This window comes from Mytilus galloprovincialis, chromosome 7 (assembly GCF_965363235.1).
Source record: "Mytilus galloprovincialis chromosome 7, xbMytGall1.hap1.1, whole genome shotgun sequence".
NCBI classification, from domain to species: domain Eukaryota; kingdom Metazoa; phylum Mollusca; class Bivalvia; order Mytilida; family Mytilidae; genus Mytilus; species Mytilus galloprovincialis.
Window position 1 is genome coordinate 8,276,968 of NC_134844.1, and position 144,179 is coordinate 8,421,146.

General features: G+C 31.7%; 1 protein-coding gene across 5 annotated transcripts; it reads left to right on the forward strand.

The window, feature by feature from the left end:
• Positions 1-1,102: 1,102 nt before the first annotated feature.
• LOC143082249 (uncharacterized) lies at positions 1,103-80,918 on the forward strand. 5 transcript variants are annotated; one of them, XR_012980324.1, is made up of 5 exons: positions 1,103-2,062; positions 3,997-4,075; positions 4,638-4,680; positions 7,390-7,466; positions 9,203-9,811. XR_012980324.1 is itself a non-coding variant. In XM_076257842.1 (4 exons), the coding sequence occupies exon 4, from the start codon at positions 77,775-77,777 to the stop codon at positions 79,749-79,751; it is 1,977 nt and encodes a 658-aa protein (XP_076113957.1). In that variant the 5' UTR covers positions 1,103-2,062; positions 3,997-4,075; positions 4,638-4,680; positions 77,278-77,774; the 3' UTR covers positions 79,752-80,918. The 5 variants fall into 5 exon arrangements, 4 of the variants coding, with proteins under 4 accessions (XP_076113957.1, XP_076113958.1, XP_076113959.1 ...); XM_076257842.1 differs by lacking the exons at positions 7,390-7,466; positions 9,203-9,811 and adding an exon at positions 77,278-80,918; XM_076257843.1 differs by lacking the exons at positions 1,103-2,062; positions 7,390-7,466; positions 9,203-9,811 and adding an exon at positions 77,278-80,918 and having other exon boundaries at positions 3,047-4,075.
• Positions 80,919-144,179: the final 63,261 nt, after the last annotated feature.

Sequence of the window (144,179 nt, forward strand, 5' to 3'; positions counted from 1 at the left end):
TGGTGATCAGTGCATTTGTGGAAAGTTTTACCCAAATGTTTATAAATTTTATACAGCAAGGACAGTGATAGATATGACACAGGATAGACATAAATTAATATTTCCAATATTGTTTCAAGCTATTATTAACCAAATGCATCCTTAAAATTTTAAGAACAGTGTAACTCAGATCTATAACAATAATATAATGGAGACAATTAAACAACAAAATTGATGGGCAAATCAGTATTCTTTATGTGCCTGTAACAAGTCACGAGCCTGTAGTTCAGTGGTTGTCGTTGGTTACCACCTGCCATATTTATTTTTTCGTAAATTGTTATAAATTGGGTAGTTAGTTTTCTCAATTAAATTGTTTTCTGTATTTCATGTCTGTTCCTTTTATTGTCGTCTATACGGTATGTTCCCCCCTCATAGTTGATGGCCGTGGGTTACCAACAATTGCTTTCATCCACTTCTTTGAACTTGATAGTGGTATCATTGGCAATCATACCTCATCTTCTTATTTCAATATAATTATGTGATTGGGTTGTAAAAATCCCCCGTTTACAGTTGAAGTACAGATTAGTCCGTGGGTGTCCTCTTTTGACATGTTTCTTGGTTCTGTCAACCATAGCATTTCTAGCCTGCTGTATGTTATGATTTGTGCTCATTGTTGGAGGCCGGCCGTACGTTATAACGTTTACCTGCAATAATAATTCCTTTTAGTTGTCTCATATGCAATCACATTATTTATTTATATAACATGTACGTACGTAAACGTTCTTTCAAAATAACGAAATAACATCATTAAAAATAAGCGCATATTGATCTAAAGCAAAAAAAACCTTGAATGTTGTATTTTACTATATATGTGTATAGATTGCTGTGCAAAAATTGACAAAATAAGCTCAACAAAGGCGACAACGATATCTCTTAAGTTATGCAGGTCTTTATGGAGTTGACCGGAAGAAAAGATTGATGGGATGTCGTCATCATAGATGGTACTAATGCGCAAGCATTTTCAATCCCCTACGTATTTCCCGATTTTTTTATGGGGTGGGAGTTGGGGGTGAAGGGTAAGAGATAACTCCAAAGATTTGATTGATTTGTTATACAACTTCAATCCTCTTTTCAACGATTTTTTTTAGGAATTTATACTACATGTGTACAACCTTCAAGTCAAAACCCGAGGTACTTACGCTACACATCAACTACTGCATAGAGGATTTTCGAACAAAAAAGATACATTAAAAAACTGATATAAACCAATTATGCATGCTCAGTTCTTCAAACTTGTTGTAGGTAATATAAAACTGCATAAACTGACGATATCAGCCTTTTTGATATCTTGATATCTATATATTTATGTTAATATGCACGACACACGGATCCTGCCATCTACAAAAGAGGACGGGTCCTACCCAGGATAAAAGGGGGTTCCAACTGTATGTTCCCATTCAAATGCATTGATTGTCCAAACAAAGGGGGGTTATAACTCCCGGAACGCCCCCTCCTTTGGATCCGCCACTGCGACATATATTTATGAATAAGATTACTTTCACATAGTTTAAAAAGCTTTACGAATTTAGCAGTATGTGCTGTTTCTCGGGCCAAAAAATGGAACTAATGATGATTTCTTCTCTGTTCTGCAAGAAAGACAGAATAACAAGAACTACATTCGATGAAACTATCCATGAAAAAGTACGAGCATCTATGAAATTATTCTAAAAGTAGATTTAATTAACTACTTCGCTTATCGCAATATCCTTGGAATAAATAGTTTGTTCTATCATGTTTACCTCAAGACTTCACCGTTTCTGTAGATTCAATATTTATTGATAATATCTGTTTTGTAAATGCTCTGTTGGTGAGTTGTTATACTGTGTTGCTATGGGTTATTGATTTGAAATATTATAGAATTGTAAAAGAAGAAGAGCTATTCTATTTATAACTACTTTACATGCTAAAAACTAGTCATTATGCAATTTGTGTTTGATGTGGGAAAATGCTAAAGCAAACAGTTATTTGTATTAGTGCAATATAAATGGAATTAGACGTGCGAAATTGTCTGATCAATTCAATTGTAAGTATCGTAATTTGACTCTATTTTTATTCACAAAATTAAAAATTACAGTTACATCAACTGAAATATTTTTTTGTAACACATACTGCAAACACATATTAATTGCAGAATGTTACATGTATATTATTTAAAAGTACACTACATATAAAAAGAAGATGTGGTATGATTGCCAATGAGACATCTCTCCATAAGAGATCAAAATGACACAGAAATTAACACCAATACTAGTTTGCATATGATGCTTTTATAGTTATGTCAACAAAACCGTAAAGATTACAAGTTTTTATATATATACTGACGTCTTAATGCAATATCCCCTATTGAGAACCATATAAAACAGGGTTAACTAAGCTTTTACCTGATTTAAAACTTGGGCAGGTTTTCCACATATTTAGCATAAACTAGTGTCTTTGACTAGGTTCAAGAACTGGGTCTATGCCGCAGAAAATGAAAGTGTCATCCCTATGGGACTCACCAGCTAATAGTCAATAATCCTGTGTTGACATTAAGTATAATTGATTCGTTCAGTTTTTGCACATTTACTGCTTATAAAACTAAGAAACTATTGGAGCTCGATTTCAATCTTTGGATTACCAGTTGTTTTGTTTCCTCTTACCCATTAAAACTGACCGCTAAAAATCAGTTCACTTGTTCTGAAAAAGGAGTTAAACAATAATCAAACATTCAATCAATTTCCCTTCGGGTATATATGGCTTTAGTATTTGTTTATGTTTCAATACTCTTAAACTTACACAGGAATAATGTGAATTTCATATGAATTCCACTTTGATTGAGGTTCACATGAATCTCGCGTGAAATTTAGCACGTGAATTTCACATGAGATTTTTTTTTGTATTTTTCATGTTTAAATCAAATTAAAAATATGAATGTTATTTTAATAACTTCATTTTGAAAATTCATGTTATTTACACATTATTTAATTTTGGATGTAACGCGTCTTCTGATTGGCTGACGTAATTTTGTTATGAGCCCATAGACATAATTTAGTCATGTGACTGTGACGTCATCAACGTTTTTTCATGGTTTTCTGCGGTTTAAAATGGAATTAGAAATAAATTATAAGACCAATTTTAAACAATATAAGAATCCTCTGGGACAATATCTCGTATATAGTTTGTGTTTGTCTGGTCATTCAACACATATGACCGCTATGGCTAACAAAAGAAAATTGCGTTGATTTTTCCACTTGATTAGGATTTATATCTAGAAATTGACTATGAGGGTCGGTTGAAAACAAAACTTTACGATAACAGAGATGATTTCGGCTTCCAAATAGTGAAGCATTGGGAAGCTGAAATTATCACTTCGTAAATTTTTCGGACGCCATCACGAGTTGGTTGATCGTTATGGAATATCTGTTATATAGATGATATCAGATATGTTCCTAATGTCGTAACTACAATCCCGTTCTCTTTTCAAGAATATGACCTACCGAATTAGACTTTTTACCTTTATTTGTGATATTTGCTTATTGTGTCTGTTTGTTTTGATCACGCATCATTATCAATATTATTAAATTTGATGCGATTGTCGTACAAGTGAGAGGTTTAGCGCTATAAAACCAGGTTCAATCCACCATTTTCTACATTTAAAATTGCCTGTACCAAGTCGTGAATATGACAATTGTTGTCCATTCGTTTGATATGTTTTTTCATTTGATTTTGCCATGTGATTAGGGACTTTCCGGTTGAATTTTCCTCGGAGTTCATTTTTTTGTGATTTTACTTTTTTGAAATTTCAAATTTAAATCAATTACACATAACGATATTTAGTGGAAATATTGACAAGGGTGTGGGTATTATAAGGCCATTTATTTTTCAAATAATTCAAAATTTCAAAAGGTATTCTTCATTGATTAAATTTCATCGTTGGATGTTCATTAGACAGTATAGAATAATAGATGCTGTTTTCAGATCGTATTTTTGGCGATTGTACCAGTGGTGGTTTCAGGAGTTTTGCAAACACGTGACTGGAAGTCAATTAATCGGACAGGTAAGTAGGACGATTGTAGCATTTCAATTACACCAATATGTTAGGAATATAAATATTTAGTTTAACTAGGGTTATTGAACGATTATAACGTTACTGTAATTCAATACATGCAATTCAATAATTTAAAACACTCTATTGACGAGTTGCTATGTTGCGTTGCTATAGATTATTGATTGATTATATAAAAGTGCACAAGATGAAAAGGGATTTTATTGAATAACTATCTTACATAATACAAACTAATCTTTCTACTGTTTAGTCTAATATTTATAAATTCTTAAACAAGCAAGTTAAGGAGCCTGTATATCAGTGGTTGTTGTTTGTTTATGTGTTACATATTTGTTTTCCGTTCATTTTTTATATATAAATAAGGCCGTTTGTTTTCTTGGTTGTATTGTTTTACATTGTCATTTCGGGACCTTTTATAGCTGACTATGCGGTATGGGCTTTGTTCATTGTTGAAGGCCGTACGGTGACCTATAGTTGTTAATTTCTGTGTCATTCAGTCTCTTGTGGACAGTTGTCTAATTGGCAATCATGCCACATTTTATATCTATTATAGGGATACACACGGAATTAAAGAGGTACATTTGAAAACTCCGATTGTAAGTATCTAAATTTGACTTTTCTACTGTTGTGAAGATTATACTAACTATCGATGGAATTTCATATTAAATGAATAAGAATAAGTATAAGAATATTTATTGAGTCCAATTTCAGGGCCCGTTTCCGAGCATATACATATAGACCAGCGGTAGAATCAGAAAAAAAAATGAACCCACCGAATACACGGCTGAATTATATATCAATTAAAAGAGAAAATTGTAAACTTTCAGAGTAATGATTCCGTAATCATGAGAAGTGGTAGGAATTTTGCATAATTGAGGTCAAAGTTCAACAAATATATATTTCCAAATAGTGTCCTAACTTTTAATTTTGGGTTAAATTAAGAAACGAAAAATATATTAAGAAAGCAGAGGACAATTTTTCATTCAGTATATATGTAGCCTGTAGTTAATACCGTTCAACGTTTTTTTAATAACAACTTGATTTTATTTTGTTTCTATACAAGGATGGCCTTGACATTTGGAACTATTTTTTTCTCATAAAAATAGGAGTCTAAACACGACTTGTTACATTTTGTACATTGCAAAATTTTAATGTCAAGTAACGGAGTTGAGGTTAATTTTATTGATTTAGGTCCACTGGCTATTTCAGAATATTGTTGAAAATTTTCAATTCAGACTAAAGCTGTCTAAAATATTTGTTTTTCACAATTAAAATGTATCTATATAAGATTTATAAAATATATAAGAATTATATCAACGTTTTGACGTTATATAACCGTCGTAATGTCAAAATCGTCTTATCACAAGAAACAGAAAAAGCCTTTGTTGTCAAACTTACATAAACGTATGAATAACAGATCAGTAGATAATAACTGAAGGTAAAACAAGTTTAATAAAGTCTAAAGCATGAAAACTCCTCCTTCCTCCTCCTCCTCCTCCTCCTCCTCCTCTCCTCCTCATCATCACAGATGTTTTGGGCCACACGGCATGGTGGCATTCTATAATGTATAATTTTGAAATTTTAAATTGAATTTATATTTATATTTTAGTTTTCATTTAAATAACTATATAAAAACACAGTTATTAGAAAACTTTTGACATTTTGAAAATATATAGTTTGTACAAAAAATGTATGATTTTTGAAAGGAGATCGAAAACTATGTACACGGAGTTTATTTCAAAATTTAGTAGCGGATATAAATTATTTCGATCCTAATACAAGGTGGTATGATTTTTGTAAAAGTTTGCATACAACTTTTGCTAGTTCAACTTTGATAAAATAATTATAAGGTCACCAATGTCGTTGAATTACCAATCTGTTACATATTTAGTTGTGTAAAACGTCAACAATCAACGTTTTATGGCCTACAACGAGATGTCGTTACTATCATTTTGACATGTTGTTGTACCTTATTTTTATTTTACCCAGAACATCACTTTGAATGATGACAACCGACCGATTTGAGCTTCATGGTATTATACTCAAATATTAAATTTGACGAGTAAAGTAATAACAACACATCCTAATTAAATTGCGTTTTGATGATATTTTAGATTTATATTATTTACAATAATCAAGTAATTCACCGTGGCTGCGTATTTATACATATCAAATGAATATATGATTTTAACTGGTATTCTAGAATTTAAGTTGAAAAAGGCAAAGAAATAGCATCAGAGACTGTTTAGTCAAAAGTCATATAACACAAACGAAAAGCAGAGCGCAAATTATACCTACGCCTTTTTATTCATCCTATATGGTGCAAAAGTATTTAAACATCGAAAACCTTTCCCGAGTTAGTCAATCCTTTCTAGACCCACCAGTGGTGTGGACTATGATTGTAATGGTCATTCGATTGAGATCTGCCTTATTGTCCACAGGGGTATTCCGTCTCTCTATAATTGTACTACACGAGGTTATGTTTATCAATTTTGTTGGTAAAAGTGATTGTGTCTACTCCCAAGATGTGCCATTATCATGGACTCTTCATTTTGGCAAGATGCAAGTTCTGGATTATCAGTTATGTGGGTTGTATTTTTATCAATTATTCGGATTTGTAACGAAAAGATTGATAAACATTATCCACATTATCAAAGTATAGTATACGAGTTCACACTCGTTTGTTCAACTGATTTTCTTTTCATAACACGGACACTATCAACTTTACACAAGTATTCCCCATTCCAAACGAAAAGACAAATTGAAAGAGTTGGTATTGCTTTGATTCATAAAAAAATGGCCAACGTAGATACAAGTATCTTCTCTTAGGGAGAGATAAGTCCTACTTTATTAAGGATCACTCTGATTCAAACAAAATAATTCACTGAAACTGACATTAACAAAATATTTAATTTCTTGATTGACAACATATTTGTTACGTTTGGAGGACGTTTTTTTCAACAAACTGTCGGCATTCAAATGGGAACAATTGTGCCCTCTCTTTGATGACTTGTTTCTTTATCATCATGAGGCTGACTTCATACAGGAACTTCTTATGAAGAAAGATAAGAAGTTAGAAATACCCTTTAACTTTACTTTCCGATATATAGACGGTGTTCTCTCACTAAATAATTTAGAATTTGGTGACTATTTTGAACGCATCTATCCCATCGAACTAGAGACGCTACCACCTAATTTTGAATAACTTGATGTAAAGATAATACTACTCATTGAATTGTGGCTTGAGTATTTGTTTCGAAAAATTTGAAACTTTGAAAGAGCTTTGAAACTTTTTATCTTTTCAGTTCCTTGTCTCAATTCTAACCGTTCTGTTGGGAAAATTTGGTCAAAAGTGAAAGCGAAAAAAGACGTAGAGTACTTGGTAAGCAATTTATTGTTTGTTTGGCATACACAGGGTTTTCCTAGTAAAGACAATGTGTATACTAATTTTGTTGATAGTTTAGGTTTAAAATAATGTCTTTTAAGGGGTTTATTTTTAAGAATAAAAGGAAGTAGGTAACAGGAGGCAGTTTCATATACTTTTGATATATGACCGGTACTTGTTAATGGCTATTCTACCTATGCTCAAAAGATGACTAGAAAATCCAAATATATTATTAGGAAACAGAAAAACGTAGGTTGTAAACTTCGTGAAATACCATAAATATCTAATGGAGGTGCTTTGCATGTTAAATCCTTTGATATCAGATATGAAATATGATGTTAATTTCATTACATATTACAGGTGTTTCTGAAGTTATCGTCATGCATACTGGAAACAAAAGTTTTTGAAGCCAAATACTAACATGTTTGTGGTCTCAGAAACACCAAAGGTCTTTAAACAATAAACAAAATCATTAAGGGATTCGTAACCGTAGTCTTGTATATTTCACACATTTCTAAATAATAATAATAATCATCCGAATATCAAGTCTATTGTTTCAAGTTGATGAAATGTCACGTAATAAAGTGAAAAAAACCTATTTTCGTACAGCTTTAATTATAAATTGTTAAAGAGTACAACCAAAGTATGTCATACGTAGGGAATTTCAACCTTCCTTAGACCTAAGAAACTCAGATCGCAATCATCGACAAATAAGTCAGATATGCAAAAAGTAATGAATTATACATAATGGTAAAAGCTCTTTTTTACATAATGTTTAACCGATTGCTAAATTTTTAATGAATGTGAATTCGCACGGCGGGTAATGTATGCTTAGCACTAGGAAACCGATTTTGAACGGAAACGGTCATTTAAATCTGAACAGCTTTTAAAAGTATTTTAGTCAATTTTCAGAGCTAACCACTGCAGTAAATGTAATACTGTTCAGACAATTCGCTTGCAGAAAATTAAGATCTGTTCATTGTATCTTTGAACTGATTAGTAGTTTAGAAGTTTAACATGAACAATACTTTTTATTGGTTAAACTTATAAGATGATGTTAGAATCAAAATGACCGTTTCAGGTCAACACTAGTTTACTGGTGACGCTTACTCTGTCGACGAACTCGGTCTCGCTCCCTTTTTGATTTCATAAGATTTCCACCTTTTCTGTTTGTTTTCTTAAGTACGATGTGCCTCTTCCTGATCGATTTATGATATTTGAAAAAAAGACAAATTATTCTTGCTGAATTTACAATAATTTTGATAGAGCGTGAATACACAAGGTGTGTGATGGATAAGACGCTTACCTTGTGGATCTACTCGATATCGATTAGATACAAAATGTTTATCTACAGTAAATAACTCATTGTCATTTAAAGACAACATAATATTATTTCTAAAGCAAAAGCTAAATTGAAGATCCCCTGTGGGTTTCTCTCTTCAATTCCTTATAAAACAGAGTAAGTATCAACAAGGACAATTTGTAATCGTTGTATTTCTATCGCCAGTTAAAAAGATCTATCCGAATGTAATTCAGTTATAAGTTTACACATTAATACAATCTTACACTATCGGGTTCTAAGCATTTATTTAATTAGTCTGGATTTTAACATGGAATAGCTCTTACCTTACCTCCCTTAAACAAAATATGTTTTTCTAATTGTGTGAATTTAATTTTCTATTATCTATTATTTTGATTGTAAGAGAAATAAATCGGATATCATTCATTTACAGATTTTTATCTATGCTTCTACAAAACCGGCGACTGTTTTATCAGACTTATCTAAAGAGAAGGAGGAAAGAGGAAGCAGAAGGGAAATACAATCTTTTGCGACAAGGTTTCAGTGCATGACAAGTGATTGCATGTTTTAAAACCAAGTGTTGATTGCCAAACAATCAAATAATTTCAGTGTTTTGTTTGTTTATCGACATAAAATTTTCGTATAAGTTTTATGTCTTTATTAGTACAGTAAAGTGTTGGTTTTAATTTATCGTGTTCATTGATAATTATGTAATAGATATACCAGCAAGATTGTTCATGATTATTTATAATATTTTATAATCTATGTTATTCATATAAGTTAGTTCGATCCCTACCACGTATATATATTTCATGATTCATTTACAATTAAAATAAAATGCTGCGACAAATTCGGTTAAGGAATTTTGTAAAATTCAATGGCAATCATGAACATAGGTTAGACTTTCCTAAAAATGGTGTATACATATTTCTTGGTGAAAACAACACTGGGAAAAGTTGTTTGTTTGAAGGAGTAAGAAGGTGTATGCACACTGAGTTAAACGCATCAATCTCATCACGGCACAATCCTGATAATACATCATACGTAATTTGTTCGTTTGAAGGAACAAACTCCTTCATGTTGACATCATGTTTTGTTTCATATAAGGACGGCAATGACACCGTCTTTTGCAAAATAACTTTTTACAAGAGTAATAATGGAACTATTATTACTCGTTCGATACGTAAAACGGAAAAAGAATTGGGAGGATTTAATGAAGGTGCATTGTCGGATGACAAAGATACATTTTATGAATTGGGTTTCCAACTTTTGGATCTCAATAATAAAGACGAAATCGATTCAAATAGTTTAGAAGAATTCTGCAAAACCCTTACCAATAATAACAATGACATCGGAACTTTTAATAAATCGTTTGAACAAATAAAGTTTGAAACTATGTTTGCTTACAGAGGAATAAATCCTATTCAAACTTCGCGCCAGATACCTACCACGGAAGGGCCCAGTAGATACAAGAGGGCTAGTGATCTTGCTTATGTGATTAAATCCCATTTAAATGACCCTAAGGAATGTACAGATGATGAGTCACAATACTTAAGATGGCTGACAGAACCCCAAACATATACATTTGAGCTGAGTGATGAATATTGTTTCGATATCGAACACTCCAGGAATTATATCATGAAGCTTCTTTTACGAGTTTTAAACATCGGTAAACTACTGATGTCTCATATTCTAAAGAGATGCCAAAATAATACAGATACAAAACAAATAATGTTTAGGAAAAACAATGATAAACCTGTTTCGATTCTCAAAGTCCCGGAAGGTATACTAGAAGCTAAGGTCATGTCAATTACTTTATCAAGAAAAAGCACAACGACTCTACTTATTGAAGAGCCAGGGAGAGGAATGCATCCGTCCATGATTGACTGTTTGAGAGATTTAGTCTTGTACGATATTAACAAAGAGCAAAAAAAAACTGTTATATTCACAACACACAACCAAAGGTTTATTGGACCCTGGACATTCGAGAAAATATTTTATTTCTATTCTTGTGATAGCGGGTCTAAAGTGGTCACTTTAGGACATGCCATTGAAGAGGTTAACAGAAAGGAGTACTTATGGAGTGATCATGTGAGTCCAATCTTTTTCTCGAAACGAGTAATTATGGTTGAAGGAGCAGACGACATTAGATTCTTCGACAACCTTAAACATATTCTGTTAACAGAAGAGTCAACAAGACTGTTAGTTTGTGGAAATAATCCTGACACTGATATGCAATTGAGAAAGTTTTTAACTTCTTTGCATATCATCGCTATGGGGGGCAAAGGTTTTGCAAAATCAATAGAGCCTCTTTGTGAGGCTCTGAAACTCACTGAGAGACAACGGCGATATTATCTGTTTGATAGCGATGCACTATTGACAATAAAATCTGTTATAATGAAAAACAAATTAAATAAGATTGATTTTGAGCACCAGAAACTACAAATATTGGAAAAAAATGGGATATTTGTTTGGTTTGCTTACACTGACAACATTGTACAAAAATTCGAAGATTTAAAAAAAACTGCGGATTTAAATGATTATGGCCGATTGGAAGAAGCAGTACGAGTATTTTGCAAAACACATGATAAAAAACATCATGAACAAAACAACAGAACGTGCTCACTACCTGATTGTGACGGTATGGAATTATTTTTGAATCAACATAATGTAAAGTTTGCTAATCCAAATACAAAACTTTTTAGCACAAAAAACAATATAAATTACGTAAACATGAGACAAATTATTAAACGGATAGTAGATATAAGCATGAAACACGGTGATAATTGTTACTATGAGGAAACGATTTTTAAGTGCCCTTTTAAGCGTCTTTTGCAGTTTCTCGTCAATAAAGCAACGCAAAAATGATCTTACATAAAATATTTAAATATTTCCTGTCGAATAATCGACACGCCTTTAGTTCAGTGGTTGTCGTTGGTTCATGTCTGTCATATTTGTTTTTCTCAAGTTGTTTTGTTATAAATGAAGCCGTTAAATTTCTCAATTGAATTGTTTGCTATTTTGCATGTCGGGGCCTTTTATATCCGACCATACGGTATGGGTTTTTCTCATCGTTGAAGGCTGTACGTTTGCATTTTAATAGCTTACAACCACTTCATTATAACTTTTGTGGATAGTTCATCATACCTCATCTATTTATTTTTACATGTATATTATCTATACACTGTAGCCAAACTGGTAATGCGATAAAGAAACAGATACTTATTTTCGGGATCATAACAATTTTTTATTTTTAACTTAGAGCAGTATAACAATAAAAAGTACAGAAACATCGGTAATCAGGCAGATAGTTCACTCGGAATGATAGTGCATTGACGGAGGTACACACTCGGTGGTTATAGAAATCGTATAATGATAATTTCCATGTGCCGAAAGCGTATGTCATAACAAACGTTGTTAGGCAAGTAGCACTGATGGTACAATATAATGACATCACTGACCGTATATGCAAAGACAAAAAAATGTTTTGTGCATGCTTTTGTGATCTGGTGGCATTTATATCACAAGGTGCCCAGGTCCGTGTAATGGTACATTGTTATTCACGTCCTTCACCGACCTTTTAAATACACAATTTATGTTTGATACTTTTTTAAATCATTAATTGATGGTTTGGCGTTTAAAAAGGAATCACAAAAATTAAGTCCCAGAAATATTTGTTTTCAAATAACATAAATGTGTTTATAATTTTGGTCTTTATTATTGTTTAAGATTAGTAGATACATAGTGTTTATAATTTGAATCATTGTGTCATAGTTCATTCTAGAAATAAATAGCATTAAACTAATGCTATTTTCTGTAGCTGTTTGTACATGAGAATATGAATGTAAACTAATCTAAATTATCTATTTTAAAAGATGATACCTGTAATTTGTTGTGTTATTTTGAAATTATGCAGTTACATGTACATGTGTTTTTTACTGCGTATATAAAAGAGAGGCGATAAATACCAAACAGATATTCAAACTCAAAAAGCAATAGCAATATGACAATGTTATGACACAAAATGAATTTTTTTTTATTTTTACCCGTGTGAAACCTTTAACAATTGTATTTGATTAAATGCATGTGTAAAAAGTATGTGGAGATCATTAAAAGAGATGATATGATCATGTCATGTTTTGGTCCCTTGAATTCGATAATAAAACGTATGACAATTTTACCAAATTATATACTTCAGATATTGATACAACATTAGAGTGCCAGACATCGTTATTTATCATTTTGAAATTGTCTTTCATGATTGGTTGTGTAACTATAAAAATGAACATTTGCATTTAACAGTTTTCGATTCTACTAATTTGATATAGTTATAATTTACTGTATAGTTTTTAAATGAAATAAAAAAATAGGCAATTTGTTAATCAGCATTGCTGTTTTATCATATGTTTGAAAATAAAATATATATGTCACATAATATCATGTGTATGTCAAAGTTGTTACAACCATTATCCGGTCCACTTATCAGCGGTGTCACATTACCGAAGAAAATAACATAGTTGGGACTTAATTTTAGCAAACATGACTAATGTGTACAGAACAGCAAGATCAACATTCCTTTAAATAATCCTTGACATTATCACCGGTTTTTCAATAACTTCATCTTGCTCTGTCATAGAGATGCGTTGACTGTTGTTTTTCTTTTAAATTATTGTATTATCTGTTTATCATCGATGTGTGTCGTTAAATTATCCTTCCTATGTTATTTTAAAATCGAGGTTTAGCTATATTGGTCCAAAATGTTTAATCTGTATACTTCAGTACTGCAAGTTCATATCTGTTAGGAAAGCGGTACTATTACATTTGCCTTGCATTAGGTTGGCCTTTTGTGTACCCAAGGCAGGTGAAGGAAGTCAAATTAGGAGCGCTGTGATTGGATGTTAGGGTACAATATATTTTTTTATTTATCTATGAATAATTGCAGTGTGTATATTTACAATATAAATTTTTAAACCTATTGAAATATTTTCTAGAAAATTATTCGAAAAGACTTCCAAAATTTCATAAATTTTGTGTAAAATGACGGTGGGCATTGACAACATAAACAAGCTTCATTGGAAGTTGGTCATGATACTATTTGGCTTTAATTTTGAAAACAGAATAATAAAGTACTAACACCACACATAACTATTTTATCCAGGTTTTTATTATAAAAAGTAGTAAATTTAGAAAATAGTAGTATTGTCGTCTATGGCAGAATAGATAGTACCGTTTTCCCTTGTTGATATAATTCGTACCATACAATTATCTACGATATCGTATGCGTTAAATATAAATGTAATGAAGGATCTGGTTATACCATTCCGGACAATTTGAGGTCACCTCTAGATTTATTTGCGGTTCGTGATGCTCAGTAATGTTTTTTTCATTAAGTGTTTTTGTGGATCTGTTTGTTTTTTTGTCCCCCAAATGTATAAAAACCAGGTACTTCGACAGGGTATACGACGCTCAATTTGCAAGCATCGTTCGTCATGCGTTTCAACACCAAGACATGATGTAACAGTAGGGAATATGACTTTCTTTAGGTGTTTTATAGAAATATTGTAAACTTACTACCAACTTGGTTTGTAAAATCAATTCATTAGTACGAATCATCTTATTACCAATACATTAACACTTAGCGAACTCCATAATATTATGGAATTCCGTAATTTTTGGGAAAAATTATAGTTATTTCCCTTTGACTTATAAGCTGAATTATAGATGGGAGATAACTATCTTTTTAATAATGATTTTCAAAAAAAGGGAAACAAATGAAATTCATTATCTCTTTGTTGACATCTTAATCTTTCTACAAATACCAAGACAAAACGAATATCGTCACCCATGAAAGATGGTCTTAAAATTAAATATTGATTTAAACTGTCATTTATATTGGTGTCAAAAATCTCGTGTATAGCAAGCCATTGAAATAGTTTAATCTTATTTCACTTTAAAATTGAGAATCGAAATGGGGAATGTGTCAAAGAGACAACAACCCGCCCATAACGCAGACAACAGCCGAATGCCCCCAATGGGCCTTCAATGCAGCGAGAAACTCCCGCACCCGGAGGAGTCCTTCAGCTGGCCCCTAAACAAATATGTTACTAGTTCAGTGATAATGCACGTCATACTAAACTCCGAATTTTTAAGTGTTTATATCTGTCTTAACTGCTTTGTTGTTAATTTCATTGATTTTTAATATTTTGAACATCATTAGAGGACATAAATATTATTTTTCATCATTGTTTACATTGTGTTAGGTAGCAATCCGCAGTCAGGTGTGTAGTTTCGCATTTTGGCCCCTGTGGATTTTTCAAATATGAGAGCTAGTGTGCAATAAAATTAATTTTTGGATAGCTGAAGATTAAAATAGCCTTCATAGTGGGTTTATATGAACATCAAGATTATATAATGTATGTAATATAGACTGTTTTCTGTATAACAGTCCGTATTTGCATATCCATACCAAACATTGGTCCGGCAAGTATTGTAATGTTTTTTTCCAACTTTTTGTCGCACGAACTTTGTGATTAAATTTTACGAAAAAAATGAGGCTAAAGACACCCCTTTTATTTAATCATTAGGTAGATTAATTTTAATAGTTTCTGAAAAGGTACCACTCAAAGGCATTGAAATTCTAGTTTGATCCAAATTTTCGGAGTATATGTGACATTTTCACCCCCCCCCCTTTTTTGCAATATTTTATGGTTAATAAATGCAGAATGTTGCCATGGATACACAAACAAGGAATTATATTTCACCCTTTTAACTTTGAAAATAAAACCTATGGAAGATACTGATTACATACATATGCGCATGTATAACACAAACAGTTAGGTTAATGTAGGAGAAAGCCAGGAATCCAGAAGATGATAAAACATTTTGTGACTCAATTTTAATTTTATTTTTGTAACTGTGGAGTGTTATCTTAATAATCGTTTATTAATAATCGAAAATATTCCGGATCTGTTGTGAAAAATTTCCGGAAAATGTCACAGTTAGGTAGTCTTTAAAAACTTGACCCAACATGTGCTAATAAAGGGAAAACGTCCTTAGATTGGCGTGAATGCATTACTTGTCATGCTAAAAGCCTGAAAATAAATTTCACTGACAAGGGCAAAGTAAGTTTTGTTGAAGCTACTAAAGTACGGAAAGATGAGATATATTTGAAGATTGTAGAAAAGTTGTCTTCTTTCCATCATATCATTTCGAAAAATATCGAGGTAAAATACCATAGATCTTGTTGTAAATCATACACAAGCTAACAAAATCTTACATGTCATAAACTAATGAGAGAAAAGCTAACAAATCTTACATGTCATAAACTAATGAGAGAAAATCGATAGCACTTGCATAATTTCACCTGCTGCAAGCACATCTAGAATTACAACTCGATCAGATTGGTTCCTGCATTTTTTGTAAGAACAAACAAAAAATGCAAGACTGCACACAAAGTGGAATCAATAAATTCATCATAGATACCAGGAATGACATTTTGTATTAGTGACGCTCGAATAAAAAAAAAAGTTTAAAGGGTCAAATATAGTACGAAGTTGATGAGCAATTAGGACAAAAATTCCCTAAATGTTTTGCCGAATACAGCTAAGGTAATCTATTCATGAGGTAGAAAAGCCTCAGTATTTAAAAAAAAAGTTTTGTAAACAGTTGATTTAAAATTATGACCATATCAATGATAATTCATGTCAACACAGAAGTGCTGACATCTGAGCTGGCGATAACTTCGGGGATTAAAACACCACCAGCAGTGGCATCGACCCAGTGGTTGTAAATAAACTCAATTCTCAATTTTATCATCATAGATACCAGGAATGAAATTCTGTATTAAGAATATACAAGTGGCAGCCAGAAAGAATTCGGATAATGAAATTGAATCAACGGTTTTACATGAAAGTTTAAATGAAAATGCTGATGGTTAGGTATAATGCTTGCTAGAATAAAAGTAAAATAACAAAAATACCGAACTCCAAAGAAAAGCTTAAACACACCAAACGAACGGATAACAACAGTCATACACCTTCCTAATGGTCTCTTCTGTTGTCTATTCAATCATTGCCTCTCAACCTGACCAAATTTATTTATTGGTTAAAAGATGAAAAATCTTTTATGGCCGTTACAAACCAAAATCAAATGACCTTTGAAAAATGCTAAAATGCATGTCGCTTACAGAAAGCATAGTATTAATGAGTACTTATTTAATCACTTCATTTCAAATTGGTCTTGCTTTACAATTGTATCACGAATTAGAATCAAAAACATTACATGCTCATAAGTTTGGCAGCGCGTATGATGAGATAAGGCGATACATAACAAGCTTATCAAGTTATGAAATTGATAAGATCAAAATGGCATGTACGTTCCAAACGGTATTGTTCCGTTGCCGTCTTATGGTTGTCCTATCCAGGAAGGATCTGCTAACATAAATAAAGACAACAGTAGTATACCGCTGTTCAAAACTCATAAATCCATGGACAAAAAACAAAATCGGGGTAACAAACGAAAACCGAGGGAAACGCATTAAATATAAGAGGAGAACAACGACACAACACTAAAATGTAACACACACAGAAACGGACCAAGCATTAGACAAAGTTCCACGAGAATAAAAAATATAACATCAAAACCAAAAACATGAATTTGGGATAGACAAGTACCGTGACACGTCTTATCGCAGTGTGAAATAACACTCAAAATAAGAGAAAACAAACGACGCAACATTAAAATGCAACACACACAGAAACGATCAATAATATAACAATGGCCATATTCCTGACTTGGTACAGGACATTTTTAAAGGAAAAAAATGGTGGGTTGAACCTGGTTTTGTGGCATGCCAAACCTCGTACTTTAATGGCTATGTTAAATATAACATTGAAATGACAACAAAATATTACAGGACTACAATACAAATAAATAGGAGAACGTATTAGACAAAGAAACACATGATTAATGGATAACAAAAAACATCAGGTTTAAATTCATTACGCCAAAAACGCGCCTCGTCCACACAGACTTACCAGTGACGCCCAGATATAAAAGAATAAACATTAATACAGAATCGGTAAATGGCAAGGATACTTTCAATTCAATTGCTAGGACTGTATTTTAACTGAAGACAGAAATGACAGATTCAAGCTATGTTGAACAGATGAAAGATATACCAGGGCAGAACAAATCTCTTCGAAGAGCAAACTATGTCTTTGATGAACTGTGTACCATTTAATAATCCAAACACGCGCCCTGGGCCTCGCCGTCGAAAGAAGGCTAAAGAGGGCCGAAAGATACCAGAGGGACGGTCAAACTCATAAATCGAAAATAAACTGACAACGCCATGGCTAAAAAATATAACGACAAACAGACAAATAATAGTATAAAAGACACAACATAGAAAACTAAAGACTAAGCAACAGGAACCCCACCAAAAACTGGGGGTGATTTCAGGTGCTCCGGAAGGGTAAACATATCCTGCTCTTCATGTGGCATATGTCGTGTTGCTCATGTTATTACAAACCCGGTAACTAGTCTAATTCGGTAGGTCACATTCGTGGTGAAAAGAGAAGTGGTTTGTAGTTACGACATAAGGAACAGATATCATTTGTGAAACGGTTATTCTGATGATCTGTGATATACTATATCCTGTTCCGAAAGTTGTAAAGCTCAATCATACTAGTACTCAGTTTGGGTTTTGTTGCGACTTCTGTTCAGAGAAGTTGTTAAATTTCCACTGGAAGTTTTGGTATATGCAAAAAAGCAATGCTAAATGCACTGAGAGAAACACGTGATCAGTTCAATGACTTGTCCCAGGTTTCTGTATTAGATATAGATGCTTCGATAGACGTCAGTTGAAAACTTATAACAAGGCTGTATGGTCCGAAAGGAAAGTCCAAATGATGCTATAACTATTTGAACAAGTTCCGGGTTAATTAGCCACTTGTAAGGATTCCAGCTAGGTCCGACTCCTTCCTTGTGAAGCATTATTTAAACAGCACGTCTTAAGTTTTCTTTCCAAACCAAAATCTGGATGAATGCACATATCGCCAAGTCGGCTTTCGACTCTACAGGTTCTTTTGAAAGATAGAAATTATGGTCTTGAACCGGTATTGTTTGAAGGTCAGATCTCATCTGACTTCCATCAAGATTTGAAGTGCACGTGCAAAAGAAAATCAGAATTTATCCTGTACTGAACTTTGTCAATGTCAAGCATCAGACTTTTGTGAAAATGTCAATACACCCTTGACAGAGGTTGATGATGATGATAATGATGCTTGATGATCTTACTTAGTTACGTCTTTAACATGCTTTTGACTTTATAAAACTAATTTTAACTTCAGTAATTATCCACTTTTTCTGTTATTCATATGTTTATATAAGTTTAACAAAAAAAAAGCTATTTCACTTTCTTATGATAGGACGATCTGGACATTATGAACGTCAAATAACGTCAAAAACGTTGTTATGATACTTATATATTTCATTAACATTATATAGATACATTTTGATTGTGAAAAACAAATATTTTAGATAGCTAAAGTCTGAATTGAAAATTTCAAAAATTTACTCAAATAGCCAGTGGACCTTAAATCAATGAAATTAGCCTTAACACCTCCTTTACTTGACATTAAAGTTTTACAAAGTAACAAGTCGTGTTAAGACTTCATATTTTTGAAAAAAGAAATATTTCCAAAGTCCAAGTCCATCCTTGTATGGAAACAAAATGAAGTCATAGATAACAAAATGTCTTATCTAAGAAAAAACGTCAATTTTAACATTAAAAATATAACGTATTTAAAAAAAAAAGTATTCCCTACAGGCTACATATATACTGAATGAAACTCTGCCTTCTTAATATATTTTTCATTTCTGAATTTAACTTAAAATTAACAATTAGGGAAATATTTGGAAATATATAATTGTTGACCTTTGACCTCAATAATGCAAAATTCCGACCACTTCTCAGGATTACGGCATCATTTATCTGAAAGTTTTACAATTTTCACTTTTCAGTGATATATGAATCAGATAAAAATAACTATACAGTCCTGCATGGAAGATATTAAACCCAACAAACAGTGGATATCACTTCTAACCTCTCATCAAATCTGTCAGAATCTGTCAGGAGAACTGTTCTAGGACAGTACATAGAACTGCCAGCCTGACACCTTTCAGTCAGTTCTAGCTAGAACAGTCCTAACCTAGAACTGATTTGGTCAGTTCTACCTAGAACTGATCCTGACAGTTCTACGAAGAACTGACCAAATTTTTAGTCAGTTCTACTTCTAGAACAGTTCTACGGTTAGAATTGAGTACAAATTAAAATTGTACGGCTAGAATTGATTTAAAAGTTTTAAGAACTCTTTGTCTAAAGATAAAGGCCTAGGCAAAATATTGATTAATATTTATTTATTTAGAAATTGCAATTTTGCCGGTTTTATTTCAGATTTTAAATCAAGAGAACATGTTTAACCATGTTCTGCATGTATGTGTCTGTTCCATTTAGTCAGGAGCCTGCAATTCAGTGATTTTCTTTTGTTGATGTGTTACATAAATTATTTGTTTTTCGTTCATTTTTTGTACGCAAATTAGGCCGTTAGTATTATGGGGGGGGGGGGGGCATTATTATTTGAATAGTTTTACATTTGTCATTTCGGGAGTCAGGATGGCTCGTTTCACATAACAAAATCATCTGACCTCATTAACCAAATGTATTACTTGTTTACCAATCCACTATAATAAATAAATATGTTTTTAAATTAATCTTAAACTGACCATATTTGCTGTTCATCATGTACGTCTAAATACATTTAGCCGCACACTGCAGCAATCTAGTTATATTTGTAGGCAAGGATTGTATTGTGTACAAATGATAGCAATTATATTGGAAAACAATGACTTCAAAATTTTGTTTGCACTCAATTTATAGTAGTCCTTTTTTTTATTCAAAATATTGAATTGTAAACAAAATTTAATGTGATATTTGTTTACGAGTAGTTTTCAAACTTCAGAAGGACCTGTTTAACACAAATCTTTTGAACGCATCAATCTAAACTGACATTATTTGATTTTCTTTCTTCTGCAAATCTAAAAATGTATATACGGTAGCTGCACAGTAATTCAGTTATAACTTCAGGTCAAGAAGGACTGTAATATACTTTAAGTTACAGCAATAATGGAAAACAATGACCACTAAATTTTGTTCGCATTAATTTATAGTGCCAGCATGTTTTTTTTATTCAAAATATTGAATCTTAAACAAATATCAGTAGTTTTCATACTTCAGACTGAGTCGTGTAATAAAATCCTTTGACCGCATCAACCAAAATTAATTCCACAAAATGCCATCTTTAATGACATGACAACAGTATCGTGACTATATCCTTTCTGAATAAGTCTGTTTAAAGTTATTGTTAGCTTTTGATGTGAATCACCACATTTTTGTGCTTAATATAGAATATTAAGATAAAAGATTGGATGTGAAATACCTGAATGTATAAGATATCTTCACGGTGGATTATATTTCTGAATGATGTCCTTGAACCGATGATAAAATTTAGTAAATGTTTTGACAAGTTGTTGATATTGAAAACCCTGGTGTAATATTTTTTCAGTAATACAGAGATCAAATACGTTGTTACATACACGTGCGAATCGAACAATATTTATTCAGCAGTTCAATATGAGACTTTGTCCTTAGTTTATCATTTTTATGTTATTCTAAATATTTTAATCAAGATATTGATATATAAGTATGAATCTATCGTTAGTTTTGAAGATAATTCAGGGCGAGTATGTTTGTATTAATATCAAATGTTACAACACATCTGATAGGTCAGTGGTACTGTATCTATACATTTAACGACTTATATTCCTTGTTTGATTTTTTTGTTAGTAGCAAGAAGTTTCAAATTTGTATGCACGGTTTACCAAGTCCTGCGATAAAAGTACAAATTCTACCACTCCCAATTGTTTGCCTTATGATTTTGCTACTGACCTTTTTCGTACATCATACAGTATATAGAGCTTAAGGTAACAGCTTCAAAACACCAAACGAACAACACCAAGTAAATGAGAAGTAATATAGGAAGATAGGAGAAACCAAGGGGGAACAGTATTCAGTTATTCTATATAAAAATAGGAGAAATAGTATGATTGTTAATAAGACAACTATCTACCACACACCAAAAGACGTTGATATATGTCTTTGAACAATGAGCAAATCCAATACCGTATAGAACGCTATACAATGTGAAACAATTCGAAAGGTAAAACCAATCGAACTGATTACTTTATGCTAAATACAATAAAATTAAAACAACTATGACAGACATGAAACGGCGATATAATTTAAGGCGACCATAGTTAACCGATTGCCTACCCTAGACAGGAACATAAAAATGTGATGATGTTAATTATGTTTGTGAACGCTCAACCCTTGCACGTTTTATATACTGAAAAAAGTAAAATCACAAAAATACTGTACTCAGAGGAAAATCAATTCGGAAAGTCCATAATCACATGGCAAAATCAAATAATAAAACTCATCAAAAACGAATGGACAAGAACTGACAATACTGAAATTAATGCTACGATATAGAATGCAATGTTCACAACACGTACATCTTGAATAACGTTCACCAGGTTAGCTCGGCCCTAATTGTTTTGTAATTAAAAGACATATCACTCAGTGTAGTATAAAACCATACGGTCTTACCAGAACAACCAAAAGATGACAAAGGTCAACTATTACTAAAGACAGCAACTTTCTGTCATTGGAGGAAAATCATACAATAAAAAATCCTGAGAACATAGATGCAACCTTAATTTAAGTACATGTAAAACATTCAGGCAATATAAAAGTTCAAAATTAGAATAGTATATGTAGAAAGAGTAAGCCGGACTATGTACTCTGCTTGCCTATATATATTATCAAAATGTCAAATTCAGCAAACTGTCATTTAAAAAAAATCCTGACAATATGCTTACCATTGGTATATTTACTAACAACATGTTCGTAATTTAAAGTTGAAGCTTACAAACTACATGTATAGTCTTATGAAAAAAGCCGAATTAACCCTTAGCTTTATACCATGTGCGGGACAGGCGGTCAAATGGACACAAGTAAAATAGTATTCTCCTTGCATTTTGATGATGAAGCAAAATATATATTAAGCGTATATGATAATGTCCTATTTTATAAGGCATTTGGTGATAAAATATCTCTTTTTTTCAATAAGCAGTTCATAGTGGAATGTTGTTGTGAGATCGATCTAAAATGTAGCAATGTAAGCAAGCTAACAACTACATCATTTTGTCTTTATGGATAGTTGTCTCATTGGCAATTATACTACATCTCCTTATTTCATATGATATACAAGAACTTTAAAGACCTAAACAAATATGTACTAGGAGACTGACATATGTTACTGCTATAATTAAGATCTTACTATTGGTGTTAATATGTGATGTAATAATTTGATATACTTTATACTTGCTCTTATAAATACACTTATTAACTTTCAAATTTAAAGAACCAACGAATGTTTTCTAAATCTACAAATTAGAATTACAAAAAATACTTGTCCATCCTGCATGAGTCACGTGTTATCTAGATGTCTTTGCTTTTGTGTGTCGTTAATTGACCGGTTGCTGTCTGATTGTATATCCCACATCTCCATGTATGCACACAAAGAAATACCAACATATTATTTTACATACATACTTGTATACGCACTTGTTATAAAAACTCCGTAAAAGACTGCAAATATCCTCGGGCTTTTACCGACGCTAATGTCAGCAATGTGTCCTTCCCCAAAGAAGCCCCCTTGTTTATCATTTGTGAATCGTTTCTTCTCACCACTTTATGAAATGGTGTATTTGTCATCAGGTGTACTTCTAAATCATGTCCAACTCAAACAACAAAACACACCCACCCCTGTTCACCCAATCGTTAATTAACATGAATCTAAAATCAAACTGATTTTAAAATCTCGTTGTTTATCTTTCAGTTTGTTTCTATCGTTTGAAAAATATAAACTAATGAAACTATCTCATTATAATTTGTTTGCCTTCGACAAGCTTTTCTGGGTTTACAAAAATCGAGTATATATTTATTGTAGGGTCACGGGTTTTTTAATGATACATTTGATTGTAAATTTTGAGAATTAATGTGTTTCGAAATGGAATTATTAAACAAATATGTATCGGGATCTGAATGATTGAATTTGATTTCCTCCTTACCGGGTGCACATTAAGTGTTGTCATCTCATATGTTTAAGCCTTTGTTACCTTTCTCCTCATGCCAATGTTGCTGTTCTGTTAAAACCGCGCTTATACGATTACAATGCTTGAACTTCATTCTTAAGAAGCTTCCGAAATCATATCGATTGTTTCTGTACAGTCCAATCATTTTCAGAAACTGGTTACACTTGGAACATAGGGAAAGTTGTTCGGCCAAATAACCCAGTTCAACTATTCTTCAATTTTTATTCCATTTCAACAAACTATTTTTTTGTCGGAGTTTCCACGTCGTTTTTTTTACAATAAATTTCCTTTTTCTTTTTTGCTAGCAGCGTTTTTCGGCAACCATTTAAAATTGAATGGGTTTCTTAACGGAATAGTGGGGAAATTATCCGTATGTTCACACATTATTCTATAATTGTGATATCTACTTTCAACAAAATAAGAACAAAATCATCGGAAACGGTGTGTTTCATAAATAAAAAAATTCTGCCAAAAACCCTCAACCCAGAATAAAATACTCAGTCTGTTACCATATATAGATAAATCATACAAATTTTACTTATTTAATAGAAACAGAACATTTAAAAAGTGTATATTTGAATGTGAAGAATGAGAAGAAGTAAAGGAGGAAGACGAAGAAGCAATCAATGTCAAATAACGTATTGCATCAAATCTCTTTGCATTCTGCATCCATGCAAAGTTACAATGTATTTATTTTCGCGATACAGAAACAGCTTAGGGCCTACATGTACTGTGTTGCCAACAATCAGAAACACGACGGATCCTGTTGCATGGCTGGTATCTATGCACGTTGTTCAATGACATGAGGAACGATATCTTTTAACGCAACGTCATTTGGTATCGTATTACCTTAAATCAGAGATGTTGCATTTAGCAGTTTTAAAAATTACTTTGTGTTTTTTGCGTTTATGTGAAGATATTATACCACATCTTATTTTTTATATGTATTGTGTTGTCAACCACAAGAAACACGACGGAACCTGGTGCATTGAATGGTGTCTTTGAACGTTGTTCAATGATGTCAGGAACGATAACTCATAACGTAACTTCATCTGGTATCGTGTTACTTTAATTCAGAGATGCTCCATTTTGCAGTTGTGTTAAATGCGTTTATATGAAGACATTATTAAACTTAAGTCAAATGCACAAAAAAAGTAGATATAATTTCCTGATGAAGTTATTATTTTTAGATATACGGCACTAAAATGTCCTCCTTCTGTGAGGAAATCATTTAACATACATATATATGGAAATCTTTCCGTATTTTAGCACTTTCTATCATCCATGTCCATAAGTTGTAGAATATAATCAGTGCTAATTAGTAGTTTTCTTTGGATACTATGTGCTCTACCATTGTCAAAAACTTTTACCTATATGGAGTACCTGCATTAAGTATTCACATTTGAGGCATATTACTGGAGATGATTTTCGGATTTGTTTCTTTTGTTTATTGAAATTGCTTAAAGTTTGCTATTTATTTGACGGGGCAAAAAATATGTGTTAATTATGATGACGTGCTACATGTACATATACATGACAAAGATGATAATCAGGTAAAACTGAATTATTTGAAAAAACAACTTGTAGAGACTTTTATACTTATAAGTTTTTTATCTTAATAAAAAAATGTTTAAATAAATTAAACAATGACATATCTTGCAATCTTTTTGCATAAGGAATAGTAAGTCTAGGGAACATCTCATTCTGCAATGTATGAAACAAGCATGGCAATGGCAGTGCAACCAAATGCTTTCAAAGAGTCTAGGTATCGCTTATTTTGTATGCATCATACGTCATACACCATTTCCAATGCATATCAAAAGTGAAGGTCAAAGCTAGGGAATGACTCAACTGATAGTAATGACACTAATGAGATGAGAAACTGAAACTCCAATGTTAGACCCCGACAACATAGAACATGGAAGTGATGTAAAAATAAATTAATAGTCGTTTTTAATAAATGAAATTAGTAAACTAATCTATGATAACTCTATTATCAAACAAAAAATCGAAATAATAAAAGACATCCTGAGGTTTTAAGGATTTTGTTGGTACAAAGACAATGGATAAGTTTATAAACTTTTTTCAACAAATACAGTTCTACTTTTGGGCAAGGTTAACGTTGTGTTTTAATTTTTTTTTGCTTTTTTGCTCGGTGGCCAATTTTGATTTCCCAGAAAAATCGTCTTTTTTGTCGTAAATTTTTATATGGAGTTTCCCTTTAGGAATTGAAATGTCTAAATGTAGAAAAGGACAACTAATGCTATTTATGTTAGATTTATTTGAAGTAAGTTCCTTTGAGTAAATTTCGGTAGTATATATAGAGAACTATTTGTTGAATGTGTCTTTACTGAGTTTTGTAATAAACTGTGATGCATAGCAATATAGGAATAAATCACCTATTAAAGGGGCACAATTAGTGCCCATAGGAATACCTACTACCTACGAATCGTACATATATATTGTCCAGGAGAAAATTTAAAGCTTCAATCATATCTTCACATTTTCAGTAATTGTATCTAGCATACTTTTTAAGATTTCATTTTCTATTTTACATGTTTTCTTATTTACCCCTTTCTGTTTATTTGCCTTCGTTGTTGTTTCTGGTTTATAGAAGGTGTCTATTTTTTATTTAGGGTTTTCTCTTTGTGTGTATAGTCTTTTTTTTTTTAATTTTATCCTTTGGCAGCAGTGGTTTTTCTAAATCTCATGATAAAAACACCCAATCATTTCAAATAAAATGGGGATTAAAAGTCAAATATAAGTTGATGAAGGATAATGTATACTATTACAGAAAAGACTACAACCAACAAGTACCACAACAGTCTAAAAGACATTCTACAGAAAGCCTTTTCATTGGATTACACAAACCACACAAAACATAATTATAAAAATAAGTTCGAGAAAGTGGATATTCTAGGTTAATATGCAATAACAACTTCAACATTTCGTTTTTATTAAGCTGAGATACATTATACCATTGTCACTATGCAGACTAGTTATTATAAACCATTTTTTTTAAGGTGAATTTTATTTCTAAAAGTCCGTCGCAAATCGAAATTTAAAATTTTTCCGTAATTGTACCTGGCACTAGCCCAATATACCTTATATGGGTATCTGAAAATCTGCTGAACTAGATCTTGAACACAAGATCGGAAAGTGAACTTTGTACAGTACGAGGAAGAAATTAACAGAATTTCTGATTTTTGAAGCATTTCCTTGGCAGATATCGTTTGATAAACATATGATAACCTGTCATAAATAACATTCGATATCACAATTTCTTCCTAGACAACAAACATTTTTTATTATTAAAAATTAAACTGATCTCATACAAATTAAGTAAAGAACGTGCATTGTATCAAAAAGTTAGCACATTATGCGAAATTTCAAATTGACGGAGCTGGAAAAAAACGAAAACAATAGCAACATGATTAGAAGCAATAATCATTGGTGGTTTTTATCATTAGTCCTTAAAGTTTTATTCCTCGGGAACAGGCGGTATATAAGTACTAGAATAACAATATTAACTATAACATTAAGTCTGAATGAACACTTCAAAAAATAAAACACAAAAGAAGAAAAAATGAAAATACAAAGAAGTCAAAATATGGCTGTTGTTTGGAATCGTCACTTAAAAACTATGTTTATTGTGATCAACTACGCAATTTGGTTTCAAACAAACCCATGTCTATTACTGCTATTTTGTGTACTAATGATATACAAAATAATAAGGAGAGCAATGTAAATCAAACAAAACACTCATTCTTTACGACGAACAAATTAGCTGATATGAAAGGTACACCATTTACTTACCCCTATACATCATGCATTGTGTTACAACCCTAGATAAAGCCGACGAGGTAAGGCATTACATCGACAACCGAAAGCTATATTGTTATGTAGCCTAGTTGGGCTAGTGGTCTAGGGTGCTTGACACGGTGCAGGCGGTGTTGCCACGATGTCACAGAAAAAAGGGTTCGAATCCCGCTGACCCAAATTTAAAGATCTTACATTGTTGTATATATATATAGACACGTCTAAACATGTGACAACTTTATTACAGACATTCTCCATCAGATAACACGTGGTTAAACATGGCTAACACCATATATATATATATATATATATATATATATATATATATATATATATATATATATATATATATATATATATATATATATATATATATATATATATATATGTCACGATATCACAGTAGCATGGGAATCCCGGCGAGGGAAGAACCAAAAATTTGCGAAAGCAAATTTACAGATCTAACATTGTTGGGTTGATTTTTAGACGAGATGTATATACATTATGTACACAGCCATGTATCACCATCATTGATGGCGGTCCGATGGATACATCTGTTGTAGGGTTGTCACTGACTCAGACGTACTTACGAATATAATTATTTTCTGTGACTGTATCTTACATTAATTTGTAGGATCCTTTACTATAGATAATTTAGCTGATCTGTAACAATAACATCTTCATGCCTTATATATCATGTACTGTAGTACGCCGCTAGATTAAAACTGACGTGGAAAGGTAACACATGCCCACCGAAAGCTCTTTTTTTGAGAGCCCAGGTGGTCGTGTGGTCTAGCGGGACGGATGCAGTGCAGGCGATTTGGTGTCACGATATCACAGTAGCATGGGTTCGAATCCCGGCGAGGGAAGAACCAAAAATTTGCGAAAGCAAATTTACAGATCTAACATTGTTGGGTTGATGTTTAGACGAGTTGTATATACATTATGTACACAGCCATGTATCACCATCATTGATGGCGATCCGATGGATACATCTGTTGTAGGGTTGTCACTGACTCAGACGTACTTATGAATATAATTATTTTCTGTGACTGTATCTTACATTAATTTGTAGGATCCTTTACTATAGATAATTTAGCTGATCTGTAACAATAACATCTTCATGCCTTGTATATCATGTACTGTAGTACGCCGCTAGATTAAAACTGACGTGGAAAGGTAACACATGCCCACCGAAAGCTCTTTTTTTGAGAGCCCAGGTGGTCGTGTGGCCTAGCGGGACGGCTGCAGTGCAGGCGATTTGGTGTCACGATATCACAGTAGCATGGGTTCGAATCCCGGCGAGGGAAGAACCAAAAAAATTTGCGAAAGCAAATTTACAGATCTAACATTGTTGGGTTGATGTTTAGACGAGTTGTATATACATTATGTACACAGCCATGTATCACCATCATTGATGGCGATCCGATGGATACATCTGTTGTAGGGTTGTCACTGACTCAGACGTACTTATGAATATAATTATTTTCTGTGACTGTATCTTACATTAATTTGTAGGATCCTTTACTATAGATAATTTAGCTGATCTGTAACAATAACATCTTCATGCCTTATATATCATGTACTGTAGTACGCCGCTAGATTAAAACTGACGTGGAAAGGTAACACATGCCCACCGAAAGCTCTTTTTTTGAGAGCCCAGGTGGTCGTGTGGCCTAGCGGGACGGCTGCAGTGCAGGCGATTTGGTGTCACGATATCACAGTAGCATGGGTTCGAATCCCGGCGAGGGAAGAACCAAAAATTTGCGAAAGCAAATTTACAGATCTAACATTGTTGGGTTGATGTTTAGACGAGTTGTATATACATTATGTACACAGCCATGTATCACCATCATTGATGGCGATCCGATGGATACATCTGTTGTAGGGTTGTCACTGACTCAGACGTACTTATGAATATAATTATTTTCTGTGACTGTATCTTACATTAATTTGTAGGATCCTTTACTATAGATAATTTAACTGATCTGTAACAATAACATCTTCATGCCTTATATATCATGTACTGTAGTACGCCGCTAGATTAAAACTGACGTGGAAAGGTAACACATGCCCACCGAAAGCTCTTTTTTAGAGAGCCCAGGTGGTCGTGTGGCCTAGCGGGACGGCTGCAGTGCAGGCGATTTGGTGTCACGATATCACAGTAGCATGGGTTCGAATCCCGGCGAGGGAAGAACCAAAAAAATTTGCGAAAGCAAATTTACAGATCTAACATTGTTGGGTTGATGTTTAGACGAGTTGTATATATATATATATATATATATATATAGAGTCTATAAGAATCTACCAACCAGTAAACTTAATAGGTATTGGATCATCAAAATTGACAATACTACACAAACAGGAAAAATTATATGAGTCTGAAAGATTGTGTAACAATACCGATAAATAGATGGAAAACAAAGATCTTTGTGCAATGATATTCAACACTTTTTAGTGTTTTGTTTTCCATCTATTTATCGGTATTGTTACACAATCTTTCAGACTCATATATATATATATTTATATATATATATATATTTATATATATATATATATATATATATACCACTCGTCTAAACATCAACCCAACAATGTTAGATCTGTAAATTTGCTTTCGCAAATTTTTGGTTCTTCCCTCGCCGGGATTCGAACCCATGCTACTGTGATATCGTGACACCAAATCGCATGCACTGCAGCCGTCCCGCTAGACAACACGATCACCTGGGCTCTCATAAAAGAGCTTTCGCTGGCCGTGTGTTACCTTTCCTCGTCAGTTTTAATCTAGCGGCGTACTACAGTACATGATATATAAGGCATGAAGATGTTAATGTTACAGATCAGCTAAATTATCTATAGTAAAGGATCCTACAAATTAATGTAATATACAGTCACAGAAAATAATTATATTTATAAGTACGTCTGAGTCATATTGTATATACGCTTCTTTCGATAAATGCCTTGTGTTGGCTCAAGTGTATTGTTACTTTTTTGGTTATGTTGGGATTCTGTCTCATCTACTAATACTAATACTGTTTTATTCACATTTATAAATATGTATCTACTTCTAGGTTGGTCTCCTGCACAATTTTAATAATTCATCATTGTAATTATTTGTAAGATTTCCAAGGGCAGCAACATTGACACATTTTCTTTGACGTATCATTATCGAAAACCTGATTATCAACTATCTTTTTTAATTGGCAGCAACAGAAAATTAAGTCTTAGAATCATCAGCCTCTATCTGGATTCCTTTTCATGGTTTATCACTCCATTTTGAATCGTCTGTTGATAAAGTTTTTCAGCGTTTGATTCAGGTTTCGAATTTCCATATATATATCACGGTCTTCAGACACTTTTTGTCCCAAATAAGAATCTAGTTCATCAGAATTAATAACTTGTAGGTACGTAGTTGTAAACGATTTTACAGTTAAACTTTATATAGAATACATTGTTAATATAGCACAAAGACGAAACAATTATAAATATTGTATATAAGGAAGACGAATGTTCTGTTTTCACTGTTTTCACATTGTTATTATTCTATTTTCTCATTATTTTAATCAGGTGCCATAAATATGCGAATGACAGTCTTTTCGGTTTCATTGACATCAAATATTTAGAACATTGTCAAATATGGCGTTTTACAACTTTAAACATGAGACCTTCTTAAAAAATTAATTATCTAATATATACTACAATGGCAAAATACAAGTACAATCCATATTTATAAATTAAAATTCATAAAAAAGGGACTCATTCTTATTCTGGCAGAAATGTAGATAGTTTTAGATTTGGCATAACTTGCTTTGGAACTATTGTTTTGAATGCATTTCAACATTATAAGTGATTTATTATTCCATCTGTTTTAATTATGTGCCACAGAGGAATCATATGTAGACAAAGCCTACTCCTGGCGTACCCATTCATAAGTTAGCTGGTTTCTTTGATGACTTTTTTTAACCTACATTTCACATAATTTTCTTTTAATTTCTATTAAGCACATATCATGTATTTCAGGAAACGATAGACGCTGCCAGTTGTATAAAATTATTGATAACAATAAAAGAGGAAAGGCAAATGTTCAATGATTTTATTTCATCAACAGGGTCATTTTTCAACGGGTCTTCAACTCAGCGAGAAAATCCCGAACCCGAAAGTGGACTTCAGCTGGCCTCTTAACAAAAATTTACACTTGTTCAGCGAAAATGAACGTCACAATAAACTCCGAAACATAAAAATGAACCAAAATTAAAAAAGAACATACAAGACTAACAAAGGCCAGAGGTTCCTGACTTGGGACAGACGCAATAAATGCGGCGGGGTTAAACATGTTTTGTGAGATTTCAACCCTTCCCCTATACCTCTAGCCAATGTAGAATAAACAAACACATAGCAATACGCACAGTAAAGCCCAGTTTAAAATAAGTCCGATTCCGATGTTAGATTAGGTAACAGAAGAAACTAAGCAAAATGACAATGATCAACATAAATCAACAAAGGACTACTAGCAGTTACTATCATGTCAGCTCCAGATCTCAATTAAACTGATTGAAAGATTATGTCTTCATCATATGAAAATCAAGCACAATCCCTCCAGTTAGGAGTTTAGTGTCATACCATCATAGAATATACGAGAGAAGCATAACCCGTATCATGCCAACAACTGGTTTTAGAATAAATGTGTTTATTTTCGATGCAAAGACCCTATGAGTGAATCAATAATAATTCCATAAATATCTATCTTTAATGACCTGACAACAGTATCGTAACTATATCCTTTTTGAATAACTCTTTTTAAATGTTTGATGAGCTTTTGAGGTGCTTTGTATACAATATGAACATTAAAGATGGGATGTGAAATAACTGAACGTATAAGATGTCTGCACGTTGAATTATATTTACGAATGATGTCCTTGTACCGATGATAAAAGTTAGTAAATATTTTGACATGTGTATCATATCGAAAACCCTGGTCTAATAATTTTTCAGTAATACAGATATTTCTTTTGTTAAAATCAAATTCGTTGTTACATACACGAGCGAATCGAACAAATTTGATTGAGAAGTGTAAATATGGGACTTTGTCCTTAGTTTATGTTCTAAATATGTAAATATAGATACTGAAATTTAAGAAGGAACTGATCGTTAGTTTTGAAGATAATGCAGGGCGAGTATGTTTATATTAATATCAACTGTTGCAATATATCTGATAGGTCAGTTGTACGTACTGTATCTATACATTTAACGACTACTATTCCTTGTTTGAATTGTTGTTAGTAGCAAGAAGGTATCAAATTTGTATGGACGGTTTACCAAGTCGTGAACTATAATTACAAATTCTACCAATCCCCATTTTTGCCACAGGATTTTTAGATTGACCTTGTTCTCACATCATACATCAATATTAAGAGCTTAAAGTAACAGCTACAAACACCAAACGAACAATGCTAGGTAAACAAGTAGTAATATAGGAAGATAGGAGAAACCAAGGGAGGAACCATATTCAGTTATTCTATATAAAAATTAGGAGAAATGGTATGATTGTTAATAAGAAAACAATCTACCACATACCAAAAGACGTTGATATATAGACCGCCACATGTCTTTGAACAATGAACAAAGCCAATAACGTATAGAACGCTATAAAAGGTCCCAGCGCAACAAAATGTGAAACAATTCGAAAGGGAAAACCAAACGAACTGATTACTTTATGCTAAATACAATAAACTAAAAACCACTATGACCGACATCAAACGACGATATAAATTAAGGCGACCGTAATTAATCGATGTTCAAATCTCGTAAATCGATTCAAAAGAGACAAATCAAGATAACAAACAAAATCTAAGGAAATCGCATGAGGTCCAAAAACGACAGATTGCTTATCTTAGATAGACACATAAAGAAAGTGAAGCTGTGAGCGCTTAACCCATGCACGTTTTTTATACTGAAATTAATTCTACGATATATAATCCAATGTTAACGACACGTATATCTTGAATACCTTTCACCAGATACACTCGGCCCTAATTGTTGTGGATGTAAAAGATACATCACGCAGTGTTGTATAAAAACCATAGGGTCTAACCAGAACACCCAAAAGTTGACAAAGTTCAACCATTACTAAAGACAGTATCATTCTGTCATTCGAGGAAAATTATACAATAAAAAATCATGAAAACATATATGCACCCTCTATATAGTACACGTAAAACACTTGGGCAATATAAATGTCCAAGCTTGAAATTGTACATGTAGAAGGAGGGAGCCAGACTATGTACTCTGCATGCTTTATTTATTATCAAAATGTCAAATTCAGCAACCTGTCATTTGAAGAAAACAATCCTGACAATATGCTTACCATTGGTATATGTACTAACAACAGGTACATAATTGAAAGTTGAATCTTAAACATTAAAGTATTATTAAATAAGCCGAATAAACCCTTAGCTATGTATATATCAAGTGCAGAACGGGCAGTCAAACGGACAGGGATTAACAGTATGCTCCCGGCGTTTTGACGAGGAAGCAAAATATATATTAAGCGTATATGATGATGTTCTATTTTATAAGGCATTTTGTGATAAAATATCTTTTTGAATAATCAGTTCACAATGAAATGTAATTTGGAGTTCTTAAATGTAGCAATGTTAGCAAGCTATCATCTACACCATTTTGTCTTTGGTGGAAAGTTGTCTCATTGGCAATTATACTATATCTCCTTATTTCACAATGGTTTGAGTTTTCTTCTGAAATACTAGAAGTTTAAAGACTTTAACAAATATGTACTAGAAGACTGATACTGTTATAAGTAATGTCTGACTACTGGTGTTAACATGTGATGTTATAATTTGATATACTTTATACTTGCTCTAATAAATATACTTATTAACTTTCAAATTTAAAGGACCAACGAATGTTTACTTAATCTACAAATTAGAAATACAAAACATACTTGTCCATCCTGCATGAGTCACGTGTTATCTAGATGTCTTTGCTTTTGTGTGTCGTTAATTGGCCGGTTGCTGTCTTATTGTATATCCCACATCTCCAATTATGCACACAAAGAAATACCAACACATTTTTTTACATACATACTTGTATACCCACTTGTTATAAAAACTCCGTAAAAGATTGCAAATACCATCGGGCTATTACCGGCGCTAATGTCAGCAATGTGTCCTTCCCCTAAGAAGGCCCCTTTGTTAATGGTTTGTGAATCATTTCGTCTCGCCACTTTTTCATCAGCTTTACTTCTACATTATGCCCAACTCAAACAACAAAACACACCCATTCCTGTACATTCAAGCGAAAATTAACATGAATCTAAAATCAAACTGATTTAAAATCTCGGGTTTTTTTTAGTTTGTGTCTGTCGTTTGAAATATATAGGCTAATGAAAATATCTCTTTATAATTTGTTTGCGTTCGACATGATTTTTTGTGTTTACAAAGCACCGATTATGTATTTATTGTAGGGTCACGGGTTTTTTAATGGTACAGTTGATTGTAAATTTCGAGAATTGATGTGTTTCGAAATGGAATTATTAAACAAATATGTATCGGGATCTGAATGATTGAATTTGCTCATCATCAATACACGCGGTCCGATCATCTCAACTTTCACGTGATCTTGTTTTGATCAAAAGGTAAGGTTAACGATAAACCTAAAATCAATAGCGGACAATAGATAGTACAAATTCCGTAATCACGTAATATGAGGAAACTGCAAAAGACAAATTGTCAAAATCAATGTATTCATATATTATTATTGTATAACTAATCATAATTAATAGCTAATATTTTTACTGTATAATCTCCCTGGTTAAACAGTAACTAATTTACAGGGATACTAGACTGAATGCTGTGAGTCGAGTAAGTTGTAAACAGCAGAGAAATGTGCAATAAAGGATTTATTTTATTAAAAAAAAAAAAGAATTTGATTTCCTCCTTACCGGGTGCACATTAAGTGTTGGCATCCCATATGTTTAAGCCTTTGTTACCTTTCTCCTCATGCCAATGTTGCTGTCCTATGTAAACTGCGCTTATACGATAACAGTGCTGGGACTTTATTCTTAAGAAGCTTCCGAAATCATTTCGATTTTTTCTGTACAGTCCAATAATTTTCAGAAACTAGTTACAATTGGAACATAGGGAAAGTTGTTCGGCCAAATAACAAAGTTCAACTATTCTTCCTTTTTTATTCTATTCCAACGAACCATTTTCTGTTTGAGTTTCCACGTCTGCTTGTATAGTGCATTTTTTGCAAAATCATATCCGTATTCTTTTCGAAATAAATTTCCCTTTTCTCTTTTGCTAGCAGCGTTTTTCGGCAACCATTTTATACCGAATGGGTTTCTGAACGGAATATTGGAACAATTCCCCGTATGTTCATACATTATCCTGCGTTTCTATAATTTGTATTTCTACAAAAAAAAAAAAAATTTCATCGGAAAACGGTGAGTTTCATCAATAAGAATGTTTTGCAAAACAACCTCAACTCAGAATTGAAAAAAAAACCAAAGCAGTAGTACTCCATCGAGGTCAAGCTGATACCCGTACAAACATTACATGCAATAAATGTCTACAAGATGACAAGAGGGACATAAATCTTATGAATGCCGCAACGATTGGGTGTGTCGAACATGTGGTGGCAGCGGTCATAAAGCAAGCTATTGCACTACTTGCCCAGATGATTGGGTATGTCAAACATGTGGGAAATCTGGTCATACAGCAAAATACTGCAATGCAGACTCTGATTCTTTTAGTGAAGATAGCCTATCTGAATCAGAATCAGATTCAGACATTCCCACACATCAAGAAAGCTGTCGAAAGGATGTGTTACAAACAACCCAAGCAGCTGATGCAGAACATAAAACGCCTAGCTTTACTTTCAACAAACAGGCAAGCAACAATCTTGATGATCATTCAAACCTAAGTTAGAAAAATGGCAAAACGACATGTCAAAAAAGCTAAACAAGCTAAAAATAAAAAGGACAAACAAAATACAAATAAAGATCAGCCAAGCATGGACCGTTTCCTAGCAGAAGCCTTTAGAACTCCATCAAATAAAACCAACGAAGAGAAAAAACGCGTACTAAACAAACAACAAGTACTCCTACTGATGAGCTTCACAAGAGAGAAGAACCTGTGAAAAAACTAAATCCTAAGCTCATCTTAAGTACAACTATCAATTACAAATCATCATGTTTTTAATATTGTATATATTGTATATATATCTTTGTTTACTTTGTATCATAAACATAGACTGTGTTTATTAAGTGAACAAAATTGTAATTTGTAAATGTGATGTCTATATTGTAGATAGCATATATTCAAAAGAGAAATATCAGAATAGTTGTCTATTTAAAAATGTAGTAAATACAGCATTTATGAAATTATTTGTAAATGAAAAATGTATAGACTATGAATTTAAAGTTGGTAAATCTACTTTGATAAAAAAATTCGTTCCACGCACATCTAAAACAAATGAAAATTGCTTCATTTGTTGAAGTACTAAACTAATGAAATGCAGGATCAACATGGAAAAAAAAATCACATTTACTTCACATAGCCATCTAGAATTTGTTCATAGGCACACATTAATCCTTTGTCAAAAGATATTCTTGAAATCAAGTAAAAAACAGCAAGTCTTCTTTAATTATAAGAGTACAGTTTCGGTAAATGACAATCTTCAGATTTTCTTTTCTTCAGGATACAAACATATTTCTACACAGTTGTATTTGCTAAACATCAGAGAAAAATATCCTCCTGTTCTTGAACTGATGTTAAATTTCACACACTTTTTCGTTGTGCACATATTTCAAGAATTTAGCACTTCAAGTAAAGTCATTTTGCAAACAACATTCTGTGGTAAGATTAATTCCATATCTGTAAAAGACAAAACAAAAAGTTGTAAATACACAAGAACCAATCGCGCTATCAAAATTACAGTATGTGACAACGTTAACATGGTTAATGTTTACAAAATACAAGACGTTTTCGGAAAGTCAGTAATCATGGTAATGAAACTAAAAATAGAAATTAACTTTACCTGTGCTATTTTTAGGTCTAAAAATAACTTTGTGTTTATAATAGTAATAGTATCATTCAAAACAGTATATTAACCTCTATAGAGAATGAAAAAGACGTAAACATACAGTTAAACATGTTAATGGAAGCAATAACTAGTGCAGGGAAAAAAAACAATTCCAACTAAATTGTTGCAAACAAAGGGTCCAAAATGGAAAGCCTCTCCTGAAGTGCTCATAATTTTAAATGCATGTAGAGAAATATACAAGAAATGGCTGAGTGTTGGAAAAACAAAAGATCATGTCTTAGCAATTGAGGTAAAGAATGAAAAAAAAAGTTAAGAAGCAAACTTAGAGCAGAGCAAGCATTGGACAGACAACAATTATATCAGCAAATAATAGACAATCCCATCACACAAGCTATTTTATAGGCTGAGAAACAGAGGTAGAAATAGCAATCAAACAACAACAAATTGCCTCAAAACCAATGGGGAATACATGTTTCTACCAGAAGAGCAAAGAAAAGGTTTTGCACAGTACTATGAAGACTTAAGTATACCATAAGAAGAACAGTACGACTGTAATTATCTGAATTTATGCAAAATTAGACAAAGCTGCATACAAGAGGCCTTACAGGAATGTACAGATATCCCAGAATTGTTTACAGAATCAGAAATAGAGAAAGCAATAGAATATTCCATCTTTATTTTACTACATGAGTTTACGTTTATTAATTGTGGTGGTAAAAGTTATTGTGTCTACTCCCAAGATGTGCCATTATCATGGACTCGGCTGCAAGAGGGACTATCTATTATACACTAACAATCATTTATTTCATATCAATACGTATTCCTGCTCATTAAATTCAGTGGTCTTCATTTTGTCTAAGATGCAATGAAAGTTCTGGAATATCATTTATTTGTGTATTTTCGTCGATGATTCGAAATAGTAAAGAAAAGATTGATAAGCAGTATCCACATTGTCAATGTATAATATACTGTTCACATTCGTTTGTTAATCTATTTTTTTATTATCTTTTCATATCACCGACACTTACAAATTAACAAATATAAACAACCGATGGGGTCATTTTCAGTATATTCACTGTTATCTGCTGGGTATTTCTAATTAGTTGTTTAACAAATTAAACCGTTGAAATTTATTGTGAAGTAAGATAGTGTATTCAATTTCTTTTAAAGTATTATTTTCACAGCTGTTTTTCGTCATATTGCAGGGGCTTTATGGAAAGAGATCGCTGTTTTAGACAAAGCAAATAAACAGCTTATCTGGTGAGCAATATTCTGTTGGTGTACAATAATTGGCATACACTGCTCTGCAGTACATTAAACGACATAAAATCAACTCAATACTTTATCACAACATTATATAAACATCTTGTTCTTTCATCAGTAATAAATTGAATTGCTTATGGTGAGAAGAATATCAGTAAACAAAACACTACACAGAAATCTAATAAACGAGCAATATGAACAATACTAGCCCAACAGAAACAAGATGAACTCCGACAATATGGAATGGAACGTCGTCCATGTTCACCTGTTGAAAGAAACACATGTAAGACATGACTAGTAAAACTCTGGTTAAAAAAAATTTCAAACCGAGATTCAAACACAGGATTTCTGGAAAAACGATATCGACCCATTGCTAGAATATATATATATATAAAAAAAAAAAACGGTTAACAACGTTTGTGCGTCCGAAGCGCTTTCCTGAATTAACCGTCATCAAGAACGCACAAACCTAAACATTTAAAAGTCAAGGATGTATGAATACGCAAAAAATATTTAGGAGCTATATTACCAAGATGGATAAAGAAAATTGCCAAATTCGCCTAAGGTCAACTTTGCCTGAGGGAGTTCTATAAATGTATAAAAACGATATCAGTTTGTAAATTCGACAATGCAGTGAGTATTACTGTCTATTAAATTTTGAAATATTCTGAAAATAAATTATGACATATTTGGTTTGTAATCACTTTTGTAGTTAACACATGTTTTAATGAAGTTCATATAGGAGATGAATGCTCTTGAAAAAATGTAATTTCGCAATAGGTAAATTGTTATTCAGAAAAAGAAATTCACTATCTGAAACGTCCTAATTTTATAGTTTTGTGTCCGAAAGACCTGAAATTAAAAATACTACTGAACACCAAACACTGCTTACTTGACTGGCGTTTTAGAAATAATTTAAAACCAGATATTTTTTTTTGTTATAAAGAAAATGAATTTAATGGATGACTATATCTCGTCTATATCAGGCAGATTATCTTTAGGACCTTCTTATTTAAATACATTAAATTATTTATATAGGGACCATTAAATCAATAACCTGGTGTAAAAAAATTATTTTGTTTAACTCAGTTGGTAAATTTTATATAAAAAAATAGGAGATGTGGTATAATTTGCTAAAAACAAACCTTATCCATCAGGACATCGTATGGCCTTCAACAACAAGACAAAAACCTATAAAGCTGGCTATAAAAGGAACCGACATGAAAAATATCAAACAATTCAAATGAAAAAACAAAGTTTAATGCATGACAAATGAAATTAAGAATGGATATGACAATATGTCAAAGAGACATCAACCCGACCAAAAAGCAAAAAACAGCCGAGGGCCACCAATGGGTCTTCAACACAGCGAGAAAATTTCGCTCCCGGAGGCGGGCTTCAACTGGCCCCTAAATAAAAATGTGTACCAGTTCAGTCAAAATGGACATCATACTAAACTCCAAAACATATAAATGAACTAAAACTAAAATACATACAAGACTTGGGACAGGCGAAAAAATGCGTCGGGTTTAAACATGTTTTGTCAGATCTTAACCCTCCCCCATAACTCTAGCCAATGTAGAATAAACAAACACATAGCAAAATGCACAGTAAAACTCAGTTTAAAATAAGTCCGAGTCCGATGTCTGAATAGGTAACAAAAGAAACTAGGTTAAATGACAATGATACATAAATTAACCTTATGAAACATATATGACAGATATGAACCAGCGATAACCACTGTACTACAGGTTCCTGACTTTGCACAGGCACATACAAAATTAGTTTATTCAAGAACACTAATAAATCTACAAGGCAAATAAAGATATTTACAACATTTTGAATACCAATTGGCTTAAAAAAGACAAAAACCAACCAAACAAACAAACAAACACAAACAATATCCATCTACTGAATTAAAGAGATACATCAATTAAAAAGTCAAGCAATTTTTCTTCTGATTTCTTTTGTTTGACTCAGTGTGTCACTTGACGGAAGGTTTTCAGCTTCCTCAAATCCTTTGATTAACAACTTAGGATTTAAAAATATCATTTTAATCTATCATTATACTTTATAAGGAGTAAGGAAATATATTGGACTTCATTCATTTGCAGACTCCATGTAGGCTTCTATACTAGAGCCGAGTGTTTTAAAAGAGGTATCTTTAGAAGAAGTCTTCAAAGCAGGGAAAAAAAAGACGAGGCAAGACAGTGGAATATATATTACCTTTAACAATTGATGTAAATGACGCTCAATTAAACATACAGAATTTATAATTATGTCATATGATTGTCCTAAGATTCAGCATACTAATACTTTTTGTTTGTTCATATAGTGTACTTAAATTATGACTTGTAATATCTAAACTATTACAGTATATTATTGTGTTATAACAGTATCGTTGGTAATTAAGAATTTAAATATTGGTATATTTAAGCTATGTAAAACATATATTTTTATAAAATGGTAAACTATTTATATCATTTTGAAAATTTGAAAAAATCACTATAAGTTACATTTCCAAACCATTTCTTTATCAAATCTCAATGCAAAAATGTTACGTCAAATTCGGTTAAATTTTTTTGTTAAATTCAATGGCAACCATGAACATAGGATAGACTTTCCTGCAAATGGTGTGTACATATTTCTTGGCGAAAACAATACGGGTAAAAACTGTATTTTTGAAGGAATTAGGAGGTGTATGCAAACTATTTAAACGAATCAATGTCAGCAAGGCATAATCCTGACAACATATCATATGTAATTTGTTTATTTGAGAAAGCCAAAGGCGACATGTTGACATCCTGTTTTGTTTCATTTAAAGAGGACAATGACACAGTCGTTTGCAAAATTGTATTTTACAAGGCTGGTAACGGAAATATTATTACTCGTTCCGTCCGTCGGAAAAAAGGAAGGTGGATGGGGAGCATTTAATGAATGTACTTTGTCAGATGACAGAAATATATTTTATCTATTGTGCTCCAAACTTTTGGATTTCAATAATAAAGACGAAATCGATTCAACTGCCTTCATTACATTCTTCAAAACCGATAGTATTGATAACAATGTCATTGCAGTTTTCGATCAGTCGTTCGAACACATAGAGTTTGAAATCATTTTTGCTTACAGAGGCATAAATCCTATTCAAACATCTCGCCAGATACCAATCAAGGATGTTTATAACAGATACAAAAGTGCAAACGATCTGGCCTTTGTGATAAAAACTCATCTAGATGACTTACGTAGAGATAGTAGTGAAGTACGAGATACAGATAATGAACCCGAGTACTTCCGTTGTATGACTGAACCCAAATCATTCACATTTCAGCTTAAAAATGAAGCTGATACATCCACAGGCTCTCTAGAGAACATGCATATCGTTGTAAGCAGCGAGATGAATGAGAACCCGTTTTCAATACTAAAAGCACCGGAAGGTATTTTAGAAGCAAAGCTCCTGTCTATTACTTTATCTAAAAGGGATACAATGACACTATTAATTGAAGAACCTGGAAGGGGAATGCATCCGTCCATGCTTGACTGCCTGAGAGACTTAGTCTTGTATGATGTCAATAAAAACCAAAAGAAAACTGTTATACTTACCACACACAACCAAAGGTTTATTTGCCCCTGGACATTTGAGAAAATGTTTTATTTCTACTCTAGTGAAAACGGATCTGAAGTGATAAGTCTAGAGCATGCACTTAGCGACAAAAAACTGAAGAGTAAGGAATATTTATGTAGTGATCAGATTAGTCCCATTTTTGTCTCCAAACGGGTAAGTATGGTGGAAGGTCCAGATGACATGAGATTCCTAGCTACTTTGAAAAATATCCTGTTAACCGATGAATCTAGAATACGTAAAATTTGTAAAGAAAGTAGTGAAACTGAAAATAAATTGAAACGGTTTCTAAGATCGTTGCATATTATATCAATGACAGGTAACGACTATGCCAATCAGATAGAACCTCTTTGTACGGCTCTCAAACTCATTAACAGAGAACTGCGCTACTATTTGTTAAACAGCGATGCTCTATTAACAATAAAAACCTTGATAAATCTTGATAAGAAAAATATTGGAGATCTTCAACTAGAAATACTAGAAAATAATGGTATCTTTGTTTGGTTTGCTTACATCAAAACTATTGAAGAACTGTTTGACAAACTATGTATCAGTATTGATTTAAAAAGGGAAAGCAGAAGAGAAGGATTAAGGAAGAAACGTAAAGAAGATACGTTAGACGAGGATAGTATAATAGAGAAATTACAAAAGGAGCTAAAAAAGTATGGCAGAATAGAAGAAGCTTTAGAATGTGTTTACAAAGCCCACGATGACAAATATCATGAATCAAACAACCTGTGCGAAATACCTTATTGTAATGACATGGAAAGATTTTTGAAGGACAAAAATTAAGATTTAAAAAGAGATAAAATTTGGAACTCAAATGATCTGACTGACAAGCAAATGAGAGATATCGCTGAACGTATAATCGATGTTAGCATGAAATATGGGGATGACTGTAAGTATAAGGAAATCGATTTCCCATGTCCTTTCAAACGTCTATTGCAGTTCCTAATCAATCATGCAGAAAGATCTTATCAATAGACATGTTAAGAAAACATGTGCATTCGACAACGAGATTTGTTTCTCCTACACATTCATCACGCTCTGTAAAAAATGAGTTTTACAAAGGCATTAAAATAATAGCCTTAACTAATCCAAGATTAAGCCACTTACTGTTTTAAACAAAAAAGTCTTGTTAATTAGGGAACACAAGAAATGTTTACGTCAACTGTATATCTGAATGTTTTGTTTTTATTGTTTTCGTCTTTCTTATTTTCACTTGAATAGCTTAAAAAAAATCATAATTTAAGGGAACAATGAGTGAGTTTTTTCTTTCTTTTTTTTTGAAAAAAGATTAGTTCAAACATATTTATTTACTGTGGATTGCAAAACAAGTAATTACAACTTATATCAATCCCTTATCACTTTGCTGGTGCGAGTGTTGCCTTGTAGCAGCATTATCTTGCTCTTTTATGAACTCTACAAGGATATCCTTTACGTGCAATAGATATAACTCCCTTTTAACAATTTTGTCATTTATCATCCCCTTCCGATGGACTATAATCCTTTCTCAAGATCATACTAGTAAATGGTATCTAGAAAGAACCGAAAATTGAGTTTCTGAAATTTTCACCCGGAACGGCGATTGAACCAGGAACCTTTGTGTTTGTAGTCCGATGCGCTAACCACTACACCACGGTCTCACTGAAAGAGGTTAAGTAATCAGAAGAAATTCCCGGTGAAAAACTTTCCTTTTTTTAGAATTTTTATGATAGTCAACACCAAGTTTTAGCTTAACATTAAAGTTTTTGTCGAATATAAGTTAATGATAATCAATCTACGTAATATATAAGGCGGGATGAATTTTTGATTGATGTAGTTAACATGTTGTCTGCTCTATGGTCGGGTTGTTGTCGCTTTGACACATTCCTCATTTCTTTTCTCAATTTTATACAATCATTTTGTAAATGTATTCGAAGTTCAACGTTGAAAATGTGCATACTACATGTATATCAGTCAGTGGACAAAAGTGAGTTCTCACTCAAAAAATGTCCTATCATTTCAACTAAAATCAGTATTTTTAAAACCAATATTTCTAAATAACCACATTACTAATTTATATGAAATCAGTCCCATAAGATGTAGAAATGTTTAAAGTTTATTTTTTTATTAAGCTTTGATATTGTTCAGACTATTTTTTATTTTCTGACGGTGTGAACACAGAGAAAATTATATCTTGAAAAAGTTTGCAATGTATTCTAACCAAATGAGAAACGTGAAAATTTGCATTTGTGTTTAAACCATCAGATAATGAAAACATCCCTCACAAAATTTATGACCAAATAAACCATAAAACTTCAGATTTTTTACATCTAATTGTGTCTATATTTAAAAATCGGTCAAAAAGTCAGTTGGTAATATTTTTTTGAAAATATCAAATTTAGTTGAAATGATAGGCATTTTGTTGTGTGGGAACTCACTGTTGTCCAATGACTGTACAGGTTTTTGTTTTATACCTAAAGACTTATGCGTGAAAAATCAAACACATCTACAATTTAACCTTACATATTCTTTATAAGATCATCAAATGTAACAGAAATAAACTTATTACTATATCTTAATATTCTTTGTAAATTATTCGCCTGTAACAATTATCTATTTTACAACTGAGCATAGAAAACATTCAGTTTTCTTAACACATCTTTATCTAAGAGATCAAATGGTTAGCTACATACTTTTATGTCACATGTTTGTGCAACTTGTTTATCATCACTGTATTCATTCAAGATAAAAACGTTAATGCGTTCTTAATTGTTGTACATTTGTACTTGTTTATCAGCTTGAGTTTATTTAAAATATTGATGGCTATTGGATGCAATTGTCAGATTTGACATTACAGAATTTGTTATTGTGTTAATTTATTTATTCGTGTGTTGGTTTGAGTATTTGTTAGATTGTTAAGTTGTTAGATTGTTTTTTTAATTGTTTATTTATTTTGTTTGTTTGTTGATTTATGTATGTATTTATTAAATTGTTTGCATATTTATTAATTTGTGTTAAAAATAGTTTGGTTTTTAATTTTTTGTTTAATATTTTGTTTATTTATTTGTTTTATAATGGTCATTTGAATTAGGCAGCATCGAATTTTACATAATGCTAACAAGATTAGAATAATTTAAATTTAGTAATACATAATCATTTTTTTTTACATCTAAATATATTCGATATATACTTAGAGAAGGTATGATGAATGGTCAAATGTGCGCTAAATCGAATTATATTTCAAATTGTTTTTATTGCCTCCTTTAAAATCATATCATTAAGAATTTTAATGCTTGGCCAATTTTTGGACCAATTGGTACTTTCTTTTTTTTTTTAAACTTTTTATGCTTTTCCAAGTGCTTATTGTTTAGGAAAAGTAAACGATATGCATAAATGTATTGCGATCAATAAATTATTGTATTGTTACGTTTGTTTCTCTTATCTGTTTATTCAAACTTAAATCTTTCAGAGCAAATGTGGAAGCGGGTATAATTGTATTGATTCAATGTAAATCAAACATAGAACTTGTGTCTGCAAATCGTCAACTATTTTTTTTTGTACAGCACGATAAGGTATGAAAGTTCATGGCAAGAGTTTTAGTATAGATAAACTGAATCCTGGTGAGTTAATTTATACTTAAGTAAATGAAATTTATACTGGTTCCATGAACACTTGTACGTTATCGTGCTATACAATAACATTAGGCATTTGTTTTTAAACTACCGGATTTGGCGAAAACTACAGTTGTCGCCCATACAATATTTCAGTTATTTAAGATTCAAAAATACGACGACACTACGAACAAAATTGATCAGTTGTGATAAGTTGAACTTATAAAATGTGACAACTACGTTAAACAGAAGAATGATAGTGGAAATGAGTCATGCCCACTAATACAAAGGTAATTAAATGTTTGATGAATTAGGATTGGGATTCCTACTGTTCATGCGTTTTATAAAAAGTAAAAACACAAAAATACTGAACTCAGAGGAAAATTCAAAAAGGAAAGTCCAAAATCAAAAGGCAAAATCAAAAGTCCAAACACATCAAACGAATGGATAATAACTGTCATATTCCTGACTTGGCACAGGCATTTTCTAATGTAGAAAATGGTGGATTGAACCTGGTTTTATAGCTAGCTAAACCTTTCACTTATATGACAGTCGCATCAAATTCCATTACATTGTCAACGATGTGTGAACAAAACAAACATACTCAAAGAGTAAAAATGTCAAAAATAGGGGTACAGCAGTCAACAGTATGTTATCATCTTAATCACTATAAAAACAACAAATGTAACGAAGAAGCACAAAAAGGCATACATCAAATTTAACATCCTCATTTTGCTTATCTTATACGATTTTATTTATCTATGTAAAGTCTACCAATAAAGGATGGAAGGTTTTCATTACTGGTATAAAATTGCGCGTTTGAAATTCGCACAGGTAGACATAAAACAATTTTGTCGTTCAAAGTATGACGGCATACATATATGCAGAGTCACGTAAAGTAGATATGACAAAATACAGACTTAACAGTAAAAGTAATAAATAAAATAATTGTGTGGTTCAAAGTATGACGGGATACATAAGTACAGAGTAGCGTCAAATGTATATCATAAAAACAGACTTAACAGAAAAAGTAGTATTAATGAATAAAATAGTTTTTTGTCATTCAAAGTATGACAAGATCCATAAGTAAAAGTAATATTAATAAATGAAATAATTTTTGTCGTTCAAAGTATGATGTTTTACATAAGCACAGAGTCACGTCAAATGAATATCTAAAAAAACTGACTTAACAGTAAAAGTAATATTAATAAAGACAAATAAAAGAATACTATAACACGTTATTAAGATGACAACCAACGTCAGGACACAAAATCTATACTTCAAGACCATCTTGTAATATTTGTGAAGTTGATACGGAATATTTATCAACAAGTTCTTAGTACCTCCCGATGAACTATTTTTAGAAAAAGGACGAGACGTTCTTTGACATACCCCTGGTTCATCAACTTTTTGCACAGACACTGGTGACGTTTTACAAAGTCTGATTAGAAGCTGCAAGCTCTTGAATACCGAATAAGTTGGGAAATGTATATTCCATATGCAGGTGAAGTTGGTATATTACTACTAAGGTGGGGAAAATTGATAATTTCAAAATTAAAATCGTCTCGTTTGTCATAGATTCTGGTACTGAGATGACTGTGTATGTCAAATCCGAGGTATAAGTATAAAAATGAGGCGGAGAAAGCCGTGTCTGTTGTCTCTTTATTTTCTAGTTCTGGTGGGTATATTAATGGAACCCAATCAGAAAAGTTCGGATTGTTAATGGAAAGAACATCATCAATATATCTGAAAGTGAAATTAAATAACCTGGCTTCTTTGATCTTCTTGTTTTTGACAAGTGTCTGAAGCAACTCCGATTCATATGTAAATAAGAAGAGGTCGGCAAGGAGAGGCGCACAGTTCGTTCCCATAGGAATGCCGACAATTTGTTGAAAAAGTCTACCTCCAAATTCAACAAATATGCTGTCAATAAGAAACTCCAGAATACTGACCACTTGTTCCTCTGTGTAGTATGTTTTACCCTTTTGTTCCTTATTAACAAAATATGCCTTATGGTATCCCAAAGTGATAAATTTATAGCGTATGCTACCATTTTTATGATGAAAAGCATTGTGGATTATTTCTTTTAGACGGTTTTTCAATTTCACATGGGGAATGGTTGTATACAAGGTTGAAAAATCAAAAGTTTTGATAGAACTAATTTCAGAAAAAGACCGAGATTTAAAATTATCCAGAAGTTCTTTAGAGTTTTTAAGAATCCACATATGGTTAATACCACTACGCGAGTAAACATTTCCAAAGTATATCTGAAGACCCTCTTTAACTGCGGACAGAACTTCAGTCAATCTAATGGACAATTCTGTAGTAGAACATGCAGATGAGCTGGCAATGTACCGTTGTTTGTACGGAATTTTGTGAAGTTTAGGTATCCAATACAAACAAGGTAAGTCCTCCGATTTGTTGTTCAATGCAATGTTCATAGAAGCCATAAAGGACTTATGATTCGCTAAAATCTCATCCTTGTCAAATGATATGTTTTTGTATGTGGGATTACCTGAGTGCTAATTTATTTCTAATTCTTTAATAAGACACTCGTAGTAATACGATTTACATACAAAGACAATATTATTTGAAGCTTTGTCCGCAGGAACAACAACATACTTATCTTGAAGAGATTATAGACATTTTACAGCCTCTTTGTCACTGAAAATGGACTTAGGTCGATCATTCACACAGTTTTTCAACTTATGAATGCGACGTTTTATCAGAGACCTGATTGTTTTGACCCATTCTGACAAAGTGTCCAGTTGAACTTCTTCTCGTTTAGCCCATGCTCTGGCGTAGTCCTCAATGGAATCCATAATTATTTTGAAGTTATGGTTCCAATTGATGTGTTGGGGTTCTCTAAACTTAGGACCACGATAAATCACCTTTAGGAGATTTCCATGTTGAATTATGTTTAGATCCCCAGTATTAACATGACCAGAGGGGCTGTAATTGTAAGGCGAGTGGGAACAGTCACATGTCAGAGGTTTTTTTTTAAGTATTGTTCTAAATCAAGGTCCTGTAATGCTTGTTTATAGTTAAATATAGGTTACCACTTCATTGTTCATTCAGAATTTACTTGCTAGTTATATCCCTTTCACCACTCCTAAGTAATGGCCACAAGCACTGTATAGCGTAAATTATTATGGGGTCAAGAAAATTATCCCTTCATAAAGCAGTATGGAACATAGATTGCTACAGGCCTAAAGTATCAATTTTCTAAATGAAATTACAAATAAAGATATTATCTGTCTGATGGAGACCCATTGTGCCCTAGAAGACTACAAGGACATAAAAAATCCGCTCTGGTGGTTAAAGTATCTTAGTTAAATTATCATTAAAACCAGGTATTAAACTCCTTGAGCATGCAAATAATGATTATATCTAGCTTCAGTTGAATAAAGCTTTTTTCTCATATCTATATTGTACCAATCCATATTGAATTTTGTGATTTGTATAAGTTGTGCTTGTATTGGAATTTATATTACTGCTCCATTGGGGCGTTGCATAATAAAGTTATTTGTATTTGTATGTGTATTTGTCTCTTTTTATTGCCATTGGGTTGTCAGTTTGTCACCGACTACTGAGTTTGCATTTTCCTTTATTATCCTTAATCGTTCTTTTATTGTACACCATACTTTAATTTGACGAATGATAGAACCATGTGTTGTTTCTACTCTTAATAGGTGCTTTTATCCGTGAAATGGACTCGTGTTCAAGAAGCACCTCCTCGTGTACATAATTCTTAATTTATCATTGAATTATTATGTCTTCTTATTGTTCGCATGCAGTGCAAGTTCTGGAAAATTATTTATGCGTATGATTTTATTGTTGATTCGAATTCGTATAGAAAGGTTGATAAACAGTATCCGCACTATCAATGTATGATCTATGACTTTACAATCGTTTGTTCATCCTATCTTGTATATTTCACCGATATATACGAACCTTCAAATGTTATATATTTTGTTTACAGATAAATCTGTCTGCTTGTAATCTTCCGGGTATTTTTAGTGAGTTGTTTTATTGTCATATGCCAGAGGTTGCACTGAAGGAGATGGCCGTTTAAAAAAAAGCTGGGAAAACATTTTTAGTTTGATATGTAACTGGTGAGCAATTTCTGTTTCTTTCAAATACGTAACATACACTAATCTGTATTAGGATAAACGATATAGTATCAAATAAATGATTCGCCACAAAACGTTTTGAATATTATTTCTTCTCAAACAGCATGGATTATGACCAAAAAATCATTAAAACCATACACATAAGCTCTTGTTCTACTATTGACACCAGTCGTGTTATGCATGGCTAGTAAAAAGTTGGTATAAAAATCACTCGAATATTTGATTTTAAACATATTTTATTTATTAAGATATGAAAAGGATTGAGCAACAGGCACAGCCTATACAAGCTCTCTCCATATTACATGTTCAAGGTATAATTCAATTATCACAACTGTATTAAAATAATGCAATATAGTGCAACATGCATGCTACTTATGAGCACACATAAGCAAATATATGTTTACAGTGTTACTTACTAAATGCAAAGTATATTTAAGTATATAGGCAATTACTCATCATGTATTCAAGAACCTTGAAACATGCAAATATCCTTCATAAGTCATTAGAAATATATATATATGGCTTGAAAGAGACACTAAGCTTGCTTAGTGGATTAAATGAATTAATGTTTAAGTGGAGGAAAAAAATATAAAACATAAAACTAAATGAAACAAAAAATAAGTTGGTTTCAAACAAAACGTTGAGTGTCTCTGATATATTTATGAACATATTTAAAAATAGCAATATTCATATCATATGAAAATAATCTGTTTCTAAAAAGTAATAATTCAATATTTATATCAACATTATCAGCAATGGAGTTAATGGAATCAAGAAGGATCTGTCTAACATCATTGTACTTAGGGCAAATGAAAAAGAAATGTTTGTTATCCTCAACAGAGTGATTACAGTTTGCACAAAAAGTGTTCTCGGATAAGAATTGATTAAACAGATGAGATTTTCGGTTGCTAGCATTATTTCTGAGTTGACAAAGACTTATATTAAGTCTCCTTATTCCATAGTTGAAGGGTTTAAATATATCATCAGTACTATAAAACCTTTCCAGTCCACTTCTAAATATACCCAAACTTGGGGATTTTTGTAAACTCAAAGGAAGACTATTCCAAAGTCTTATAGTGGAAGGAATAAAACTATTGAAATAAGAGCTAGTTCTAGCAAGAGGCGGATGAAAAGTGTTATTTTCATTCCTCAAAGTATAAGGGGTTTGTCTGAGAAGATATGGCTGGACTAACTCATATAAGTATGCAGGTGTCATCCCATTTAATATTTTATAGAATAGTATAAGCTTATGTTTATTACGTCTATTCTCCAGAGTTTCTAAACCTAATTTAATATAAAGTTTTTGTCTTGAGGAATAACGTCGTAAACCTGTAATAATTCTAGCGGCTTCTATCTGAATATTTTCAAGAAGCTGAGACTCGTGCTGTGAGCAATTGCCCCATACAACATCACCATACTCTAATATAGGTCTAATAAAAGCATAATAAATACGTATAAGTGAACTCCTATCTAATAAATGCTTTACTTGACGAAGCACAGATAGACGAGAGCATGCTTTTTTATAAATAATATCAATATGTGAGTTCCATGAAGCTGATGACTGAAATGTTATCCCAAGATGACAGTGAATATTTATTTTCTCAACCTCTTCCCTATTTATCCCAAACAATACAGGTGGGTGTTCCCTTTCCCTTCACTCGAATATGTCCTGTATGTAGAAAAAAACCGCTGTAAGACCACAATGGGAAAATTGCAAGAATGTCTTCTGTTGTGAAAATTAGTCTCAATCAATACCGAGAAGTTAGTTTTGGGATGAAAGCGATCAACTAGTAAATGTGTTTTAATTTGTTTCAGGATAATTTGAATAGATTTGATTAAAATAAAACACCAAAGTTTTAATCACAAAAAATGGATAGAGTGATAGGCTACAAGTCTCATCTTTAAAGCAGTAAGTGATGTTAAACGGAACGGTATCTTTTATCTTATTATCTCGAAAGCCCCTTTTTTTTATTATGCCTCATACGAATATATTAATATGTGGGCTTGACGGAATACTATCGGTTCCCATTGGAATACATACTATCATTTACATACTATCATTTAGTATGTTTTTTAGGGTCCCTCTGATGATAGTGTTTGTGTCAATATAAGCGTGATTTTCAGTTTATAAACAAAAATCTAATTCTTCTTTACCATAGCCGTATTTGGAAAAACTATAACTATTTTGATCTGAGCGTCACTGAGGAGTCTTATGTAGACAAAATGGGCGTCTGCCGTATTAAAACTATAATCCTGGTACCTTTGATAACTATTTTTTTAAGTGGAAGATGAAATATGAAAGATGCCGTGCGTGCGTGCGAAGCTATTTACCTTCACAAGTTACGCTAAAACATATACGTGCGAAAGCGAGGGAAGTTTAAATACGTAAAGGCTTTAGGTGCTATATGACAAAGATATTTAAATACCTAAATAGAATAGCCCAATTCATATAAAGTCAATTTTGCACGAGGGAGTTATATCAACGTAAAGAAAAAATACAAGTTTGTAAATTCGACAATACGTTATATTCGCAAAGAAAACAAATAAAAATGTTTGAAAAAGTAGCTTTTTTGTTTGCAAAATCTATGCAGCTGACACATTTGCGATAACATCAGCATAACCAAGTGCCTCTGACTAATCAGTTTATAATCACCTCTCTTTTATAGTTGACTTGTTCCTTACATGAAGCCAGTGCAGTGAACACAATGTCGTGAAGTAGATTCAGATGAAAACATTGTACAACATTATAAATCGCAATAGGTAAATAACTAATCAGAAAAAGAAATGCACTATATTTCAATTTAATTTATGATTTTGTGATGAAATGTCTCAAATTAAGAATATTAATCAACAACGCAAACTGTGTTATTCCTAATATTTCGCCGACATGCTCATTATACCAAGGATTAATACAATTGAGAATAAAAATATAGTTTATCATACTATATAAATCCTTGATTAGATCTACAGTCTAAAACTTCCAAAGCATAATTAAACTCAAAGAGTACATATATTATACTTGAAATAAAGGAATGTCAAAATAAATACATGTATATAGAGCAAATTTGATTATTTTTCAAAAGTCTCATTTCAAAGGTCGCCTCCCTTTGGCGTCCTTTAGTCACCGATATATACATAGACATGGTTGTTTTTCTGATTGTTAAAGTTAAGCTTTATGTAGTTATAATGGAAATTTCTTCATAGTTCTAAACTATTTCAAGTATGTCACATTAAATTTTAACATACTTATACATTATGTCCATTTTTATTTCAGTTATAATGTAGTAAAGGCTTCCACTCTGAAAAAATACCTAGCTACATGTATCATATTTTTAGTTATTTAAGGAATGACTGTTATATTTTTTCTGTTTATGAACAAATAACATACAAAATTTGGTGCACACTGAATAATGCGCGTAGCGGGTTATTTTACAGTGTGCACTACATTTTTCTTGTTATTTCGAATAGACAGAAAAAATATTACAGTCATTTTTAATAATTTGATTCTAAATTTCATTTTAAACCGTAGAAAACCATAAATAAACCCGTTAATGACCTCACGGTCACATGACTAAATTATGTCTATGTGCTGATTACAAAATAACGTCAGCCAATCAGAAGACGCGTTACATCCAAATTAAATTATTCATAAATGATTTTAATTCTTTACAAGATAGCACATATACTCAACTTTCAGAAACGTCATGCCTTAGGCGTGAAAAGGTGTGCAATATTTTAAGTATGATAAAATAAAATTGCCAAAGATTCATGGATTGTTTTAGACTCTATGTTCATATCTGAATGCGTAGAATTTGCAACCGATTTTATGCCACTTAAAAGTGATAAAAAAAGTCACAAAAAAAAAACACACAAAAACAAACACAAAAACTAACAAAACACTATACACCCCGCATTCTTACATGTTCTTCTCCATATCAGATTCATTGATTGATTAATTGTTAAACGTCTGGTGGCAACTATTTCATGCATGCTCAGGATGTTGTCAAATGCATAATGAATGAAAAGGTGAGTCCTGTGCTAAGGATCGAATGTAACGAAGGACTGGAAATTTGGAATGCCATAGATAAATGAGAAATCATGGATAGAGATAGAAATTTAGCCTTAAAACAATAGTTTACCTATAGATTCTCCAAATAGTTGCTGCATAGGTTCGCAAGGTGCAAAGAAGAGGAAAATGACTGATATATATATATAAGAGTCTATCTAAAAATGAGGGTACTTTTTAAAAATGAGGGTACTTTTTATATGGCCTTCCAAATACCGTTTCGATCCCTAACATCACTGAAGAGACATTTATTGTCGAAATCCGGATCTGGTGTACTAAAAAAATATTGACACCGTATGTTTGTGGCATAACATCGTGGTCACAAGTTAAAATTTTTTGTCTGTTTAGTATTAAAGCTTATATTAAGATCCATTTTGTTACATCGTGTGATCAATTTTATTTGGCAACCGCCAATGGCAGTCAACAGGGTTAAAGAACATCAGTTGTTCGACCTGTTAGTCAAATGCGTTTTGTTTAAATATACTTTTTCACTTTTTTGGTCTTTTGGAAAATGTTGTTTGTGCTGTTTTTAGACCCTTCTACAACGAAATTTGTTTTACATGCACAAGTAAAAAAAATTACAGTTTTTATCCAACGCAATCATAGGTTTGAACGTAGTTTTCAATTTAGACTAAATTAGGTATATTTTAACAAGACGTGGCTACGTATTTATACATCCTTCGCAACTAAACGGACGCCCTACTGTGGTCTGTTTGTTACTGACGGTCGCATGAAGATACCAAAAAATACCATATTTTTATTGACTCTGTGTGACCCTTGACAGAGTATGTATTTAGCTTTCCAAAGCCCTCAAATAAACAACTGTTTTTAGAACGCAATATGTTAACTATCATTTTTGTAAAATAAATATATTGGATATTGTTCATTTACTGATTTCCTATAGGCTTCTACAAAAGAGTATACACGTTTAAACGCAAAGTGAAGTCTAAAGAGGAAGATTGGAATAGTAGAAGAAAGAGGAGGCCGACACATTTCTTTGTTAACAGTTTCAGTAAACAGCAGAGAATTATAATTACGTGCTAATTAACTCAGTCTGTTTACTTTAGTATTGTTTGTCTTCACATTTCTTCAAAACTGTTATTTTTATATCTACATTATAACAGTCCATTCTTTTGGTTAATAATATATTGTAGGGTTATTGCTACACATTTAAATCAATTAGTTGTGTGAAAACAGTGTATACAGTTCTTTGATTGTATTGGTACTATTAAATGATCATGATTTAAAAATCTGTATCAAGACATGCATCTTAGATACCAGGATTGAATAGATGTACCTCAAACACGCGTGTCGTCTAAAAAAGACCTACTATCCTTTAATATTTTGAATATAAGTATAAGCAATGTTGCGACAAATTAGGTTAAGAAATTTTGTAAAGTTCAATGGCAGTCAGGAACATAGGTTAGACTTTCCGGAAAATGGTGTCTATATATTCATAGGTGAAAACAATGCAGGGAAAAGCTGTATTTTTGAAGGAATAAGGAACTGTATGCAAACTGAGTTGAACGAAACAGAGTCAGCACGTCACAATCCTGACAATATATCATATGTTATTTGCCTGTTCGAAAAGGCAAACAAAGACATGTTGACATCATGTTTCGTTTCATACAACGACGGCAAGGACACAGTATTATGCAAAATAGTTTTTTACAAGGTTGAAAATGAAAACTTTATAAATTGTTCCGTCCGTCGCACAGTTAACGGTACGTTTGAGTCATTTCATGAACGTCCTTTGTCGGATAAAGATACTTTTTATGAATTGCTCTCCAAACTGTTAGTTTCGAATGTCGAGAACAAATATGAAACCAAGTCCTCTGAAATCGAAGATTTTTGTAGAAAATTCTGCCAGTCAAATATCAGTGATAACAATGGCATTGAAGATTTTGATAAATTGCTCGAACAGATAAATTTTGAAACAATTTTTGCTAACCGAGGCATAAGTCCTATTCAATCATCACGCCAGATACCCATGAATAAAGGTAAAAATATATACAAAAGTGCAAGCGATCTTGCATACGTGATAAAAACCCATTTAAATGACCCGAAAGAATGCACAGATGACGGTCGTGAATCACAGTATTTTAGATATCTGACAGAACCAGATTCATACAATTTTGAGTTCAAAGATAATACAGATGAAACAGAAATTTTTGTAACGTGCAAGAACAATGATAAAACATTTCCAATACTCAAAACTCCGGAAGGTATCTTAGAGGCAAAGATCATGTCTATTACGTTATCTAACAAACGAACAACGACTCTGCTTATTGACGAACCAGGAAAGGGAATGCACCCGTCAATGGTTGACTGCTTTCGAGATTTGGTATTGTATGATGTCGATAAAAACCAAAAGAAGACTGTCATATTTACAACACACAACCAAAGATTTATTTGCCCCTGGACATTTGAGAAACTAGTTTATTTCTATTCTTGTAAAAGCGGATCTGAAATTGTAGATCTAGGGCGTACAATTTCCGGAAAAAAATTGAAGAGTAAGGAATATCTATGTAGTGATCAGATTAGTCCAATTTTTTTCTCCAAACGGGTAATGATGGTGGAAGGTCCCGATGACATAAGATTCCTATGTACTTTGCAAAACATCTTGTTAACCGATGCGTCGAAAAGAAGTTTAGTTTGTAAAGGAAATGGCCAAGCTGAACTCAATTTGAAACAGTTTCTAAGATCCTTGCATATTATATCAATGGGAGGTAACGACTATGCTAAGCAGATAGAACCTCTTTGTACGGCCCTCCAACTTACTGATAGACGACTGCGCTTCTACTTGTTAGACAGCGATGCTCTATTAACAATAAAAGCCTTAACAAATCTCGATAAGAAGAATATTGGAGATCCTCAACTAGAAATACTAGAAAATAATGGTATCTTTGTTTGGTTTGCTTACATCAAAACTATTGAAGAACTGATTGACGAACTATGTATCAGTGATGATTTAAAAAGGGAAAGCAGAATAGAAGGACCAAAGAAGAAACGCAAAGTAGATGCGTTAAACGAGGATAGCATAATAGAGAAATTACAAAAGGAGCTAAAAAGGTATGGCAGAATAGAAGAAGCTTTAAAATGTTTTTACAAAGCCCACGATGAAAAACATCATGGACCAAACAACCAGTGCATAATAGATAAGTGTACTGGCGTGGAAACATTTTTGAAGTCAAAACATTTAGATACAGAAAAGAATAAAATTTGGAATTCAAATGATCTTACTGACACGGATATGAGAGAAATTGTTAAACGAATAATAGATGTTAGCATGACGTATGGGGATGATTGTAAGTATAAGGAAATCGACTTCCCATGTCCTTTTAAACGTTTAATGCAGTTCCTCATCAACCATGCTGAAAGATCTTACCAATAGACATGTTAACAAAACCTGTGCATTCGACAACGAGGTGTGTTTCTCCAACAATTTCATCACGCTCTGTAAAAAAATTAGTTTTACAAAGGGATTCAAAGAATAGCCTGGTGACCTATAGTTGTTAATGTCTGTGTTATTTTGGTCTTTTGTGGATAGTTTTCTCATTGGCAATCTTACCACATCTTCTTTTTTATATGTTAACTAATCCAAGATAGAGCCACTTACTGTTTTAAACAAAACAGTCTTGTTAATAACGGAACATAAGAAATGTTAACGTCAACTGTATATCTGAATTTTTTGTTTTTATTGTTTTCGTCTTTCTTATTTTCACTTGAATTGCTTAAAATATATCCATTAAGAATATAATCAATATATTTAAGGTTAAATTAAGATAGCAAAATAAACAAATTGAAACAAAAGATATCAACAATAAAATACTCTATAAAACTTTACAAAGCCAATCGGTATCAGCATTTGTATAGGATATTTAAAAAAATTTAGAATACGTTCCACAGATGTCATTTGTATACGATTTTATTTTTAAAATTTTAAAGGCAAATAAGTTAAAAATTTTCAGATGGAAACTGCTTCAGTATATTATTCCTACAAAGCAGCTACTATTAAAGTGGAAAATATCTGAGAACGATAAATGCAATTTTTGCAAAACAAAAGAAGAAGATTTTTTGCATTTCTTTATAACATGTTCATTTTTTGAAAGATTTTTGGGAGATAGTACATTATCTTTTAGCAAAAATGAATCTTCAAAACACGATGTTAGCAAAACATATAGTATTTGGATACAAAATATCAAGGGTATAACGGTTTTTAATTATTTCTTGACAATTATAGGTTTTTGTATTTACAAGTTGTACTATGTATCCGAGCAAAAACTGAAATTTTTAGATGTGTTTGCTATGTTTATAAATTATGAATGAGAACAAAACAGTATCTCAAAATGCATTTTTCATAAAGTTAAAAAGATTGATATAATTGATGGAAAAACATAATGTTTATATTTTATTATATTCTGTGTATTTTCCTGTATACTCAGAAAGTAATTCACAGGGATACTTTATTAAAGCTTGCACAATGAAGTAAAGTTGTAAAAAACTATTTGAAGAATAAAGAATATTTCTTTTTATTTTGAAAGAGATTAGTTTAAACATATTTATTTACTGCGGATTGGGAAACAAGTAATTTTAACTTATTTCAATCCCTTATCACTTTGCTGGCGCGAGTGTTGCCTTGTAGCAACATTATTCTGCTCTTTTATGAACTCTACAAGGATGTCCTGTACGTGCAATAGATATAACTCTCTTTTAACACGGGTCTGTCATTTATCATCCCCTTCCGACGGACTATAATCCTATCTCAAGATCATACTTGCAAATGGTATCGAGCCGAAAATTGAGTTTCTGAAATTTTCACATGGAACAGGGATTGAACCAGGAACCTTTGTGTTTGTAGTCCGATGCGCTAACCACTACACCACGGCTCTTACTGAACGAGGTTAAGCAATCGGAAGAAATTCCCGGTGAAAAATTTTGCTTTTTTTAAAATCGTTATGATAGTCAACATCAAGTTTTAGCTAAACATTAAAGTTTTTGTCGAATATAAATTAATGATTATCAATCTACGTATCTATATAAGGCGGGATAAATTTTGAATTGATGTAGTTAACATGCATACAATCATTTTGTAAATGTATTCGAAGTTCAACGTTGAAAATGTTCAAACTATATCAGTCAGTGGACAAAAGTGAGTTCTCACGCGCACTCAACAAATGTCCTATCATTTCAACTAAAATCAGTATTTTTCAAAACAATACTTCCAAATAACTACACGACTAATTTATATGAAATAAATATCATAAGATGCAGAATTGTTTAAAGTTTAATTAATTATTTATTTAGCCTTGATATTATTCAGACATAATTTTATTGTCTGACCGTGTGAACAGAGAAAGTTATTTCTTAAAAAGTTTGCTATGTATTCTAACCAAATTAAAATCGTAAAACATTGCATTTGTGTTTAAACCATCAGATAATAAAAACATCCCTCGCAAAATTTATGACCAATAAACAATAAAACTTCAGACATATCTACATCTTATTGTGTCTATATTTTAAAAATCAGTCAAAAAGTCAGTTGGTAATATTTTTTGAAAAATATCAAATTTAGTTTGTGTGGGAACTCACTTTTGTGCAATGACTGTATATGTGTTTGTTTTATACCTAAATACTTACTCGTGATAAAATCAAACACATCTACAATTTAACCTTATATATTCTCTATATATCCATCAAATTTAACAGAAATAAACTTATTATTATATCTGAAAAGAGGGACGAAAGATACCAAAGGGACAGTCAGACTCATTCTTTGTAATTTAATTTGTTTTTTTATTTATTTGCACTATAAATATGTTTGACGTACAAAAATAGAGATAGGTTATGAAATGTTTTAGTTTGGTTAAGGGTACGCTTATCTTGACAAGGTAGCATCATTAATTAATGCGAAAAAAGAACTTTACAAATGGCTGAACTTTCATTTCAATTCGTCTGTGACATTTATCTGTTTTAAAATTCAGCACAGAAAACATTCTGTTTTCCTAACGCTTCTTTATCTTATAGATCATGTGAGATACATACTTTTATGTCACATGCTTGTACATCTTCTTTTTTATCACTGTATTCTTCCAATATAAAGACGTAAATGCGTTCTTGACATTGTTGTACTTGATTATCCGCTTGAATTTATTTAAAATGTAGTTGGCTATTGGATGTAATTGTTAAAAATTGACATTACAGAATTTGTTATTGTGTTAATTTATTTATTCGTGTGTTGGTTTGAGTATGTGTTTGAGTATGTGTTTGATTGTTAAGTTGTTAGATTGTTTATTTAATTGTTTATTTATTTTGTTTGTTGATTTATGTATGTATTTATTTATTTGTTTGCTAATTTATTAATTTGTTAAATTGTTTTTTTTTGTTTGTTTTTTTTTAATATTTTAAAATTGAGAATGGAAATGGGGAATGTGTCAAAGAGACAACAACCCGACCATAGAAAAAACAACAGCAGAAGGTCACTAACATTTATTATTGTTTATTTATTTGTTATAATGGTCATTTGAATTAGGCAGCATTGGATTTTACATAATGCTAAGAAGATTATGATAATTTAAATTTAGCAATACATAATTGTTATTTTACATCTTAATATATTCGATATATATACAGAAGGTATGATGAATGGTCCAATGTGCACCATTACGAATTATATTTCAAATTGTTTTTATTGCCTCCTTTAAAATCATGTCATTAAATATTTTAATGCTTGGTCAATTTTTGGACCAATAAGTACTTTCTCTTTTTTTTAAAACTTTTTATGCTTTTCCAAGTGCTTAATGTTTAGGAAAAATAAACGATATTCATAAATGTATTGCGATCAATAAATCATTGTATTGTTACGTTTGTGTCTCTTCTCTGTTTATCCAAACCGGAATTTTCAGAAAGAGGAAGTTGGTATGATTGTATTGATTCGATGTAAATCAAACATAATTCGTGTTAAAGGCCGTACCTATAATGATTTACTTTTATAAACTGTTATTTGGATGGAAAGTTGTCTCATTGGCACTCGTACCACATCTTCCTATATCTATAGAACTTGTGTCTGCAAACCATCGATTAATTGTTTTAATAAATCAAAAATAGTAATTATCATATTTCTTACTTGAACAATGCAAATACAACATAAGTTCAAAAAATTCAAACATGAATCATTCGGGACATAAATCACAGTCATTGTCCAGTGGAACGCCATTTTGTATAGGTACTATATAGGAAAAAATGTGTTTTGTACACCACATTAAGGTACGAGAGTTCATGGGAACAGTATACAGTATAAATAAACTGTAAACCCTTCTAAGTTTATCTATACTTTATACTGTTACCTTGAACTCTCGTCCCTTATCGTGATGTACAATAACACTTGGAATTTGTAATAACATAATCAGCACGACGGGTGTCACATGTGGAGCAGTATCTGCTTACCCTTCCGGATCACCTGAGATCATCCTAAGTTTTTGTTGGGATTCGTGTTGCTAAGTCTTTAGTTTTCTATGTTGTGTCATGTTTACTATTATTTGTCTGTTTGTCTTTTTATTTTAGCCATGGCGTTGTCAGTTTATTTTCTATCTATGAGTTTGACTTTCCCTCTGGTATCTTTCGTCCCTCTTTTGGAACATTCATTTTAGGGAAACAGATTTGGTGCGACCCTACAGTTATCGCCCATACAATATTACCGTCATTTAAGAATCAAAATTCGACAACTTGACGAGCACATTTGATCCGGTCTTTCGACAAACGTCGAATATACTAAAAGGGCCAACTGCATTAAAAGAAGACTGATAGCAGAAACGAGTCAGAAACGAGTCAGCCCACTAACCTGTAGGAAATTGAATATTTCTTGAATTTGTTTATCGCTCCCTCCTATAATTCTCGTTTGAAATTATGAGATATGGTACGAAGGGAGATATCTTCTCTTTTTATAAAATATCCGTAACCGCTGTGGGTAGTTTGATATTAAATAGACAATACAGGTTATTTGTAGCTTTATTTTGGGACAGGATAGTTTTGTTTTGTACAGCAAGATAAGGTATGAGAGTTCATTGCAAGAGTATAAAGTATAAATAAACTGAACCCTGCTGAGATAATTTATAATTTAGTATATAAAGTTTATACTGGTTTCCATGATCACTTGTACCTTATCGTGATGTACAATAACATTATGAACATTTGTTTTTAAATTACAGGATTTGGCTGAAACTACAGTTGTCGTCCATACTATATTTCATTATTTAACATTAAAAAATACGACGACACGACGAACAAAATTGATCAGTTCTGATACGTCGTATTTATAAAAAGTGCCAACCGCGTAAAACAGAAGAATGATAGTGGAAACGAGTCTTTCTAACTAACACCAAGGAAATTAAATGTTTAATAAATTAGAATTGGGATTCCTACTGCTACTATATAACAGTTCATGCGTATTCTAATATTTCTGAGGTTATATTTTTCCAATTCCAACAACTTTATTATTGGCTGATATGTGACGCTTCACATGTACAATTGTTATAATGCGCTCTCTTGGAGATCCGCTTTCGTAGCATAAATAGTAGTCAGCTCTAAGTAAAATTTGTAATTTTTAGCGAAGATAGTGAAAGATCAGAAAGACTGGATAATACAAAATTTGAGGCAAGCAGCAGGATAAGACAAACAAGGTAAAGTGTTTGAAATCATCTGACAGAATATAGATAGGAGGAGACATTTGGTTCGGTATAAGTTGTCCAAACAGGGCTGGTGCTAAGGTTTTGCGTTTCGCATATCTCATTATTGCAGTGAGTATTTGCTGACAAACAATGTCCTAATATTATCTTGTTGTCTGACAGTTATTTATATACATTTCAGAAAGGTTTCATACAAACATTTACATCAGTACAAATTTGTTTCATACATAAGTTTTCTAATAGGTTCCATTCATTTAGGTTTCAGCCCAGTTCCATACAATTATATTTTCAAATGACCCCCTCCCCCTCCAGTAGTCTTCCTTTTAGTCTACATGCATACATGTATGTGCATATATACTTTGTTTTGCTTCTTTGTTAAATGTTGTGATTAAGATTGTGACACAGTGTTAAATGTTGTGATTAAGATTGTGACACAGTGTTAAATGTTGTGATTAAGATTGTGACACAGTGTTAAATGTTGTGATTAAGATTGTGACACAGTGTTAAATGCTATACCTATATTTTGACACTTTTACCTATTTTGTCTGTTTGTTTTGTTCCCGCATCGTTGTCAATTTAATTGAATTTGATGCAACTGTCATAGAAATAATAGAGACTTAGCGCCGCTTAAAGACAAGGTTCAATCCACAGTTTTTAGAAAATGTCTGTATCAAGTCAGGAAAGTGACAGTTGTTGTCCTTTCGTTTGATGCGTTTGAGCTCATGATTTTGCAATTTCATTTGGGACTTGCCGTTTTGAATACAATCCTCAGAGTTCAGTTTTTTTTGTGTTTTTTTTTTAATATTCATTGCTGATTCGAATTCGTCGATTAACAGTATCCACATTATTAATGTATGAGCTATGACTCACTTTTTTGTTCACCCTATTTTGTTTATTTCACCGATATTTACGAGCTTGCAAACGTTACACATTTATCTGTAATCAGCTGTTATCTTACTGGTATTTAATATTGTGAAGCAAGATAAAGCATTTAATTTAATATAAATTGAAAATATGTTGAGCTGTTTGTTCGTCATATTCGACTATGGAAAGAGATTGGTTATTAAGAAAAAGGCAGGAAAACACTTTTTATTTATTTATATGGTGAGCAATTTCTGTTTCTTTAAAATATGTAACATACACTTATTTGAATAAGAAGAAACTATGATTGAGCAGTACGAACCCCACAAAATAAACACGATTGCAAACAGATTATCCGGACAGGAAAGTCGTTCGTGTTCTATTTGAAAACCTGTCGTATTATTCATGACTTGTGAAAACTCGGTATCAAATAGAAAACACAAGAGAAAACACAATGGCAACATTGAAATAATGTGTTCTGTCGTAAAGAGTAGTCTCAACCAATTTCTAGAAGTAGGTAAAAGGATGTATCTGGTCAACTAGTGGTGCAATTCATTTTCGGAGAGAATTGGGATCAATATAAATAACTCAGCTTTGAAACATAAAAAGGGTGAGAGGCTACAAGTGTTATCCTTAAAGTGGCAAGCAATGTTCAAACACACTCCGAGAAAAATTAAGGGAAAGTCTGCAATTAAATTGCAAAATCAAAAGCTCAAACACATCAAACGATCAAATAACTGACTTCCTGACTTGGTATAGTCGTTTTCTTATGTAGAATGTTTTTCTCAAACAGCCCCTGTATTTGACTCATACGAATACAATGATATGTCGGCTTGCTAAAATAGTATTGGTTCCCACATGCAAGTAAAGTTAATTTTTTGGTCTGTTTTCATTTTCCAATGATGTCAGTGTTCGTGTCAGGCAGTGTATTTATTTTAAGAAAACTTGATTTTGGTTCCACTTTTAATCTTTTAAATCCTGCTGAACTGGACATCTGTACAAACGTATCTGCAAACTAGAAAGGTTGGAGTGGAAGATAAAAGAACACTATACCGTGTTTCCGAAGTGATTTTTAATCACCGGGGACACTCATACATAGGGTGCATTTCTTTCTAACACAAACGATGCAAACGACTAAGCGCGCACATGTTTTGATCATCTGTTTCTAACATACGTTTGCAAAGTGTACATAAACTTTGACAAACTATGCACTCGCTAAAGATGCGTCTACAGTATGCCGTTCGTCGTTTGTTAGTTCAAACGCTACATTTGTTTCTTACTTGACCTTGATTAAACGATATATTTTCTCTACGTTTGTAAACAGTCTGTTTACCAACAACATGTGCATGCATTATTGAAAGTTCAAACAGGGTCAGTAAAGACTTATTAAACGTTGTGTTTGTTTCTACTTTCATAGCGTTTAGAAAACAACAACAAACGTTTACAAAATTTTTGTTAGAAAGAAATGCAGCCATAAATTGTCGAAAGTTAGGGATGTCTAAATACGTATTATATGCTTTAGGCGCTTCATGTATATATGACCAAGTGATATATAAAACGAATAAAGACAATCATCTAAAGTCATATAGATACAGTTTCGTATTAAGACCATACAAAACCCAATTATACTAAATACCACTCTACCACGCATAGAGTTACAATTACTTATGAAAACGGTTTTAGTTTGTAATTTCCACAATAAAGTCAAACTCTCAGAGAATATAACAATATAACAAATATAAACAAGTCTTACATGAGATTCGTGTATAGTGTACATATGGGCTTGAAACGGATTCAAATGAGACAATTGTAAAACATAATCAATCGCAAATACGGAAATTGTAAGTCAGACAAAGAAATTCAACATTTTGAACGTCTTCTCTTTAACTTTATTTATACTTTTGTGCTGAATAAATAAACTCATCATAGATATCAGGTCAAAATTTTGTATATATGCCAGACGCGCGTTTCGTCTACATAAGACTCATCAGTAACGCTCGAATCCAAAAAAAATGTCCTAAACTAATCATATTTCTGCAGCAGAAACTGTCGTATACCCTGAATAAACAAAATTGTATATGTAGGTTTATTTTATTTCAAATAAAATGCATATAACGGAATTGGATAAGACTGTCATCAAAGTGAGAGTGTTAGCGCTATAAAACCAGGTTTAATCCACCATATTCTACATTTGAAAATGCATGTACCAAGTCAGGAATATGACATTTCTTGTCCATTCGTTTTTTATGTGTTTTGTTATTTGATTTTGCCATGTGATTATGGACTTCCCATATTGATTTTCCTCCTAGTTCAGTATTTTTGTGATTTTACTTTTTGAATGATTGATAAAACCGTATCTTTTACATTACAGTACATTATTTATATAGCTATACATAAAATATTAAACGTTTGCAACTTTATCTTTGACGCAGTCAGTAATATATTTCGTTTCCTCAATTTAACACTTATCTTTAGTAATGACATGTATGATTATATATTTCCGATATGTTAGTTAGATGAAGGATTATCAAAGTTTTTCGCCCTAAACATATTTTGGTTAGATCTACGTTGAAGCTGGTTGGTACATAAGGCTATTAATAGTTCGTTTGCAAAAGTTTTATCTTATCGACTGTTTGTAATTGCATTTGCAGTTTTTAATATCAAAGACGCAATAATAGTAAAAAAAACACAAAATATTACACTTGAAATATGGAAGGTCAAAATACATATATCGCAGATGTAATTACTCAAAAGTTATTATTCATAGATTATTTCATAGCATTTTCCATGTTGGCCCGGGTATCGGCCGGAGACTCCAATATCAAGCCATAGCAGCCATTGCTCTACATGCGTGTTACCTGTGTAGTTACAAACCTGGTAATGAAGATTATTCTGTGATTATATAAAAAGAAAAAAGATAGGATGGTTACAATGTAGAAATTATTCGTTCGTAAAATGTTTAAAGAGGTGATGTCTACTTCATATCTTGGACTTTTTAGCTCAGTATCTATTATTCAAAAATTGCTTATTTTATCATCATTTAGGTACCCGTCTTGTATTACAACTCAAGTTTTTGGTGCTTGTCAATACATTCAGTGAAACAAAATAGTCCATTTTTTCTGATTTTTTTTTCTGGACTCAATTTTTTGCTGTTTGATTATAGGTTTATGCTAAATTGAAAAATATGTACAGATATAAATATGTTGCATCTTTTTGGGGATTTCAATCAAGGAAAGTGGAAGAATATCATGTTTACTGGAAGTGGTGCGGCCTAGTAAAAACAGCAAACAGAAAGTAGAAAAAAATGTTGTGACTTCAGGATTACGTAAATTTTTATTCTTCGTGGCATGACCCACTTTTTTCTCGATTAAATCACAATTTAACATTAGTACATAGATGATATGAACTTGAAAGTTCTATTTAGCATTTTTAATTTTTCTATTTTCAAAGTTCAGCTGTTTTGCATGTTAGCCTATAGAGCAGTCAATTACAAGACTGCAACCTGCATAGGATAATGTTTTCATATGTTCACTGCAAAGAAGTAGCTCATGTGAACTTTTGTGTGCCCAAAATGAAACAACATCATGGTGTTTTAAGAAAAAACAATCATGGGGTATCAAGTTACACTGAAAAAACTGAAATTATGTAATAATTGTGCTTTTTTTTATACATGACACCATTCAAAAGTATTTATAGATATAAAGCACATCAGTTTGAGGTAAATTGAGATTCTGGTAGTATAACATACATGATTTTCAATTAAAAAGAATATAGAAAGATTTTTTCCTCTATAAAATCTTCTTCTTGTGATAAAGATTCTAGTTGCACAGTTTTAGTGAAAATCAGTGTAAAGTTTCAGAGACAGCTACATACGAAAGTAATATTTTTTCTGTAGGGTTATTATTTGTATGGCTCAATTGCTGACATTTAATTAGAATATGTATAAAATAAACTCTGGTGAAAAGATTTTCACAAAATGTCCACTTTGCAAGTGTCTATGACTTCTTTTACTAAATGGTTAATTTAAAATTCCATATTTGGGTTAAGTTTAAAAAGTAGAATTTTTCTAAAACAACCTATCATTACAAGGATTTTTGAGATTAGGTGTAACAAGTAATCAATATTCTTACCAAAAAAACCAACTTGAGTATTCATTTTGTTTTTTCTTGAATTTTCTATGCATTGGAGTGTCAAGTACAGTCTAAAAACCATGATATAGTACATGTAGGCATTTATAAAGTCTTGTATAGTCAAAAAAGATAAAGGTATGATCGTTCTTGTCTATAGATAGTTGTATTGCAACTAATTCTTCAATATGAAAAAGTTTTGTGTAGTTTTTCAATTTGACTTAAACAAGAGACCCACTTGGGTAGGTTTCATAGAAAAAAGGGAGAGGGGATCATTGCATGTGGTTCAATCAAAGAGAAGGAAAAGAGTAAAAATAAAAGATAAGAATCTATTCTAGCTTCACAGTATCAAAATAATAAGAAAATATTCATAACGATGGAATAGAATAAGATTTACTAATCATTTTAGGGGTATGACTGATTTCCAAATTTTGACATTTTTCAGAAAAGCATACTCCTTTAATATTTGGGTTATATTTATTAATACAGCTAAACAATTCTTTTAATGGGATTTTTTATGCTCAAATATTGCAACTGAATGAAACTAAGTAAATGATTTATTTTTTTAAGACATGTTATTATTGTTACAGGTACCAGTCTTGTATTACAACTCCAGTTTCCGGTGCATGTCAAAACATGGAGAGAAACAAAAAAGTCCATTTTTTCAGAATTTTGTTCTTGACTCAAATTTTTTCTGTTTGATTATAGGTGTATGCTGAGTTGAAACATATATACAGATATAAAAAAAATGTTTTATCTTTTTTGGGATACCAATCAAGGAAAGTGGAAGGATATCATGTTTACTGAAAGTGGTGCGGCCTAGGAAAACAGCAAACAAAAAGTAGGAAAAAAACTTCAGGGTTACGTAAATTTTTATTCTTCGTGGCATGACCCACTTTTTCCGATTAAAATCACTATTTCACATTAGTACATACATGATATGAACATGATTTTTTTTTCTATATAGCATTTTTATTTTTTTTATTTTCAAAGATCAGCTGTTTTGCATGTAAGCCTATGGACCAGTCAATTACAAGACTGCAACCTTTAGTCCTAATTGTTGGAGGCTGTACGTAAGGTGACCTACACTTGTTTACATATTTGTTGTTTGTCGTTTGATGGATTTGTGTACATGGGGAATCATACCAAACTTCTTTATTGCTATATTACATATGAACATTATTTGAATATTGAAATAACGTCACTCCGAGGAATATACAAACCGGAGAGTCCCTAATCAAATGGCAAAATCAAAAGCTCAATCACATTAAGACAAATAAAAGAATATAACACGTTATCAATTATCAATTATTAATCATACGGATAGAAACTGTAAAGTATTGGCAAAGAAGTGGGTATGCTAAAGCCATATTTTCTTAATTGAATACAGAATTTTAAATTGTTCAAATTTATCAAATACCTTCTTTCTATGCTCATTAGACAATATAAAATGATAGAATTTATTGAGATTGCTTGTTTCGCAATGGTACTTGCGGTTGTTTAATAGTTTTGTGCATGCGTGACAGGAAGTCAATTGCATGGAACCGTTATTAAGTAGATTTACGCTCTGTTACAGCATTGCCTTTGAAATCAATATTTTAGCATTGTCTTTAAAATAAAAAATGTTGTTCAACCATCCTTCATAAACGATTATAAAGCTATTGTTATTCAATACATACAATTCAATAAATACAATTAATATCTAATTTTAAAACACTATATTGAAGAGTTGTTATGATGCGATGTTAAAAAATATTGATTGGTAAAAATACACGATTTCACAAGAAGACTCTTTATAACTCTCTTACATAATACAATTCATTCTGTCATGCTTTTTTATTCAAAAAAATGCTGAAACAAACTTTATTGCTTAATGAACGATTATAAAACTACTGTAATTCAACACATGAAATTCAGTCAATACAAGCTGTTGCTTTGCTATACATTATTGATTGATAAAAATATAGGATTTTATAAGAAGACTATTTATAACTCTCTAACATAATAATTACATAAGATGTATGTTTCATTATAATACGTTATTCTGATAGGCTAACTGCACATCACGTGTTATTCCTTAAGCAGTTGTATCACACAATAAAACTTATCATTCATGATGACACGAGGTCCCATAATAAAGGGACAACGGTACTTTAAGAACAAAATGCATATTTTTTTCAACCTCATTATAACTGATGATTGAAAAAAATACATATATAAGTTTGAAAAGAAATAAGGGATAAAGGATTTACAGGTTTCTGGTATATCATTTCTTGTATCTCTCACCCATTTTCTCAAAAATTTGTCTAAAAAGACTGACTTGATTGGTAATAAAATTTTTAAACTGAATTACTAAAAAACTACTCATTGTCAATACACATTTTTTTCACAGAGTTAAGTTTGATTACAACATATTTTAAATTCAGTAATATTTTCTACTTGTATCATATATTTTTGAGAAAAAATTCCAGAGCGAGATTTCAACTACACTGAAACGTCAGAAGAATACATCCTTAATAGACCTTTTCAACAACTCTCGACACCGACTAATAACACCTACAGTGTACAAAGACAAAAACTTCTGATTATCATTGATATACTTGGGGCTCCAGCTGCAAGCATCTGTATTTGGCTATTTCGATACAAAATTTTTAGTCAATCTATGAAAAATCATCTCAATTCCAAGTTTCAAGATTTAGTTAGAGTTATCTCCCTTTGCATATGGAGATAGAACATTATACATTATTGGTTTTTAATTGCAGTTGTATAAGTCCCCAGTTGCCATATTGTAAATAAATGCATATACTTTTAGATTCTTGAATAAATAATAGTTTAGTACTTAGTCTTTATATATATTAATATACTTCTCATCACACTTACAGTTTATTACAAACTTCAGACATTTGTCCTTTAGAAATTGAGATTTGGGTTTATGCTTATGAGACAGCAACTCAAGGCATTATTATAATTTCTGTGTTAAAGAGTTTATGGGTGAACTAGAGACATTAATTTGGTATTAGATAAAACCATTTATAATAAATCAAGAACAAGTGAAGTCATAAAATTAAAATTATATTTATTATAATTGGAGTTTATTATGAACTTGTCATCTCACTCTATTGGGTAGTTAATTATCTTTGCACACGGTCTATGATGTCACAGTGCACATTCCATTCTTATCTATATTGCTACGTCATTACTTCTCACGATGTTGGTGTATGATATCTGATGCAAGGAATACATGAACTTCTATTGTTTTGGTCAGCTTTTTGCCACCACCTCCCCACCACTCTCCTTGCTGTCAGTGCCATGGGGACTTTCATTGATGTTATATATGTTGTTACATAGTGTGATGATTGCTTTATATACTTTTTGTTTATTATTAGAATTTTACAATTGCTTGTCATTATTTTACTTTATTAAATTTTTTATTTTCTTTGTATTGTAATAACAAATAATATTAACAATTGAATCAATTTTTGATACCATACTGATGTATGGTCTAAATACCTTATTTTTAACGGTCTTTGTACCTCATTTTGACACCATACTGACGTATGGTTTAATTTACATTGTTCCTTGATACTTATTACATATTTCTGATACCATACTGACGTATGACCTGGTTACCTTTCTATAGCACAATACTGACGTATGGTTTAAAAGCATCATTTGACACCATACTAACATATGGTTTTAATTTCTTATTTTGACACCATAATGACTTATGGTTTAAATTACCTTTTGACACCATACTGACGTATGGTGTAAGCACCTCTTTTTTACACCATACTGACGTATGGTTTAAGCACCTCTTTTTGACACCATACTGACGTATGGTTTAAGCACCTCTTTTTGACACCATACTGACGTATGGTTTAAGCACCTCTTTTTGACACCATACTGACGTATGGTTTAAGCACCTCTTTTTGACACCATACTGACGTATGGTTTAAGCACCTCTTTTTGACACCATACTGACGTATGGTCTAAACATCCTATTTTTGATACCATACTGACGTATGGTTTAAACATCTTGTTATTTTATACCATTTTTTGTTTGGTTTATACTTCTATACAATGTATTGTTGGAACAATATACTTATGAACCTTTTATATTTGTTTGTTAAAATCTTACTTTTTCATCTATTTTATAAATGGCTATTTCCATACAAAACTTTTAGTCAATCTATGAAAAATTATCTCAATTCCAAGTTTCAAGATTTAGTTAGAGTTATCTCCCTTTGCATATGGAGATAGAACATTAAGAAGATTAAAAATTAAAAAGTAAATAAAAATATTTCTTTATCAAACAATATTCTTATTATATGTATTTACACGACATTTCACGTTGAATTGATTAAAAAAATTACTGCAACCATTCCGCATCCTGATCAGTTTTCTCTTCAACTTTATGAGTATGCCGCATGCCAATAAGAATAAATGTGTATCTTTAAAAAAAATTCTGAGATTTCTGAGAATTTCTGAAACATTATCACTGGACTGTCTGTCCGTTTGTTACCACACTTATTAACACGGTCGAGACTTTTTAAACGATCTAAACCTTCCCCAATGTACATATTCAATTTTGGGAGGGGTAAAAACATATTCATGTCAAGGGTCAAAGGAAAAGATCAAGATACAATGTACCTTGTTAAAGTTGGTGTATTTCCTACTCGAATAAGGGGAGATGTATCAACATTTAAACAGTACATACCTGCTTATGGAATTTATAATTCAACATACTAGTTACTATAGAGCTTTGTCCCTGTAAATTCCTTTTGGATAGTGCTAAGCAGGGGTTGGGAGCCCGATGACTTATTTTTGTTTAATCACGAACTGGTTATCCAATATAATTGCCCGTGTTCCGAAAAAACAACAGACATTGTCCTTTTTATTGTAGAGCCATTCCCCAGTTTTCGCAAATGACCTCTGAGTTTCTTGCGAGAAGCGAGAATTACTTAGCAATAGAGTTTAATTGGGTCCGTGTTGATCAATTATCGTTGGTTTATAAGTTACACTGTCATTGCTATATTTTATGTTGTTGTCAACGGGTCAGAAATTGTTTCGCTGTTTCTTTTTTCCTTGACAAATCTTTGCCGGTTTTATAATCTTTCAATTTTTGTTCGTACTTATGATTCTTTTTAAATTTCGATTATGACCATGCATAAGGGATTTTATTTTTTATCGATTTTTTAAAAATTTATTTAGAGTAGTGTTTTGTGCGTCTGAACCAAGTCCTGAAAATGTTGATAATGTGTACGACCTTCACACGGTGGAAATTATGCTTCGCCTTCACATTTGATTCCTTTTTAGTCGATCAGAGATCGCTGGTTTTTTTTTTTGTTTTTTTATCTGTTTGTTTTTCTTCTGTTTTTTTTTCTCACCGAACAGTAAGTTGATCTTTGTTTTTTCCTTCTAAATTTAAAAATCCATTCCATTTTACTCTGGTGGAAAGTTATATCATTGTCAATCAAATAAATTTCAAGCATTAAATCTCTTAGTGATGTATAGTATTATTTTCAATTTTTATTTTTGAGACGACCCCTCACATATGACATGTCGTAGTCAGTGCTCAACTGTAGATGTAGACAATTGTTGAAAAGGTCTAATATATGTTGTATTGTACGCCATAAGGTTAAGCGATGAATAATAGTGACATTTGTGTACTAGGCTGCAAGAAGGACCTTCTGTGATACATAAGCCATCTATCGCTATGTCATTAGTGACTCTCCAATTTGATTTTCCTCTGAGTTCAGTATTTTTGTTATTTTACTTTTTTCATTATTAAGAAAATGCGTGTTGAATTACTTCGAATCCAGTAGTCTTCCCTTTGTCCGCATGCAGTGCAAGTTCCGGATTATTATTTGTGTGTATATTTTCAACGATAATTTAGTTCGTATAAAACAGATTGATAAACAGTATCCAAATTATCAATGTATGATATATGACTGCACACTCGTTTGGTCAGCCTATCTTTTTCATTTCACTGATATACACTAACCTGCAAATGTTGCACACTTATATGTAAACAAAATCAGCCGGTTTGTTATCTTGCGGGTATTTTTGGTTATTTGTTTTTTCGTCATTTTTCAGTTTTTTTGGGAAAGAGATGACTGTTAAAAAAAGCTTGGGAAACATTTTAAGTACATGGATCATAGGTAAGTAATTCTGTTTCTTTCCAATAAGTATGCTACACTGATCTGTATTAAAATAAACGACATTAGATAAAATAAATATAGGAAGATGTGGTGTGAGTGCCAATGAGACAACTCTCCATCCAAATAACAATTTATAAAAGTAAACCATGATAGGTCAATGTACGGCCTTCAACACGGAGCCTTGGCACACACCGAACAACAAGCTATTAAGGGCCAAATGCATGATTCATCACAGTAATATATTATTCATTCTCATACAATTCCTCTTGACCAAAAGAGTATCAGAAACCATACATATAAATCTGAAGTTCGACCAAACCTCACTAAAACCAGAATGAATACAGATAATCCAGAAAGGAAAGTGGTCCTTGTTCTATTTAAACCCGTCGTGTTATTAATGGCAAGCGAAAATCCGGTTTAATAAAAACCCACACGAAGTTCACAATGGGAAAATTTGAATGAAAATGTCTTCTGTCATGACGATAAGTCTTTATCTAAATCAATCAGCTAGTATATGTGATTCAATTCATTTCAGGATAATTGGAATCAAAATATGACACCCAGATTTCAATCACAAACAAAACATGGTAAGATTCTATAATTACTATCTTTAACGAAGTAAGTAACGTTTAACGAATAGTTAGCTTCTATCAAAATTTCTCGAACTACACATGTATTAATTTTGAATCATACGAATACAATATTAGTGTGACGTCTTCATGAAATACAATTGGTTCCCACAGGAAAGCAGACTATCGTTTTGCGTGTACTTTAGGCTCCTACTGATATCAGTTATTGTGTCTATCAGAGTGTTTTTTTTTTTAAATAAAACACACTTTTGATACCACTTTAAATATTTCAAATCATGTTGAAAAAAGCAAAATCACAAAAATAAAGCAATGCTATTGAGTGGACATATAAACATACGTATCCGCAAACTATAAAGGTTTGCGTGGAAAACAAAAGAACACTAAACCGTGATTCTGAAGTGATTTATCTTCACCAGAAACACTCAAACATAAACTTTCGACAGTTAGGGGGTGTATAAATACGTCAAAGCTTTAGGCGCTATCACATATGACCAAAAGCAACCGAAAGAGGATAGCCAAATTCATATAAAGTCAACTATGCACCAAGAAGCCACATATACATATACCAACGGTTTTGGTTTGTAATTTCAACAATAAAGTAATACTCACAGAGAATATACCAAAATCAAAACAAGTCTTCCACGTGGTTCGTGTAGTTTACATAATGTCGTGAAACAGAATCCGATGAGACAATTGCCAACAGAATCTCAATATCGAAATGGTTATTCAGAAAAAGAAATTCAACATTAAACGTCTGATCTTTAATTTTTTGAATATCTTTGTTTTGAAGTGTCCTAAATTGATAAAATTGCTGAACAACGTAAACTGCCTTATACCTTAAAGAATCGAAATCGTTTATATATTTATTTTATTTGAAATAAAAATACATTTAGTGATTGATAACATCAGTCTTCTAACAGTTACCCCTAAATCGTTTACACACAATGTATTATTTATATAGTGATAATTAAAATATTAAACTGGTATAACTTTATCTACTGACACAGTCATATTTGGTTTGTTCAATTTAACACTTATCTTTAGTTACGACATGTATGATTACTAATATATATTACCGAAATGTGGGTTAGATGAAGGATTTATCAAGTTTATCGTCCTATAAAAAGCTTTGTTTAGATCCACATTGAAGCTGTTTTTGGTCCATTAGGCTATTTATAGTTCGTTTGCAATGTTATATCGTATTGACTGTTTGTAATTGCATTTGCAGTCTTACGCTTCAAAAGTGTAATAATAATCTTAAAAAATTACAAAATATTATACTTGAAATATGGAAGGTCAAAATACATATATCGCAAATGTAGTTACTCAAAAGCTGTATTATATAGATTATCTCTCTTTTGCGTCCGTTCGTCTCCGATACAAGTACTATGAAAAGGTTGTGCCTGACATATAATTAGGTAATTCTTCAGCATTAAAAGATCTATATAGTATACCTTTAATTAAGTACAAGGATGCATTAATATTATTTAGAGAAAAGGGTATATAATCGACTTTGCAATGTTTCAACTATGACGGGAAAAAAATGTGAAAGATAAATGGTTTGTGTTAAACATGCACACATCTGAATGCGTCAGATATCTTTTTAAAGATAGAATAAATTTGCAAGTGGAATAGTATATTTTTTTAATATATTAAATGACGCTTCTACATGAATTGATAGATTTGTAACGTCTAGGGGCCACTATGTCATGCATATTTAGGCCGAAAATATTTTTTTATAATGGAGACAAAACAGGTCTTGTGATAAGGTTCAACAGCATTGATGACTGCAAATTTAGAATGCCACTAAAAAAAAACCTCATTGGATATAGGGAATAGAAAGACATTTTGCCTTGCAACAGCACACATATGAACCCCCAAAACAGTTGTTACAAGGCTTCTCAACGCAAAGAGCAGGCAACGCAGTTGAAGTTCTCATTCTAATCAAACGTGGCTACGTATTTATACATCACTCAAAACCAAAACGGAAGCCCCACTTTGGGTGTATTACTGCCAGCCAGAAGAAGACCAACACTGACCATAGGTATAATCCCCAGTCCTCTTTTATGTTTATTTTTCCAAATGATATTTATTAACTTAGTGTGCCACTTTATAGGTCTGTCTTCATACTTTCTAGAATCCCGAAACAAGCAACTGTTAATTGAAGACACTATTCGTATTTTCATTTTAGTTGTCATGATATGTTGTAAAATAATATATGTAATATAATTCATTTACTGATTTCCCATAGGCTTCTAAAATAGAGTGGACAATGTGAAACGCAAACAGGTGTATGTAGTAGACAATTTGCATAACAGACCAAACAGGAGGCCGAGACATATATGAGTAAATAGTTTCAGTAGCAGTAGAGAATCATACTTACGTTCTGATTCAATTTGATTGTCTGAAGAAGTCAAACACTTTGGTGTTTGTTAGTCCATGCATTTGCATGTACATCTATAAAGCTGTAATTTTTAGATATAGATTATATAAGTATATTATTTTGCTCAATAGTAGACTCTTTAAGGGTCATTGGTGAATATTGAAATAAATTATTGGTGTGAAAAAACAGTGCGTGCACACAGTTTTTTTTTATTGTTATGGTTAACTATTTAATGATTTTAATATAAACATCCGTATGAATAAATTACATATCTTAAATACCACGATTAAAATAAGGTACGTCAGATACGCGTTTTGAGTACAAAAGATTTAGTGTCCTTTTATATTTTAATCACCATAATAAGAATGTTGCGACAAATTCGGTTCAGGAATTTTGTAAAATTCAATGGCAGCCAAGAACATAGGTTAGATTTTCCAAACAATGGTGTCTATATATTCATAGGTGAAAATAATGCAGGTAAAAGCTGTGTTTTCGAAGGAATAAGAAGGTGTATGCAAACTGAGTTGAATGATACAGTATCAGCAAGACACAATTCTGACTATATATCTTATGTTATTTGCAAGTTCGAAAATGCAAATAACGACATGCTGACATCATGTTTTGTTTCATACAAAGACGGCAGTGATACAGTTATTCGCAAAATAGTTCTTAACAAGAGTGATAATGGAAATATTATTACTCGTTCCATCAGTCGCAAAATAGACAGTAGATGGGGATCATTTAAAGAAGAAACTTTGTCAGATGACAATAATAAACTTCATAAACTATGCTCTCAACTTTTGAATGTCAAAAACAAAGACGAAATAGATTTAACTTACTTCATTGAATTCTGCAAAACCCATTCAAGTGATAATAACCTTATTGAAAAATTTGATCAAGCGTTCGAAAAAATAAATTTTGAAACAATTTTTGCTAACAGAGGCATAAGTCCAAATCAATCTTCTCGCCAAATACCCATTACTAAAGATCAAGACATATACAAAAGTGCAAGCAATCTGGCATACGTTATAAGAACACATTTAAACGACCCTAAGGAATGTGCAGATGACGGTAGTGAATCACAATACTTCAGATTGCTGACAGAACCCCAATCATACAAATTTGAGTTTAAAGATAAAACAGATAAAACAGAAGTTCTTGTAACGTGCAACAACGATGATAAACCTTTCCCGATACTCAAAGCTCCGGAAGGTATCTTAGAAGCAAAGATCATGTCTATTACCTTATCTAATAGAAGAACAACTACTCTACTCATTGACGAACCAGGAAGGGGAATGCATCCGTCCATGATTGACTGTTTACGAGATTTAGTCTTGTATGATGTCAACAAAAATGAAGCAAAGACTGTTATTTTTACCACTCATAATGAAAGATTTATTTGCCCTTGGACATTTGAGAAAATATTTTATTTCTACGCTTGTGAAAATGGGTCTAAAGTGGTAACTTTGGGACATGCTCTTGAAGAAGTAAAGAGAAGGTATTCAGTACATAAAAGTAAAGAAAATCAGGTTGACATAAAGCCATACTTTTGGAGGGAGCAGGTTACTCCCATCTTTTTTTCAAAACGAGTAATAATGGTGGAAGGACCAGACGACAATAGATTTCTAGGTGCTTTCAAAAATATCCTGTTGACAGATGAGGCAAGACGAAGTTCAGTTTGTAAAGGAGATCCTTACATTGATCATGAATTAAGGAAGTTTTTAACATCTTTGCATATTATCGATATGGGTGGTAAATGCTCGGTCAATGGAATAGAGCCTCTGTGTGAGGCTCTCAATCTCACTCAAAGAAAACGACGTTACTATTTGTTTGATAGTGACGCACTGAAGAATATAAAATCTTCTTTAATGAGAACCGATTTTAATAAGTCTGATATTGAAGATCAGAAACTAGAAAAATTGGAAGAAAATGGTATTTTTGTTTGGTTTGCATACACCGATATAATTGTAGAAAATTTTGAAAATCTATCTGATGCTGATTTGAAAAGGTATGGTCGATTGGAAGAAGCAATAGTAGAGTTTAGCAATACCCATGATAAAATTCACCATGAACAAAACAAAAATTGCAAACTAGATAATTGTATGGGTATGAACACAATGTTGAAGAATCTAAGAATAGATGTTGCTGATAAAAGAAATTTTAAGAAAAAGAAACCTTTTGAGCTAAACAACATCAATTACTTAGAAATGAGAGAAATTACTACACGAATAATAGATATAAGCATACTATATGGAGATGATTGCTTCTACAGGGATACAAACTTCATGTGTCCTTTTAAACGTCTTTTACAGTTCCTCATCAACCAGTCAAAACGATCGTAATTAGGTAAATGTAATCAATCCTGTCGATTAATCTACGTTCAACTTTATTTAAATTTCAATTGTATTATTTTTGCAGTTGAATAGGGAAATTTGCAGTAGCATAACACAAATTACACAATTAGCAGAAGAGTAAAACCGATCTGACGACACTTTTACCTAGGGAAGATTTTTGATTTATTAGTATTTGATTTATAGCTTAGCAAATTCATGAAAAATAGTATAAGTCAAGACTAGTGGTACTGATGATTCAATGATTTGAAATCAATAGTAGCCAATCGTATACAGTAAATACAAGTACATCTATATTGTCTTGTCATAGTTTTCTATCACTCAGTGGCATTTAGGTAACTTCTTGTCTAGGTCCGCGTCGCGGTTTGTTCACTTCAACCTCTTTTCTTTTAAATACACAGTTTATGTTTGATACATTTTTACCTGTATATGATATAGTGTTGCATTTGTTAAAAAAGTGTCTAGACTTTTTTATTTTTTATTAAGACAATCCAGTGAATTGCTTGAATCATAATATTAAATTGCTATTTTATACTGTCTTGAATTCCAGAATCATTATCGTAGTCTATTCATGTAATAATTAGAATTAAGTTTTACACACAGAGCTTTACATTTTTCGTTTATATGACTGTATATATTTATTATAAGCACGTTAATGCTTTCATCATTTAGCGTACTCGAACATTCGCTTGAATTTTTTTCCCACTTTTGTTTCCTAAGCACTTTTGAATAAATGGCAATTAAGAATTTGTTTGTTAATTAATTTATTTGTTTTGTTGAGTTTTTATTGTTTATTTATTTATTATTCTGTCTGTAATGTTATACTAATTATAATTTTTATGATAACAACCTGTTAACGATTTCAAATTCATTGTACACAATTATAATGCAACACTAAAATATTCGTTATATAAAAGTAGAATTTATGATAAATGTTTAAAAGTGTCCTAAAACAATTAATATTTCATTTTTGTATTTGCTTCTGCAATTGGAAAATTATAAAGAACTATTTATATCATTTAATATTTTTATATTATATTTCATAGAACCAATACGTACCTTTTCGTTAACAACTTTTATACTTTTCCGAGTGCATAATGTTTGATAAAAAAATGTGATATTCATAAATAAATTGTGATCAATAAAATTACAAATGTATTGCTAGATTTGTTTCCCTTAAATGTTTATGTAAATCTAAATCTTTCAGAGAAAGAGAAAGAAACTTGTTTGGTTGTATTGATTCGTTGTAAATCAAACTCCGAACGTGTGTCTGCAAACAATCGAATTCGTGGTGAAAAATCAAAATTACTGTTAAATGTCAGTATTTTAAACACTGAAAATACAATTAAAATCAAAAGTTCAAAACATGAAATATTGTGGACATTAAGCAGGTTTTGTCCTGCGGGGTCCAATTTTTGTTGAATTTAGTTCATTTTGGAACAAAGCAGTATTGATATCAATTGTTACTCAAATTCATTCACAATTTGTCATTGTCTAATTTGATAATCAAACATGAAAAGAGTACAGCCATATCAGTTAGTAGGAATTACTAATAGTCTATCTTCTGATGGTATATAGTATGGTATTCAGTATCGAAAAAATCGTCTAGTTAACGAGTTTAAGTTAAAGGATAACACACATATAAAGCCATATTTTTGTAAGGAGCAAGTTAGTCATTTTTTTTCTTCTCTCAAAACGAGTTATAATGGCAGAAGGACAAGACGACAATAGAGTTGTAGGTGCTTTCAAATATATTCAGCTGATGTGGTTAGACGCAGCTTAGTTTGTAAAGGAGATCTTCATATTGATCATAAATTGAGAAAGTTTTTAACATCTTTGCATATTATCGAGATGGGTAGTAAAGGTGTGGCGAAAAGAATAGAGCCTCTTTGTGAGGTTCTCAAGCTCACTGAGAGAAAGCTACGTTACTATTTGTTAGATAGCGGTGCACTTAAGGCGAAGTGTACGTAATTAAACTACACAATGGATTTTTTAAAAATTTTACATGTAGATTTTGCTTGTAAAAATAAATCTGAAAATAAAATAAAAAAAGGGGGTAACCGTTTTCGTTTTTGAGATACGAGCTGTTGAAGTTAACAGCATCATACACCAAAATTACAAAGGATATATAGGGAAAATCGTTAAATTCGACAGGAATTGTTACATTTCCAAGATTTTCTATCATATTAGACAATCGATTTTTTTTAAATTTATGAGACGATTCTAAAATGTCTGAGAAATCGATTGGTGCAAAGAAAGTCCTTAGCAACCGTGCTACTTTCAAGCTATACCCTGTTAAAGTTGAATCTTGAGTGTAAAAAAACAAAAAAACAACGACAACGTTATTGACGTCGCCGCAACAGTTACGACGCTCCGTATAGTCCTATACTTGTATGAAATATATACCGTTTTGTTGGAGTTCGTGTTGCTCGGTCTTTAGTTCTTTATGTTACGTTTTGTGTACTATTGTATTGTATTTGTCTATTATATTCGGGTGCGTGCGGAGATCGCCAAGCTAGAAAACGGTTGACATTTTCTTAATTATGAACTAGAACTATTTTCGACCTTGGTGCCATATTTTTTGTTAAAATCTAAACACTGCGACGTGTTTTCAAAATCTTTGTTCCCATAAAACTTCATTTCATCAAGGTCTCTTCTCAGAATATCAGCCATCTGTCTGGCACAGGATAACAAATCAATAGTTAAGTTGTGTGGTAATTCTTAGTACATTTGGGTAAATTAATCTTATCTTTGTGCCGCATAAGCATCTCTATAATTCAACACATCCCTGAGCCACGACATAATATATTTTAGGCATTGCATGAGCTTCTTTTTATCATAATCCAGACCGACTAGTAACCGTTGTATAACTTTACACGTATGAAGACGAATATTTGCGTGAAACATTTTTGTATGATTTTTATTTCTAGAAATCAATCTGAAATCTACAACAGTCCATTTCCGAAAGTCGGTCTGGACCTTTACTTTTATGTGCATTCGGGATTTACACAAATTGTAACCCGAATAATTCAGTCGTATTATTCAGCTGATGTACGAATGTTTCATTTCTCGTGTGGGAGAAAATCGGACATGAATGGGCTTGAATTATCCGACTACCCAAAATTTGGAAATAGAATTCCCAGATCCCGAAAGGGTCAATCCCGAAATCCCGAGCTTAAAAACACCCGACCCCGGAGTTCCGATAAAGGTTCTACCCCTCCACCCCCACCCCCCTCGTAATTCTATATTCTATTCATTCATAATCTTGAATTGAGACTTGGTACTTGAAAATTACATTCTTTAATTTTGAATGATGCACACAGGCACAATAAAAGAAAACAGATTTCGCTATATATCTCTTCGAAATTGGAATTTGTGAAAGAAAAATGACATGTTATATTTTATCTTACATGTGTACTTTCATTTCAATATGGTTCTAAATTTAGATTTAGTTTTCTTTCCCATAAATTTCGGACGGAATGGAAGACACCTGTTTATTTTCTGCACATGTAGAAAAAGTTGAAAACTGGGAGTTGAATGACATAATTATTACTTATTTTAAGATAAATGTTAGAGTGAGACAATTTTTAAGTTACCGAGTAATTTTGGGGGCATAATTTGTTTATTTTTTGTTTGTTTTCCGTCTTTGTTCTCCCGACTGGTATCACTAGTGGTCAAATTATTCTCTTGGTATCGTCTGATTTCTTATATGAATCCTTAAATTTTCAATTGCACAAAATACGAACATTTCAACGTCTTTTTAATTAAACAATTAAATTCACACGTCTTTCATTAATTATTTGTAACCTATTATAAAACTTTACGTTGAGTACTGTGTTTTTCGTTCAAGACTACGGCTTTTTAAAACGATATTGTTGGGTCAATTCAGGTTTCATTTTAATTAATTTGATATCAATAGAAGAAAATTTGTTACATGTTTATTTGTTTATTTGTTTATAATTTTGTTGTGAGGCGTTTTTTCTTTCTGTTGATATCATAAACACGAAATGCCTTCTCCTACGCGTCTAAAACAAGAAAAGAAAAAAAAAAACAGTGTTTTTACGTCAGGCTGCACACAGATCAGCGTACAGAATGCTGTGATTTCTAATTGAAGTTATTTAGATAATTTCTATGAGGTTTAAGACAGCACAGGCGTGCTTGTTGGATTCATTATAGACCGCAGAAAGTAGTTTCTCTTTCGTGTGTCCTTTCTTGGAGGAAGGGAGATAACTTGCGTAACTAACGACGAACGTTTTTAATCCCGTATTCCGCTAGAGGCGTGCAATTACGTACACTTCGCCTTAAGATAATAAAATCGTCTATAATGAACAACAAATTAAAGAAGTCTGACATTGAGGATCAGAAACTAGTTTTAGAAACATTAGAAGAAAATGGTATTTTTGTTTGGTTCGCTTACATCCATGGTATTGTAGAAAAAATTGATAAGTTACCACATTTAGCCAACTATGGCATATTGGAAGATGCATTACTCGAGTTTTGCAATACACATGATAGAACTCATCATGAGCAAAATAACAGAGATTGCACACTAGATAATTGTGAAAAGATGGACATATTTTTGAAACAACTAGGGAAAACAAATGCTGATCACAAAAATTTGAAAACAAACAAACCTTTTGATTAAAAAATATTGATGACTTACAATTAAGAGAAATGACAACACAAATAATAGACAGAAGCTTGAAATATGGGAATGATTGTTCCTACAAGGATACAAACTTCATGTGTCCCTTCAAACGTCTTTTGCAGTTCCTGATCAACCAAGCAGATAATCGTACATAGGTAAATAAAATCAAATGATTCATGTCGATTAATCTACGTCAAACGATTTTTAAATTTTAACCGAATTAATTTTGTAGTTAAAATGGATAATTATTTCCGTTATCATGACACCTTTTGTGAAATTTTCAGTTACATATAACAAATAAAACAATAAGCAGAAGAGTAAAACCGTTCAGTCGGCACATTTTTCACGGAAAGATTTTTCGATTAACTAGTATTTATATATTTAAAAGTAAATATGTGAAATTAGTAATTACATGTAAATCTGGATGCACTTAGTTAATACAAATAATTCCTGAAACTGCTCAGTTATTACTTCTGTAGTTATTACAAATTTTAAATGAATTTCTACATCTTTTGACTAACTGTTAAAACAATGTTGTAATACGGTCATCTGATCAAAGATTAGGGTAAAACAGATTAGAATATTATTAGTGATTATCCTAAAATATACTTTTCTGTTAAAGGGGCATTAGCTATCAAATAAAATACATTGAATATGATTTTTTTGTTGTTGAATGAAATTATAATGTGGTTTTTTCAGCCAATTTGGTTCATTTTTTTCATAAAAGCTATGAAGCATGGATGATGAGTTATTCACTTGCATGTGAATAATTCGACCCAATTGAAAAATTCAGCCTCATTAAATCCGTATTCATGTGACTTTCCATGTAACCGTTTAGCAGAAGATATGGAGGCATGCATTCAGCTAAAAAAAGAAGAGAATAGAATGTCAACATTGAAAGTAAAACAAAAGGGATGAATCATTTTTTTGACTGGTTCATTCCACATCACAAAAAAGATCAATCTTATTAATGTACAGGTGAACACGACAATAAAATACTTTTTAACCTACAATTTGAAATCAAACATACCTAGAAAATCGTATTGCATGTTTATTCTATTTGTTTATATTCATATGTTTTTTTTTATATCTGGTTACTAGTATATGATCGTCGGCAGTCTTCGGAGATCATCTTGAAAATTAATTATATGCCGTTTAGACAATAATACACAGGAAATTTTGATACATTTTATGCATTGTTTTTGTTCATTTTAGACGTTTTTTAATGTGATATAAGTTATAGTATATTATAAATCAAATAAGCCTGACAAAAGAAGTTGTAGTCAAACCTATTCCGTCAAATGAAATTAATCCTTTCATATGTCAAGTTGATACGATTGATAATCAAAGTATGCCTAATGGAGATTAAATTATATTATGAATTATCAAGATCATTCAATCAAATTGGCAAAATAGCATGTCAAAACGAACTGTCGAAGTTGCCTTTAAACTTCTCACAAATGTATTTCTCATATTTGGATTAAAATAACTGTCTTGCATGTTGCAAATGATTTTTAGCGAGTTTCCAAATTATATAAAAAACATTTTCCAGTTTCAATTCACTAACAAAACTAAAGAACATGTAGTCTTAAAGGATGTTTGATTCTTTAACCATTAAGAAATACCTACAATCCCTACCCCGTTTCTTTTTTATTTGGTATCTTTAATTATGTCTCAAATTTGATACAAAATATCAAGTAGGTAAAAAGCTGTAAAAATGACAAAAAAATCAGTGAACACCTGTAATTACTGAAACAATCAGTAACAAGGTAATTCCTTAATTGATTAGTAACTACAGGTATTTACTTAATTGTTTAGAAATTACGTGTGTTCCTAGTTTCGCCTATTTACTGTAACATATATATTGTGACGTTTTTGACAGATAGCAGTGCCTAAATTTTTATTGATATTGTCTATATTTTGTTGTACTATTATTTAACTAATCTGGTATATACTTTATGTATAATGGAGACTTCATGTTTTGATTTAAATACAATTTACATTGTTTTGTCTATATTTCTGCCAACCGTACTTTGCATTATTTTATTAAAGCAGTAAATGTGTGTATATTATTTCATTATTACCTATATATTGTTTAATCGTTTTAATATTGTATGTTCCAGAATGACAGAAAACGTGTGTTTTCTGATCGACAGCTTTTGATTAATTGTAAAATAAAATTGAGAATGGAAATGGGGAATGTGTCAAAGAGACAACAACCCGACCATAGAAAAAACAACAGCAGAAGGTCACTAACATGTCTTCAATGTAGCGAGACATTCCCGCACCCGGAGGCGTCCTTCAGCTGGCCCCTAAACAAATATATACTAGTTCAGTGATAATGAACGCCATACTTATTTCCGAATTGTACACAAGAAACTAAAATTAAAAAAAATACAAGACTAACAAAGGCCAGAGGCTCCTGACTTGGGACAGGCGCAAAAATGCGGCGGGGTTAAACATGTTTATGAGATCTCAACCCTCCCCCTATACCTCTAGCCAATGTCGAAAAGTAAATGCATAACAATACGCACATTTAAAATTCAATTCAAGAGAAGTCCGAGTCTGATGTCAGAAGATGTAACCAAAGAAAATAAACAAAATGACAATAATACATAAATAACAACAGACTACTACCAGTTAACTGACATGCCAGCTTCAGACTTCAATTAAACTGATTAAAAGATTATGATTTCATCATATGAATATCAGGCACAATCCTTCCCGTTAGGGGTTTAGTATCATACCATCATAACATATATGAGAAGAACATAACCCGTGTCATGCCAACAACTGGTTTTTTAATAAATGTGTTTAGTTCCGATGCAAAGACCCTATAAGTGAATCAATATTAACGCCAAAATAAGCATTCTTTAGTGACCTGACAACAGTATCGTAACTATATCCCTTCTTGATAAGTCTATTTAAAGGTTTTGTTAGTTTCTGAGGTAAATACTGACATTTTTGTGCTTTATAAAGAATATTTCCATAAAAAATTGGATGTGAAATACCCGAACGTATAAGAAGTCTGCATGTTGAGCTATATTTACGAATGATGTCCTTATACCGATGATAAAATTTAGTAAATGTTTTGACTAGTTTGTGATATCGAAAACCCTGGTGTAATAATTTTTCAGTAATACATAAATTTCTCTCGTTAAAATCTAAAACATTGTTACATACACGAGCGAATCGTACAAGTTGAGATATATAAACACCGTAAGATGGTGACAATGGAACGTCACCATCTAAAAATGGATAATTAACGATAGGAAATGAAAAATCATCTCTTTTATCATAAATTTTAGTATTAAGCTTTCCGTTAGTGATATAGATATCAAGATCGAGGAAAGGGCAGTGGTCATTGTTAGTATTAGCTTTATTTAAAGTAAGTTCAACAGGATAAATTTCTTTAGAATACATACTGAAGTCGTCATTATTGAGAGCCAAAATGTCATCCAAATATCTAAAAGTATTATTAAATTTGTTTATGAAATATTGTTTCGATGGGTCTTTGCTGATTTTTGTCATAAATTGTAACTCATAGCAATACAAAAACAGGTCCGCAATAAGTGGTGCACAGTTAGTCCCCATTGGAATTCCAATAACCTGACGATATACGGAATCTCCAAAGCAAACAAAAATGTTATCTAGTAAAAATTCAAGGGCATATATAGTATCAAAGCATGTCCAATTGACATAGTTTTTTTGTTTATTGCTACTAAAAAATGACCTAAAAGAGTTTGAACATATATATTCACATTCTGACTTTTTAAATGCCCATTTAATTAGGTGGGTGAATTTTTTTCTTAATGAGAATGTGAGGCAATGTGGTATACAGGGTAGAAAAATCAAAACTTTGAACAGATTCAAAATCACCAATATAAGCATGCAATTTATCAAGTACTTCCAACGAGTTCTTGACACTCCAAAAGTAATTAATTCCACTATTTTCTAAGGCCTTATTTGAACAATTTATTATCAGGTTTTTGATTGTACCAAGTGTACTGGTAAGAAAAATAGACAATTTAGTAGTGGAACAATGGCTTGAAGACGAAATAAATATATAATTGTAAGGTGTTTTGTGTAGCTTCGGAAGCCAATACATAGTAGGGACTTTCATTGTATTCGGTTCTGCTTGTAAAGCGGTAGCTAAAAGTTTATGTTTGTTACAGATGTCGATTTCTGAAAATGGAGTCAGTTAGAATGTTAGTGAATTGGTAATTTCTTTTTTCAGAACCTCAATGTAAAATTTACGTCAAACAATAATAATATTATTAGCAGCTTTATCGGCCGGGACAAAAACAAATTCCTTGGCTAGTTCTTTTAGTTTATGTTTGATACGAGAAATAGGTTTATTGTGGTTATTGTTAATAATAAAATGTTCAAATATCAACTATGTTCATTACTGAATTAAAGAAAGAGTCCAAAGATTTTTTGTCAGCTTTTTCCCGTTTTATCCATTTCAAACAGTAAGTACGGAGTGAGTCGTGGGTGATATTACGACAGTCATTCCAATTAATAACTGACGGGGGACGATATTTAGGTCCTTTACTGAGGAATGATTTTAACTCTCGGTCCGCTACTTTCACTTTCGCTTTTACCGGAAGTCACGAGTATTATTATAAATATAAGGACAATAGAAATCGCATAATTTCTAGACTGTCCTGAACAGGTTGTAGTTATATTTTTGTATGTTTTTTCAAAATAGGGTTAAAGGTTAGAGTGTTTTATGTAAAGTTTAGGTAGAAAGGAGTTTTATTCCGATAATAACTTCTTATGAACTATTTTTGCACCGACGTTGCGCACCTTTTCACAGTAATTGGGCTGTAATGACGTCATTTGATCAGATGTTAAGTGCAAAGATATGTACCTTATAAGGAATTTTCCTTATTAGGTCATTGATTTCACCCATATTTGGAATTTCTCTCATGCGAAATAACAACACTAGCGTAAGATTGATAGTATTTTACGTTAGTTCTAGCTTGTCCCTAGCAGCTTTATTTACGTGTCTCATAAATTTCAAGGTACAGTTTTTTTTTATAAAGCAGCAGTTTAAGTTGCAGAATGTTGCAATATATATGCAATATATTTTAGCAGTTCATTTAAATGTTCCAGCTTCCAGTTTTTAACGGAGGCAGAAATTTAATAGTTTTCTTGAAAGTAAGAAAGCAATGGAACAATCCGATAATGATTCAAATATGAATAAAATCTTAATGATCCTTGAAAAAATAGATGTGCGGCAACAGAAATTAGAGGATAAGCTCTTTAAGATAGATGAAATGAGTCACTCCCTTAGTCAAATGTGCAACAAAATCACTGAAATTGAAACATCGATATTAAATTTAGTCAAAAGAAATTCACTTATTGAAAAAAGTGTGGAAGACATAGGAGGGTTGCTTGACACTTTCGTTGAAAGATGCACAAGCAATAGAAAGGAAATCGAGAATATGAAGAGAAGAAACACAGAAATTGAAAGGCAAATAGAAAATGACAATCTGAAAGAAAATTTTAAACAAATAGAACATAGCCTTCTAGATTTAAGGTGCAGATCAATGAAAAACAACCTAATTTTCTCAGGACTAGGTTTTCAACAAAATGAAAACTGTGAAGAAAAGCTTTGACGCTTTATGCACAACGAACTCGGAATTTCATGTAGAATTTGGAAATGTCCATAGATTTGGCAAGCCAGGACTTAATGGCGCAAAGCCTATTATGGCAAGATTTTTATACAGAAAAGAACTAGAAGCGGTGCTTAGAAACACAAACAAATTAAAAGGAAAGAGCTTTGGAGTTAATGAACAATTCCTGGAAGAGATTGAAACTCGGCAGAAAAATTTGTACCCGGTTCTTAAACAAGCTAGACAAGAAGGGAAACAAGTTAAATTGGTCCGAGACAAACTATTTATTAATGGAAAACAATATCAAAGTACAGAAGAAGAACAGAATATAGCATCTGAATACAGAGGGACCTTATTGAAAAACAATCAAAAGCAAAGGGGTGCAAGTCCTCAAATACAACCTAGACCGTTTAAACGAACGCGAACACAATCTTCCGATACAAACTATGAAGAAAACGAATATGTGTAGGACAACGCCGCTACAAGAGTTAAAGTTACTTCTGAACTTTCGAACTATGAACCTGGGGGGTTAAAATTGTCTTGTATTAATGTGTGTGGCTTAAAATCTAAATTGATTATTCCCGAATTCATTGAAACTATTCAAAAATACGATATTCTGGTATGTATTGAATCAAATATTGATGAATTTGATATGCTATCTTTGCCCGATGGGTATCTTTCATTTTCAAAATGTAAAAAAAATTTCAAGAAAAAATCTGGTGGCATCTCGGTCATTTACAGTAAATTAATAGAAAGAAATATCAAATTCATCAAAACCGACTGTGAATTTGTTCAATGGTTGCAACTAAAAAATATTGCAAACGAATCAAACATGTCTATCGGATGTGTCTATATACAACCAGAAAATAGCAGATATGCATCAAAAGATGCTTTTGAGGAAATAGAAAGGGAGATGGTAACACTTAGGAATGATGAACAGTTGTGTTCATTAATTGGTGATTTTAATGCCAGAACTGGAACCCTTTTGGATTTTGTCATTCCAGATGAAAATTTGGTAGAGGTTTTAGACGAACATTTAAACGATGAAATAACCGATTTTTCATATGATTACCAAAATTTAATTTCATTAAAGATTCCACTAAAAAGGTGTTCAGAAGATAAAATGCGTCCAAACACTCAGGGTTATAAATTGGTAGAGTTTTGTAAGAGAAATAATTTGTATATTACAGGGGGAAGGACAGGATCCGATAAGGGTATAGGTAAGGCTACTACGAAAGACAACAGTTTAATTGACTTTTTTATTGTCTCCTCAAGTATATTGAAGAGTATGAGATTATTCCTTTTGATGCTTTATTCTCAGATGTACATAACCGCATTCATGTCAAACTCACAACAGAGGTCACTACTATAGAAAAAGAAAAAAGTTCACATAAAAGGAAGACAATAAAATGGATTGAAAAGGATAAACATAAGTTCATCGAAAATATAAGAAAGAACGAGAAAAAAATTCTTGATTTGTGTAATGAAATAGAATCCTCCAAAAAAAGATAATCATGATATAAACAGAGTTATAACTAGTTTAACAAATTTTTACTCGCAGGCAGCTAAGGATTCTTTTGGAACCTTTGCTGATAAAAATCCGATTAAAAAAAATAATGGGGCCAAAAATAGGAATAAACCATGGTTTAATGAATCATGTAAGCTGAAAAGAAAACAATTTCACTCGGCTAAATATAAATATATAATAAACAGAAAAGTATAAATAATAAGAATTCACTGAAAAGAGCAAGTAAGGAATACAAAAAAGAAATAAACAAATGTTTCCAAAATTATCAGTTGAAGTCAGAAAAAGAGCTTCGTAATATATCAACAAATAACCCAAAAGAATTTTGGAAAATTTTAAATAGATTCTCTCCGAAACAAAAAAGGCAAGTTCAATTTCACTAGAAGTAATGTATGCACATTTTAAGAAGCTTAACGAAAGTGTGGCAAATGAGGAGGAAGAGTTTCAATTACCTAACTTAGAGTTAAATGAGTTCGACGAAATTTTAAATGGGCCTATTACCGAGGAAGAAATTATCAAAGTCATTAAAAATTTAAAAAATAACAAAGCCGTTGGATATGATGGAATAAGAAACGAATTTATTAAAAATTCCATGTCTGTATGTTTACCTCTTTACGTAAAATTGTTCAATTTTGTATTAGACACAGGGATTATACCCGAAATCTGGTCAATTGGAATAATTAATTCCATTTATAAGAATAAGGGAGCTCTTAACGATCCAGACTCGTATCGAAGTATTACACTGGTATCATGTTTAGGTAAAGTACTTGCAACCTTAGGCGTTACTATTTCAGCGATCAATCAGCGATCATCGATCAGTCACCGATTAGTCAAGTTCGCGTCAAACTCACGTCAGCAATCCGTCAGACTTATAGTAAAAGTAATTGACTGATCGGACTGATTGGACGGATAGTACCGATCAACCTTGATGACGGATTGAACTGTAATACGTCACATGATAAACTAATACAAATTACGGAATTTTAGTTTCGTTTAATTTAATTAAAATGGCGACTTGTGAAAATCGAACGTTCGATGATACATTTTGTTTATTAATTATTTAGCAAAGTTTTATGAATTGAAATGAATAGAAATGTACAGATAAAACCTAAATTAAAAAATCATCATTAAAGAACGGTCTTTTTTGTTTTATTTAGGTTATATATTTTCAATCTCTGCGAGTTCTAAAACGGTGTCTACATCGTGATTTTGATTTTATTATTTTACATACACATACTCGAGAAAAACAAAATGAAAGGATCAGTTATTGAAAGATGTAGTCTATTTTTTTTCAGTATTTTAAATTTTTGTATCCTTATCATCATAAAATTCTTCAAAAAAAACTTATCATAATCACGGACTATATTCTATATTCCTGTCACAATCGAAGCCTAAAAAATAAGAAATTACAAAAATAAAAGCTGTTTTTTTAGCAAGAAATATGAATAATTTTAAACAATGCAAACAACATTACATTGTATTTTTCTGATACTCTTTTTCTACCTCAATAAAAAATTACTACTCCTAAACAATAAAAAGTACAAAAATCCAATGGTGGTAAACACAAATATATTCCTTAAAAAGAAACAAATAATTTTCAGCAGATTAATTCTTGAATAATTCACATTTTCTACAAAAAAAACATATGGAAATCATTTATAACAACTGATTGCAATTGAAAAGCTATTCTAAACTATAAAAAGTACAAAAATCCAATGGCGGTCAAAAATTTTCAGTAAAATGAAGAAATATTTGCATTTTAGGCTACTAGTACAAAAATTTAATATCTTTTTCCTTAAAGTAAGCATATTTTATGAAGAACAGCCAATCCTGATGTACAAAAAGTACTGAAATCATATGACGGTTAATAATTTGTATCAAAATAAATCAATAACTGCATTCTTATTCCACAGAAAATAAAAGTTTAAGTATTTTAATTCTCATTATATCTAAATTCTGATTAGAAGACTTGTCACACGATGGTAAAAATAACTGATTTCAAATAAAATAGTATCATTTTTGATAAAAAGAAGAATAATTTTGGTTATTTTAAAAAATGTGAATAAAAGTTTAAGTATTTTAATTCTCATTATATCTCAATTTTAATTAGAAGACTTGTCTCAAGAATGCAAGATGGTAAAAATAACTGATTTCAAATAAAATAGTATCATTCTTGATAAAATGAAGAATAATTTTGGTTATTTTAAACAATGTGAACAAAATTTTAATATGATTTATCTGACATTCTTTTAATTTTATGAAGAAAAGCTATTCTAAACTATAAAATGTTTAAAAATCCAATGGCGGTCAAAAATTTGCAGTAAAATGAAGAAACATTTGCATTTTAGGCAACGAGTACAAAAATTTCATATCTTTTTCCTTAAAGTAAGCATATTTGATGAAGAACAGCCAATCCTGATGTACAAAAAGTACTGAAATCATATGACGGTTAATAATTTGTATCAAAATAAATCAATTACTGCATTCTAATTCCACAGAAAATGAAAGTTTAAGTATTTTAATTCTCATTATATCTCAATTTTAATTAGAAGACTTGTCTCAAGAATGCAAGATGGTAAAAATAACTGATTTCAAATTAAAATGCATCATTTTTAATAAAAAGAAGACTAATTTTGGTTATTTTTAACAATGGAAATAAAATTTAAGAATGATTTCTCTGACATTCTTTTAATAATATGAAAAAAAAAGCTATTCTAAATTATAAAAAGTACAAAAAACCAATGGCGGTAAAAAATTTTCAGTAAAATGAAGAAATATTTGAAGTTTAGGCTATGCGTACAAAAATTTAATATCTTTTTCCTTAAATTATGCATATTTTATGAAGAACAGCCAATCCTGATGTACAAAAAGTACTGAAATCATATGACGATTAATAATTGTATCAAAATAAACCAATAACTGCATTCTTATTCCACAAAAATAAAAGTTTAAGTATTTTAATTCTCATTATGTCTCAATTCTGATTAGAAGCTTAAGACTTGTCTCAAGATGGTAAAAATAACTGATTTCAAATCAAATAGTATCATTTTTGATAAAAAAAAGAATAATTTTGGTTATTTTAAACAATGTGAACAAAATTTTAGTATGATTTTTCTGACATTCTTTTAATTTTATGAAAAAAAGCTATTCTAAACTATAAAAAGTTCAAAAATCCAAAGGTGGTCAAAAATTTTCAGTAAAATGAAGAAATATTTGCATTTTAGGCGACGAGTACAAAAGTTTCATATCTTTTTCCTTAAAGTAAGCATATTTTATGAAGAACAGCCAATCCTGATATACAAAAAGTACTGAAATTATATGACGGTTAATAATTCATATTAAAATAAATCAATGACTGCATTCTTAGTCCACCAAAAATAAAAGTTTAAGTATTTTAATTCTCATTATATCTAAATTCTAATAAGAAGACTTGTCTCAAGATGGTAAAAATAACTGATTTCAAAATAAAATACTATCATTTTTGATAAAAAAAAAGAATAATTTTTGTTATTTCAAACAATGCGAACAAAATTTTAGTATGATTTTTCTCACATTCTTTTAATTTTATGGAAAAAAGCTATTCTAAACAATAAAAAGTACAAAAATCCAATGGCGGTCAAAAATTTTAGTAAAATGAAGAAATATTTGAATTTAGGCTACGCGTACAAAAATTTAATATCTTTTTCCTTAAAGTAAGCATATTTTATGAAGTACAGCCAATCCTGATGTACAAAAAGTACTGAAATCATATGACGGTTAATAATTTGTATCAAAATAAATCAATAACTGCATTCTAATTCCACAGAAAATAAAAGTTTAAGTATTTTAAATCTCATTATATCTCAATTCTAATTAGAAGACTTGTCTCAAAAATGCAAGATGGTAAAAATAACTGATTTCAAATAAAAATGCATCATTTTTAATAAAAAGAAGACTAATCTAGGTTATTTTAAACAATGCAAATAAAATGTAAGTATGATTTCTCTGACATTCTTTTAATAATATGAAAAAAAAGCTATTCTAAATTATAAAAAGTACAAAATTCCAATGGCGGTCAAATTTTTTTAGTAAAATGAAGAACTATTTGCATTTTAGGCAACGCGTACAAAAATTTAATATCTTTTTCCTTAAAGTAAGCATATTTTATGAACAACAGCCAATCCTGATGTACAAAAAGTACTGAAATCATATGACGGTCAATAATTTGTATCAAAATAAATCAATAACTGCATTCTTATTCCACAGAAAATAAAAGTTTAAGTATTTTAATTCTCATTATATCTCAATTTTAATTAGCAGACTTGTCTCAAGATGGTAGAAAAAACTGATTTCAAATAAAATAGTATCATTTTTGATAAAAAGAAGAATAATTTTGGTTATTTTAAACAATGTGAACAAAATTTTAGTATGATTTTTCTCACATTCTTTTAATCTTATGAAAAAAAGCTATTCTAAACAATAAAAAGTACAAAAATCCAATGGCGGTCAAAAATTTTCAGTAAAATGAAGAAATATTTGCATTTTAGGCTAGGCGTACAAAAATTAATAACTTTTTCCTTAAAGTAAGCATATTTTATGAAGAACAGCCAATCCTGATGTACAAAAAGTACTGAAATCATATGACGGTTAATATTTTGTATCAAAATAAATCAATAACTGCATTCTAATTCCACAGAAAATAAAAGTTTAAGTATTTTAATTCTTATTATATCTCAATTTTAATTAGAAGACTTGTCTCAAGAATGCAAGATGGTAAAAATAACTGATTTCAAATAAAAATGCATCACTTTTTAATAAAAAGAAAAATAATTTTTGTTATTTTAAAAAGTGTGAACAAAATTTTAGTATGATTTTTCTCACATTCTTTTAATTTTATGAAAAAAAGCTATTCTAAATTATAAAAAGTACTAACAACCGCTGCCTGCACAATACCAGCAATACAATCATGGAATGTATACAGTGAATCCATCAACAGGGACATATATTCCCCCTTCATTTCATATACCATCGCCATTGCCTACCTTCAGACCACACCAGTTCATGAACCATCAAATGGGTCAACGTTGCAACAACCCCCGCCATTTCATCATCAAATACATGTACCATCCTTCATCCAACCTCCAAACCAAAGACCTCAGTATCAGAATATTAACCATCCGAGTGGTCCAGGAATACCACCACCAACATATTTGCAAAGTGGCTTCAATATAAATCCTCCAAATAGACAATCAAACCAAGTTCAGATCAAAGAATCATCTGTACTTCACCAATATTCTATGGACTCGTCCCAGACAGAAAAGGATAACCATGAAGATCAGTCCAGAGCTAATATAGATATGCCACAAAAAGATGATCTGGACTCTCACAAGAAAGAATTGACAGAAACTAACAAGGGAGCAAGACCAAAGATAGTAAAAAAACTCCCCAACAAAGAGACAAAGGAAAGAAAGCAATCAAAACAACTAGATTTAAGAGTGGCTATTAAACACATAGAAGAACAATCAGTGGATCAAAATCGCCAACCGAACCATCATTTTTTAGAAATTCCAAGCCTCAAGAAAATTCCACCAATTCTAGACCCAATACAAATGGAAAACAACCCTACCAGAATATAGACGTCATAACTTGTAACATTGAGGGTATAAAGGCAAATATGAAATTCCTAGAACATTTATCTCAGAAACATGCATTTATCTGTCTGCAGGAACATTGGCTTTGAACTTTTGAAAAGGACTACATTGATAAACATATACCAGGCATGATGAATCATAGTCGATGTCACGATGTTAACGATCCAATATCAAACTTTCAAATACCAAGAGAAAGAGGGGGTGTTGCAATTCTTTGGCCATCATCTTTAGATTCTCATGTGAAAAAGCTAGAAGACGGAAACGAACGAATAATAGCTATAGAAATTCAAACTAGGAATAAAGCTACCTGTCTAGTGAATGCGTACATGCCAACAAAAAAATCAAACTCTGACGTAGACTATCAAGCTCACTTAGACATTTTACAGGCTATTATGGATAAATATGAAGATACACATACGATCGTATTCTGTGGTGATATGAATGGTACCTTAATGAAGGAAAGAAACAATAGTCACGATAAGAAGCTTACTAAATTTATCCAATCCAACAAATTGAACGTACATCAGGAGATGATCACAAATTCAACGCCAACCTTCTACCATAATGACGGCAAATCAACTTCACAAATATACTATATATTTTCAGACAATGACGTTATAAATACTGCCATGGTAATGCAACAAGATCCTATTAACTCATCGTCACATCTGCCGGTCATAGCAAATTTAACAAAAAGATTAAAAACAGAAGTGAAAAAAGGAAAGAAAAGCCACACCACTTATAAACTTTTATGGGAAAAAACTGACAAGAAAGAATACAAAAACGTCCTCAACAAGAAGATTACAGCTTATAACTGGAACGACTCTGATGTGAACGAAAAAGTAAGCCAACTTACCTCCATTCTTCACAAAACAGCAGACAAAGTAGTACCTAAAAAACTCATCAAGCTAACTGGGTTCAAAAACAAAGCCTCTCTAAAAGTTAGACAGCTGATACAAGTAAGCAAACAGAAACACAGAGAATGGGACAACGCTGGACGACCAAGAAACAACCATATACTTTTCGTGGGAAAAAAATCAGCAAAAAGGGCTTTGCGTCGTCAACAACGGAAAGAAGCAGCGATAGAAAGAGAACAATTTCTTCAACGACTAGAGAAAGACCCAAATGATAAGGCTTTTTTCCAACTGATCAAGCGAAATCAATCCAGTATAAAGAGCAATGGTCCTGAAATTCTGATAGATGGCGATAAAACAGCAAAAACGCCGTCAAATCAAAGAGAAACTTTTGCAGACTACTTCAAAAACCTAGCCACTCCACAAGAAAATCGAAATTTCAAGGACGAATTACTTTCTAACAGCACAAATAGATGCAATTTAATTAAAGAGGTCTCCAAAAATAGTACCAAAAGGAAAATACTAGTAACCCAACAAGAAATATTAAATGCTATTCAAAAACTTAAAAATGGAAAGTCGCCAGATGAATATGGTATCACAGCTGAACATATCAAATATGCAGGGAATGAAATAACCCATATATACCAAAACATTTTCAACCAGATATTTAAAGAAGGAAAAGTTGCAACCAGCTTTAAAACAGGCATAATAACGCCAGTTCCAAAAAAGGGGAAAGATTTAACTCAAGCTACAAATTACAGAGGCATAACAGTTACATCTGCTCATGGGAAAGTATACGAGTACGTGCTGATCGAAAAGGCAGGTTTAAAGAATATCAATCAATCAAACCTACAATTCGGCTTTACTGAAAGACTCTCACCTACTATGGTGGCACTGATATTATCAGAAGTATACTCAGAAATCAATGGAAAAGATTTATTATTCATAACAACATTAGACAGTCAAAAAGCATTTGATGTAGTCAATCATAAAATCTTGCTAGACAAACTCTACTATCTGGGAATAGATATTGAATACTGGGATGTTATTGAGGATATGTACAATGGTGTCACATCAACCGTGAAATGGCAAGGAGACACACGTCTCTCGTTTAGTATTGATCAGGAAGTAAGACAGGGTGGAATCCTATCTTCACATCTATACAAACAATACATCAATGAATTACTCTCTGAACTAGAAACTCATAACATGGGCATATCTATAGGGAATACTTATGCAGGCTGTCCTAGCTGTGCAGATGATATTGTACTTCTCTCAAACGACCAAAATGAAATGCAAGAAATGCTCAACACGGTGTATGATTACTCAAGCGACCATAGATTCTTAATCCATCCAGTAAAAAGCAATACAATAGTTAAAAGTGTCAACAAAAGAACTAGTGAAAGAATACAACAATCAACAGAAAATTTTACTTTAGGCGATAACATTATGGAATTTAAATCAGAAACAACACATCTAGGTCTTAAAAGAACAACATCTGAGGAAACTAAAATTAATATCAATGACAGGATATCACTAGCACGAAGAACTCTGTACTCTCTGATCAAGACTGGCGTTCATGGTACAAATGGACTCAACCCAAGAACTTCATGCAAGATTTCCCAAGTATACGTCATTCCACGTCTTCTATATGGCTTAGAAACTTTAAATCTCCAAAACAAGGACACAGTAGCACTATGTGGTTTTCATCTTAGCACTCTGAAGCATATCCAATCACTTCCAAATAGAACAGCTACATCAGCAGTCTATTTGCTTCTTGGAGCACTGCCAATAACTGCTGAGCTCCACAAAAGACAGTTGAGTCTGTTACACTCAATAGCAATGAGTCACAATAACTCAATACGTGAAATTGCATGGAGGCAACATACAGCAGGTCGACCAAATAGCTTCTTCAAAAGAATAAATGACATACTGGACATGTATCAACTCCCATCATTCAACGAAATAATGAATCAACATTACAACAAGCTTGACTGGAAAAACATCGTACGAACAGCTATTTCATCTCACTGGACAGTCAAACTAAAAGCAGATTGTGAAGAAAAATCAACACTCAACTTGCTATCAAAAAGAAACCTGAATATTGGACAAACTCACAACGTATGGGATACAATATCGAGCTCCGTCAAAGATGTTAGAAAAGCAGCGACAAAAGTACGCATGTTGACTGGAACATACATGCTTCAAACCTTAAAAGCAAAATTCAATCAAGCAGAGATAGATCCTACCTGCCCAATATGTAAGATTGAAGCTGAAGATCTTCAACACCTTCTAACAAGTTGCCCAGCGTATAGACACATTCGAAAATCGCACTTTCAACAGATAAAAGAATATATTGTTAGCAAAATTGGAAGTAGTGTATGGACAATCAATTTCAATAGCAAATTGGCTATCACGGAATTATTGATAGACTGTCAAAGCTTTGTTGAAAGGAATATTCTCCCGAAAACTGATACTAAGAACAATAGAAATGAAATCGAGGGACTACTGCCACCTAATCCACATGAAAAGAATGAACATTACTAATGCCTAGCTAGTGCGTGGAGCTAAGGGTATATCTCTGTGTAAGGTCAAGCCAGTGTCATTTCAAAAAAACTTAAAAGTAGTACGCCATACGAACATTATTAAACTAATCAAAATAATACTTCTATAACATCAAAGTCATGATTTCAGTTTAGATAAATTTTCATCTTATAAGAAAACTTAGATACTTTATTCTTACACTAAAAGTACATGATAATTATACTATATCTTGGCAGTTTAAATTAACGTTAAGCCTAATTAAATAATGTAACTCAACATCAAAATTAGTCATGCTTATGTTTTATATTGCATTGAAAAGCACCTGTTTAAATTTATGAGTCTGCGAACATGTAATTTATTTAGTATATCTCTTGCCAATTTAATACTACATTACTTTAAAAGTCCCTATATTAATGCTTATATATAAATTCACGACTTGTTGTAAATACACTGGTTTTTATGGTGGAGGATGCTGTTCATTCATATTTTACAGAGGATTTATTGTGTGTTTTAATGTACATATACTGTTAACATTTATCGGTGTCATCCGAGTGCTCCTAAACAGGAGGGAATTACGAAAGAAGAAGAAGAAGAATGGCGGTCAAAAATTTTCAGTAAAATGAAGAAATATTTGAACTTTAGGCTACGCGTACAAAAATTTAATATCTTTTTCCTTAAAGTAAGCATATTTTATGAAGAACAGCCAATCCTGATGTACAAAAAGTACTGAAATCATATGACGGTTAATAATTTGTATCAAAATAAATCAATAACTGCATTCTTATTCCACAAAAATAAAAGTTTAAGTATTTTAATTCTCATTATGTCTCAATTCTGATTAGAAGACTTGTCTCAAGATGGTAAACATAACTGATTTCAAATAAAATAGTATCATTTTTGATTAAAAAAAAGAATAATTTTGGTTATTTTAAACAATGTGAACAAAATTTTAGTATGATTTTTCTTACATTCTTTTAATTTTATGAAAAAAAGCTATTCTAAACTATAAAAAGTTCAAAAATCCAAAGGCGGTCAAAAATTTTCAGTAAAATGAAGAAATATTTACATTTTAGGCGACGAGTAAAAAAGTTTCATATCTTTTTCCTTAAAGTAAGCATATTTTATGAAGAACAGCCAATCCTGATATACAAAAAGTACTGAAATCATATGACGGTTAGTAATTCATATTAAAATAAATCAATAACTGCATTCTTAGTCCACCAAAAATAAAAGTTTAAGTATTTTAATTCTCATTATATCTCAATTCTGATAAGAAGACTTGTCTCAAGATGGTAAAAATAACTGATTTCAAAATAAAATACTATCATTTTTGATAAAAAGAAGAATAATTTTTGTTATTTCAAACAATGTGAACAAAATTTTAGTATGATTTTTCTGACATTCTTTTAATCTTATGAAAAAAAGCTATTCTAAACAATAAAAAGTACAAAAATCCAATGGCGGTCAAAAATTTTCAGTAAAATGAAGAAATATTTGCATTTTAGGCTACGCGTACAAAAATTTAATATCTTTTTCCTTAAAGTAAGCATATTTTATGAAGAACAGCCAATCCTGATGTACAAAAAGTACTGAAATCATATGACGGTTAATAATTTGTATCAAAATAAATCAATAACTGCATTCTTATTCCACAAAAATAAAAGTTTAGGTATTTTAATTCTCATTATGTCTCAATTCTGATTAGAAGACTTGTCTCAAGATGGTAAAAATAACTGATTTCAAATAAAATAGTATCATTTTTGATTAAAAAAAAGAATAATTTTGGTTATTTTAAACAATGTGAACAAAATTTTAGTATGATTTTTCTTACATTCTTTTAATTTTATGAAAAAAAGCTATTCTAAACTATAAAAAGTTCAAAAATCCAAAGGCGGTCAAAAATTTTCAGTAAAATGAAGAAATATTTACATTTTAGGCGACGAGTAAAAAAGTTTCATATCTTTTTCCTTAAAGTAAGCATATTTTATGAAGAACAGCCAATCCTGATATACAAAAAGTACTGAAATCATATGACGGTTAGTAATTCATATTAAAATAAATCAATTACTGCATTCTTAGTCCACCAAAAATAAAAGTTTAAGTATTTTAATTCTCATTATATCTCAATTCTGATAAGAAGACTTGTCTCAAGATGGTAAAAATAACTGATTTCAAAATAAAATACTATCATTTTTGATAAAAAGAAGAATAATTTTTGTTATTTCAAACAATGTGAACAAAATTTTAGTATGATTTTTCTGACATTCTTTTAATCTTATGAAAAAAAGCTATTCTAAACAATAAAAAGTACAAAAATCCAATGGCGGTCAAAAATTTTCAGTAAAATGAAGAAATATTTGCATTTTAGGCTGCGCGTACAAAAATTTAATATCTTTTTCCTTAAAGTAAGCATATTTTATGAAGAACAGCCAATCCTGATGTACAAAAAGTACTGAAATCATATGACGGTTAATAATTTGTATCAAAATAAATCAATAACTGCATTCTAATTCCACAGAAAATAAAAGTTTAAGTATTTTAATTCTCATTATATCTAAATTCTAATTAGAAGACTTGTCTCAAGAATGCAAGATGGTAAAAATAACTGATTTCAAATAAAAATGCATCATTTTTAATAAAAGAAAACTAATTTAGGTTATTTTAAACAATGCAAATAAAATTTAAGTATGATTTCTCTGACATTCTTTTAATAATATGAAAAAAAAGCTATTCTAAATTATAAAAAGTACAAAAATCCAATGGCGGTCAAAATTTTTTAGTAAAATGAAGAAATATTTGCATTTTAGGCAACGCGTACAAAAATTTAATATCTTTTTCCTTACAGTAAGCATATTTTATGAAGAACAGCCAATCCTGATGTACAAAAAGTACTGAAATCATATGACGGTTAATAATTTGTATCAAAATAAATCAATAACTGCATTCTTATTCCACAGAAAATAAAAGTTTAAGTATTTTTATTCTCATTATATCTCAATTTTAATTAGCAGACTTGTCTCAAGATGGTAAAAAAACTGATTTCAAATAAAATAGTATCATTTTTGATAAAACGAAGAATGATTTTGGTTATTTTAAACAATGTGAAAAAAATTTTAGTATGATTTTTCTGACATTCTTTTAATTTTATGAAAAAAAGCTATTCTAAACTATAAAAAGTAGAAAAATCCAATGGCGGTCAAAAATTTTCAGTAAAATGAAGAAATATTTGCATTTTAGGCTACGCGTACAAAAATTTAATATCTTTTTCCTTAAAGTAAGCATGTTTTATGAAGAACAGCCAATCCTGATGTACATAAAGTACTGAAATCATATGACGGTTAATAATTTGTATCAAAATAAATCAATTACTGCATTCTTATTCCACAAAAAAGTAAGTATTTTAATTCTCATTATATCTCAATATTGATTAGCAGACTTGTCTCAAGATGGTAAAAATAACTGATTTCAAATAAAATAGTCTCATTTTTAATAAAGAGAAAATTAATTCTGGTAATTCTAAACAATGTGAACAAAATTTTAATATTATTTCTTTGACATTCTTTTAATTTCATTAAAAAAACAACCTATTCGAAACTATAAAAAGTTCAAAAATCCAATGGCGGGCAATAATAACGATTTTCGTAGACATAAGACATAAGACATAAGACATAAAGCTTTATTTAGAGTCGATATAAGCAAGCAATTACAAACATAAGCTCTGAAGAGCTTTTAAAACCGACATAACAACAAGTAAAACAAAACATACATATCGAGTCATGCACACAACATTAAACATATAAAGCAAGAGTTCATATCAGTATATAACCATGCAGCACAATAGTTCTTTAAGCATCGTATATGTTAAACATATACTGATACATGCAAATTATAAGATAAAAACAAAAGCACAAATAAAATGGTTTGCACATAGAAAGCACATTAAAAGCACAAAAAGTTTCTAAAATTAGCACAAAGCAGCAGAAGCACTATAGTAAAGATAATAAAATATAAATTTGCCATGCTGAAAATAAAGCAACAAACCAAAAAAAAAAAAAAAAATGAACATAGATTAAGTGGTTTTGCAGGCAAAGCATTGGCATGAGCTACCAGACCAAGAATTTATCAAGTTCTTGAATTGATTTAAAGATGATTGCTTTCGAAGCTCATCTGGCAGCTCATTCCAAAGCCTAGCACCCGCATACCTGAAGGATTGTAGGCCATATGCAGTTGTTCTTACATGTGGTAGATCTGCTGTATTCTAGTATCTGAAAGAGTAAGTGTTTTCCTTTAAGTGAATCAAATCATGGAGATATACAGGACAATCTTTATTTATAATTTTGAAAACTTCAATCGCCAAAGATCGCATTCTTCTTATTTTTAAAGATGGTAATTTTGATTTGCAGAGTAGATCTTCATAACTTGCTGAATGGTCGTCATAGATGAACCTTAGTGCTCTCTCTTGAATTTTCTCTATCTTTTTTGCATTTACCTCCCCACAAAAGTGCCAATCTAGTGGGCAGTAGTTAAAGTTGGACATTATGAAAGAATAATAAATTGTTAATTTTCCGAGTTTAGTCAGGTGTTTACCTATTCTTTTTAATACATTTAATTGTTTGGATGCTTTTTTACATATTATAGAGACATGTTCATTGAAATTTAGTTTCAACTCTATTGTTACACCTAGAAGTTTAACGTTATCTTCACACTCTATTTCATTACCTTCTACTTTAAATTTTAGGTTTTTGTCTTTAGTTTTTTTACCTACAGCTATTGCTTGAAATTTTTCTGGATTTGCTTTCATTTTATTTATTGAGAACCAGTTTATCAAAATTTTACTTTCATCTTCTAAAGTTTTAATTAATTTATCTAAATCGTTATCTGCGTATGAAAGAGTGTTGTCATCTGCATAATTATAGAGTTCACTTTTATGAATAAAATGGAAAATGTCATTTAAAAAAATTTTAAATAATGTTGGCCCTAATATTGACCCTTGTGGCACCCCTTTAAACATTGTTTGCCAATAGCTTGAATTAGTACCTACTTTGACACACTGTTTTCTATTAGTTAAATAGCTTTCCAAAAGTTTAAGAGTAGGAAGAAGTTTATGTTAACAGAGTCATATAATATAATTATATATTATATGTCTCTGATGTTTACAATCTTTAATACAAAACTATTTATCAACACAAACAATTTGACGCTCTAAGCATCTTATTCTGTTGTCAGGGTAACTCTTACATAGGTTATTTGACTTATCTGACAGATCCTATGGGTCACCGATCACCGATCACTCATCGATCAGTCAAACATTTGATTCAACTTTATTTACTCTCTGGAAAACGTTTATTCTGTACATTTGTAGATTTCAAGAAAGCCTTTGATACTGTATGGAGGGTAGGACTGTGGCAAAAGCTTATTTCTAGTAACATAACTGGCAAAATATTTATCTCTATTTATAACCTCTATTCTAATGTCAAATCATGTGTATTAAAGACATAACTCGAGTTGTTCAAATTTCTTTCCGTGCGAAATTGGAGTTAGGCAAGGTGAAAACTTATCACCCTTTCTTTTTTTCTCTTTTCCTGAATGATCTTGAAAGCTATTTGATTCAGCATGATATAAAAGGTTTAGAAAAGGTAAATGAATACTGTCTAAATGAACTAGGCATTTATATTCGAATTTTCTTGTTATTATATGCTGATGATACAATATTATTGGCAGAATCAGCTAACGATTTACAAATAATGTTAAACAAGTTTGATGAATACTGTACTGACTGGAAACTAAATGTAAACATTGATAAGACAAAAGTAATGGTGTTTGAGAAGGCGAAGCGTAAAAGAAATGTCAGATTCATGCTATGCGGCGAGGAGTTACAGCTCACCGACAGTTATAATTACCTGGGATTATTAATAAGATACAATTGTAATTTTAATTTATCAAAGAAAAAACTTGTTGATCAATCACAAAAAGCACTGTATGCATTATACTATAAGTTAAGAAATGTAAACATCCCTTCAGATCTGCAGTTTCGACTATTTGATTGTATGGTCGTTCCAATTTTACTTTATGGGTCGGAAATCTGGGGTCATGAAAATGTTGACATGATTGAAAAGGTGCACTTGAGTTTCCTAAAAAGAGTCTTGAATGTTAGATCAAAAACACCAAACTATATGGTCTATGGGGAAACTGGCAGATTTCAATTAAAAATTAATATCAAAACTAAATTACTATGCTTTTGGTCAAGGCTAGTGCAAAGCGGTAGTAACAAATTATCTGGGATCTTGTATCAGTTAATGTATAACTTACATAACTCAGGCCAATACCCTTTGACAAGAATATAAAAATTTCAAAAATTTTGAACCAACCGTTTTGTCAGAAAAATTACACTGGTTATATAGTAGTTTGACAAACACCAATTTTGATCATTGAGAAGCTTAATATTCCCTTTACACAACGTAATTAAAACGTTAAGCTGATTTTACAGAGAAAATCGTACATGCTGTCACTGCGATTCAAATACCATTGGTGACGAATATCATTATTTTTTTATATGTTCCAATAAACAAATTATGTCCTTAAGAGAAAGGTATATACCTACATATTACTTAAAAAATCCTTCCCAATTGAAATTTATTGGTCTATTATCACACTGTAACGTGACGGATGTCAAGTTGGTTCAATATTCAACATTCAACATTCAACATTCAATTTTTTTTTCTTTCTTATATTTATTTTCAACATTCAACATTCGATTTCATCTTTCAACATTCGATTTCAAAATTCAACATTCAACATTCAAAATTTTTTTTTTTTTTTTTTTTTTTTTTTTTTTTTGTATCCATGTTCAACATTCAACATTCGATTTCAACAGTCAACATTCGTTTTCAACATTCGGTATTCAACTTTCAACATTCAACATTCGTTTTCAACATTCGATTTTTAACTTTCAACATTCGTTTTCAACATTCAACATTCGTTTTCAACATTCAACATTCGTTTTCAACATTCGTTTTCAACTTTCAACATTCGTTTTCAACATTCAACCTTCGATTTCAACATTCAACATTCGATTTTCAACTTTCAACATTCGTTTTCAACTTTCAACATTCAACAGTCGTTTTCAACATTCGATTTTTAACTTTCAACATTCGTTTTCAACATTCAACATTCGTTTTCAACATTCGATTTTCAACTTTCAACATTCGTTTTCAAAATTCAACATTCGTTTTTGACATTCGATTTTCAAATTTCAACATTCGTTTTCAACTTTCAACATTCGTTTTCCACATTCAACCTTCGATTTCAACATTCAACATTCGTTTTCAACATTCAACATTCGATTTCAACATTCGATTTTCAACTTTCAACATTCATTTTCAACTTTCAACATTCGTTTTCAACATTCAACATTCGTTTTCAACATTCGACTTTCAAATTTCAACATTTGTTATCAACTTTCAACATTCATTTTCAACATTCAACATTCGTTTTCAACATTCCACATTCGTTTTCAATATTCGATTTTCAACTTTCAACATTCGTTTTCAACTTTCAACATTCGTTTTCAACTTTCAACATTCGTTTTCAACATTCAACCTTCGATTTCAACATTCAACATTCAACATTCGTTTTCAACTTTCAACATTCGTTTTCAACATTCAACCTTCGATTTCAACATTCAACATTCGTTTTCAACATTCAACATTCGTTTTCAACATTCGATTTTCACCTTCAACATTCGTTTCCAACTTTCCAACATTCAACATTCGTTTTCAACATTCGATTTTCAACTTTCATTATTCGTTTTCAACATTCAACATTCGTTTTCAACATTCGATTTTCAACTTTCGACATTCGTTTTCAACATTCAATATTCGTTTTCAACATTCGACTTTTAAATTTCAACATTCGTTTTCAACTTTCAACATTCGTTTTCAACATTCAACCTTCGTTTTCAACATTCAACATTCGTTTTCAACAATCGATTTTCAACTTTCAACATTCGTTTTCAACATTCAACATTCGTTTTCAACTTTCCACATTCGTTTTCAACATTCAACATTCGTTTTCAACATTCAACATTCGTTTTCAACATTCAACATTCGTTTCAACATTCAACAGTTGTTTTCAACATTCGATTTTCAATTTTCAACATTCGTTTTCAACATTCAACATTCGTTTGCAACATTCAACATTCGTTTTCAACATTCGATTTCAATATTCAACATTCGTTTCAACATTCAACAGTTGTTTTCAACATTCTTTTCAACATTCAACATTCGTTTTCAACATTCAACATTCGTTTCAACATTCAACAGTTGTTTTCAACATTCGATTTTGAATTTTCAACATTCGTTTTCAACATTCAAGATTCGTTTTCAACATTCAACATTCGTTTTCATCGTTTTCAACATTCGATTTTCAACTTTCAATATTCGCTTTGAACATTCAAAATTTGTTTATAATATTAAACTTTCGTTTTCAACATTGGATTTTGGACTTTTATCATTTTATTTTAACATTCAACGCTCGATTTTAACATTCAATATTTGTTTTGAACTACGGTGATAAAGTAATCAAAGACTTTCAAATTACATTTTTTATATCTTTGATAAAGAATAAATTGTTACATTAAGTTATTAAACAGATCACTCATTTAAATTGTACAATATAATATTACATAAAGATGGTACAAAAAAATAGATTGATTACAACATGACACTTACAAGGGAGGTAATTAAGCCTCGGTCACACCTTACCGGATAGCTCGAACGGACGCCTAACGGATAAAAAAAAAGTTATCCGTTGACAAAATTTTTATCCGTTGGGAGTCCGTTGGTTTACTAACGGACATGTAACGAATGCCTAACGGACACACAACGGACATTGAACGTACATGAAACGGATACGTACCGGACAGAACGGACGTCGAACGTACATCCAACGGACGAGTACCGGATAAAACGGACACCTAACGGAAGCGTAACGGATAAAACGGATGAACAAAATAATCTGAAAATTAAAGGCAATAAACCATCTAAAAATTTAAGGCAATAAACCATCTGAAAATTTAAAGCAATAAACCATCTGAAAATTAAAGGCAATAAACCACATACACGTGACCTTAAAATGATTGTATCTAGTACATGTATATATGTTATAATATTTGCTTCTGGGAAAGTGTGGTCAGTAGGACAGGTATCAAGGTCACACGTACCAAACAAATAGAACAATTTATCCGATTCTTTTTTACGTTTTTACACACGAGGGTCACTTTAGTTAACAGGTTTAGTTGATTTTATTTTGTATTGCGTCTTGTTTAGCATGATATGTGTGCAAATATAGAGCTACTCTGATTAAAAAAAAATCAAGGTAGAAGCAGTGTGGTAATTCAGTCTTATAGAGTTTAAGTTGATTTTCTGAATTTGTTTATATTATGTACCTCTGGTATGAAAACGGATAATGTGTTATACGGAACTCTTCATCCGTACTGCATGCTACGATATTTTGCTCCAGAAGCAAGGTGTCTAAGTGTAATTGCTAACTTGAGTCCTGGTTCCAGTGGATTTCTGTAAAAGGTATTCTGCTTGGCTATGCGAGGTCCAACTTGCAATATCTCGTCGAACATCTCTGTGGGCATTCGAAGGAAGTGTACAAAGGACTGCCGATCCTCCCGCCTAAGTTCGATCATGAGTTGGTCATATAGACCAAAACTGCATCGTCTTTCAGGACTAAGCCATGGTCGTGTCCACCATCTCCTTTGTCTTCTCCTTCTTCTCCTTTCGACAGCTATAAGGTTTATATTTGCTACATTTAAGTTGAGTCTGGCCTGAATAAGAGCTATTTGGTAGCGAAGACGTGCTCTTACTCCAAGATCCATCACGAATAATAAATATTCATGACACTCAAGAAAATCTGACATACCAATTATTGGCATTTCTAACGCGAAATTTCAATTGGCATTTGTCCGTTTTACATCCGGTAGGCATCCGTTTTATCCGTTATCCTTCCGTTAATGTCCGTTTCTCATCCGTTTTATCCGTTAGGCGTCCGTTAGGCGTCCGGTAGACGTCCGTTGGTGAATTGGTCTACCGGATCTCCAACGGATGCATAACGGACACGTAACGGATACAAAACGGACGAGTACCGTACAAAACGGACGCCTAACGGACGCCTAACGGACGTTCAACGGACATTTTATCCGTTGGACGTCCGTTCAAAGTTTTGAACATGCTCAAAATTTTCCACCGGACAGAACGGACGTCAACGGATAAAACGGACGCTTAACGGACATGCAACGGATATGGACGGACGCCTAACGGATAAGAACGGACGTCTAACGGACATGAACGGATTGAAAAAAAGTTATCCGTTAGGCGTCCGTTCGGGCTATCCGGTAAGGTGTGACCGAGGCTTTACTTTTGAAACTGACAAGAAAACTAGCCCGTTAAACTTAAAGTATAAATGCACAGGTCAGAGGTTGTCAGATCAATATTATTTTAATCGGAGATAATGTCGACGGATGCAAAAGTCTTTTTCAATCTTAACAATAAGGGTGCGTGATCTTTACTTTTAAGTTTGGAGAGGATCTAAGATGATAAGACATAACAGTGACTATCCTCTATTACAATTAAAGCATACAATGTACCTATATTTTTGGCGAACTAAAAGACCCCAGAGGAATTGGAAAAAATGACGCAAAATGTTGCATTCGGAAAGTTTCTTTCGGACCCTCTCTAAATCTAAAGCGCAAGTTTTGTTTAATTTATTTTTTATATTCTGGTCTCGGAGCAAAATATATAGATACAGTGTAAGACTTTACGCATTTACATATAGGATCATAATGGGAACAATATCAAAAGACATATGTAGGATAAAGAAAAAAAAACCGTGTAATCCACATAGTCAAGTGTATGACTATGGTTAGTTTAAACATATTTATTTATAGTGGATTGAAAATTTTCTTCCCGGAACGGGAATCGAACCAGGAACCTTTTGAGTTTGTAGTCCGATGCACTAACCTATGTGGCTATTATATAATGGGTATAAATGGTCCGGTTCCGAGTTGAAATCCCTCCAGATACTTTCAAGATGAAGAACAGGAATAAAAGCCCTGCTCGAGCGTTGATAATTTGTATTTTTTCTTTGTATTGATTGCGATTTTGTCCCATGTACATTTAGTCCGCATCTCTTTATTTTCTATTGAGGACCTGGGCACCGCTAAATGCAAGTTTACCCCTCAAATGATGTTAAAATCGGCGCAAATGAAATGCAGATCGGCGCAAATGCAAAACGACGTAAAAGTCATGTGCTTCTTCTTTTTAAATATTTGATGCCGGAGGATTGGGATTTCTAGCTTTAATGTAACCCACGTCAGCTTTTTAACTTGTATTTACAGCAACGAAAGCCAGTTTTGTGTTTTGTAATATGCCGTAACAGTTTAATTTTCCATGAAAAAAGGACATGTTTTTCAATGTCCGGTAGCATCGTAACTTTTCAAAAACAATTTCGAACAATATCTGAACATCGGTGGGCATGTACAAGTGCCAAACCATACATGACCGTTCTTTGGTCTTCGTAGATCTATTCCAACTTATTAAGTCTACGCCAAGCAAAACATGATCTTTTAAAACATTGAATATTGAAGCCATAGTCTAACCTTTCCACGTCAGTTTTAATCTAACGTCGTACTTACAGTACATGATATATAAGGCATGGAGATGTTATTTTAACAGATCAGCTAAATTATCTATAGTAAAGGATCCTACAAATTAATGTAAGATACAGGCACAGAAAATAATTATATTTATTATAAGTACATATATATAATATATAACAAAACATTTTCATATTTTTAATTTATGCTCTAAAAATAACATAGTTTAAGTACACAGTGAAGAAATGAATTGATAAAAAGCGATTATGAATGTTATTTTACACTCGATGATTTCCGCGTATTTATAGATTATAGATCGGCTACAAGTCCAACACGAAAGTTACGTAATGGAAAGCTCTCTCGCAACAATACACCAGAATGACTTCACGGTCATCCCGTGTAAAAAGGACAAAAAAGCACAGATCCGAGAGTAATCGCAGTTACTGACAGCTAGTTCAAAGCCAATAAAGACTAATACAAAAATCATGTATCTAAGACAAAAATGTCAATCAGTGCAAATCCAACATCCAATGGATTTAGTGTAAAGACGTTATTAACAATAAAGAGAAAAAAACGACCTTATGCAATGCCAAAGCATAGGTAACAACAGATTGTAGTACCTTGATGTGTAAAACAATAATATTTAATATGGTTTTAAGTTACTGATAACAAAATTACTATTTATAATTTTATACCAATGAGAACAATATTCAAAAATATTTTTACAGTGTTTGATTGGTATTGAAAGGACTGCTAAGTTGGCTGCCCTGATCGTTTTTAATTTACATGCATACAATTTCTTTTACATTATTATTGATAAATACTATATTGCAGAAGTAATGGCAATAGATCTTTAAGTGAAAGATGTTGTTTGTGACCTTAGGGAAATTTATTTGGATATGCCGATTATGGTCTCATTGAGATTTACCAGACCTTCATTCAATTTCAGCACATTTTTTACGTTCCATTTATGGACTTTATGCTGTTCGTTCTGTGCGTCCGTTCGTTCTTCCGTTCATCCGTCTGTTCCGCTTCAGGTTAAAGTTTTTTGGTAAAGGTAAATTTTGATGAAGTTGCAGTCTAATCAATTTGAAACACAGTACACATATTCCATTTTACAAATTGTGACTTGGATGGAGAGTTGTCTCATTGGCACTCATACCACATCTTCTTATATCTATATAATCTTTTGATCGGTTTAATTGGGGTCTTGAGCTGGCATGTCAGTTACTGCTACAAGTTTAATTTATGAATCAGTTGCAAGCTGGTTAGCTATAGTTGTATAGTTATATAGTGGGAGGGTTGTAATCTCACAAAACATGTTTAACCCCGCCGCATTTTTGCGCCTGTCCCTAGTCAGGAGACTCTGGCCTCTGTTAGTTATTTCATGGTTTTTTTATTTTAGTTTAGTGTAACGTCCATATTCACTTAAGTAGTACATATTTTTATTTAGAGACCGGCTGAAGCCCACATCTGGTTGCGTTGTGTTGAAGACCCATTGGTGGCCTTCGGTTGTTTTCTGTTTTCTGCTCTTTGGTTTGGCTGTTGTCTCTTTGCCACATTCTTTATTTCCATTCTCAATTGTATTGATTGAATAGTTGATTAGTTAATTGATTGATTGGTTAATTGATTGATTGATTGATTGATTGATTGATTGATTGATTGATTGATTGATTGATTGATTGATTGATTGTGGGGTTTGCTCATTGTACTACAAACCAAAGTCATGATCATTTGAGAATCCTTTATTTGTATTGCAGTCTTTTCACCAAAGAAAATCTCCATTAACTTTTGCCTTAGTATTAAATTACTTTGTAAACTCTATAATGACCGTCTGATAACTATAAGACACGCAAGAATGTGAAATATGAAAACTTATTTGGCCTTCAAATTCTCAACCTTTTTTAATGTATGTAACTTCTTTTGTCAGTTACATTTCGATTTTGACATTGTTTTTACAAACTACCATAATAGATTTCCAGTAAATGTTCTGCATAAAACCCTTTGGGAAAGCACATTGACGTAATTTTCCAAATATTTACTGGAGCCCAAAAATTTGGCAAGGTGTTGCAACATGTAATGTAAAGACGTTACACCCGATTCAGTTAGTGTGTAGGCAAAGGTAGTATCCTTGGTTAGATTGCTTGCTAGCTGTATGGTGAAGTCATTATTAGGTTAGATAAACTACCCTCCTTTAAGAGCAGACTGGTCCGACATATAACCAATCAAACTGTCCGTATGACTAGGCTACTTCCACAGAAGGATAGTATACCTTACCTAAAAATGACTTCACGGTTTAACAAGAAAGGTAACCAATGATATAACCTTTGTCTATATACACACTGAATGCAATCGGCTGTAATGCAAATGCAGAGTTTGTGAGACTAGCTAGGCTCAAGCAGCCCGTCGTTTGCCGTTGAAATGTGTTTTATAATCTTTTCGGTAATGGTAGGGTAGGGTGGTTAGCTTAAGTCCACTTGAAAAAAAAAGTGGACTCCAATGTGGTTTTATGCAGAACAATTACCCGCAAATCTATGGTAGTTTGCAAAAAATAATAGTATTTTTTTTATAATATGATATGTAATATGTTGGCAAATAATGAAAGCTCGTATCTTAATTAATAGACATCGAAATAAAGAGAAACCGTATGATAACCAATAACAATCTCCCAGAGACAAACTAACATTGATTAAGACAACTAGTATGATGGTCAGGATTAAGGGTTCTTAATTTCTGTATTCTTTGATATTTTAGGCAATTTTTCTCTATTCTTTATACTTTTTGCCAATTATTCTTTTCTCTTTATATTTTAACACCATTATTCTAGCTTTTTTATTTATTTCTTGGTCCATTGTCTCTATTATTTATATTTTTGTCAACTATTCTCAATTACATAATTCCCCATCAACGCCCTCTAGTTCAGGTCACCATATATATAGCCTTCACAGATAAGCAAAACTAAAACCCTATAGGCTCCGAATGCCAAAATAATTGAATGCTTGTCCAGGTTTGAATTGTGAAATTGCGGAAATTTGTTTTTTAATCAATCTATCAAGCAAAACACATTATCGTCCTCGATGTTCACGGTACTGAAAATACTGGCAGATGGACGTTGGTCATCAATTCTAATAATCTTAGATCGACCTTTCTAAACTTAAAAGTAAAGTTCACGCACCCGTGTCCAGATTGTTTGAGACTTTTGCATCCGTCGACATTATCTTTGATTAAAATAGTATTGATCTGACAACCGCTGTGCATGTATACTTTAACGACCAGGCTCGTTTTCTTGTCAGTTTTAAAAAGTAATTACCTCCCTTATAAGTGTCATGTTGTAACCAATCTATTTATTTGTACCATTTTTATGTATCGTAACATTATATTGTACAATTTAAATTTATGATTCGTTTAATATTCAAATATGATAATTCATTCTTTATCAAAGGTATAAACAAGGTAATTTGAAAGTCTTTGATTACTTTATCACCGTATTTCAATTCAGAAGTCATGCGGTCTATTTTGTCTACATTATGTTGATATAACACCGGAGTGTTTATATTGGCCCCTACATTGGCACTATTTAAATGACTGTGAAACAGGAAAGAAAAACATTTTACATTATATATCTAAAAATAATTAAAATTAAATACAAAACTCTTCTTTAGTAAAATCGAAAACGAAAAACGCAAACACTTTTATTTTCATTTTGGTTTTAGTGAAATGAAAAACAAAAAATGAAAACACTTTCGTTTTCCGTTTTGGTTTTAGAAAAATTAAAACCGAAAAACGAAAACACTTTTGTTTTCATATTGGTTTTCGAAAAATCAAAAACGAACAATGAAAACATTCTCGTTTTTGTTTTTTTGTTTTTGATAATTAAAAATGAAAAACAAATGGACTCAAATATACACGGATATCGAATGTTGAATGTTGAAAGTTGAAAATCGAATGTTGAAAACGAATGTTGAATGTTAGAAACGATTGTTGAAAGTTGAAAATCGAATGTTGAAAACGAATGTTGAATGTTGAAAACGAATGTTGAATGTTGAAAATCGAATGTTGAAAACGAATGTTGAATGTTGAAAACGAATGTTGAAAGTTGAAAACGAATGTTGAAATTTGAAAGTCGAATGTTGAAAACGAATGTTGAATGTTGAAAACAAATGTTGAATGTTGAATGAAAGTTGAAAATTGAATGTTGAAAACGAATGTTGAATGTTGAAAACGAATGTTGAAAGTTGAAAATCGAATGTTGAAAACGAATGTTGAATGTTGAAAACGAATGTGGAAAGTTGAAAACGAATGTTGAATGTTGAAAACGAATGTTTAAAGTTGAAAATCGATTGTTGAACGAATGTTGAATGTTGAAATCGAAGGTTGAATGTTGAAAACGAATGTTGAAAGTTGAAAACGAATGTTGAAAGTTGAAAATCGAATGTTGAAAACGAATGTTGAATGTTGAAAACAAATGTTGAAAGTTGAAAATCGAATGTTGAAAGCCAATGTTGAATGTTGAAAACGAATGTTGAATGTTGAAAACGAATGTTGAAAGTTGAAAATCGAATGTTGAAAACGAATGTTGAATGTTGAAAACGAATGTTGAAAGTTAAAAATCGAGTGTTGAAAACGAATGTTGAATATTGATAACGAATGTTGAATGTTAAAAACGAATGTTGAAAGTTGAATACCGAATGTTGAAAACGAATGTTGAATGTTGAAATCGAATGTTGAATGTTGAAAATGGATACAAAAAAAAAAAAAAAAAAAAAAAAAAAAAAAAAAAATTTGAATGTTGAATGTTGAATATTGAAATCGAATGTTGAATGTTGGAATCGAATGTTGAATGTTGAAAATGGATACAAGAAAAAAAAAATTAAAAAAAAAATTGAATGTTGAATATTGAAATCGAATGTTGAATGTTGAAATCGAATGTTGAATGTTGAAAATGGATACAAGAAAAAAAAATAAAAAAAAATAAAAAAAAATTGAATGTTGAATATTGAAATCGAATGTTGAATGTTGAAATCGAATGTTGAATGTTGAAAATGGATATAAGAAAAAAAAAAAAAAAAAAAAAAAAAAATTGAATGTTGAATGTTGAATGTTGAATATTGAACCAACTTGACATCCGTTGTAACCTGCCAGTGCTAACAAAAGTGTGCATGTTTCTAAGACATATTGAAAAAATATTTTCATAATTCATAGCATGTTACAATAATTTCTAACCTCGTTGCAATTAAGAATTTTGCAAACAAATCAACCAAATATATTTCAGTCTTATTATATGATATTAATTATTAATTTATTGTGTGTCTTGCTTGTAAATGTATGAGTATATAATTATGTAATTGTTAATGTATAATTGTTATCCTCTTGTAGCACCATACGTGTGCCTAAGTTGTAATAAATTGTCTTGTCTTATCTTGTTTTCTAAATATCAAAGTTTTGAGAATAAAGTTTGATAATGAATTTCAACTTTGAAAAGGAGAAAGGTGCGTAAAGTCGGCAAAAGTGTCCGTTTGTTTTAAATATTCAGTGTAGCTGTTAATATATTTTAAGATATAGAAGAGGGTTACTAAAATTGTGACTTATTTATTTGTGTAGTATTTTACATGTATTTATATGGAGAGTTGATCAGAGTTGCTGATAGAATCTGTGTTTCTTGAATGTTGATTTTTGGTGTAGCTGTTTTATTATCATCTGTTCCTCTAATCTATACGGAATATTGTTAATTGTTGATTGTTGCTTTAAGAGATTTATTTCGGTTAATCCGTGTTCCAGTTGTTTTTATTATTATGTCTGGTGAATAAAAGTTATTTTACACTTGCGTTTTTTGTTTGCATTCAGAGCATCAAAGTAAAAGCGGATCTTCTACCTATAAAAATACAATCCGTCTCACACACACATACATAAAAAGGAGACTGCGCTGACCTAGAAACTATATATGTGTGATATGCATGTGCAGTATGCAGTAGCAGTATTAGTGATTATTTCATGTATTCTGAGCCTTCATATTTCCTGTTAAATTCTTTTGGTTCGTTGTTGGTGTCTGTCTGGTCTGGTGGTTAGTTTGGTTGGTTAGAGAAGTTCTCACCGATTTGTGAACACATTACAATATGGATTAAAGCTGGTTTTATAGCTATAGCAAAAACTCTCATCTGTATGACAGTCGCAGCAAATTGTTTAATGCTAAAATCCTTATTATAGTCTAATCATGGCATAATTTATATTGCATTCAGCACATTTTACTTTTTTAAAACTGCATTTATCCTATGTAAGCACGTAAATGTTTTCTTCGTTTAGTGTACCTTATTATTTGCTTGTTTTTTAATATTTTCTTCGGCCTATTAAATAATTGACCAAAAAGAATTTGTTAACTCTTGTTTATCGTTTATTTATTTGTTTGTAATACTTTTTTTTTAATCATGAATTTTAAAACTTTTGTGCTGCTGTTGTTTTGTTTTAGACAAATTGACGATATTGCTAACAAAATTTGAATAATTAAAATGTGCAAAAACAGTTTGAAATACATTGTAAGCAATAATTTATTGTAATGATTCACTTTTACAATCGATGTAGAAAAGGAGAATGTATGGTAATTGGTCAAACTTATACTAAAAGGCATTTTGGCTCCTTAAATTGAAAATCAAAAAGACTTATTTATCTATACTATTAAACGAGAAGACCTCATTTTGTGTGTCGCTTCTCTTCCTTCCACAATAAATCAATCATCATGCCTCTTTGTCCTATAGGTAACATGCATAGTCGCATTTGTCATCCATTCTTATGATTATTCAGTTTGAGTTATTTTGGGAGAAAAACGACAAAAAAGGAGTCCGGATATGATTCCGTCATCAGACTGACTTTTAGTCATAGATAAAACTTCCGGTTTGAAACATGCACAAATACAACCAATCGTATGATAGATAACAAAAATGAAAAATAGATAAGCCAATCAGAGCGTTCTCCATATCATGGTGTTTAGATCGCAAGAACCACAGCTATTATACCTCCTTAAAGAGGACAATTGTTTTTTGCGTTTATCTATAATTATGTAAACTACGATTATACTACTTTAATATATTGAGACTCTCTGTATTCTGTCTACTGTGGTTTTTTTTTCAAATGTTTACTATTTAAACGGTCATACCAGTTGCATTTATATTAAAATAAGTAAAACATGAGACACAAGTACAACCAATTGTAGAGCGTTCTCCATATCATGGTGTTTAGATCGCAAAATCACAAATATTATACCTCCTTAGAGAAGACAAATATTTTTCGCGTTTATCTACATGTAAACTACGATTTTACTACTTTAATATATAGAGACTCTTTGTATTCTGTCAAGGAATTTCTATCATAGCGGTTAGTATAGAAAGTCCCTGATTCTGTTTACTGTTTTCTTTGAAATGTTTACTATTTAAGGGGTCATACCACTTGCATATATATTAAAATAAGCAAAACATGCTCAACTTCATCTCAAACTACCTCGACCAAAAACTTTTACTTGAAGTGGGACAGACGGACGAGACGGACGGACGACCGAACAAACGACCGCACGGATGCACAGACTAGAAAACATAATGCCCATAATTTGGGCATACAAATTTATTGTTGAAAGGGAAAATAGTGATTTGGCAAAAATGAAAGTAAGGTAGAGATTAGAGGGAGGCAGCACCTTTTTCGGGGCGTCGGGATCGGGTGTTTTTAAGCTCGGGATTGGGGGATTCATTCTTACGGGATCCGGGTATATATTTTTCGATTTCGGGATATGAATTTCTTTAAATTCTGCATCTCGGGATTTCATGATTATAAGCCCGGGATTTCATGGTTATAAGCCCGGGATTTCATGGTTATAAGCCCGGGATTTCTGGATCAGGACCCCTCCGATCGACAACCCCTCAAATTAGCCTTAGTCGGTATTAGTCATTTATACATGATTCAAATCCTACCATTGGCATGTTAATAAGGCTCTAAAAAAAAAGCACTGATGGATTGTCATAGAAGCATATTTTTTAGACTAATAATGGTCTATATACATATAAGCAGTTACATTTATTTCATGTTTGAAACGGTGCAAATTTTTACTTTGATTTGACTTTTACCAAAAGAAGCATTGTAGCAAAGGAGAAGAATAATTGTGGTCGTAGGCCAGGAACACGAATATAATTGAATTTAACAGAAAGGAAACAAATATCGGACTTTGGAAAAAGGAAGATACCTTTTATGTAATTCTCCATACATAATCATCCTACAACAGTTAACAAGCTGTATATGTCCGCGATTTCGTGGGTGTGTTCTAGTAGGATATTATCATTCGATATGTTAATATTTTGTCAATATGTAGGACCAATAAGTACCTTCTCTTTTACAACTGTTTATACATTTCTAAATGCTTAAATGTTTGAGGAAAAACATGTGTTATTGATATTTCATGTTATTATATTGTAATGTCAAAATGATCAATAGATTACAAATGTATTGTTAGATTTGTTTCTCTTTTCTGAATATGCAAATCAAAATCTTTGGAAAAGGTGAACGTTAGTTAAATTGTAATTTATTGTATTTTTTCAATATTAGTTAAACCAAGAACTTCTGTCTGCAAATCATCAAGCATCCGTTATAACATATATATTTATATATAAATTAATTATTATATACAGCTATAAGAAGATGTTGTATGAGCACCAATGAGACAACTGTCCGTCCATGTTGTAAATTGTAAAAAGAAGCCATTATAGGTGACAGTACAGCCGTCTACATGGAGCCTTGGCTCACACCGACCAGCAAGCTTTAAAGCGCTCCTACCAAAATGATAAGTCTAACACCATTTAGACAAGAAAACTAAAGTCCTAATAAAGAAAACGATAAACACATTAATATATACATGATATATTAGTTTAGCGAAAATGAAGCTACACTAAACTTTGAAACATATAAATGAACCTAAAATAAAACGAAAAATGTGTCCCCAGTACACTGGTACACGTATGCCCCATCCGTACTATCATGTTCAATGTTTAGTGGACCGTGAAAATGGGGGACAATCTCTTATTTTGCAATAAAATTTGAAAGATCACATCATAGAGAGCATGTGTACTAAGTTGCAAGTTGATTGGACTTTCAAGTCATCCAAAGGAGAAAGGTGCGTAAAGTCGGCAAAAGTGTCCGTTTGTTTTAAATATTCAGTGTAGCTGTTAATATATTTTAAGATATAGAAGAGGGTTACTAAAATTGTGACTTATTTATTTGTGTAGTATTTTACATGTATTTATATGGAGAGTTGATCAGAGTTGCTGATAGAATCTGTGTTTCTTGAATGTTGATTTTTGGTGTAGCTGTTTTATTATCATCTGTTCCTCTAATCTATACGGAATATTGTTAATTGTTGATTGTTGCTTTAAGAGATTTATTTCGGTTAATCCGTGTTCCAGTTGTTTTTATTATTATGTCTGGTGAATAAAAGTTATTTTACACTTGCGTTTTTTGTTTGCATTCAGAGCATCAAAGTAAAAGCGGATCTTCTACCTATAAAAATACAATCCGTCTCACACACACATACATAAAAAGGAGACTGCGCTGACCTAGAAACTATATATGTGTGATATGCATGTGCAGTATGCAGTAGCAGTATTAGTGATTATTTCATGTATTCTGAGCCTTCATATTTCCTGTTAAATTCTTTTGGTTCGTTGTTGGTGTCTGTCTGGTCTGGTGGTTAGTTTGGTTGGTTAGAGAAGTTCTCACCGATTTGTGAACACATTACAATATGGATTAAAGCTGGTTTTATAGCTATAGCAAAAACTCTCATCTGTATGACAGTCGCAGCAAATTGTTTAATGCTAAAATCCTTATTATAGTCTAATCATGGCATAATTTATATTGCATTCAGCACATTTTACTTTTTTAAAACTGCATTTATCCTATGTAAGCACGTAAATGTTTTCTTCGTTTAGTGTACCTTATTATTTGCTTGTTTTTTAATATTTTCTTCGGCCTATTAAATAATTGACCAAAAAGAATTTGTTAACTCTTGTTTATCGTTTATTTATTTGTTTGTAATACTTTTTTTTTAATCATGAATTTTAAAACTTTTGTGCTGCTGTTGTTTTGTTTTAGACAAATTGACGATATTGCTAACAAAATTTGAATAATTAAAATGTGCAAAAACAGTTTGAAATACATTGTAAGCAATAATTTATTGTAATGATTCACTTTTACAATCGATGTAGAAAAGGAGAATGTATGGTAATTGGTCAAACTTATACTAAAAGGCATTTTGGCTCCTTAAATTGAAAATCAAAAAGACTTATTTATCTATACTATTAAACGAGAAGACCTCATTTTGTGTGTCGCTTCTCTTCCTTCCACAATAAATCAATCATCATGCCTCTTTGTCCTATAGGTAACATGCATAGTCGCATTTGTCATCCATTCTTATGATTATTCAGTTTGAGTTATTTTGGGAGAAAAACGACAAAAAAGGAGTCCGGATATGATTCCGTCATCAGACTGACTTTTAGTCATAGATAAAACTTCCGGTTTGAAACATGCACAAATACAACCAATCGTATGATAGATAACAAAAATGAAAAATAGATAAGCCAATCAGAGCGTTCTCCATATCATGGTGTTTAGATCGCAAGAACCACAGCTATTATACCTCCTTAAAGAGGACAATTGTTTTTTGCGTTTATCTATAATTATGTAAACTACGATTATACTACTTTAATATATTGAGACTCTCTGTATTCTGTCTACTGTGGTTTTTTTTTCAAATGTTTACTATTTAAACGGTCATACCAGTTGCATTTATATTAAAATAAGTAAAACATGAGACACAAGTACAACCAATTGTAGAGCGTTCTCCATATCATGGTGTTTAGATCGCAAAATCACAAATATTATACCTCCTTAGAGAAGACAAATATTTTTCGCGTTTATCTACATGTAAACTACGATTTTACTACTTTAATATATAGAGACTCTTTGTATTCTGTCAAGGAATTTCTATCATAGCGGTTAGTATAGAAAGTCCCTGATTCTGTTTACTGTTTTCTTTGAAATGTTTACTATTTAAGGGGTCATACCACTTGCATATATATTAAAATAAGCAAAACATGCTCAACTTCATCTCAAACTACCTCGACCAAAAACTTTTACTTGAAGTGGGACAGACGGACGAGACGGACGGACGACCGAACAAACGACCGCACGGATGCACAGACTAGAAAACATAATGCCCATAATTTGGGCATACAAATTTATTGTTGAAAGGGAAAATAGTGATTTGGCAAAAATGAAAGTAAGGTAGAGATTAGAGGGAGGCAGCACCTTTTTCGGGGCGTCGGGATCGGGTGTTTTTAAGCTCGGGATTGGGGGATTCATTCTTACGGGATCCGGGTATATATTTTTCGATTTCGGGATATGAATTTCTTTAAATTCTGCATCTCGGGATTTCATGATTATAAGCCCGGGATTTCATGGTTATAAGCCCGGGATTTCATGGTTATAAGCCCGGGATTTCTGGATCAGGACCCCTCCGATCGACAACCCCTCAAATTAGCCTTAGTCGGTATTAGTCATTTATACATGATTCAAATCCTACCATTGGCATGTTAATAAGGCTCTAAAAAAAAAGCACTGATGGATTGTCATAGAAGCATATTTTTTAGACTAATAATGGTCTATATACATATAAGCAGTTACATTTATTTCATGTTTGAAACGGTGCAAATTTTTACTTTGATTTGACTTTTACCAAAAGAAGCATTGTAGCAAAGGAGAAGAATAATTGTGGTCGTAGGCCAGGAACACGAATATAATTGAATTTAACAGAAAGGAAACAAATATCGGACTTTGGAAAAAGGAAGATACCTTTTATGTAATTCTCCATACATAATCATCCTACAACAGTTAACAAGCTGTATATGTCCGCGATTTCGTGGGTGTGTTCTAGTAGGATATTATCATTCGATATGTTAATATTTTGTCAATATGTAGGACCAATAAGTACCTTCTCTTTTACAACTGTTTATACATTTCTAAATGCTTAAATGTTTGAGGAAAAACATGTGTTATTGATATTTCATGTTATTATATTGTAATGTCAAAATGATCAATAGATTACAAATGTATTGTTAGATTTGTTTCTCTTTTCTGAATATGCAAATCAAAATCTTTGGAAAAGGTGAACGTTAGTTAAATTGTAATTTATTGTATTTTTTCAATATTAGTTAAACCAAGAACTTCTGTCTGCAAATCATCAAGCATCCGTTATAACATATATATTTATATATAAATTAATTATTATATACAGCTATAAGAAGATGTTGTATGAGCACCAATGAGACAACTGTCCGTCCATGTTGTAAATTGTAAAAAGAAGCCATTATAGGTGACAGTACAGCCGTCTACATGGAGCCTTGGCTCACACCGACCAGCAAGCTTTAAAGCGCTCCTACCAAAATGATAAGTCTAACACCATTTAGACAAGAAAACTAAAGTCCTAATAAAGAAAACGATAAACACATTAATATATACATGATATATTAGTTTAGCGAAAATGAAGCTACACTAAACTTTGAAACATATAAATGAACCTAAAATAAAACGAAAAATGTGTCCCCAGTACACTGGTACACGTATGCCCCATCCGTACTATCATGTTCAATGTTTAGTGGACCGTGAAAATGGGGGACAATCTCTTATTTTGCAATAAAATTTGAAAGATCACATCATAGAGAGCATGTGTACTAAGTTGCAAGTTGATTGGACTTTCAAGTCATCCAAAACTACCTCGACCAAAAACTTTACCCTGCAGCAGGACGAACGGACGAGCGAACGAACGAACGGACGGACGAACGGAAGAACGGACGGACGAACTGACGCACAGACTAGAAACATAATGCCCATAAAAACAAACATTGAGTTAGAAGCAGTGTGCTGAGTGGTATTAAACATGGTTTAGTGAAGTATCAACCATTTACCTTTAGCTTTTTTGGGAACATAAACACACACAGCAATACGCACACTAAAACAGTGAAATTCGTCAGAGTCTGATGTAAGATTAGGTGACAGAAGAAACTAAGCAAAATATCAATGATCAAGTTAAATTATCAAAGGACTACCAGGAGTTACTGACATGAAAGCGCCAGACCTCAATTAACAAATCGAAAATTATAGTGTTTATCATATGACAATCAGGTACAATCCAGTCCCCCGTTAGAGTTTTGGTTTCAAACATCATATAAATCATATAAAATATACGAGAAGACGACTTTTAAAAATAACCATGTATCAGCTTTCAAAAGATGGAGGGTGACACAATTTTTACTTTTCTCAACTATATACTTGTGTCTGTGCCACATACGGATGTGTAAATCGTGCTAAAGATGTAATTTAAATAAACAGAGCTATATATATCACAAATAACTAATTTCTTAAAGAATTGAACAAGGCAAAACCCGCTTTGAACTAATGATATATTAATTTGAATAATCGCTTATATACGAAGTATATATCTCCCAATTTAAATGATATTCCCGGGCTCGATTTCCGTGATAGAGGGTTGCTAACCCAAAAATCCTTTTATCCAAGAGTTTCAAATTTACGGACGCCATCACGAGTTTGTTGACCGTTATTGAATATTTGTTTAACAGATGATATCGTATATATTCCTTTTGTCGTAACTAAAATCTCGTTCTCTTTTCGTGAATGTGCACTACCGAATATTTATCCTCCAGAGATCCTGAGATCATCCCAGTTTTAGGTGGGGTTCTTGTTGCATATTCTTTCGTTGTCTATGTACTAGTGTCTTGTGTACTTTTATTAATGATTATTTGTTTGTCGTTTTTCATTTTTAGCCACGGCGTTGTCTCTAGTAGTTTTAATATTCCTTTAGTATCTTTCGACCGTATTTTTGAAAACGTTTTCAGTGACAGTGACAATTCCTCAATATAGTATCATATAAAGGGGGGCTATAAAAGCACATAAATCGAAAGGAATCTAACAAAAAAAAAAAAAAGACAAATAATTCCAAAAAAATCATTCCTACGAAAACTGTATATTAAAATCATTTTTACTTATCTAATATATGAAACAAAATTCGTATGTTCATGGATACGCTACTTGGTTTGTGGTATTCAATCGGACTTAACAGTACACAATCAATATATATACATACTAATATAAATCCTATACAGACCTGAAACAGCTACAAGTATTCAGATTTTACTCGGTGACAAAGCAGACGAACATAACAAAACAAACGACAAACATCAGCTGTTAGAAGCATAGATTGCAAAATATATTCAATCATTACTCCAATAATATAGTTTTAATTCTTCTAACGTTTAATAGGAGTAGGTTTGATTTTTCGAAAGTACTGTTTTGATCCCCGTTATATTAATGTTAAACCTATTCTGTATTTATCGTCTTTTTATTAGACAGAGGTGTCATGTAACCAGACAAATAAGAATGATACAAAGAAAGCCACCCAGATCTTTTTTCGAGTCATTTCCTAACCCTTAAAGATCATAATTTGGTCGTCTAGGAGAGTTTTTTTTTCAACTATTAGCCATCTGGCTATTAAATTCTTAATGAGAATCTTTATTTTGTTTTATTGGTAAGCTTTAAAGTATAACGTCAGCCTCACACCTCAAATATAATACAAGTAATAATTAATATAATTTATCATGATTTTTACCTCCTACTGCTATTGCCTGAAACTTGTCGGGATTTGCTTTATTTCATATTTACTTTTATTGTTTATTTTAACATATCTATAGATATGTGAAGATGTGGTAGGAGTGCCAATGAGACAACTCTCCATCCAAGTAACAATTTATAAAAGTAAAACATAATAGGTCAAGGTATGGCCTTCAACACGAAGCCTTGGCTCACACTGAACAGCAAAATATAAATACCATTTTCTATCAAGTTGAAGTACAATGTATGTTTTTCTAGACCACACCTAGCATCGGTTAGTGTGTAAGTCGCTATAATTTGTTTGGAATTTGACGAGTACAATCATGGTTGGGAAGTCACTGTCATCTAGAAGAATTTATTACACGAAAAAAGGGAAATAAATAAACATTCTATTCAGTTCAAAACGAATTAAGCTAAGAAGATTTGAATTCAAACACAATGATAAAGTGTCGGATGTGCTGTGAGCAACAGCGTTTCGTGATGAAGACAGCCAAACGCTTCATTAGGTTCATTTGTATTGCTGTTTAATTGATGATTTCATTAAAATTAATGTATGATTTGTAAATTTTGTAAAAATGTAGAATTATAAAAACTTTCCTTTTTCTTAACCATTCCACTATATGACTGTGTATTTGAGGTTAATTGCATGTTATCCGTTTTGATTCTAATAATTTACTTATAATAATCAAAGTTTACTCTTTATCTACAGTAATATAATTATCAATAAGTAACCGGTATTGTTTTATGTAAACAATGTCTATTGATCATTATTGACATATATAAGAATATGGCGATATGTTATGAATGTCAGTAAGGAAACTCTTAGTCTGAAACCAGAATGACATAGAAGTTAACAACCATGATTGCCCTTCAACATTGAGCAAATCTCATACCGCATTACAATCTATAAAACGCCCTTAAATAAAACATGTAAAACATATCATATGAAACCTACTGTCGCTGTCCATTTTACTGTACGTACACTTCTCTGTTAAATGGTGAAATAATTTTAACGCGAAAACTATATTTGTTAACAATTTATATAACATATGATACAATATATATATTAATTCACTAATCTAAAGCGTCAAAATAATCGATTGATTCCCATCTATGAAAATAAACTCCCAGATTGGATGTGAAAACTACACTGTCACGTGGGGATCCCCGACCAGATAGCCGACGATTGCCCAAAAGAGACAATGATCCATGTACCTCCAATAACCGGATTATTTGTACATCTCCACTTAGGTATGCATATACTAATGGTGTCTGTCCTAAATTGTCCATAACATTGACGTTGGCATTGTTGGACAGGAGTGATCGTATCAAATGTCTCTGTATTCTTCTGTTATGACCCATCGACCTCTGATCACAGGCAATCATCAATGGAGTAATACCTGTCCTTAACGAACAATTCACATTGACACCGCCTTCCACTAAGATCCTTGCTAGTTTATAATTCCTGTTTGCAATTGCTTGGAATAGTTTACCTTCAAACTGTCGTCTCATGTAATCTTTCATGTAAGTTTTGTTGTCCGTAATGTGAGGATGAATCTTTGAATGTTGTTTTCCCATCAATTTTAAATATTAAACACAACACCAGCATCTGAATGTTTAAATTACATATCGTTTTGAAATAATAGCTAGAATAACAAACAACTTTCTTGATTTAAGATTTTTAGACTGAGAAAACATTACCATCATCTGATCAAACTCCATTAAAATGATATTCCCTGTCAAAAATTAAGTGATAATTTTCATTTCAATCACTATGGTAGTTGGCAATAAAGTGTAAAATCTTTTTTATTTAACCAAAGTTTCAATTAACACCTTTATAAATGTGTAAATATTAAATATTTCAAGTATCAAAAAGAGAATGGAAATGGGGAATGTGTTAAAGGGACAACATCTCGACCTAAGAGTAAAAAACACAGCCAAAGGCTACCCATTAGTCCTCGACACAGCCAATGTAAATACACAGCTTAATAGAAAACCGAGTCCGATGTAAAAAAACGAAACTAAGCAAAATGACAATAATATAAAAATTGACAAATGACTTCTGACATGCCAGCTCCAGACATCAATTAAACTTATTGAAAGATGATGCCTTCATCAGATGAAAATCTAGCACAATCCCTCCCGTTAGGTGCTTAGTTTCATACCATTATAAAATATATGATAAAGGATATGACCCGTATCTTGCAAAAAACTGGATTTAACTTTTAAGGACGTCTTTAATGTTGTAATAACTTATGTCTAATTCCTTTTAGCTATTCTTGCTAATAACATATGATTAAGCTAAACTGACATCTGACACATAAAATTTGAACAGAAGAACGATACTATTTGATAGATTTATATCTTGCTTGGTTATTTTTATCATAGTTACTCTTGTTTTCGTTTCTTATGCCGTGTGCATGTATTTATTTGATCGATTGAGTTTTATGAGTTTTAATGTCCCTTAGTTATGTTTCAATTTTTCATAAACAGGGAACTCGTCGCTTCTTGTTTGCATTCAAATTCAAATTCTTCTGTTGACAAAAAGTTAACTTTGTTATAACTATATGTGAAATGCCAATGAAAAGTCATTTTTTTATAATGTCATATTATTATATTGAAAATATTTACACATGCTATATTAAATGGAAGCTGTAGACTATTAACACTTTGTACTAGACAAACACACAGGCTCGTCGTATTTGTTATGTACGTTTTCAATTAGCAAGAGTCTGCAGGGTTACATATCACCTCGAAAGTATACTATTATTTGATACTACTATGCCTATATATGAAATGACAATAGCAAGAAATCTGTTATTTAATAATGTCAGATAGTCATCCACAGCATTACAGATCAATGCAGGTTTTAAAAATAGGTCGTTGTATGCAATTATCACTTTCTACTAGACAAAAACACGGAACCTGTTTTTTTTAAATATTGACGGGGGAACTGAAACTGACGTCTGTATTTCCAAAGCTTTTGAGATTATGTGAACGCACGAAAACTCATTAAATCCAACTTAACGAAAGGAAACCTTTCTATTTCGACTAGAAAAATACCAGATTTTTAGTGCATTGGTAAAATTTATAGTCGATTGATTTCTGCAGTTACACAGTATGGCGACATGGTACCGGTATTTGGAAACGTTTATGAATACCAGGACCTGAACCCTATCCATGTTTAAGACTACTGAAACATTTTCCGATTGATGTAAGACTTTTATTTATATATAAAAAAAAAATATGGGTTAAATTTTTGAAAAATCGACGTTGAAGGTTATACACCAGACAGCAACAGAACAGACAAAACAAACTAGGGATCGTTGTCCCTAGCAATTAATTATACAATAACTATTAAGCAATAAAGGACATTTTTTGGAACAGGTTTTCGTGCATTACAGGGAAAAGCCTGCTTTGGTTTTCCATTTTACAAAAATGTTGCTATACAAGATATCTCGGAGAACGATGAATTTAGTAAAAAGATCTACGATTGGTTTACCCGTAGTTAGCATGATGTGCCCTAGTATGGTAACATTTCTTACGGAACTCTGTGCTACATGTATCTGTCAATGAGAGAGCAACCAGGTACCTGACTTAGGACTGGTGCAAACAAATGCAGCAGGTTTAGGAACCAACCTTCACCCTTACCGGAAACAATAGTGTAACATCACAACATAGAAAGATGCACTATAAAATATCAATTGAAATGGCTCAACTCAAAAGACAAATGAATACAAATAAGTGAACAGTCACTGAATGAATAAATTTGATCTATGACACAATTTGAATGCAAAATCAATAAGATAAAGGGTGAGATGTCAAACGATTTCCAAAAGACAACCATAACCTTGGACAACATGCCACGAAAAAAATATATACACCGGTAACTGATACTAATTGTGTTGTAAGGTATACAGTAATGGAATATGAAAATATGCTTTACAAAACGAATAATTTTGATATGCATAGTACTAGAACAGAAGTGAAAATTTATAGTCACCAGAGCTGATATGAATTATATTAAAAATAGAGAAACGAAAATTAAGCATTGAATAAAAAAATAAGCATTACAAATTGTATGAACAGGTCAAATTAATACGAAAGTAAAATTTGAGAATACTCGCAAATTACTGAAAGCCAAAAACATTTAATAATAAAAAAAATCATGCATCAGAGAAAGAAATTAACTAAAACACATCCATGGGATTCAATATTGCAACGTCATTGACAGCAAAAGAAAACTAACCTCGCTACGAAACATGCGAAATATCTGGTGTGCCTCTTCCCTTACCTATTTAAAAGCTTGCACAAGTAAATTTCACATTTTTAGACTATCTATATATCTGACACATTTGTTTGGTTATTCATGCCCCTGTGTAGCACACGTAACATAATTCTTTGTTATTTCATTTTAACTGTAATTATATTTTTTAATTTCTTGATAGAAACCGGGTTATTCATTAATGCATAAAACAAACTTCAATATAAATTTTCTAGAGTTTATACTGGAACCAAAAAGAATTGCAATCAAACAGAATAAAGCAAGAGTTATTTCTCTTAGTATAAAATCAGTGTATGAAAATCTGGTTGAAATAGAGATAATATTAATCCTACATATTTTATTAAAAGGACATACCTAATAAACTCATCATATAATTAAGGATTAAAAATTAACATTTACGCTAAACTCGTGTTTCGTCTACAAAAGACTCATCAGTGACGCTCGAATAAAAAACTTTTATTAAAGGTAAAATAAAGTATGAAGTTGAAGAGCATTGAGGACCAAAAATTCATAAAAGTTTTGCCAAATACAGCTAAGGTAATCTATTTAATTTTATACAACGCATTAACAAAACGAGACGAACAGAAAAAGAACGTTAAAAAGAAACTCACAAAACGAAAAGCCACAAAAAAAAACAAAAAAAAAAAAACAACCGGCGGTACTCTCATGTACATCGTAAAATCGCATATTCTGTACACGCTTTACTAAGGACACACGTTATGTTGCTTCCATTTGTATCCATTGATCAATTACATTCGGAGGTAAGGTACTACACAAAAGCTGATTGATCAATATACATGTGTATCTTATCTAATCATAAATCATTTTCATATATTTTTACCATTAATATATACATGGAAATTATCTCATCCTAATGCATGACAGAATATAAAAAATGAAATATTTCTGACTTGATACAGGCATTTTTTATGTAGAAAATGGTGGATTAAACCTTGTTTTATAGCTAGTCGCATACAATTCCATGAAATTGACTACGATAGGTGAACAAACCAAACAGGCATAATAGGTTAAATATCAGAAAAAGAGGTACATCAGTCAACATTATGTAATAATTGAATCATCAGTAAAAACAAACAAATATTTACATTGTAACAAAGAGAAAACAAACGGGCATATACAGGTTTTAGACAAAACACTTTGGCAAAATCTAAAAATAAGAATACAAACTTTTTCCATAACACATTTACACAATTGTGTTTAAGCAACGAACCATGTGAAATGGATATTTTCAATACTGACTTAACAGCAAAAGTTTTGTGATTTTACTTTTTAACAGCAAAAGCAATAGTCATCAAGGTCAAATAAAAGGAAATTAACATGTAATTATGATAATAAACAATAACAGTGCATATAATCTATACATCAATACCTTTACATCGAACTATCATTATATTGTTTAGTATGTTGTATTTACATTTCACAGTACATTTGTCGTGCTTCAATGTTTGCGTACAATATAAAGACACCCCAGAACACCAACGGTGTTTTACTACACAGGATAAACATGTCTACAATTATGTGACTTCATTGATTATAAATGCCAAATTATTTGAATAATCGTCACTAATACACACGACGAAGAGGCTTTAAAACCTAAACGAGCAAAATATGCATCCAAATTTAAACAAGGAATCATGGTTTTGCATTTATTTTACTGTATTCTTGTCAACATATGTTGTCATTTTAGTGTTATATTCAACATTGCCATAAGAGCTCGAGGTTTGGCTAGCCACAAAACCAGGTTCAACTAACCATTTTTCTTAAAATGTCCTGTTCCAAGTCACGAAAATAGCAGTTATTATCGTAAAGTTGGTTTCTGTGAGTGTTCCATTGTTGTATGTTCTTTGTTGCCCTTCAGGTTTCTGTTGTTTCGTTGTTTTCCTCTTAGAGTTGATGTGTTTCACTCGGTTTTAGTTTGTATCCCGGATTTGATTTCTCCCAATCGATTATCGACTGTTGATCAGCGATATACTACTGTTGGCCTCATTTTGCATGATGGATATATATTCTTTAATTTAAAACGATATTAAAAACTTTATATCCAGATATATCTTAATCAAACAATATAACCAGGAACAATTGGAGACAACATTAATAAATTAAAATCAATGAATCGTAGAAACTCAAATTTTTGTTTCAGTCTAAATTTTATTCCAGCAATAATGGGCTTAGAATTTAATTGATTCTTATTTAGATTAAATGTGAAATTCAATTCTCTAGTTACCAAAGTAATTGTTTCGGATTTGAATAAATAACACTGAAATAAATTGGATTCAAATTAAATTTAATTAAACTAAATATCAATATGAGACACAGCTATTATTTGTAATATCTGATATTCGTGAAGCAATACCAATAATAGAAGAAAGTAACATTTCTTGTCATATTATAATCAATTCTTTTAGTACATTGTGAAAAGAATTCACTATTTAAAGGTTTATTCCAAAATCATTGTAATATTAAAATATGTTTAAAGTGTTAGTGCAATTGGCATAGAACTGAAATTAAACAAATATAAACAATAGAATAGTGGGACAATCTCAAATTTATTCAGTCTTAAAATGCACAAATGTTGAGTACCGGTATCCAACATATACATAAATGCGAGTGTGTATGTCTGCCACAAAGAAAGCTAAGTATTTAACAATCAAGAGAGAACAATGAACTCTGACAACAACTAATTCTAAAAAATATCGTTTACTGAATTTGACTTTTCACCGAGTTTGTAGAATCGTGAGCTACAGGACGGGTGTCACATGTGTAGCAGGATCTGCTTAATCCTTAAGAGCACCTGAGATAACCGCCAGTTTTTCCTGGGGTTCGTTTTGCTTGGTCTTTTGTTGTCCATGTTGTGTCTTGTGTACTATTGTTCTTATTTAGCAATGGCGATGTCAGTTTATTTTCGATTTATGAGTTTGAATGTTATTCTGGTATCTTTCGTCACTCTTTTATGCAATATTGATCACAAACTAAGTAAGTACAGGTGGATCCTTAAATGTTTATCTAAAATGGCGTGTTTAACATTTGATTTCATTTCATGTACCTGTAGCAAAAGCAATTCTGCTGGAGATTCAGGGATGCGGACCACAGCTTGTTCTGGTTTGTGAACTGATTAATACGGAGACGATGGATGCCAAATGTAAAAGCGCTATAAAATATCCAAGTGAATGAAAACCAAAAACAATGAAACCAATATATAAGTTAATCAACATAATACAACTTTTCTCATGATATGCCAAAAGTACAGAGAATTTGAGCATTCAATGACTTAATTTAAACCGTATTAAGAAGGCAGATGCACTAATTATAACCTAAAAGATGATAGGAAAGCTTGGCTTTTCTTGGTTCGACTGAATGTCAGTCCTCAATGTAGTCAAAATAAGAATCTAAAACGAGTTCAATAAAATATACAAGTTTTTCACAGAAGGTAACCAAAGATTTTGCGACGATGCAAATATTAAACTCTACAATATAAATACATATCTTTAACTAATGAAATAAAATAGCAAAAGCTATGCGATGTAACAAATATGTACTGAATAAACTGCATCGAAATCAACATATAAAGAAATATGAAATTTATAGTTTAAACAAGGGAAATAACAATACAATTTTTGGATTCTCACTTCCACATACCTCTAAAATTCGCTATCATATTCACTCTAAACAAAAGATCTTAACTCTTGGCACTGAAATGTCAATATAATTATCCTTGCATCTCAATATTGTTTAAGTCTCTAAGATCTTTTTTGAAATAGAAATAAAATATCGAGTGTATAATTTCATAACGTAGATTATCAAAATTATCTTCTAAACGCGATTTCTTTTCTTAACATGATTTCAGGGTATGTCACATTATTCTTTTTCCAATAAGGAAACATATCATTGTGCGTAAATACTTCTGCATTTAACGTTGAGGACTATAATGTATTGGTTTAATTGATTGTTTTATAATTATATGAATGATTGGATTTGTTTTTATTTTATAGCAGAGCAGATCAAACAATATGTAGTGTATCATTGAAAAGCTAACACTTGAAATGTTAATTTCTTCGGTGTATGTTTTTTTCTTAAAATGTCCTGTACCAAGTCAGCAAATGACCATTGTTAAATTTTATTTCGTTTCTGTGTGTGTTTCATTTTAATGTTGTGTTCCTGTTGTGTCGTAGTTTTCCTCCTATATTTGATTTGTTTCCCTCAGTTTTAGATTTTTTTTCTCAATTCATTTATGATTTCGAACAGCGGTATACTACTATTGTCTTTATTTCGACGCTAAGACGATTTCGAACAGTAAGTCAATAACTTCAGGTCCAAAAAATGGTAAACAATATAACACTGAGAAAAAATATTTAACACAACGAACTCCCTAAAACAGGAGACAAAAGGGATGATTTCAATTTACAATTGTGAACTTTCCATTTATGTGTAAGAATATTCAAGCAGCGCCTGTGTTATGTTTCATATTGACAATATAATGTACCCAATAAGCAGCGTTGCTGGAGTATTGCTAAACAAAAAAGGCAAGTTAAGGATGGTAAGCAAGTCACCCATGAAGTCGCAATGTTTAGTTCTCAACCAATCCTCATGTCAAATGTTCTAAGTGTAGGTATTTTTGTATCTTCATTGGAGAAAAGCCAACATTATGCAAATTCTTTGAATCATTCAGCCGGTAGAGATAATTTATTAAGGCATATGCAGGCCTGTTTTTTAAGTTTAGAATGAGGTATACCTTTTGTATATATAACAAAAGACAGATATGTATACCATTTCACGCGCAGTAGGAGATTTTTTATCGTCGGGTATCAACATCTGATTTACAACACCAATATGCTATTTAATGTCATTCTTTCGTTTTAATTATCAAACTATCGGCCTAAATGGCATGCATATGTAACTGATATTTGTTGCAAAAAGAAAAATCACAAAAATACTGAACTCCCAGCAAAATCAAAAGCTCAAACTCATCAAACAAATCGATAACAATTGTCATATTGCAAACATGGTACAGACATTTTCTTATGTAGAAAATGGTGGATTGTTATATTTTGTTTTATAGCAAGGTAAACCTCTCACGTGTATGACAGTCGCATCAAATTCGACCCTGAATTACAATTCAAGTGAAATTGCACAAACACTATCTATGTCTACGGCAACGGATGTGTATTTCGACAATTTATATCTTTTCAGTGATGCACGCGGCATAGATATCTATAAATCTAAAACATTAGGTTAAATGCGTTTTCCTATGTTTTGGTATGTTACCTGGGTTTGTTTCACTCAATTTATGACTATTGAGCAGCGGTATACTACTACTACATTTGTAAGATAAACAATAAAGAGACGAAAAGCAAAGTAGGTAAAAAGATGATCAAAATGTGTATGTAATATCAACATTCACCCAAAATAAAAGATTGGAGTAGGTTCAAACGGACAAACGTCAAAACCCCTGAACATAAAACAATAAAAATGGTTGAAATCAAAGATAAAATATGACCTCAAAACAAACACTGTTCAAGGTTAAACGTGCAAAGAAAAAAATACAAAAATGCAGTCCTCCTAATTCAAAGTTGTAATTTTAATAATTCAACCATTTTTTATAGATTTTCAATTGCATTGTTACAATGTTGATATTATATACACGCTCTAAATGTATACCAGTAATATACAAATTGTGTCTTTCTTGGGACAGATTTCCGTGGCTACGAATGTACATTAATAATTTTTTATCATATCCAATTCATTATATTGTATTGATACAAGGGATGGCAATGGTTACTTTTCAATCAGCACAACTCGTGTCAATAATACAATGTCCTGAAACTAAGCTTAATCCAAGATTTATTGAGGCATCAAACCAATAAACTAAATTAATGATATAATAAAATGTATAACTGGATTATTCTGCTGTCTGCAAGTCACGACGCCGTGGCGGTCTTGTTGCTTTTCTGTATACATCAAAAATACAATTACAAAAATTGGATCATGTACATTGACTGACAGTTTCTCGTGTTGTTTAAATGAAAAACAAAGAATGAAGAATATACCAAAACTTAAGTTTTGTCCATTTTCTCTCGATCAAAATAACTATGACATTAAAACAAACAACATCTTATTATTAATGTTATCTTTAACATTATCTACACGTTACATATGACAATTTTTATCCACTCGTTTGCCAAGTTTTAGCATTTGATTTTGTCATATACTAAGGGACTTTCCATTTAAATTTCCTCGAAGTTAGGTATTTGTGTTATATTACATTTTACAAGTATTAATCCGAATATGTAAAACATCCATTTTATAACATTCCAATTCGCCTTTTCAGAATCTTTTAAAAGGATTATGGGTAATCTCATTGTTCGTCGCAAAAACGAAAAATCACGTTACGTCCTCATTTTCCATTGTTTAGAACGTTTTAAACCAATTACAACGTTTTAGTGTACGTTTTTGAATGAATTAGATTCTGAAAAAGCGAATTGCTTACATTTTACCAACACTACCCTTCTTTACTGACCGTTATGTGATATCTTTGTCAAAAATAGCCCAAGAGATATTTGATTGGTCGTTTTTTACTCTTTCCGTTGTTATTTTGGGGTTTCATTTTTTCATTAACCTTGGAGTTCGGTATATTTGTTTCTTGTTAATGGAAACGAGATGAGAAAGAAATAGGCCACCTAAGGATCTTTAATGCAGCACGAGGCAGGCCTCAATTGATCAAATAGAACAATGTATATTAGTTCAGCGAAATGAACGGCACACCAAATAAAGGCAACAGTAGTATACCGCTGTTCGAAATTCATAACTCGATAGAGAAAAAACAAATCCGAGTTACCAACTAAATCTGAGGGAAACGCATCAATAATGAGAGAACTACGACACAACAGAAACACAACATTAAAATGTAGCACACACAGAAACGATCTATAATATAACAATGGCCATTTCCCTGGCTTGGTACAGGGCACACCACACTGCGAAACATACAAATGAAAAATGAAATACATGGTACATGTTTTTTTAAAATCTATGAATCGTTGTAGCGGAATTAAAATGGTGTGTGACACCAGTGGAACAGGAAGTGACTTTCCTTCAGGAGGACCCGAGTTTATCAAGTATTATTTGTGAGTTGTGCTGCTTGAAACTTTTTCTGAACTGTTGGTTAAAATTGAGAAAGGAAATGGTGAATATGTCAAAGCGACAACCACCCGACCATAGAGCAAACAACAGCCGAAGGCAACCAATGGGTCTTCAATGTAGCGAGAATTCCCGCACCCGTAGGTGTCCTTCAGCTGGCCCCTAAAATATGCATAATAGTACAGTGATAATGGACGTCATACTAAACTCCGAATTATACACAAGAAACTAAAATTTAAAATCATACAAGACTAACAAAGGCCAGAGGCTCCTGACTTGGGACAGGCGCAAAATTGCGGCGGGGTTAAACATGTTTATGAGATCTCAACCCTCCCCCTATACCTCTAGCCAATGTAGAAAAGTAAAAGAATAACAATACGCACATTAAAATTCAGTTCAAGAGAAGTCCGAGTCTGATGTCAAAAGATGTAACAAAAGAAAATAAATAAAATGACAATAATACATAAATAACAACAGACTACTAGCAGTTAACTGACATGCCAGCTCCAGACCTCAATTAAACTGATTGCAAGATTATGTCTTCATCATATGAATATCAGGTACAATCCCTCCCGTTAGGGGTTTAGTATCATACTATCATAAAATATATGAGAAGAACATAACCCGTGTCATGCCAACAACTGTTTTTTTAGAAATAAATGTGTTTAGTTCCGATGCAAAGACCCTATCAGTGAATCAATGTTAAAGCCAAAATATGCAATCTTTAATGACCTGACAACAGTATCGTAACTATATCCCCTTTTAATAAGTCTATTTAAAGGTTTTGTTAGTTTCTGAGGAGAATACTGACATTTTTGTGCTTTATAAAGAATATTTCCATAAAATTTTGGATGTGAAATACCTGAACGTATAAGATGTCTGCATGTTGAGTTATATTTACGAATTATTTCCTTATACCGGTGATAAAATTTAGTAAATGTTTTGACCAGTTTGTGATATCGAAAACCCTGGTGTAATAATTTTTCAGTAATACATAAATTTCTCTCGCTAAAATCTAATACATTGTTACATACACGAGCGAATCGTACAAGTTGAGATATATAAACACCATAAGATGGTGACAAGGGAACGTCACCATCTAAAAATGGATAATTAACAATAGGAAATGAAAAATCATCTCTTTTATCATAAATTTTTGTATTAAGCTTCCCGTTTATGATATAGATATCAAGATCGAGGAAAGGGCAGTGGTCATTGTTATCATTAGCTTTATTTAAAGTAAGTTCTACAGGATAAATTTCTTTAGTATACATACTGAAGTCGTCATTATTTAGAGCCAATATATCATCCAAATATCTAAAAGTATTGTTAAATTTTTGTATCAAATGTTGTTTTGATGGGTCTTTGCTAATTTTAGTCATAAATTGTAACTCATAACAATACAAAAACAGGTCCGCAATAAGTGGTGCACAGTTAGTCCCCATTGGAATTCCAATAACTTGACGATATACGGAATCTCCAAAGCGAACAAAAATGTTATCAAGTAAAAATTCAAGTGCATCAATAGTATCAAAGCATGTCCAATTGACATAGTTCTTTTGTTTATTGCTACTAAAAAATGATCTAAAAGAGTTTGAACATATGTACTCGCATTCCGACTTTTTAAATGCCCAGTTAATTAGGGATGTGAATTTTTTCTTAATAAGAATATGAGGCAAAGTGGTATATAGGGTAGAAAAATCAAAACTTTGAACAGATTCAAAATCACCAATATATGCATGCAATTTATCAAGTACTTCCAACGAGTTTTTGACACTCCAAAAGTAATTAATTCCACTATTTTCAAAGGCCTTATTTGAACAATTTATTATCAGGTTTTTATTGTACCAAGTGTACTAGTAAGTAAAACAGACAATTTAGTAGTTGAACAATGGCTGGAAGATGAAATAAATCTATATTTGTAAGGTTTTTTGTGCAGCTTCGGAAGCCAGTACATAGTTGGGACTTTCATTGTGTTTGGTTCTGCTTGTAAAGAAGTAGCTAAAAGTTTATGTTTGTTACAGATGTCGTTTTCTGAAAATGAAGTCAGTTGGAATGTTGGTGAATTCGTGATTTCCTTTTGCAGAACCTCTATATAAAATTTACGTCAAACAATAATGATATTATTAGCAGCTTTATCAGCCGGGACAAAAACAAATTCCTTGGCTAGTTCTGTTAGTTTATTTTTGATACGCGAAATAGGGTTTTTATAGTTTTTGTTGAGGGTAAAATGTTCTTTAAAATGTTGTATTCGAATATCAACTATCTTCATTACTGAATTAAAAAAAGAGTCCAAAGATTTTTTGTCAGCTTTTTCCCGTTTTACCCATTTCAAACAGTAGGCGCGGAGTGAATCGTTGATGATATTACGACACTCATTCCAGTTAATAGTTGACGGGGGACGATATTTAGGTCCTTTACTGAGGAATGATTTTAACTCTCGGTCGCGAACGATGTTAAGGTCTCCTGTTATAACATGGGAAATTGGTCCATAGGTGTATTCTGAATTACTGCAATTACACGACATAGGTGTATTTTCAGTGATATTTACATCTTTACACAATTGGCTATAATTAAACACATATTTTCGGGTAGATTTCTTGTAAATATAACAAATGTCTGTTTGTTATATATATCTGTATGATTTTTTGGAATAATCTGCAACTGAGGAAAAGATGCAACATATAAAAATAAACATAAGCTTAAATCCACTTGAAGGTTGAGATTAAGACACACTATGTATTTCGGTTGATTGTTACGTACAGTGAACGATATATCCAGTAGCATTCGTTTAATATGTATTTATCGTTATGTTGCTTCGACTGGTTACATTCCAGAATTGTAGAGGTGAATAATGATAGATTGCATGATATTGATATGGTAGAAACATGCGAGTGACCTTAATATAAAGCTAACATCAATATTTTATGATAAACGTTAATGTTTCAAGCATCTCAGAGTATGTTATACATGACAGATTTAAGTAAATAATTTCTTTTTTCCGTTTTCATCTATTCAGTATTAATGGTGTGTCACCATTGATTCTAAGGATATTTATTGAAATATACTGTTCTTTAGTGATATTTGCCATATAACATATCCGGGTTCGTGTTCAATTACAATAAGGATACAGTCTATTGTCACTTTTTTTCTGAAATCCAAATCGTTAAAATAATTTATCATTGCGAAATGAAGGGAACCGTTAAGAATGTGCAAATAATCATAAAAAGCCTGACAGAAAATTGAACATTAAACTGTCAAACAAGTCAGAGTTTTAGCTTGTTATTAAACCAGGTTTAAACCAAATTTTTTTGCTTTAGAGCATGCATGTACCAAGTCAGAAATATGACCGTTGTACTATTGGTTTGATGTGTTTGAGCGTCAAATTGCATCACTTAATAGGGACTTTCGGTTTTTAATTTTCCTCGGAGTTTGTTATTTTGTGAAATTACTTTAAATTTTATACGGTACAACGAAGGGAAAATATAATTCGTAAATACTGAACTATGCAATGTATAGGTAATGAATATCATTTCATCCTGTTCATTATGGTTTGTCCAACATGTAGACAGTATAAACTTAAGGTAGATCATAAGTAAATCTTTTTTGAGACAGAATTTTCTTATACTTAGCCAGAATGAAGATTTTAATATGCTCTTTTCAAAAATATAATAAAAAGTAGGGGTCACCGTGCTATTTTTCAAGCTATGAGTCGTTGAAAATTGCCTAAATTTGGTTAGATTGTTAATGGAAAAACACAATTGTGTGCATAAAAAATAATCTATGAGATAGAATTTTGAAATAAATTGTGAAAAGATAGGTTTTGTAATATGTTTTAAGAAAATAAAAAGAAAAAATGGTGTCACCGAACTTGTTTTCTTGCTACAAGTAAAAAGAAAAAAATTCCCTATCTGTCCAGTATAAATTTTTTACTAAAAGAGTTATCTTCCCTTAAATGGCTCATTTGAAAAAAATGATTCAAAAAGCAAAATAAAATGATATTTGTTTAATTATTTTGAATTATACAATAAATTGCCAAGTTTTCTTTATATTATTAAACAGTCTAACCATCAAATTGCAAATCTGTCTCCAAATTTGCAGATTTAGGCAAATAACTAGACCGATTTTTTACTGTGATTGTTCAATCCAAGATGGCGGTATACCATGAATCTACCTTAAATAAGTCTAAAGATATTATCTTACATTGCCAAATATTAACATACTGTATTTATTACTACAAGTTCAAACAAAAACAGTTATTGGGATTCCGCTAACATGTATAACCCCGCCAAATTATTAATGTATGTGCCTATCCTAAGTCAGAAGCATGTAATTCAGTGGTTGTCGTTTGTTTATGTGTTACATACTAGTTTTTCGTTCATTTTTTTTTATGTAAATGGGGCCATTGGTTTTCTCGGTTGAATTGTTTTACATTGTCATATCGGGGCCTTTTATAGCTGACTATGCGGTATGGGCTTTGCTCAATGTTGAAGGCCGTATGGTGACCTATAGTTTTAAATTTCTGTGTCATTTTGGTCTCTTGTGGACAGTTGTCTCATTGACAATCATATCACATCTTCTTTTTTATATTCATAATTTGATGTGTTTTTGCATGAAATTCGAAAATTGAGAACTTTGATATTAACGTAGTTACATCCATACATTGTAAATTGTTCATAATGTTTATTATGTTCTCTACTGTATATAACTATATATTGTTACAGTATTTTATATTTCATTTTGGTAACATAGGATAATATTGTTATTTAGATGTGCTGTTACAGTAGCATATTTGTGCGTATTGCAACAAACGGTTTTATCTTATCTTTATATTATATACATTCGCATATTAGTTCCGTTCCATTTATAACGTATATTATGAAGTAACGTATAAAATTCAAGACATTAATGCCATATATCACGTGTCCATATATTACGCCATTGAGTCTTGGTTTTTTCAAATTCTCACTCTTGTCAAATTTTGCTACCATATATTACGCCATTGAGTCTTGGTTTTTTCAAATTCTCACTCTTGTCAAATTTTGCTACAAGTTTTTGGTAAATTTTTCACTTGTGAATCTGTTTATTATCATAGTCCGTAAACTTCTTTAAAGAGTCTTATTAATCCTGCAGAAGTATTCCTGCTGACGTAGCACACGTACACACTACATTATCTTACCTTCTATAAATTAAAAGGAATATGATTGGTTAATTAAATACACGTGGTGACTATATCTATATTTCATATAGGGTGTCCGAAGAAAAAAAATACATGGTTACGTGTTAGCATTTGATTTTGTCATATACTAAGGGACTTTCCGTTTAAATTTCCTCGAAGTTAGGTATTTGTGTTATATTACATTTTACAAGTATTAATCAGAATATGTAAAACATCCATTTTATAACATTCCAATTCGCCTTTTCAGAATCTTTTAAAAGGATTATGGGTAATCTCATTGTTCGTCGCAAAAACGAAAAATCACGTTACGTCCTAAGGTTCCATTGTTTAGACATCTGAAAGATTTAAACAGACGAAGAAACTGACAATAAACGATTTAAATATATTCATAAAACAAATTTAAAGCTAACACGAAACGTCGTTGTTAATGTTAGCATTTGTTTTTGTATAGACAAATGGAAGCAGTTCCTCAACATGTTAAAACTAATTATAAAAGTCTTTTACATCCCTTTGAAAGTTTGCTAGTCTAAATACCCCATGTGAAGAAATGCGATAAGATATAATCATTACATGGTGTGCTAGTGACCTAATACGATCTATTTAGGGGTGA

What these genes read in the sequence shown, in the direction of transcription:
- LOC143082249 (XM_076257842.1), top strand. Translation starts at nt 77,775, where the DNA reads ATGTTGCGACAAATTCGGTTCAGGAATTTTGTAAAATTCAATGGCAGC.